Raw genomic sequence first — 139,076 nt, forward strand, 5'->3', positions numbered from 1 at the left:
AGATATGCACACTATATTACTTTTTGTGGGAGGGTCCGTCTGTTGAGTGTGGGGCGTTAATAGGCTTGCAGGCGGGCCGTGCTTATGTAGCTTGATAAGATCGTTTAGTTTGGTGCTGTCAAAAGGCTTGGGCCACACCAAGATGATTTTGTTTCTGTTTCGCTGTGCTCTCTCTCTCTCTTTTAGAGGAGGTATTCGTAAATATTGGCTTATAGTGCCGTTTGGCCGTGACGTTCAGTCGCCGTGGGAATACTCTCTTTAAAAAAAGATGAACGTATATATCATGTTGGTATCAGAGAGGGAATATTCGAGAAAACTTCGGACGATTTGCTCAGTCGGCACAATGGATCGACGTGTCAAAATAATGGTTCATGTTTATCTCTTGTTCAAGAATGAAGACAAAAAAAAAACAAACTTGGAACGCTTCTATCCTGTACTACATAATATTTTGGGAAACCCTGTCATGTCACGTAACTTCCTTACCAATCTGTCTATTATAGTTGTAGTTTCGACGTTCTCAATGAGAACTTATATCCCGAACAAGATTAAATACCAAAAGAGAAGAACTCCAATTTTACCCGTAGTGTTGTATTGTTTAACGAAGAGAAGACACACAATTAAAACATTAGTCCAAATATCATTAATCCACAAATTCATTCTTATTATCAAAAACAAACAGAGTGTCCACAAAACAGACTTAGGTTCAACGCAAAATGTTACTTGGTACATGCTAAAATAAAACAAAAGTACCAAATACTTTTTTTCTTGTACTCTTAAGTAGCAAAACTAGCACAACTCTACACTCAGGAAGACGAAGAAGTTACCACAGAGAATTGAGTCAACATGGTCGGTAATCCAAAGCATCAAAGACATGTTACTAATGACCTGCGGTTTAATCAATCATCTGTTTTCGTCCATTTTCCTCTTATCGGGGAGACACGACCTGAGCATGTAAGTTCGGAAATCCTCCTTTGCAAAATGATTCTCTGCTACATTATGAGAGGAACACTTTTAGAACCCTTCCATTTATAACTATTACTCCTATTTAATTGAAGCAATCACACAGCCTTATGTAGTATGATATCGGGTACTCGCGTAACATTAGAACCATACTTTATTTCCAAACCTAAATCAAGATATACCAAAAATAGTCATTTTAGACGGTGCACGTATAGTAGATTAATTTGTAGAACGCCCACTGCGCCCATTTGGTCAAAATAAGGAAAAGTAAAATCGCTGCCCAGATACCTTCTGTTACGAGAAGACTACCAATTCACAAAGTACGTATCTAACCGTCGGGACCATAGTATTTAAATATATATTCAATTTTAAAAGTAATGGGGACAGTTTTGTTTTGTTTTATTTTCATGCAAGGCCCTTTTGATCCCTTTCGATGCAAATTAAACTTTTTGATATACTCCATTTTCTGAAAGGAATTACTCCAAAATGGCGTCCAAGGAACCTGGAACAATCAGAAGTAAAACAAAATATTTTAATTTGAATGAATATTATCAGAAATAGAATACTAACAAGACGTAAAACGCAATAAGGAAAACCAATTGTTATATGGTTGATTATATAGTGATCGAGATCAAACGATTTTCTGACGAAAATTGTGTTACTTGAGGAAATCTGCATGTTATTGTTGAATTTAGACAATTATTCTATTTTTTTTTTCAGTAACAACATTAAATGCATCAGTAACTGTGAGATTTCGCATGCTAACAACAAAAGTATAGAACGAATGATTCTTCAGGATTGTATTAAACGAATTATAACGCACTGAGCAGCGACTGACACTGTTCACCCGATACACCAGTGGCGTAGGAAGGTACTTTTGAGTGGGGGGCTGAAGACTGATGGCCGGCCTGGGGGAGGGGTCTAAGGGGATTTTTTTTTGCATTTCCAGGTAGCCTCAGATGCAATTTGGTGCAATATAGCACACTTCAACACCCACTCCATTTTGTAAACTTAATTTTGTATTTTCACCAGGCCTTAGATGCAATTTGGTGCTCCAAATGAGATTTTTTTTCTCATTTGGAAATGAAAAAGGGGTTTTCTGACTTGCGAAGCGGGGGGGGGGGGGGGCGGAATGATACTTCCGCCCCTCCACATTTTTCACTGGGGGGGGCTGGCGCCCCCCCCCCCCCCCAGCCCCCCGGTTCCTACGCCCTTGCGATACACACAGAGAACACAGTAACTATACTGTAAATCTTTAAGTTTTCTAACATATTAAAAAACTGGAACGTGCTGATAAATCAGTAGCATGTGCTTAGGATTACAGTAAGACTTGAGTATATTTGTAATCCCAACAAATCCAGTTGTTGGTATTTGTTGGGATTACAAATATCTTCAGTTCTTAGTGTGATCCTTAATAAATACATGCTACATTTTTATCAGATTTTATGAGCACGGTCCAGTTTTTTTAATCTATTACTTGGCGTACAAGCGATACCAACATTGAAATACTGCAACGTATGGTAAAGCTATTGTATTCCAGTGGCAGTAGGTATTGCCAAGTGTTTGTTATATGGGTGCATGCCCTTCTTTTTATTTTATTTGACATCACATATATTTTCCAATTGTTTACCATTGTAATTACACCTAGTTGCTCTAATTGTTAAAATAATTAGTGTGCACAAATCATTAAGCCACAAACGGTGTAAACGAGCGCAGCAAGTTAATCCGGCCAACGGTTACTTTGTTTAATCAGTACGTTCATTTTATTCTTCGTTCGAGATATGGTTGATCAATCCTACTTAAGCCGGCTAAAACTTCAGTTGGATCACAATAGGGGGTCTGTGATGTCATCTGGGGTAAATGATCTGCAACCAAATTCTTATGCTATTTGTAATCTTGTCCTTGTTAAGCTGCCAATGTGTTTGTATTAAAGAACAAAAGTGCCCTGCTCTGCTGAAATGTTCATTCTGCTGTTGCCGTGCAGATGCATTACCAAAAAACCATCATCATCATCATCATCATCATCATCATCATCATCATCATCATCATCATCATCATCATCATCATCATCATCATCATCATCATCATCATCATCATCATCATCATCATCATCATCATCATCATCATCATCATCATCATCATCATCATCATCATCATTAAATTAATTTAGTTCTCTAAATATTCTAAATAGACTCTAAATACGGTTGCCGCGACACAAGAATACAAAAAGAAAACAAAAAACGACAAACAACTCTAAGTTTGGCTTGTATTTTAATGTTAATGAATTAGTGAGGCCCGTTACACCGATAAAGTTACATAAAAACTATCATTGGATGTGTTCTTCAAAGTTGCAAATTACTTGCACGCAAGCAATTTGTTACTCTTCTCGAGTGTTAATCAGTCTGGCAGATTCTTGTTAATACCACCTAACCTTTAACTTAGCAGGACCGTAAGCAACGAGAGGGGTGCGCATTCTCCCTTCAAATCCATTTCCCAAAGGTCAACATTCGCCTAGGCATGCATAGAATGTGCTTGGGATGACATTAAGCGCATCGAATGTCTGCAAACACTTAAAGTGATCTAGTTGCATAATATTATACAATTTCGTATCCAATCAGCCTTACTTATACAACAAAGCAAAAAGTCACGTCCCACAGTACGGTGTTTAGTATGAAAGATTCACAGTAATGAATACGTTTCACTCCCTATACAAAAATGAGACCTGGCTGTTTTACAACAAGTTTACGACACCAATTCCCCGCTAATACCGTTAGGTAGCACCAGTTTGATTAGATCACTATAACCCTTTTGAGGCAGTGTTTGATACTCATTCATGCTGATTTCATATCCATTGAATAGGCTTGACATGCCTCTTCGTGTCTATTCTTGTGAATGTTACATAAATGACGGTGATCTGTGATTTGGGCAGCGGTCAGAAATAGTCATTGCGTTTCCCCTATACCCTCCACGATGGTCATATATAGCCACTTATAACAGTATGAGGTGGTCATCGATTAACTTTTAATTGTTGCGCCATGACAGCTGGTGCTCAGCAAGTAAAATTGGTCGAACTAGATACATAGGATGATAGACAGCCAATTAGAGCTGTCCTTAGATTGAACACAATGGTTCATATAGAAACATACGAAATGTACGGAACTCCACTACTAACTTTATTTGTTAAATTGGTCTTTCCCAAGTTATCCTAAATGGGTGCAAACGACCTGTTTGAATTGACATGTTAGAATTGATAAAAACAAAGGATTATTGTGAATATTTATGCGTTCAAACAGAAGGAAGTGCTTCCATCATCACCTCAGTCAGTCAGAAGGAGAATTATTAAAATAACACCCACATTTTGTTGGACTGTGAAACTATTAAAACCAAACTTTAGCGGTAACTTATCCATTAAAAGGCTGAAACTGTTAACATGGTTAAAGAGTCATTTAATCTTAGAGATACCACTACCATGTTTAATTCAAACTACTTTAACGAGTAGGTTTGACACGTTGAAAGCTGATATGATCTTAGTAATATCCTAAGAGACTTCCGAGTTGAGTATTTATCTACATGTTATAATAAGAAAGCAAGAAGAAAAAACAGAAGCTCCAGAGAAAGAAATGGTACTCGATTGAACAAATGACATCAAACTGAAGTAAATGTATCGTCCTGTTGGAGTTAAGCATAACCTGAAAATTAAAAAGAAAATACACCATATAGAACATTTATTATTTGTTAAGACAATGACAAGGACTAAAACTATTAATTAAACAATTTGATATTGATTTCTAAACTGTTTCTACTCTGCGAGAAGCTTAATTGATTCTGACAATCTTTGCTTTGGGTAGACTTTTAGTGTGAACAAACCTATACTAGCTTAAACAAAATTAATTGCTATGACAGTCACGTGCTTCACGTGTTTCCATTTTGAAACACATCAATTCAACAGCTTTTACTATTTTTAACTTAAGAAAAATCAATTTCGATTTTTTTTTTTCAAATTGAATTTTGAATACAAGCAAACCAATATAAGCCTAACAGTTGTAAAATGCGCAATTCTGATACAAACAATGAAAAAAAAGCAACATGTATAGGCTATGTCATATTTCCTTCTATACAATTTTCTATGAACTCTTGGTATCTGGTAATCTGATGTTTATTTTCAAGATAAAATCGGACGTTTGACGTCACCGGCCAGTTTGTGTTAATGTTTCCATCAAGGCTACAATGACACTTTTTGAATGCAATAATAATGGACACCCAATGTACATGGCTTGCTCAGTGTGTACTGTGAATAAGAGGAGACATCTGTTAATCAGTATAAATTAAAGTGTGTTATAACACCGTAACATATGTTTAACATGTCAGCAGATACTACTGTGCATCCCATGTAGATGGCTTGATCAGTTTGTAAAGCGAATAAGAGACAAGCGTTAATCAATATAAACTGAAGTGTGTTATAACACTGTAGCACATTTAAGACTTGTCAGTTGTATTGGAATTTGTCCTACGAATGCTCGGATGGTCCATTTTGTTAAACATAATTTGATCTTTCCCCCCCCCCCCCCATCAATACAAATTCACATGTCCAACTACTCCTCGAGATTTATGAGGATCCCCATCCAACCCCACCAACCCCTACCACCTTCGCCAAAATGAACCCATCTTCTGTCGCCCCTGATGAGAGTTATTTAAAAGTATGAACATGAATGACTAAATTTTCTATCACAAATGAGGCCAAAACATATATGCTATTACTACCGATTGGTATGTACCTCGTAGTCGTTACTGGCAGGGTACACCTACGGTGCTATGGCAGGTATATCCAGCCTCGGTTGCTGGCGCAACCCGGCATTCCGCGCCTCCTACACATGGGTTGGGCACACAGATATCTGGTGTAGACGAAGCTGAAGTACGAAAAATATATATTTATATTTAAATTTAGTTCACAGTCATTGATATCTCTGGATATCGTGGTCTTCAGTATTTCTTTAGTTTCTTTTGAATGTACTTAAAATGCTGACCCAAAAAAAACGGAAGAATTTCCTCACCATTAATATTGAAGGAACAAGTATCCTGTTGTCCGCCGTTAACACAGACGCACGAGACTGGATTGATTGGACCAAAGAAGGAACCCCCAGGTTGGGGTGTACAGGTCGCCACACCCACGACGTTTCCGTTAAGCAGACAGTTAGGTGGATTCCAGAAATAAGTATTGCCAAAGTTATTGGTGACTGGTGGGCAAGGCTCAGCCGTAAGTCCACCTAATAATAATAATAATGATGATAATAATAATAATGTTGATAATAATAATAACAATAATGATGAAGATGATGATGATGATAATAATAATAATAATAATAATAATAATAATAATAATAATAATAATAATAATAATAATAATAATAATAATAATAATAATAATAATAATAATAATAATAAAACTATCGAATACCTTGTTCGCAGGTGGTTCCGGTGAATGAATTGATACAACTGCAAAAGAACGCTCCGCCGCCCAACTCAATACAGGATCCACCGTTTTGACAAGGATTCGGAGAACATGGGTTCCCTGCAGCTGAAGGAATATTGCAACATTGTAAGAAAACGTAATGTTAAAGTGTAACAAAAAAACATAACGGTGAAAAATATATAAATGACTGTTTTTCATAAACAAAGGTATGTCAGATTGCATAAAAGAAGTGGGAAAACAAATACATACTAACGAAACATTATGTGAACACTGCACATGTTAGCAAAATCGGTATGTTAGGGTGCAAATTATGGAGGCCCTACGAAATAGTGAGTCAAAACAAATTTCAGCAGATTGCGGAAAATAGTGAAGACGTCGACAAAATTATAAACAGTTTTCGGAGCTTGCCGACGTAGATCATTTTTTTTTTAAATTTAACATAAAGTTCATTTCCAGCTAAGTTTTCTTGTATTCTAAGAATCGAATTTAAGGGGTGGGGAATACATTGTGCCGCGACTTATTCCTCGTGGGAGATATTGTGTAGTAGACCAAACGTTTGCTGCATAATCATTGTGTTAGGGTAACTTTGCAATGTTATCCAGTCTCTTTTTTCTATCCTTTTTTCTCATTTCAAACGGTGATCAATTTAAACTTACTCAATTCAAAAGTAAAATCGCACGACGCTGTATCTCCAGCGTCCGCACATTCGCAATTAACAGTGTTACTCCCAACAACGAAGTTGGGTGATCCTGATGGTAGATTGCAGACAGCATCTCCGATTAGAGTATTTCCTCGCTGGCATGTAGGTGTAGGATAGGTCACTTGTTGGTTGGTTATCGTGGGTTGCGTAGGGCAAGCAGTTATCGTAAGAGGTACAAAAGCTTCGTTGGCTGCGATAAGAACAATCAGAAGAATTAAAGGATTACATTATAGAAGTTGATAAGATCCCAGGTCAAATTTCGATAGCAAGACGAGTGAAAGACTACGGGCCAGAGATTTTAACAGACATGTACAGAAATAGAAATATTGAGCCCATCTATCGATATTTACCCTCTGTTATGCATAAACTGATATTGAAGATCGACAACTTCAATCCATGAGATCTAAACAAAATGATATTGGATGTCGTTCTCAGACACGATTAAACAAACGACTTTGTCTAAGTAGAAGACTGATAGCGTAGATATTTATCATTACAGGGATTTATCTCTTGATATGCTTGGTTTGAGGTATTTCTTTGCACGAATAGAAGTGTTTAGCTTTTTTCTGTATGTTGAACACTGTTAAAACCCAGTTATCAGTACAAGATTGTCCTTTCCTTTACCTTGGTTAGTTTTTTAGCAATTATCCTTTGAACAACTCTGTATATCAAAGTAGTTGGGATAGCTATACTGTGGCACATACAATATACGGTCACATTCTGAGAGACAGCTCAAAGGCTCAAAAGATTATAACTTCACTTTTATAGCTACGTACAACAAATTGGGATGTTTCACAAACTTTTCAACAACAAATGGTGTTAGACTTATATGAAGTTGTAAGAACATTTCAAGTTGTTTCAGTCAGAATTATAACTACTTAATATAACAATGAATACACGGTAAGTATAATAGGCCTGCACTGAGGAGCTGAAATAACCACATTTGCTACAAGGGGGGGGGGGGCATCCATACGTTTATTATCCCTTGAAATTGGATATCTTCAACACCGGAATCGCTACAGAAACGTCACTAACAATCACATTTGTCTATTACGTTGCACTGTGACTTATCAACATTATAAACATATGTCTGAAAGTCATCTGTTAATCTTAACATATATGTTGATATTGAATACATTGGTACGTTCTCCACTCTGACAGATGAATAGATATACAGATAGATGTAGACACAACCATGTACGATACTTATGCGCGCATCAGCTTCGTAGGAGTAACCTATCATTCGAGGAATATCGAAACTCGCTCAATATAAATCAATATCTTACCAGTTATTTCAGAAAGGGATAAAATTCTCTCATAAATGTTGGACGCCTCGTCAACTACGGTGGCCCTGGAAAACAAATATAAAACTAATATCAAGCAAAAATCAGGGAATATATTTTACACGTATATACTGATATGTGTTTGCACAGTGAGACCAATTGTGTCGGCTCACATATTTTGCAGCTTCCCCTTGATCTATGATACAGGTGGCCCACTCTTACACCTAAGCTAACCGAACAGCCACACTGTTGGAACTTTGAGGTTAGATCCATTCATTTCAATTACTTGGGTGTATTTAGTATTTTAGTATGTAGCAATGTGGGACGATACTGCACAACACCGTCAATGTTTTAAATATGTGCTTTGTTACTATTCAACAGAATTTGAGCCATATATTGTATTCATTTGGTGCATAAAGCAGTATGCAAAGCATTGTACCGCACAAAACGGTTTTAGACTTATTAAGTTCTTGAAATTCGTTAAGGATGACTGAATACTGCATATGTCTATTATGTAGAATGCGATATATTTATTGGGTATACGTTTGTTCTAAACTGATGTGGAATATATGCTGGTTAACTGAACTAGTACAGGGTGTACATTGTGAAGTACTATACCGTATATATAGTTCGTTACCGTACAACTCCTTCGAGAATTCATTGACTTATGATAGTTGTGTAAGCACCTGTATTGTATTTGGTATGCTTCTTGACGGTAGTGCTTGGGACCCTACACCAGACTGCAACTATACTGATATCAGCCATTTGTAAACTGTATATATAGATGATATGCTATGTGGCTGCACAACGCTGCGCATGTCATGAGACTATAGTATAGGGTTGTACGCTTATAGATGTATGATATTTGGTATTTTGATACTGTTCTCATCGCAATACAGCGCATTGTAGTGTTATTTGCCGTTATCGGTTTCAACTCACACAAATTGCAGATTTCCATAACTGACAAGTGGTGGGATCCATGATGTGACCAGAGGCAAATTCCTTGCGGTCCGTTCTGAAGTTATGACGGTAGCCATTCCGAGGTCACCACAAGCTAGGAATTCTAATTCTGGATTGCTATCAATATTGAAGGATCCCACGACGGCGCCGTTATCAACTCTTCTAGCCTGAAGAATTACAGATGAGAACTGAGTCCGACCATCTTGAGAAAACAAGAACACTGTAAACAAAGAAGAAAATGTATTAACTTAACTTGTTTTCTTCACAATTATAATGATTGAGATGATATTTGAACACTTTCCTTCTCCAAAGCAAAGAAATTCAAGCAATATGTATCTAACATGTAATAATAAAATTACTTAGGAATGCCCTAACTTTGAATATATTCCATCAAATATACTTCATTTGTAGTTAATCAAAAAGTGATTTTCCTTCCATATTGAATTTCTCACTCTAATGTTTATATTGAAACAGTTTCATCATTTATGCGATCTTACTATGATCACCAAGGAATAATTTAACATTTCATAGATTCCATCCTATATAATTCATTGTAGTTAATCAAAAAGTAAACGTTCCCTTTCATATTCTCACTCAAATTCAAATTTAATTATTGAGCTATGATATAGAAGTTTCATAAATGATATTGTTCAGTGCTATATACTTTTGTACAAGGCGCTGTATAGCACATTTCAAATATCATTGACACTTTATCGGAGTCGACGACTATAGGATCACTTACATGGCAGAACGCTGGTATATGAGTTTGGTATTTAAGGAAGGCTGCAATCTTATTATACAAAAAGAGTTAATTAAAAATGTTTTCTCTTGATTTGACTATATCAGGCGGCTATTTTTAAACAAATTCAGTATTATCCATAATGAGCTATGACTTTCTCAGAAGTTCGCCCATTTAAAACCAATCCCCCCCTCCCCCTCCTCCTTTGGTAAGAACCGATATTGGACTGAAGGCCTGTGAGATGTGAAAGCTATTTCAGAGTAAATCCTTTTTCTGATGGCCGCATTTTGTTCCACATCCCTGCCGCTTTCTGGGTTGTATGGCATAAAAGTGTGGCGTGATCCATGGTTTCACTATATATGCAAGGGTATCGTGTATTCTAACTGACGCCCCAACCAAAAAATGGCTATACAGGGATGGCCACCAACCAAGACTAGACAACTCAGTTGGTAGAGATCTGGGCTTGAAATCCAGATGTCACTGGCTTGAATCCGCTTCTATCCATACAGTTTCCAGCCACTTTTCCTTTATTCATTATATTGTATTTATGTTGTGCATGATAATCAAAATGAGAAAGAAACGAGAAGAATCTTGAACAAACTGAACCTTCAGGCACATTAACGCATCGGGTCCTTATCAGAGCTTTGTTTGCCCCTGAAATTTCATCCAATTACGTTGTACGCCCGCAACCCCTTCTACCCACTACCCACACCAGTTAACCGGAGATACCCTTTTACGCTTCTTCAGTGGTTTAAGACCTACGTAAGCCTTAGTTTTAAATGTGTGAAGCCCGTCGTGTAGTGTCAAATTAAATGAGTTCATATATTAACCTCAAATGTTGAAAGGGGATTTTTTTATGTATTTGTTCTAAGGCGGTATTCTGGGTGCAGTGACCTAGAACCAGTGAACCAATATTGTTGATTGTCACAAACCCAATGGAGGTATTTCATTGTAAAGCCTTACTCGATATTACTCGTTTCGCTACAAAGGTGTTTACTACGGAAGGATATGGAGTAAAGGAGTCTATGGGCTCATGCTTGATCAAACGTCTAATACCGTCTAATTCCTATAGGAAATATTGTGTTTTGTTTACTCCTTGAGAATCGCTACCGGTTCAGGGTCATCTAGATTTACTTTGACCTATGCGTTGCACAATAACATAAGCATATAGAGGTTACTCAAAACAAACAGTCGCGCCTGTCGATAAACAGGCTTTGTGGCTATATGAAAGAAATTATCAGTTTCAATTATATACCCAAAACGTATATAAAAAATAACTGGAGCCATGTTTGCACTTATGCAGAGCTTATTTTGCTATATTCGACCTCTAAATCCCCATACGCCTATGATTATACAATGAATGGTGCAACGCCATACGGTACTTTCTGATTCATTCATCTTTTCATTTGTCCTCATTTCTTTCCAATAACTAGCTGGAATGCCTATACATGTTTTGCTTCTTTTTTTCAAATCCACATTGAGGTCTTCCAGACAGTATACTGTAAATTGCTGACTTTTTTGGCGTAAAATAATGCATATCACATTTTACGCTCTGGCATGTTGGGATCCTATAAACTTGACTAATCTGATTTCGTGGTACTACGCATTACATTTCAAAATTTACCTACATCTGTGCTGACTTCAAGGAAGGATCACAACGTCATGTTAAGTGAGGCGGTAGTAAGTTTATGGTCCCGTCCGACCCTGGTGGTCCCATACCATATCAGTTTTTGATAACCAAGGCATAATTATATCAGTTTTCATACTGTTTGGAAACATATCTTTGAGTGACTTTGATTAAGAGGTAATGAGCAGTGATGTAATTAACTTTTCCATAATGCGTTAACAAGTATTTTAGCTGAACTTACTCTCATAACGCCTAAAGAGGAATTTCACTTTTCAATACAAAGTGTATTAAATATCCAATGTTGAAACTTTGAAACGTTGAAGCAAATAACGCAGCGCTAGATTGCATACTTTGATTATAGGATGTGTACTGAAGTTGTTACATGTAACTCATTGTAGGTTTACCAAAATCAACTTTTGACATCATATTTCACACCGGGTATTTAATGTCACCAAAATATAAATGACCACATTACTGACCTAAATGTTTCATTCAGTCAACGACACTTGTGTGGTGATTTATGGTTATATGCTTTTATCGCAATACAACAACACCAACATTGTCATACAGCACTTCCTGAATAGATGTTTGTCAATTTATTTTGAGAATCCATCGGTGTGCATAAAAGGGTATGTGAGATGTGGGGTGACATCCCCCAGCGAAAATAAAATGTCCGTCTAACTTCGATGCTAAGGCGGTCTTAAAGCGTGGTCTTACACCCGGTAAGTGAGGGCATTACAACAAAACTGACGCAGACCTAACAACATTGCTATCTCTGTTTCTCCCTTCCGTCCTCATTTCCAAGATTCCCATGCACGGATAATATTTGCCTCACAAAATGCTGCAGCTTCCGGCGTTCAGTTTATATATTTGACTGCTAACAGAATTTCAATTCTTCTAAGAAGTGTATTTCAGTGCTCTGAAATCGCTTCAAATAGCAAAGAAATATCTACAACGCTGCAGCTGAAATCCCCATAATCCACAAAAGATTTCTTTTTCTGTTCTGTTAGCTTTAACAGAGCTATTCAAGACCAAGTGATATCACCACATGCTACAGTCTCTCTGAATCCCTACCACGGTTTTGGATTATATCACATATGAATTGAAATCTTCTCTCTTACATGTTTTTTCTTAATATATAATTCACTAGCTTTTCACTCGCAACCGATAACTTTGCCCCCTTAACCCCACTGAGGCCCTGAGATATATTCAATATTACTGAAATGTAAATCCTTGAAAGTTCTGACATGTATCTATGTTGCTTTTTTGATTTGTTATGCTGTAGTTTAAGTGGAATTTGCTTTACTGTGCATATGAGTCTGATGTAATTATAAATCAAATTGCCGCTATTGTTGGTTTATTTAATTGAGAGAACAAGGTCTTCATATTGTAAATATCAAGTATTCTTTGATATTCTTGTTGTGGACTTAGAAAGCACATTTGTAATCAGTTTATTTTCAATTGACAGAAAAAGATCCACATTTAACAGTAATTTCGTGAGATGAATATGAGAATCGCTCAGACAGACAATATGATTGCGTACTAAGCTAGTTTAAATCATTAATTAGTATTCGCAATGAATTTATTTAAAGACATCAGGTTGTGTCCAAATTATAAATGTGTAGATTTTGTGATCGAAATCTCCAAAATGAGTACGACGAAATATAATTTATGAAACCCTTTTGTAGCTTAAAGTAAATTACATTTTGTTAAACAATGTACTAACATAAGGCTGTATCACACGAAACTAAAACCATTTGAACGGTCTTTGATACGATTTGCATAAGAGATGGGTTAAATAATTTAGATTGAGTGTTTTCAATATGTTTCAAACGCAACTGCATAGGCGTAGGAAGCGGGGACTGCAGTCCTACAATCAAATATTTTTGTGAAATTCGGGCAATATGCTGAGAATTTTCGGGCACCTACTGAAAGAAAAATAAATTGCAATGTGTTTTCCAATGGTTAAACTGATATTATTATTGCCATTATTATTGTAACGACTTCCCAAAAAATGGTAACAACACGGCAAATGATTGTATGTCATTGGCATGCGATGTAGTAAGATGCATGACTATATGATACGTACATTAAGATGTTGAACGCACTCGAAAAATTTTGGTTATTTTTTTCGGGCAAGTCGTTACAGCCCCCCCCCCCCCGCCCTCAAATCAAATTGGGTTCCTACCCCTATATAAGCAAGTTATCTTCCAAAATTTAAATCTGACGTATATATCTTTAGAGTTAGTTTATACTGGCACTACCTTTATTAGGTTCGTACTGAAGGAAATCACTCACTCACTCAATCACTGGAAAGGTTTAAATTCCTGGGAGAAATGCATTTGCAGTATAATTTATGCATAACTTAATAATACGCAGTACCCAACCGATTTGAAACCTAACTTCGCCTCCGGAGGCGCAGTCGCAGTCTATGTCGCAGTTATTTAACAGAGTGTGTTCTATCTCGACAGCGACTACGCCTCTACACTCAGTGGAGTTTGTCATTTATATGAAGGCTCCCACATAATGTTTCGCTGATCTCAAAATAAGAGCAAAAACCATAATCGCTTCTCTGTCACTTAGCCTGCCCGTTTTTACAAAGGTGTTTGCCGCTAGTAGCGGAGTATGATGTAGTTGCAATGATTCACAAGCAATTTATATTCTGACATTCATATCTATCGTTCGGATAATTTCCATTTTATTAGCCAATCGAGGTATAGGCTATAGGGATTTTTTATATAGGCTTTTGACCCCAAATCTCCTCCCGCTGCTCACGAGATTAGATTCATCTGTTCATCAAATTGACAACCTCCTAAACTGAGTCATGACAAGAAGAAGAACCGTCTATTGTGTCATTATTATTGGTATCTGGATAAGATTAGTATCCAAACAAGAAGAGAGGAAATGTTGATATCTAAAAACAAATATGATTTTAATTTCTCACCTTGTACAGAAGCACCCCCGGGAGAGTAAGTTGTCGGTGAATACGCAAGGGTAAAAGGAGCGTTGCCCCCAACAACTGTACCGACGCCAGAAAGAGCGGTTAGGTCATCACATGACGATGTATCAAATGCAGGCTGCCCCAACACTCCGCTCCAGGTAGCCACATTAATGACCAACAACACAAATAGGCGTAAGTCCATGGTAGCATACGATAGAATTATCTCTACGAAGTACGTATAAGAAGAGGTATAACTGCCGATGTGATCCTAACAACTTCGTGATCACAATTTATATCAGCTAACCTACCGAACCATCGTAACGGATGAGTAAGTATCGGGTGGTTCAGCTCGTAAATAGCTCATAACTAATAACTCACTGACTCTACCGGAAATGGATGAAAAGAGCTCAGTGCGGTTTTGTCCGGAATTGTAACCAATGAGAGCGGTTAGGAGAACAATAATTTGTTTTTTTTTAATTCCGTGACGATGGTACGTGGCTGCAAAGTATCGTAAACTATTGTTGAACTTCACTGTTTGTTAACTTCACACTGTGAATACATAGTATGAAGCATCCGTTAACATGGTATAATACTGCGGTTTTTAGGAACTCGCTGTTACCCGAGTCTACCCTGCGTATTTCCACTGATTCGGTGTTACCCGGGGGTTAATAAGAGATGCTCGTCGCCCCAGACCGGAAACAGGCACCATGATCGCGATCTGTGCCCCCTCCCCTTCCCACTAACGCGCTTATTTTAAGCACGATTAAGCAGGTTCTGGAATTTAGCGAAAGTAATAGATACTATAGTCATACCATCTTTTAATTGCTAAACTAGTTTAGTCACTTTACAAGGTTCATCATTACACCTTAAGGATGATTTATGAGAAGAGTGTTTAGCATAGTATTTGTCAGCAATCGCCACTTTAACCTTCCTATTTCTGAAACGAATTTAGTTACTTCTGACTCATGTTAAATAAAAGTTTCATTTTACTGGCCACATGACCTAACCACCTTGTGGCATGCAACCTTATGGCTTCTACACTATCACGGTACTTACCAATTTACTTATGACAGCTTTTTGTCTTTTGTTTTTGTTTTTATTTATAGAAGAGGTTAATATCAGCAATGGCCTATAATACTTCCATAAACCCTTTTCTCACATCGGCGTATACAATAACCAGGACAGTCAGTCCCCAGACGGGCGAAAAGTGCTTTCTTTTCTTGTAGAATATGCACGGGGTTTCTTGACGTCACTCCTCGTTAACATTTTGAAGGTCAATTTCTCAGTCATTAACTAATTTATATGTCTGGTACTAACTGAATTTGATGAAGAAAAGGTGTTTAATCCAATATTTATTAACAAAAGACACAAAAAGGGGTGGAATGGGAATTTCGGCCGTATTTTCCGAACGTAAATTAACCACTTTCGAACTGTTAGAAAATTTTTTTTTTTTGGGCATGAATATCATCATTTCCAATTTTGAAAACGAGTATATTCGCTGAAAAACTCCTTTAATACGAATAAGTATCCATTTCTCTTCAAATCATTCTGTAACGAAGTCAAGTTCACGGCAAATAAATACGCACACGAATACAGGTTACGAATACAGGTTACGAGTCAAGTGGTGACTGTCCCGTTTCACGTTGGTATACGTACTGTGCGAAATGCTTTAACTAAGCGTGATAAAACTATTGGAATTGATTTATATAATGGAACTCCATGAGTATATCGAATGATAAGAGTAACAATTCATGGCCGTGAAGTGACTTTTCTCTGTGTATAGGGGCATAAGGACGCCTTGGGATCATGAAATACTCACTGTCAATACATCGAATTGGTACATCCACACGTTACAATACATGCAAGAAATGCCATAACGTAACACTACTTTTAGCACTACTCGCTAAAAACGGGCTCTCAACACTGGTTTGAATTAATCAACAGCAATAATTTAATTCAGAGACTCTCGTGAAGATGGACCCACGCTGGTGCTCTTCCAACTACAAGCCCTGCCACTGCAAAGACTACAAGCTACGGTAGCCTATAGAATAAAATTATGGTACATACTTATTTAACTTTACAAAAACTGTACAGACCATATTCTGTAAAACCTTTTAAACCTTTATATTGTTGTCATGCTTGTTTTGACAGCCGCATATTGACCAAATCTGGTGCATATAAAATAGTATGCCATCATATACAAACGACATCATGACATATAGTATGAGTTGCTTTGGTGTATGTTTCAACTAAGGCAATTATGATACAATCCACTAATGGGTGAAATTTATGGTAATTTGTGGTGTACTGATTATAATTAAGACAAGTAGGGAAACTGTTGTGCAACTGGGATACAACTCTGGTAAATTAAGGGTGAAACTGTGGTATAATTAAGGTAAAACCATGGTACAATTAGGATATAACTAATTTGGTACAGCTCTAGGGTAAAATTGTGGTAAATTAGGGTAGAACTATGGTAACGCCCATAGTCCACATAGAGTAAATTTGAGATAAAACGATGGTGAAGATGGAATAAAAAGTGATAAAAACCATGGTGAAATTGTCGTATGGTACTATGGAAAAACTGTGGAAAACCGCATCCATAGGACCAAAATACCAGTCCAATTTTGGTATTGTTCCACAGATTACCATGGAAAATTGTGGTATTTTGCCGTGGTTAGTGTGAGAGGCATTTTTTCCTAGGCTAAACTTCATCTTCAGAGCTTGCATACTGTGTTTAAGAAGATGAGCAATTTCTGCTCCTATATTTCAGGGCTATAGTAATATAATGACTATGAAGTATGATGTGTGTACACCATAGTTTGACATAGGCGTTTGTCACGAACCAAAGCAATGTACATCATTACGTGTACACGCAGAGCCAATGCAAAGTCCTAACATCTGTATTACATAGCGCTGTGTTTTTGCCGTAAGTTATACGCTGATTAATGACAACACTAGGGCAATTTTGGTATAAATGAAAAGAGCATAGTCTAATCTAGCCATTTGTGCGATAAATGTGCATTTTTCTTCTGTAACGAAGTCAAGTTCACGGCAACTTTAACGGGACTTTTTTGGGAGCCATGCAAAAAGGCGCATATTCAATTGAGATTTATCAGAGAATACGACTAAAATTGAATTGTTTACTGTTTAATTACGAAAAATAAAAGTTGTGAGATTCAACTTACCGCGTCATGGTGACTAGCGACGGCTTCGCATGCATTATTCAAACGCTTAAACAAGAGGGGTAGGTCTCAAGCAGTTTCGCGGAATTTCATACGTCTGGCCAAATTTTTGGGGCGGGGCTACAAGAAAACTGCTACATAAACACGAACAGTAGACGATATGATTCGTTGTACCTTCGCAGCACAAGGATCCTTGGTGTTTTTGTACGTACACCAGCGGGAATATGATATGTTGGAAGTGACCACGGCCGCAGGCAATCTATAAGACCCTGACAGTAGATGTTCGAATAGCAGCCAGGATTCATGCAGATCAAGGTTAATGAGATGCTGAAAGTGAATCTTAATAACTTTATCATCCAAACTTAACCAAATATTCTCAACTAAACCGTAAATTTAAATGGCGTTCTGCTGTCTACGGAAGGCCTATCTTTGAAACTGAAAAGGGTTGAATAATATGAAAGTAGCACCTGGGAGCACGTCACATGACCATTGTTGGTTGGTACGTTTTCGTACGGTGGAATGATCCTTCCTAGATTTATATTTTAAGTTTCACTTTCTTTTATTTGATACCATGCTTTTATCATACTCATGTCCTCCTTTCCTGTCCAATCTTGATTCTTAATAAACACAGTTTTTGCAAGAGAATACTTTCTTCATATCTTATGTAATACCCTTACCGCTAAATATCCCCTACCCCATACCCTCCCACAACAATATTGTTGCCTTTTTTCATCTCAAGAAACCTTGGATGTCGAAGTGCTATGAGTTCCACGGACGTAATCTGATAAGAACATACCTTGTGATAAGTAAATCTTCGTCTTATTCATTCCAAGATAAGTCTGATTTACACACGATTATGAAATACGTTGAAAGTCGTTTGTCATTTCTGTCCCTTTCTTTGTTAGTGCTGCCGTTTACACATGTCCCCTTAATGTTACGTATCATGCAAGTGCTTCCATATACATTTATCAGCAGACCAAAAAAAAATGTATTGGTTGTTGAATGCGGTTATTGATGCCAGGTTCCATAAGATAGATATTTCTTAATAATGATGAGACGAGAATACAAAAAGAATAAAACACAAAGGTATATTTTTTGGAGTTTTTTGTTTATTGTAAAGTTGTGTCTCTGTTAGATTTACTCGAAATTTTGAGAAAGAAAAATTTTTATACTAATTTTTAACAAACTTGAAATTAGATTCATATTAAGACATTCTCTGAATCATCTCAAGTCTTATCGAGATTGTCTAGTTATTCAAACTTCCTCACTGTCAGGGCCGGCGGAACCGGGAGCTATGGGGACATGTAAACCCTCTCCTTATATTTCTCGTCTGTGTTGCAGTTCCCCTGTGTTGCAGTTTTATAAATAAGCTTATAAAAGTAGCGCTGTAAGTGTGCAGTTTAATGCACTCATATACGATACATCACTTTTTTATCACATTCTCTTATCAAGCAAGAATAAACTGATTACCACAACATATATAATTCTACGTACCGATTGCCGGTACTGGGAGAGTGTCCCTAAGTCTATATTGAAACCATCAGAGGAGAAATAATCCCTAGCTTTTTCTGCTTAGAGAACACCGGTTTGCAGTACGCTCTTTTCGACACAAGCAACACACAAGATGTCAGAAAATGGATGGCTGATAACATGCTTAAGCTTAATGATGACAAGACAGACGTGATACTTTTCCATTCAAAATATAGCAAACGAACGATCCACCTTCCTTCATTGATAATGGGCAATGATATCATTCCACCCTCGATATCAGTACGGAAATTGGTGTGTTATTTGACTATGAAAAACCATATAAATTTAATTAGTCGCTCTTGTTACAACCAATTACGTATCATCGGGAGAATTCGTCCATCTCTTAACGAGGAGGTAACCAAGTCTCTCGTCCATTCGCTGGTTAAATCTCGTCTTGACTACTGTAATGCTCTCCTGAATGGAACGTCATGCTCCTCAATCAAATAACTACAGAGGGTCCAGAATACGGCTGCCAGAATTATCACCAGAACCCGTCGTTACGAACACATCACTCCTGTACTCCGAGACCTGCATTGGTTGCCAATTCATCGCCGGATAAATTACAAGCTCATTCTGCACGTTTTTCGTATTCTTCATGATCAACCTCCGAGTTATATGACTGATTTGGTGAAACGCTACACGCCAGCTAGAGCATTACAGTCCCAAAGTCATCTTTCTCTAGTTATTCCTCGTACTAACGAAGTCAAATATGGATATTGTTCTTTCAGTGCAGCAGGTCCTTAACTCTGGAATTCTCTTCCTCATCACATGAAAAATGTCACATCTATTGACACTTTTAAGAAGCATTTAAAAACTTATCTTTTTAGGCTTGAGTATGTGCATTAATCTCATTCGTTGTTTCATTCACATCGTTGTCTTATTCACATTACTGTGACATTACTGTCACATTAATGCCCATTTTTATGTATATTTATATTTTTAGGTCCTTTATTATGGTTTATAACTCTGCCTTATATCATTTTTTTAAACTTTTAATGCTGTTGTTATTACTTTTAGGTTTTCTTAAGTTTGGTAATTTTATATTCCAGGAATTGGTTCTTTTGTAGAGTGCTCTTGAGCATTTTTTATTTCATGATAACAGCACTTTAATATTTGGTATTTATTATTTTTTGGTATTTGTTCAAGGTTTTCGGATTTACCGCAATAGTGTTCCCTAAGACTACTGTCAACTGATATATTGTGCATTCTACACATACATTATAAACTCATTGAAAGACGAGCGAACCTATGAACTCTTGAGCTCGTTCTCTTTTGTCTTAATGTTAGCTTTGGATCTATAACTTGGCGTACAAGCGATACCAACTTTGAATGACTGCAACGTATGGTAAAGCTTATATTGTATTCAAGTTGCAGTAGGTATTGCAAAGTGTTTGTTATTTGGGTGCATGCCCTTCTTTTGGTTTAATTTGACATTACATATATTTTCCATTTTTGGCAAATGTTTACAATTGTAATTACACCTAGTTGCTCTAATTGTTTAAGAAGTTAGTGTGCACAGATCATCAAGCCACAAACGATCCCTGTACGGTGTAAATGAGTGCAGCAAGTTAATCTCGGCCAACGGTTAGTTTTATTAATCAGGACGCTCATTTTAGTCTTCGTTCGAGATATGGTTGATCAAACCTACTTGGACCGGCAAAAACTTCAGTTTGATCACAATAGGGGGTCTGTGATGTCATCTGGGGTAAATGATCTGCAGCCAAATTCTTATGCTATTTGTAATTGTTTTCTTGTTTAGCTGCCAATGTGTCTGTTTTCAGAAAAAAATTGCCTTGCTCTGCTGAAATGTTCTTTCTGCTGTTGCCGTTCAGATGCATTACCAAAATATCACCCAAAAAATCATATCTACGTGATATAAAATGCTACAGGGACAATCATCATCATCGTCATCGTCATCGTCATCGTCATCGTCATCTTCATCGTCATCGTCATCGTCATCATCATCATCATCATCATCATCATCATCATTATTATTATTATTATGTTTGTTGTTGCAAATTTATCTAGTTCTCTAAATATTCTAAATAGACTCTAAATACGGTTGCCGCGACACAAGAATACAAAAAGAAAACAAAAAACGACAAACAACTCTAAGTTTGGTTTGTATTTTAATGTTAATGAATTAATGAAGCCCATTACACCGATAAAGTTACATAAAAACTATCATTGGATGTGTTCTTCAAAGTTGCAAATTACTTGCACGCAAGCAATTTTTACCACCTAACCTTTAACCTAGCAGGACCGTAAGCAACGCGAGGGGTGCGCATTCTCCCTTCAAATCCATTTCTAAAGGTCAACATTTGCCTAGGCATGCATAGAATGTGCTTGACATTAAGCGCATCAAATGTCTGCAAACACTTTAAGTGATCTAGTTGCATAATATTATTCAATTTCGTATCCAATCAGCCTTATTTATACAACAAAGCAAAAAGTCACGTTCCACAGTACGGTGTTTAGTATGAAAGATTCACAGTAATGAATACGTTTCACTCCCTATACAAAAATGAGACCTGCCTGTTTTACAACAAGTTTACGACACCAATTCCCCGCTAATTCCGTTAGGTAGCACCAGTTTGATTAGATCACTATAACCCTTTTGAGGCAGTGTTTGTAACTCATTCATGCTGATTTCATATCCATTGAATAGGCTTGACATGCCTCTTGTCTATTCTTGTTAATGTTACTTAAATGACGGTGGTCTGTGATTTGGGCAGCGGTCAGAAAGAGTCATTGCGTTTCCCCTATACCCTCCACGATGGTCATATATAGCCACTTATAACAGTATAAGGTGGTCATCGATTAACTTTTAATTGTTGCGCCATGACAGCTGGTGCTCAGCAAGTAAAATTGGTCGAACTAGATACATAGGATGATAGACAGCCAATGAGAGCTGTCCTTAGATTGAACACAATGGTTCATATAGAAATATGCGAGTTGTACGGAACTCCGCTATTAACTTTATTTGTTAAATTGGTCTTTCCCAAGTTATCCTAAATGGGTGCAAACGACCTGTTTGAATTGACATGTTAGAATTGATAAAAACAAAGGATTATTGTGAATATTTATGCGTTCAAACAGAAGAAATTGCTTCCATCATCACCTCAGTCAGTCAGAAGGAGAATTATTAAAATAACACCCACATTTTGTTGGACTGTGAAACTATTAAGACCAAACTTTAGCGGTAACTTATCCATTAAAAGGCTGAAATTGTTAACATGGTTAAAGAGTCATATTTTTTTTTTTAATTCCGTACAGAGCAAGACATTTTGTAGACATTCTCTCGGATTTAAGCTTTAATCTTAGAGATACCACTACCATGTTTAATTCAAACTACTTTAACAAGTAGGTTTGACATGTTGAAAGCTGATATGATCTTAGTAATATCCTAAGAGACTTCCGAGTTGAGTATGTATTTACATGTTATAATTAGAAAGCAAGAAGAAAAAACAGAAGCTCCAGAGAAAGAAATGGTACTCGATTGGACAAATTACATCAAAACTGAAGTAAATGTATCGTCCTGTTGGAGTTAAGCATAACCTGAAAATTAAAAAGAAAATACACCATATAGAACATTTATTATTTGTTAAGACAATGACAAGGACAAAAACTATTAATTAAACAATTTGATATTGATTTCTAAACTATTTCTACTCTGCGAGAAGCTTAATTAATCCTGACAATCTTTGCTTTGGGTAGACTTTTAGTGTGAACAAATCTATACTAGCTTAAACAAATTAAATTGCTATGACAGTCACGTGCTCCACGTGTTTCCATTTTGAAACACATCAATTGAACAGCTTTTACTATTTTTAACTCAAGAAAAATCAATTTCGATTTTTTTTTTTCAAATTGAATTTTGAATACAAGCAAACCAATATAAGCCTAACAGTTGTAAAATGCGCAATTCTGATACAAACAATGAAAAAAAAGCAACATGTATAGGCTTTGTCATATTTCCTTCTATACAATTTTCTATGAACTCTTGGTATCTGGTAATCTGATGTTTATTTTCAAGATAAAATCGGACGTTTGACGTCACCGGCCAGTTTGTGTTAATGTTTCCATCTAGGCTACAATGACACTTTTTGAATGCAATAATAATGGACACCCAATGTACATGGCTTGCTCAGTGTGTACTGTGAATAAGAGGAGACATCTGTTAATCAGTATAAATTAAAGTGTGTTATAACACCGTAACACATGTTAGACCTGTCAGCAGATACTACTGTGCATCCAATGTAGATGGCTTGATCAGTTTGTTCAGCGATTAAGAGACAACAGTTAATCAATATAAACTGAAGTGTGTTATAACACTGTAACACATGTAATATTTGTCTACTGTATTGGAATTTGTCCTACAAATGCTCCATTTTGTTAAACATAATTTGATCTAATTTTTCCCCCCATCAATACAAATTCACATGTCCAACTACTCCTCGAGATTTATGAGGATCCCCATCCAACCCCACCAACCCCTACAACCTTCGCAAAATGAACCCATCTTCTGTCGCCCCTGATGAGAGTAATTTAAAAGTATGAACATGAGTGACTAAATTTTCTATCACAAATGAGACCAAAACATATATGCTATTACTACCGATTGGTATGTACCTCGTAGTCGTTACTGGCAGGGTACACCTACGGTGCTATGACAGGTATATCCAGCCTCGGTTGCTTCCGCTACCCGGCATTCCGCGCCTCCTACACATGGGTTGTTCATACAGACACCTGTTGGAGGCAAAGCTGAAGTACGAAAAATATATATATATATATTTAAAGTTAGTTCACAGTCATTGATATCTCTGGATATCGTGGTCTTCAGTATTTCTTTAGTTTCTTTTGAATGTACTTAAAATGATGACCCCAAAAACGGAAGAATTTCCTCACCATTAATATTGAAGGAACAAATATCCTGTTGTCCGCCGTTAACACAGACGCACGAGACTGGATTGATTGCACCAAAGAAGAAACCCCCAGATTGGGGTGTACAGGTCGCCACACCCACGACGTTTCCGTTAAGCAGACAGTTAGGTGGAGTCCAGAAATAATTATTGCCAACGTTATTCAAGGCTGGTGGGCAAGGCTCAGCCGTAAGACCCGGTTCTAATAAAAAATAATGATGATAATAATAACAATAATGATGAAGATGATGATGATAATAATAATAATAAAATAATAATACAAATAATAATAATAATAATGATGATGATGATGATGATGATGATGATGATGATGATGATGATGATGATGATGATGATGATGATGATGATGATGATGATGATGATGATGATGATGATGATGATGATGATAATAATAATAATAATATTAATAATAATAACAACAACAATAGTTACAACAGCAATAATAATAATAATATTAATAATAATAACAACAATAATAATAATAACAACAACAACAATAATAATAAAGATAACATCAACAACAATAATAATCATAACAAAAATAATAATAATAATAAGCAAGTAACCCTGTTATGCATGTTGTTATTTTATTTACATAAAACTATCGAATACCTTGGTCGCAGATGGTTCCGGTGAATGGATTGATACAACTGCAAAAGAACGCTCCGCCGCCCAACTCAAAACAGGATCCACCGTTTTGACAAGGATTCGGAGAACATGGGGTCCCTACAGCTGAAGGAACATTGTAAGAAAAGGTAATGTTAAAGTGTAGCAAAAAAACCAAAACGGTGAAAAATTATAAATGACTGTTTCTCATAAACAAAGGTATGTTAGATTGCATTAAAGAAGCGGGAAAACAAATACATACTAATGAAACATTATGTGAACACTGCACATGTTAACAAAATCGGTATGTTAGGGCGCAAATTATGGAGGCCCTACGAAATAGTGAGTCAAAACAAATTTCAGCAGATTGCGGAAAATAGTGAAGACGTCGACAAAATTATAAACAGTTTTCGGAGCTTGCCGACGTAGATCATTTTTTTTTTAAATTTAACATAAAGTTCATTTCCAGCTAAGTTTTCTTGTATTCTAAGAATCGAATTTAAGGGGTGGGGAATCCATTGCGACTTATTCCTCGTGGGAGATATTGTGTAGTAGACCAAACGCTTGCTGCATAATCATTGTGTTAGGGTAACTGTGTTATCCAGTCTCTTTTTTCTATCCTTTTTTCTCATTTCAAACGGTGATCAATTTAAACTTACTCAATTCAAAAGTAAAATCGCACGACGCTGTATCTCCAGCGTCCGCACATTCGCAATTAACAGTGTTACTCCCAACAACGAAGTTGGGCGATCCTGATGGTAGATTGCAGACAGCATCTCCGATTACAGTATTTCCTCGCTGGCATGTAGGTGTAGGATAGGTCACTTGTTGGTTGGTTATCGTGGGTTGCGTAGGGCAAGCAGTTATCGTAAGAGGTACAAAAGCTTCGTTGGCTGCGATAAGAACAATCAGAAGAATTAAAGGATTACATTATAGAAGTTGATAAGATCCCAGGTCAAATTTCGATAGCAAGACGAGTGAAAGACTACGGGCCAGAGATTTTAACAGACATGTACAGAAATAGAAATATTGAGCCCAGCTATCGATATTTACCCTCTGTTATGCATAAAATGATATTGAAGATCGACAACTTCAATCCATGAGATCTAAACAAAATGATATTGGATGTCGTTCTCAGACACGATTAAACAAACGACTTTGTCTAAGTAGAAGACTGATAGCGTAGATATTTATCATTACAGGGATTTATCTCTTGATATGCTTGGTTTGAGGTATTTCTTTGCACGAATAGAAGTGTTAAGCTTTTCTCTGTATGTTGAACACTGTTAAAACCCAGTTATCAGTACAAGATTGTCCTTTCCTTTACCTTGGTTAGTTTTTTAGCAATTATCCTTTGAACAACTCTGTATATCAAAGTAGTCGGGATAGCTATAGTGTAGCACATACAATATACGGTCACATTCTGAGAGACAGCTCAAAGGCTCAAAAGATTATAACTTCACTTTTATAGCTACGTACAACAAATTGGGATGTTTCACAAACTTTTCAACAACAAATGGTGTTAGATTTATATGAAGTTGTAAGAACATTTTAAGTTGGTTCAGTCAGAATTGAACCTACTTAATATAACAATGAATACACGGTAAGTATAATAGGCCTACACTGAGGAGCTGAAATAACCTCATTTGCTACAAGGGGGGGGGGGGGGGCATTCATACGTTTATTATCCCTTGAAATTGGATATCTTCAACACCGGAATCGCTACAGAAACGTCACTAACAATCACATTTGTCTATTATGTTGCACTGTGACGTATCAACATTATAAACATATGTCTGAAAGTCATCTGTTAATCTTAACATATATGTTGATATTGAATACATTGGTACGTTCTCCACACTGACAGATGTATAGATATACAGATAGATGTAGAGACAACCATGTAAGATACTTATGCGCGCACCAGCTTCGTAGGAGTAACCTATCAATTGAGGAATATCGAAACTCGCTCAATATAAATCAATATCTTACCAGTTATTTCAGAAAAGGATAAAATTCTCTCATAAATGTTGGACGCCTCGTCAACTACGGTGGCCCTGGAAAACAAATATAAAACTAATATCAAGCAAAAATCAGGGAATATATTTTACACGTATATACTGATATGTGTTTGCACAGTGAGACCAATTGTGTCGGCTCACATATTTTGCAGCTTCCCCTTGATCTATGATACAGGTGGCCCACTCTTACACCTAAGCTAACCGAACAGCCACACTGTTGGAACTTTGAGGTTAGATCCATTCATTTCAATTACTTGGGTGTATTTAGTATGTAGCAATGTGGGACGATACTGCACAACACCGTTAATGTTTTAAATATGTGCTTTGTTACTATTCAACAGAATTTGGAGCCATACACATTGTATTCATTTGGTGCATAAAGCAGTATGCAAAGCATGGTATACCGCACAAAACGGTTTTAGACCTATTAAGTTCTTGAAATTCGTTAAGGATGACTGAATACTGCATATGTCTAGTATGTAGAATGCGATATATTTATTGGGTATACGTGTGTTCTAAACTGATGTGGAATATATGCTGGTTAACTGAACTAGTAAAGGGTGTACATTGTGACGTACTATACCGTATATATAGTTCGTTACCGTACAACTCCTTCGAGGATTCATTGACTTACGATAGTTGTGTAAGCACCTGTGTTGTATTTGGTATGCTTCTTGACGGTAGTGCTTGGGACCCTACACCAGACTGCAACTATACTCATATCAGCCATTTGTAAACTGTATATATAGATGATATGCTATGTGGCTGCACAACGCTGCGCATGTCATGAGACTATAGTATAGAGTTGTACGCTTATAGATGTATGATTTTTGGTATTTTGACACTGCACTCATCGCAACACAGCGCATTGTAGTGTATTTGCCGTTATCGGCTTCACGCCCAATAATCACAGAGAACACATTTACACTGTAAATCTGAAAGTTTTGTACCAAGGTAAATACTGGATCGTGCTTTAATCAGTTGCATGGTTATTATGATTACAGTAAGATCTGATGATATGTGTAATTCCGTGAAATCTAGTTGTTGGAATTTGTTGAGATTACACATAACCTCAGTTTTAACAAATTTATCAGTACGATACAACGGTTTACGATGCACAGTAGTTACTGTTATTTCTGTGTGAATCGGCTGGGTTACAACTCACACAAGTTCCACAGCTCCATAACTGACACTCGGGGGGTTCCACATTGTCATAAATGTCACAGTGATTGGGTTCCGGCCCGAAGTTATGACGGTAGCCATTCCGCGGTCACCACAAGCTAGGAATTCAAATCCTGCATTGTTACTAATATCGAAGGATCCCACGACGGCGCCGTTATCAACTCTTCTAGCCTGAAGAATTACAGATGAGAACTGAGTCCGACCAACTTGAGAAAACAAGAACACTGTAAACAAAGAAGAAAATGTATTAACTTAACTTGTTTTCTTCACAATTATAATGATTGAGATGATATTTGAACACTTTCCTTCTCCAAAGCAAAGAAATTCAAGCAATATGTATCTAACATGTAATAATAAAATTACTTAGGAATGCCCTAACTTTGAATATATTCCATCAAATATACTTCATTTGTAGTTAATCAAAAAGTGATTTTCCTTCCATATTGAATTTCTCACTCTAATGTTTATATTGAAACAGTTTCATCATTTATGCGATCTTACTGAGATCTCCAAGAAATAATTTAACATTTCATAGATTGCATCCTATATAATTCATTGTAGTTAATCAAAATGTAAACGTTCCCTTTCATATTCTCACTCAAATTCAAATTTAATTATTGAGCTATGATATAGAAGTTTCATAAATGATATTGTTCAGTGCTATATACTTTTTTACAAGGCGCTGTATAGCACATTTCAAATATCATTGACACTTTATCGGAGTCGACGACTATAGGATCACTTACATGGCAGAACGCTGGTATATGAGTTTGGTATTTTAGGAAGGCTGCAATCTTATTATACAAAAAGAGTTAATTAAAAATGTTTTCTCTTGATTTGACTATATCAGGCGGCTATTTTTAAACAAATTCAGTATTATCCATAATGAGCTATGACTTTCTCAGAAGTTCGCCCATTTAAAACCAATCCCCCCCCCCCCTCCCCCTCCTCCTTTGATAAGAACCGATATTGGACTGAAGGCGTGTGAGATGTGAAAGCTATTTCAGAGTAAATCCTTTTTCTGATGGCCGCATTTTGCTCCACATCCCTGCCGCTTTCTGGGTTGTATGGCATAAAAGTGTGGCGTGATCCCTGGTTTCACTATATATGCAAGGGTATCGTGTATTCTAACTGACGCCCCAACCAAAAATGGCCATACAGGGATGGCCACCAACCAAGACTAGACAACTCAGTTGGTAGAGATCTGGGCTTGAAATCCAGATGTCACTGGCTTGAATCAGGTTCTATCCATACAGTTTCCAGCCACTTTTCCTTTATTCATTATATTGTATTTATGTTGTGCATGATAATCAAAATGAGAAAGAAACGAGAAGAATCTTGAACAAACTGAACCTTCAGGCACATTAACGCATCGGGTCCTTATCAGAGCTTTGTTTGCCCCTGAAATTTCATCCAATTACGTTGTACGCCCGCAACCCCTTCTACCCACTACCCACACCAGTCAACCGGAGATACCCTTTTACGCTTCTTCAGTGGTTTAAGACCTACGTAAGCCTTAGTTTTAAATGTGTGAAGCTCGTCGTGTAGTGTCAAATTAAATGAGTTCATATATTAACCTCAAACGTTGAAAAGGGATTTTTTTATGTATTTGTTCTAAGGCGGTATTCTGGGTGCAGTGACCTAGAACCAGTGAACCAATATTGCTGATTGTCACAAACCCAATGGAGGTATTTCATTGTAAAGCCTTACTCAATATTACTCGTTTCGCTACAAAGGTGTTTACTAAGGAAGGATATGGAGAAAAGGAGTCTATGGGTTCATGCTTGATCAAACGTCTAATACCGTCTAATTCCTATAGGAAATATTGTGTTTTGTTTACTCCTTGAGAATCGCTACCGGTTCAGGGTCATCTAGATTTACCTTGACCTATGCGTTGCACAATAACATAAGCATATAGAGGTTACTCAAAACAAACAGTCGCGCCTGTCGATAAACAGGCTTTGTGGCTATATGAAAGAAGTTATCAGTTTCAATTATATACCCAAAACGTATATAAAAAATAACTGGAGCCATGTTTGCACTTATGCAGAGCTTATTTTGTTATATTCGACCCATACCATATCAGTTTTTGATAACCCAGGCATAATTAGATCAGTTTTCATACTGTTTGGAAACATATATCTTTTAGTGACGTTGACTAAGAGGTAATGAGCAGAGATGAAATTAACTTTTCCATAGTGCGTTAACAAGTATTTTAGCTGAACTTGCTCTCATAACGCCTAAAGACGAACTTCACTTTTCAATACAAAGTGTATCAAATATCCAATGTTGAAACTTTGAAACGTTGAAGCAAATAACGCAGCGCTAGATTGCATACTTTGATTATAGGATGTGTACTGAAGTTGTTACATGTAACTCATTGTAGGTTTACCAAAATCAACTTTTGACGGCATATTTCACACCGGGTGGTTAATGTCACCAAAATATAAATGACCACATTACTGACCTAAATGTTTCATTCAGTCAACGACACTTGTGTGGTGATTTATGGTTATATGCTTTTGTCGCAATACAACAACACCAACATTGTCATACAGCACTTCCTGAATGGATGGTTGTCAATATATTTTGAGAATCCATCGGTGTGCATAAAAGGGTATGTGAGATGTAGGGTGACATCCCCCAGCGAAAATAAAATGTCCGTCTAACTTCGATGCTAAGGCGGTCTTAAAGCGTGGTCTTACACCCAGTAAGTGAGGGCATTACAACAGAACTGACGCAGACCTAACAACATTGCTATCTCTGTTTCTCCCTTCCGTCCTCATTTCCAAGATTCCCATGCACGGATAATATTTGCCTCACAAAATGCTGCAGCTTCCGGCGTTCAGTTTATATATTTGACTGCTAACAGAATTTCAATTCTTCTAAGAAGTGTATTTCAGTGCTCTGAAATCGCTTCAAATAGCAAAGAAATATCTACAACGCTGCAGCTGAAATCCCCATAATCCACAAAAGATTTCTTTTTCTGTTCTGTTAGCTTTAAAAGAGCTCTTCAAGACCAAGTGATATCACCACACGCTACAGTCCCTCTGAATCCCTACCACGGTTTTGGATTGTATCACATATGAATTGAAATCTTCTCTCTTACATGTTTTTTCTTAATATATAATTCACTAGCTTTTCACTCGCAACCGATAACTTTGCCCACTTAACCCCACTGAGGCCCTGAGATATATTCAATATTATTGAAATGTAAATCCTTGAAAGTTCTGACATGTATCTATGTTGCTTTTTTGATTTGTTATGCTGTAGTTTAAGTGGAATTTGCTCTACTGTGCATATGAGTCTGATGTAATTATAAATCAAATTGCCGCTATTGTTGGTTTATTTACTTGAGAGAACAAGGTCTTCATATTGTAAATATCAAGTAGTCTTTGATATTCTTCTTGTGGACTTAGAAAGCACATTTGTAATCAGTTTATTTTCAATTGACAGAAAAAGATCCACATTGAACAGTAATTCCGTGAGATGAATATGAAAATCGCTCAAACAGACAATATGACTGTGTACTAAGCTAGTTTAAATCATTAATTAGTATTCGCAATGAATTTATTTAAAGACATCAGGTTATGTCCAAATTATAAATGTGTAGATTTTGTGATCGAAATCTCCAAAATGAGTACGACGAAATATAATTTATGAAACCCTTTTGTAGCTTAAAGTAAATTACATTTTGTTAAACAATGTACTAATATAAGGCTGTATCACACGAAACTAAAACCATTTGAACGGTCTTTGATACGATTTGCATAACAGATGGGTTAAATAATTTAGATTAAGTGTTTTCAATATGTTTCAAACGCAACTGCATAGGCGTAGGAAGCGGGGACTGGGGGAGGGGGGCTGCAGTCCTACAATCAAATATTTTTGTGAAATTCGGGCAATATGCTGAGAATTTTTCGGGCACCTACTGAAAGAAATATAAATTGCAATGTGTTTTCCAATGGTTAAACTTATATTATTATTATCATTATTATTGTAACGACTTCCCAAAAATGGTAACAATACGGCAAATGATTGTATGTATTTGGCATGCGATGTAGTAAGATGCATGACTATATGATACGTACATTAAGATGTTGAACGCACTCGAAAAATTTTGGTTATTTTTTTCGGGCAAGTCGTTACAGCCCCCCCCCCGCCCTCAAATCAAATTGGGTTCCTACGCCTATGCAAGCAAGTTATCTTCCAAAATTTAAATCTGACGTATATATCTTTGGAGTTAGTTTATACTGGCACCACCTTTATTAGGTTCGTACTGAAGGAAATATGTCCCTTACAATCAATCACTGGAAAGGTTTAAATTCCTGGGAGAAATGCATTTGCAGTATGATTTATGCATAACTTAATAATACGCAGTACCCAACCGATTTGAAACCTAACTTCGCCTCCGGAGGCGCAGTCGCAGTCTATGTCGCAGTTATTTAACAGAGTGTGTTCTATCTCGACATTGACTACGCCTCTACACTCAGTGGAGTTTGTCATTTATATGAAGGCTCCCACATAATGTTTCGCTGATCTCAAAATAAGAGCAAAAACCATAATCGCTTCTCTGTCACTTAGCCTGCCCGTTCTTACAAAGGTGTTTGCCGCTAGTAGCGGAGTATGATGTAGTTGCAATGATTCACAAACAATTTATATTCTGACATTCATATCTATCGTTCGGATAATTTCCATTTTATTAGCCAATCGAGGTATAGGCTATAGGGATTTTTTATATAGGCTTTTGACCCCAAATCTCCTCCCGCTGCTCACGAGATTAGATTCATCTGTTCATCAAATTGACAACCTCCTACACTGAGTCATGACAAGAAGACGAACCGTCTATTGTGTCATTATTATTGGTATCTGGATAAGATTAGTATCCAAACAAGAAGAGAGGAAATGTTGATATCTAAAAACAAATATGATTTTAATTTCTCACCTTGTACAGGAGCACCCCCGGGAGAGTAAGTTGTCGGTAAAGACGCAAGGCTAAAAGGAGCGTTGCCCCCAACAACTGTACCGACGCCAGAAAGAGCGGTTAGGTCATCACATGACGATGTATCAAATGCAGGCTGCCCCAACACTTCGCTCCAGGTAGCCACAGTAATGACCAACAACACAAATATACGTAAGTCCATGGTAGCATACGATAGAATTATCCCTGCGAAGTACGTATAAGAAGAGGTATAACTGCCGATGTGATCCTAACAACTTCGTGATCACAATTTATATCAGATAACCTACCGAACCATCGTAACGGATGAGTAAGTATCGGGTGGTTCAGCTCGTAAATAGCTCATAACTAATAACTCACTGACTCTACCGGAAATGGATGAAAAGAGCTCAGTGCGGTTTTGTCCGGAATTGTAACCAATGAGAGCGGTTAGGAGAACAATAATTTTTTTTTTTTAATTCCGTGACGATGGTACGTGGCTGCAAAGTATCGTAAACTATTGTTGAACTTGACTGTTTGTTAACTTAACACTGTATATACATAGTATGAAGCATCCGTTAACATGGTATAATACTGCGGTTTTTAGGAACTCGCTGTTACCCGAGTCTACCCTGCGTATTTCCACTGATTCGGTGTTACCCGGGGGTTAATAAGAGATGCTCGTCGCCCCAGACCGGAAACAGGCACCATGATCGCGATCTGTGCCCCCTCCCCTTCCCACTAACGCGCTTATTTAAGCACGAGTAAGCAGGTTTTTGGAATATAGCGAAAGTAATAGATACTATAGTCATACCATCTTTTAATTGCTAAATTAGTTTAGTCACTTTACAAGGTTTATCAGTACACCTTAAGGATGATTTATGAGAAGAGTGTTTAGCATAGTATTTGTCAGCAATCGCCACCTTAACCTTTCTATTTCTGAAACGAATTTAGTTACTTCTGACTTACATAAAATATATTTCTTTTTACTGGCCACATGACCTGACCACCTTATGGCAACTGATGGCTTCTACACTATCACGGTACTTACCAATTTACTTATGACAGCTTTTTGTCTTTTGTTTTGGTTTTTATTTATAGAAGAGGTTAATATCAGCAATGGCCTATAATACTTCCATAAACCCTTTTCTCACATCGGCGTATACAATAACCAGGATAGTCAGTCCCCAGACGGGCGAAAAGTGCTTTTCTCGTAGAATATGCACGGGGTTTCTTGACGTCACTCCTCGTTAACATTTTGAAGGACAATTTCTCAGTCATTAACCAATTTATATGTCTGGTACTAACTGAATTTGATGAAGAAAAGGTGTTTAATCCGATATTTATTAAAAAAAGACACAGAAAGGGGTGGAATGGGAATTTCGGCCGTATTTTCCGAACGTAAATTAACCACTTTCGAACTGTTAGCAAAATTGTTTTTTTTTTGGCATGAATATCATCATTTCCAATTTTGAAAACTAGTATATTCGCTGAAAAACTCCTTTAACACGAATAAGTATCCATTTCTCTTCAAATCATTCTGTAACGAAGTCAAGTTCACGGCAAATAAACACGCACACGAATACAGGTTACGAATACAGGTTACGAGTCAAGTGGTGACTGTCCCGTTTCACGTTGGTATACGTACTGTGCGAAATGCTTTAACTAAGCGTGATAAAACTATTGGAATTGATTTATATAATGGAACTCCATGAGTATATTGAATGATAAGAGTAACAATTCATGGCCGTGAAGTGACTTTTCTCTGTGTATAGGGGCATAAGGACGCCTTGGGATCATGAAATACTCACTGCCAATACATCGATTTGGTACATCCACACATAACAATGAATGCAAGAAATGCCATAACGTAACACTACTTTTAGCACTACTCGCTAAAAACGGGCTCTCAACACTGGTTTGAATTAATCAACAGCAATAATTTAATTCAGAGACTCTCGTGAAGATGGACCCACGCTGGTGCTCTTCCAACTACAAGCCCTGCCACTGTAAAGACTACAAGCTACGGTAGCCTATAGAATAAAATTATGGTACATACTTATTTAACTTTACAACAACTGTACAGACCATATTCTGTAAAACCTTTTAAACCTTTATATTGTTGTCATGCTTGTTTTGACAGCCGCATATTGACCAAATCTGGTGCATATAAAATAGTATGCCATCATATACAAACGACATCATGACATATAGTATGAGTTGCTTTGGTGTATGTTTCAACTAAGGCAATTATGATACAATCCACCAATGGGTGAAATTTATGGTAATTTGTGGTGTACTGATTATAATTAAGACAAGTAGGGAAACTGTTGTGCAATTGGGATACAACTCTGGTAAATTAAGGGTGAAACTGTGGTACAATTAAGGTAAAACCATGGTACAATTAGGATATAACCAATTTGGTACAGCTCTAGGGTAAAATTGTGGTTAATTAGGGTAGAACTATGGTAACGCCAATAGTCCACATAGAGTAAATTTGAGATAAAACGATGGTGAAGATGAAATAAAAAGTGATAAAAACCTTGGTGAAATTGTGGTATGGCACTATGGAAAAAATGTGGTAAACCGCATCCATAGGACCAAAATACCAGTCCAATTTTGGTATTGTTTCACAGATTACCATAGAAAATGGTGGTATTTTGCCGTGGTTAGTGTGAGGCATTTTTTCCTAGGCTAAACTTCATCTTCAGAGCTCGCATACTGTGTTTAAGAAGATGAGCAATTTCTGCTCCTATATTTCAGGGCTATATAGTAATATAATGACTATGAAGTATGAGTTGTGTACACTATAGTATGAAATGAGCGTTTGTCACGAACTAAAGCAATGTACATCATTACGTGTACACGCAGAGCCAATGCAAAGTCCTAACATCTGTATTACATAGCGCTGTGTTTTTGCCGTAAGTTATATGTTGATTAATGACAACACTAGGGCAATTTTGGTATAAATGAAAAGAACATAGTCTAATCTGGCCAATTTTGCCATAAATGTGCATTTTTCTCCTGTAACGAAGTCAAGTTCACGGACAACTTTAACGGGACTTTTTTGGAGCCATGCAAAAAGACGCATATTCAATGGAGATTTATCAGAAAGTACGACTAAAATTGAATTGTTTATTGTTTAATTACGAAAAATAAAAGTTGTGAGATTCAACTTACCGCGTCATGGTGACTAGCGACGGCTTCGCATGCATTATTCAAACACTTAAACCAGAGGGGTAGGTCTCAAGCAGTTTCGCGAAATTTCGTACGTCTGGCCAAATTTTTGGGGCGGGGCTACAAGAAAACTGCTACATAAACACGAACAGTAGACGATATGATTCGTTGTACCTTCGCAGCACAAGGATCCTTGGTGTTTTTGTACGTAAACAAGCGGGAATATGATATGTTGGAAGTGACCACGGCCGTAGGCAATCTATAAGACTCTGACAGTAGATGTTCGAATAGCAGTCAGGGTCCATACAGATCAAGGCTAATGAGATGCTGAAAGTGAATCTCAATAACTTTATCATCCAAACTTAACCAATTATTCTCAAATAAACCGTAAACACCAGGTTTAATGGCGTTCTGTTGTCTACGGAAGGCCTATCTTTGAAACTGAAAAGGGTTGAATAATATGAAAGTAGCACCTGGGAGCACGTCACATGACCATTGTTGGTTGGTACGTTTTCGTACGGTGGAATGATCCTTCCTAGATTTATATTTTAAGTTTCACTTTCATTTTTTTTGATACCATGCTTTTATCATACTCATGTCCTCCTTTCCTGTCCAATCTTGATTCTTAATAAACACGGTTTTTGCAAGAGAATACTTTCTTCATATCTTATGTAATACCCTTACCGCTAAATATCCCCTACCCCATACCCTCCCACAACAATATTGTTGCCTTTTTTCATCTCAAGAAACCTTGGATGTCGAAGTGCTTTGAGTCCCACGGACGTCATCTGATAAGAACATACCTTGTGATAAGTAAATCTTCGTGTTATTCATTCCAAGATAAGTCTGATTTACACACGATTATGAAATACGTTGAAAGTCGTTTGTCATTTCTGTCCGTTTCTTTGTCAGTGCTGCCGTTTACACATGTCCCCTTAATGTTACGTATCATGCAAGTGCTTCCATATACATTTATCAGCAGACCCCAAAAAATGTATTGGTTGTTGAATGCGGTTATTGATGCCAGGTTCCAAAAGATAGATATTTCTTAATAATGATGAGACGAGAATACAAAAAGAATAAAACACAAAGGTATATTGTTTGGAGTTTTTAGTTTATTGTAAAGTTGTGTCTCTGTTAGATTTACTCGAAATTTTGAGAAAGAAAAATTGTTATACTAATTTTTTACAAACTTGAAATTAGATTCATATAAAGACATTCTCTGAATCATCTCAAGTCTTATCGAGATTGTCTAGTTATTCAAACTTCCTCACTTTCAGGGCTGGCGGAACCGGGAGCTATGGGGACATGTAAACCCTCTCCTTATGTTTCTCGTCTGTGTTGCAGTTTCCCGGTTCCTCGACAAAAGTCGCTGGTTTCTGTTTTTTCTCTCCCTGCAGATGGTAGATATGTAAAAGCAGAAGTTAAAGCCTTACTGGGCAAATTGGTTATCTTATTTTATAAATAAGCTTATAAAAGTAGCGCTGTAAGTGTGCAGTTTAATGCACTTATATACGATACATCACTTCTTTATCACATTCTCTTATCAAGCAAGAATAAACTGATTACCACAACATATATAATTCTACGTACCGATTGCCGGTACTGGGAGAGTGTCCCTAAGTCTATATTGAAACTTTCAGAGGAGAAATAATCCCTAGCCTTTTCTGCCTAGAGAACACCGTTTTTTGCAGTACGCTCTTTTCGACACAAGCAACACACAAGATGTCAGAAAATGGATGGCTGATAACATGCTTAAGCTTAACGATGACAAGGCAGACGTGATAATTTTCCATTCAAAATATAGCAAACGAACGATCCACCTTCCTTCATTGATAATGGGCAATGATGTCATTCCACCCTCGATATCAGTACGGAAATTGGTGTGTTATTTGACTATGGAAAACCATATAAATTTAATTAGTCGCTCTTGTTACAACCAATTACGTATCATCGGGAGAATTCGTCCATCCCTTAACGAGGAGGTAACTAAGTCTCTCGTCCATTCGCTGGTTACATCTCGTCTTGACTACTGTAATGCTCTCCTGAATGGAACGTCATGCTCCTCAATCAAAAAACTACAGAGGGTCCAGAATACGGCTGCCAGAATTATCACCAGAACCGGTCGTTACGAACACATCACTCCTGTACTCCGAGACCTGCATTGGTTGCCAATTCATCGCCGGATAAATTACAAGCTCATTCTGCACGTTTTTCGTATCCTTCATGATCAATCTCAGAGTTTTATGACTGATTTGGTGAAACGCTACACGCCAGCTAGAGCATTACGGTCCCAAAGTCATCTTTCTCTAGTTATTCCTCGTACTAACAAAGTCACATATGGATATTGTTCTTTCAGTGCAGCAGGTCCTTAACTCTGGAATTCTCTTCCTCATCACTTGAAAAATGTCACATCTATTGACACTTTTAAGAAGCATTTAAAAACTTATCTTTTTAGGCTTGAGTATGGGCATTAATCTTATTCGTTGTTTCATTCACATCGTTGTCTTATTCACATTACTGTCACATTACTGTGACATTACTGTCACATTAATGCCCATTTTTATGTATATTTATATTTTTATGTCCTTTATTGTGGTTTATAACCCTGTCTTATATCATTTTTTTTAAAACTTTTACTGCTGTTGTTATTACTTTTAGGTTTTCCTAAGTTTGGTAATTTTATATTCCAGGAATTGGTTCTGTTGTACAGTGCTCTTGAGCATTTTTTATTTCATGATAACAGCACTTTAATATTTGGTATTTATTATTATTTGGTATTTGTTCAAGGTTTTCGGATTTACCGCAATAGTGTTCCCTAAGACTACTGTCAACTGATATATTGTGCATTCTACACATACATTATACACTCATTGAAAGACGAGCGAACCTATGAACTCTTGAGCTCGTTCTTTTTCGTCTTAATGTTAGCTTTGGATCTATAACTTGACGTACAAGCGATACCAACTTTGAATTACTTCAACGTATGGTAAATCTTATATTGTATTCAAGTTGCAGTAGGTATTGCAAAGTGTTTGTTATTTGGGTGCATGCCCTTCTTTTGGTTTAATTTGACATTACATATATTTTCCATTTTTGGCAAATGTTTACAATTGTAATTACACCTAGTTGCTCTAATTGTTTAAGAAGTTAGTGTGCACAGATCATCAAGCCACAAACGATCCCTGTACGGTGTAAATGAGTGCAGCAAGTTAATCTCGGCCAACGGTTAGTTTTATTAATCAGGACGCTCATTTTAGTCTTCGTTCGAGATATGGTTGATCAAACCTACTTGGACCGGCAAAAACTTCAGTTTGATCACAATAGGGGGTCTGTGATGTCATCTGGGGTAAATGATCTGCAACCAAATTCTTATGCTATTTGTAATTGTTTTCTTGTTTAGCTGCCAATGTGTCTGTTTTCAGAAAAAAAAATTGCCTTGCTCTGCTGAAATGTTCTTTCTGCTGTTGCCGTTCAGATGCATTACCAAAATATCACCCAAAAAATCATATCTACGTGATATAAAATGCTACAGGGACAATCATCATCATCGTCATCGTCATCGTCATCGTCATCGTCGTCGTCGTCGTCGTCGTCGTCGTCGTCGTCGTCATCGTCATCGTCATCGTCATCGTCATCGTCATCGTCATCGTCATCGTCATCGTCATCGTCATCGTCATCGTCATCGTCATCGTCATCATCATCATCATCATCATCATCATCATCATCATCATCATCATCATCATCATCATCATCATCATTATTATTATTTTGTTTGTTGTTGCAAATTTATCTAGTTCTCTAAATATTCTAAATAGACTCTAAATACGGTTGCCGCGACACAAGAATACAAAAAGAAAACAAAGAACGACAAACAACTCTAAGTTTGGCTTGTATTTTAATGTTAATGAATTAGTGAGGCCCATTACACCGATAAAGTTACATAAAAACTATCATTGGATGTGTTCTTCAAAGTTGCAAATAACTTGCACGCAAGCAATTTGTTACTCTTCTCGATTGTTAATCAGTCTGGCAGAATCTTGTTAATACCACCTAACCTTTAACCTAGCAGGACCGTAAGCAACGAGAGGGGTGCGCATTCTCTCTTCAAATCCATTTCCAAGGGTCAACATTTGCCTAGGCATGCATAGAATGTGCTTGACATTAAGCGCATCGAATGTCTGCAAACACTTTAAGTGATCTAGTTGCAAAATAATATACAATTTCGTATCCAATCAGCCTTACTTATACAACAAAGCAAAAAGTCACGTCCCACAGTACGGTGTTTAGTATGAAAGATTCAGAGTAATGAATACGTTTCACTCCCTATACAAAAATGAGACCTGGCTGTTTTACAACAAGTTTACGACACCAATTCCCCGCTAATTCCGTTAGGTAGCACCAGTTTGATTAGATCACTATATCCATTTTGAGGCAGTGTTTGATACTCATTCATGCTGATTTCATATCCATTGAATAGGCTTGACATGCCTCTTGTCTATTCTTGTTAATGTTACATAAATGACGGTGATCTGTGATTTGGGCAGCGGTCAGAAATAGTCATTGCGTTTCCCCTATACCCTCCACGATGGTCATATATAGCCACTTATAACAGTATGAGGTGGTCATCGATTAACTTTTAATTGCTGCGCCATGACAGCTGGTGCTCAGCAAGTAGAATTGGTTGAACTAGATATATGCGATGATAGACAGCCGATCAGATCAGTCCTTAGATTGAACACAATGGTTCATATAGAAACATACGAGTTGTACGGAACTCCGCTATTAACTTTATTTGTTAAATTGGTCTTTCCCAAGTTATCCTAAATGGGTGCAAACGACCTGTTTGAATTGACATGTAAGAATTGATAAAAACAAAGGATTATTGTGAATGTTTATACTTACAAACAGATGAAAGTGCTTCCATCTTTAGCTCAGTCAGTCAGAAGGAAAATTATTACTATAACACCCACATTTTGCTGGACTATGAAATTATTAAGACCAAACTTGAGCGGTAACTCATCACTTAAAAGCCTGAAATTGTTAACATGGTTTAAGAGTCACTATATGCTTTTTTTAAATAAAATTCTGTCCAGAAAATCTAACATTAATAAACACGTTGTAAGAGATGAAAGCAAGAAATTTTATAGACGTTCTTTCGGATTTAATCTTTCATCTTAGAGATACCAATCCCATGTTTAATACAAACTACTTTAACGAGTAGGTTTGACATGTTGAAAGCTGTTATGTCATCCTAAGAGACTTCCAAGTTGAGTATTTATTTACATGTTTTAATTAGAAAGCAAGAAGAAAAAAACCCAGAAAGCTTCAGAGAAAGAAATGGTACTCGATTGGACAAATGACATCAAACTGAGGTAAATGTATCGTCCTGTTGGAGTTAAGCATAACCTGAAAATTAAAAAGAAAATACACCATATAGAATATCATTATTTGTTAAGACAATGACAAGGACTAAAATTATTAATTAAACAATTTGATATTGATTGCTGAAATATTTCTACTGTGCAAGAAGCTTGATTCTGACAATCTTTGCTTTGGGTAGACTTTTAGTGTGAACAAACCAATACACGCTTAATTAAAATTAGTTGCTATGAGAGTCACGTGCTCCACGTGTTTCCATTTTGAAACACATCAATTCAGCAATCAATCAATCAATTTCGATTTTTTTTTCAAATTGAATTTTGAATACAAGCAAACCTATATAGGCCTAACAGTTGTAAAATGCGCAATTCTGATACAAAGAATGAAAAAAAAAGGAACATGTATGTATCATATTTCCCTTTATACAATTTTCTATGAATTTTTGGTATCTGGTAATTTGATGTTTATTTTCAAGATAAAATCGGACGTTTGACGTCACCGGCCAGTTTGTGTTAATACTTCTGTCAAGGCTACAATGACACTTTTTAGATGCAATAATAATGGGCACAGCCGTTAATCAGTATGGACTAATGTGTGTTATAACACCGTAACACATGTTAGACCTGTCAGCAGATACTACTGTGCATCCAATATAAATGGCTTGATCAGTTTTTACAGCGAATAAGAGACAACCGTTAATCAATATAAACTGAAGTGTGTTATAACACTGTAACACATGTAAGACTTGTCAGCTGTATTGGAATTTGTCCTACAAATGTTAAACATAATTTGATCTAATTTTTCCCCCATCAATACAAATTCACATGTCCAACTACTCCTCGAGATTTATGAGGATCCCCATCCAACCCCACCAACCCCTACAACCTTCGCAAAATGAACCCATCTTCTGTCGCCCCTGATGAGAGTAATTTAAAAGTATGAACATGAGTGACTAAATTTTCTATCACAAATGAGACCAAAACATATATGCTATTACTACCGATTGGTATGTACCTCGTAGTCGTTACTGGCAGGGTACACCTACGGTGCTATGACAGGTATATCCAGCCTCGGTTGCTCCCGCATCCCGGCATTCCGCGCCTCCTACACATGGGTTGAGCATACAGGGACCCTGTGTAGGCGAAGCTGAAGTATGAAAAAAAAAATATATATAAATTTAGTTCACAGTCATTGATATCTCTGGATATCGTGTTCTTCAGTATTTCTTTATTTTCCTTTGAATGTACTTAAAATGCTGACCCCAAAAACGGAAGAATTTTCTCACCATTAATATTGAAGGAACAAATATCCTGTTGTCCGCCGTTAACACAGACGCACGAGACTGGATTGTTTGCACCAAAGAAGGAACCCCCAGGTTGGGGTGTACAGGTCGCCACACCCACGACGTTTCCGTTACGCAGACAGTTAGGTGGATTCCAGAAATAACTATTGCCAAAGTTATTGGTGACTGGTGGGCAAGGCTGAGCCGTAAGACCCGATCCACCTCATAATAATAATAAAAATAAAAATAATAATAATAATAAAAATAATAATAATAATAATAATAATAATAATAATAATAATAATAATAATAATAATAATGATGATAATAATAATAATAATAATAATAATAATAATAATAATAATAATAATAATAATAATAATAATAATAATAATAATAAAACTATCGAATACCTTGTTCGCAGGTGGTTCCGGTGAATGAATTGATACAACTGCAAAAGAACGCTCCGCCGCCCAAAAAATTACATGATCCACCGTTTTGACAAGGATTAGGATTACATGGGTTCCCTGCAGCTGAAGGAACATTGCAACATTGTAAGAAAACGTAATGTTAAAGTGTAACAAAAAAACATAACGGTGAAAAATATATAAATGACTGTTTCTCATAAACAAAGGTATGTCAGATCGCATAAAAGAAGCGGGAAAACAAATACATACTAACGAAACATTATGTGAACACTGCACATGTTAACAAAATCGGTATGTTAGGGTGCAAATTATGGGGGCCCTACGAAATAGTGAGTCAAAACAAATTTCAGCAGATTGCGAAAAATAGTGAAGACGTCGACAAAATATAAACAGTTTTCGGAGTTTGCCGACGTAGATCATTTTTTTGTTGTAAATTTAACATAAAGTTCATGTCCAGCTAAGTTTCCTTGTATTCTAAGAATCGAATTTAAGGGGTGGGGAATCCATTGCGACTTATTCCTCGTGGGAGATATTGTGTAGTAGACCAAACGTTTGCTGCATAATCATTGTGTTAGGGTAACTTTGCAATGTTATCCATTCTCTTTTTTCTATCCTTTTTTCTCATTTCAAACGGTGATCAATTTTAACTTACTCAATTCAAAAGTAAAACTGCACGACGCTGTATCTCCAGCGTCCGCACATTCGCAATTAACAGTGTTACTCCCAACAACGAAGTTGGTCGATCCTGATGGTAGATTGCAGACAGCATCTCCGATTAGAGTATTTCCTCGCTGGCATGTAGGTGTAGGATAGGTCACTTGTTGGTTGGTTATCGTGGGTTGCGCAGGGCAAGGAGTTATCGTAAGAGGTACAAGAGGTACGTTGGCTGCGATAAGAACAATCAGAAGAATTAAAGGATTACATTATCGAAGTTGATAAGATCCCAGGTCAAATTTCGATAGCAAGACGAAGGAAAGACTACGGGCCAGAGATTTTAACAGACATGTACAGACAAAGAAATATTGAGCCCATCTATCAATATTTACCCTCTGTTATGCATACACTGATATTGAAGAACAACTTCAATCCATGAGATCTAAACAAAATTATATTGGATCTCGTTCTCAAACACGATTAAACAAACGACTTTGTCTAGGTAAAAAAACTTGGTATCGTAGATATTTATCATTAAAGGGATTTATCTCTTGATATGCTTGGTTTGAGTTATATCTTTGCACGAATAGAAGCGTTTAGCTTTTCTACATATTTTAAAATAAACTTGAACAAATGAGCTGATGTCATCATTCCAGATTCACTAGAGGAACAATTCATATCAATCTATCTTCAATGGGTGACCATCCTATCAAACCAGAAACGATTCAGAGAGAAGAAGATTATCTGAAATCACACCTCATTTCAAGCAGAAGACACAATTTTTTTTTTTTAATTGTATGTTAAACACTGTGAAAATAAAACCAGTTATCAGTACAAGATTGTCCTTTCCTTTACCTTGGTTAGCTTTTTAGCAATTATCCTTTGAACAACTCTGTATATCAAAGTAGTTGGGATAGCTATAGTGTAGCACATACAATATACGGTTACATTCTGAGAGACAGCTCCAAGGCTCAAAAGATTATAACTACACTTTATATAGCCACGTACAACAAATTGGGATGTTTCACAAACTTTTCAACAACAAATGGTGTTAGATTTATATGAAGTTGTAAGAACATTTTAAGTTGGTTCAGTTAGAATTAGAACTACTTAATATAACAATGAATTCACGGTAAGTATAATAGGCCTCCACTGAGGAGCTGAAGTAACCAAAATTGCTTCAAAGGGGGGCATCCATACGTTTATGATACTTTGAAATTGAATATCTTCAACACCGGAATCCCTACAGAAACGTCACTCGCAATCACATTTGTCTATTTTGTTGCACTGTGACGTATCAACATTATAAACTTATATCTGAAGTTCACCTCTTAATCTTAACATATATGTTGATAATGAATATATTCGTACATTCGACCTTCAACTAAATTGTGACAGATATAGATACAGCTAGATGTAGACAGATTTATGTAAGATATAGACATTAATGAGCGCACCGGCCGATTAGGAGTAACCCATCGTTTGAAGAATGTTGAAACCCGCTCCTGAATGGTTATACGTCTAATGTTTATTAATATCTTACCAGTTATCGGATTAACGGAAATCAAATTCTCATGAATGTTGAAAGCCGTGTCAACTACGGTGGCCCTGGAAAACAAAAAAATAAAGCTATTATCAAGCAAAAATCAGGAAATATAGTTTACACCTGTATACTGATATGTTTTAACACAGTGATACCAATTGTAAGTGGCTCACATATTTTGCAGCGACATTGTTCTACCATGACCGATATGGCGTGGAATTTTAAATTGGTATATGTCGTTTTTCAATTGATAAATGTCGATTTAAACTGTAAAAAGTCACTTAGAAACTGATAGGTATCGATTTAAATTGACATATCACGATTTAAATTTGCATATGTCGATTCCCCTTGATCTATGATACAGGTGGCCCGCCATTACACCTGAGCTAACCGAACAGCCACACTGTTGGAACTTTGAGGTTAAATCCATTCATTTCAATTACTTGGGTGTATTTAGTATGTAGTATGTGGTACGATACCGCACAACACCGTTAATGTTTTAAATATATGCTATGTTACTATTCAACATAATTTGGAGCCATACTCATTGTATTCATTAGGTGCAAAAAGCAGTATGCAAAGGCCTAATAAGCATGGTACCGCACAAAACGGTTTAGGGCTTTATTGAACTCTTTAAATTCGTATAGGGTGACTGAATACTGAATATGACTAGTATTTAGAATGCAAAATATAGGTATACGTTTGTTCTACACTGATATGGAATATATGCTGGTTAACTGAACTAGTAAATGGCGTGCATAGTTATTACGATAGTAATATAAATTGTTACCGTACAACTCCCTTTGAGAATTCATTCACTTGTGATAGTGTAAGTACCAGAATATATGGTATGTTTCTTTTACGGTATTATTTGGGACCATACACTTAACTTTGAAACTAGACTCATTCAGCCATTTGTGAAGTGTATTTATAGATAATATTCTATGTGGCTGCACAACGCTGCTCTTTTATAAACAATGAATTTGAATTTTGCACTTATTTTGCCTTATTTTGCCTTAGTTTCTACTATTTTATGACCTTTTAACCCTTTTAGATTTGTTTCTTTAACATTCATTTATTGTTTATTTTCTTGGTTTGTATGTTTTATTGTAAAGCGCCTTAGAGCGACTTTATATTGGATAAGGCGCAATATAAATTCTGTTAAATGAAGACATAAATGTCATGAGACTATAGTATAGGGTAGTACCCTTATAGATATATTATATTTGGTATTTTGACACTGCACTCATCGCAACACAGCGCATTGTAGTGTATTTGCCGTTATCGGCTTCACACCCAATAATCACAGAGAACACATTTACACTGTAAATCTGAAAGTTTTGTACCAAGGTAAAAACCGGATCGTGCTTTAATCAGTTGCATGGGTTATTATGATTACAGTAAGATCTGAGGATATGTGTAATTCCGTGAAATCTAGTTGTTGGAATTTGTTGAGATTACATATAACCTCAGTTTTACAAATTTATCAGCACGATACGACGGTTTACGATGCACAGTAGTTACTGTTATTTCTGTGTGAATCGGCTGGGTTACAACTCACACAAGTTCCACAGCTCCATAACTGACACTCGGGGAGATCCACGTTGTTATAAATGGCAAAGTGATTGGGTTCCGGCCCGAAGTTATGACGGTAGCCATTCCGCTGTCACCACAAGCTAGGAATTCAAATCCTGCATTGTTATTAATAGTGAATGATCCCACGGCGGCGCCGTTATCAACTCTTCTAGCCTGAAGAAATATAGATGTGATCTGACTCGAACCAACTTGAGTAACCAGAAACACTGAAAACGAAGAAGAATATTTATTAACTTAAATGATTTTCTTCACGATTATAATGCTTGCGATGATATTTGATCACTTCCCTCTTCTAAGGAAACAAAAAGCGAGCAATATGTATCTAACATGTAATAGTAATATGACTTTCAAGTGCCATAACATTGAACAGATTGTATTACATATACTTCATTTGTAGTTAATCAAAAAGTGATTTCCTTTCATATTGAATTTCTCACACAAACTGTAATGTTAATATTAAAACGATTTCATCATTTATGCGATCTAACTATGATCTCCATGAAATAACCATGAAATTTTGGGGGCCAAAAGCTACTACTAGATCGTCGGAAAAGACACTTCCCGGGCGTTTCAAGTTGCATTTACACATCGGTTATTTTGAGATCTCATGTCATAAGATTTTGAGTTTCAATAATTTCAGGAATGCATTATGGGGCCGTATGCAAGAACATAACTAGAAAACTGTTGGTTGGATGACATCATTGAAATGGCAAATATTTACCTTTGTTTTCAATTTTTGATTTTCCGGGGGGGGGGGAGGGGCAAGTGCCCCTCCCCCTTGTCCCTCCCTGTGGACGCCCATGGGTCCAAGGTCTAAGAATTTATGCAGGATCAATGCAGGGGCCTTGGTTTAGAACATTTGAATGGCTATTTAGCATTTACATGTTGTTTCCAGCTGACAAATATGTTTTAATGCTAAAATACATCAAGAGAAATGACAGAACAATACTATCAACATATTAAAATATTAAAATTATTTGTAACAATATCCCATAGAATGAGGATTGAGGAATTTGGCTTCTGGATACATCTTACTAGTTGTATGAGTGAGAAACAACATTCAGTGTTGCATGCCTTTTTCTTACCCAGTAAAACGTACCTATCCAAAGAGGTACCCTATTCTGTGCATCAGTATAGCGGGGGGGGGGGCTTTTTGTCTGGGCCCCGGCTTAGCACGGTCCGAGTCCATATGAGTTACGCTACTGAATAGGGAGTGATCCCTGGTTACATGGTATGTGCAAGGTATATGACACCCCATCAAAAACAAATTGCTGAAAAGGGATGCCAATAACCAAGACTAGTCAGCTCAGTTGGTTGAGATCACGGCTTGTAATCCAGAGGTCACTGGCTTGAATCTGATTCTATCCACACAATTTCCAAGCCACTTTCGCGTTTTTCATTAAATTGTATTTATTTTGTGCATGATAATTAAAATGAGAAAGAACAAGGAGAAAGGCGGTATTTGTGGAAGCTGTGACCTAGAACCAGTGACCCGATAGTAATTGTCACAAACCCAATGGAGTTGTTTCCTTGTACATCCTTACTCTATTTTACTCTGTTCCCTAAAATGGTGTTCACTACCGTAGGATATGGAGTTATAATTCTATGGATGCACGCTTTATCAAACGTCTATAGTCCTATAGAAAAGATATAATAACTATTCTGTTTTTTTTTTACTCCTTGAGAATCTATATTTATTACTTTCATAGAGGATCCGTCTATTATTTTATTATTATTATTATTGATATCTCAATCAGTTTTGTATCCAAAAAAGAACGAAGTAGAATGGGACAAGCAAATGCTGATATCTAAAAACAAATATGATTATTAAATTCTTACCTTGTGGTTCATCTCCGGGAGAGTAATTTGACGGTGATGCTGCAACGATGTAAGGACGTGGCGTGTTCGGGGGAACGACCGTACCGACGCCTGAAAGAGCGGTTCCAGCTGCACATGACGATGTATCAAATGCAGGCTGCCCCAACACTTGGCTCCAGGTAGCCACAGTAATGACCAACAACACAAATAGGCGTAAGTCCATGGTAGCATACGATAGAATTATACCTACGATGTACGTCTGAAGAGGTATAACCGCTGATGTGATCCTAACACTTCGTGATCACAATTTATATCAGCTTAACTACCGAACCATGACGCCCCTAACTGACGAGTAGGTCTCAAGACGTATCATAAGAGTCGATGTTTCAGTCACGGGTGGTTTAGATCGTAAAGAGCCCCACACCAACGCGCTTATTTAAGCACGATTAAGCAGGTTTTTGGAATATAGCGAAAGTAATAGATACTATAGTCATACCATCTTTTAATTGCTAAATTAGTTTAGTCACTTTACACGGTTCATCATTACACCTTAAGAATGATTTATGAGAAGAGTGTTGAGCATAGTATTTGTCAGCAATCGCCACCTTAACCTTTCTATTTCTGAAACGAATTTAGTTACTTCTGACTCATGTTAAATAAAATTTTCATTTTACTGGCCACATGACCTGACCACCGTATGGCAACTGATGGCTTCTACACTATCACGGTACTTACCAATTTGGGGACATCCCTATGTTCCGGCGTCTCTATGTTCCGACGTCTCTATGTTCCCACAATACGAAACAATTTTTGGACTGATAATTTTTTTTTACCAACCTTTTTCGGACCCAATTTTTTCGGACCCAACTTTCTTTTAACCAAAATATTTTGGACCCACTTTTTTCGGACCTAATTTTTTTGGGGGACTCATTTTTTTCACGAAAAAAGAAAGGGGCCAAAGTTTGTTATGACCCAAAAAGTGCCTGTGACCGAAAATTGCTTGTGACCCATACAATTTTTGGACCAAAGTCGTTGTCGGTCAAATCAATTTTCGAATAAAATGGGTTAGGATTTAGAAATGTTGGTCACTAAACATAGTCCAAAACAATTTTGGTCCGAAAAAATTGGATCCGAAAAATTGTTGGTCCAAAAAAATGTTGGTTGCAAAAAGAGTTGGGTTCGACAAAAACTGGGTCCGAAAAAATGTCGATCAAAAATTATTTCGTATTGTCGGTACATAGAGACTTCGGAACATAGAGACGTCGGAACATAGAGATGTAACCACCAATTAACTTATGACAGTTTTTTTTTTTTTTTTGGTTTTTATCTATAAAGAGGTGAAAATCAGCAATGGCCTATAATACTTCCATAAACCCTTTTCTCACATCGGCTTATACATTAACCAGGACCGACTACAGCAATGAGGAGACGCGCAACAAAGCGTACCAACCGTGGAAGGTCATGTGACGTGCTCCCTAGAAGCTCTCAACTCTTATAGTAATCATTGACTGTATATTCTACTGTAACTAATTCCCATGATCTCATAGCTACCACATGCCTTGTGAAGCTACGCGAAAAAAAAACGTTTTCTAGCTTAGTGGTACATATTTGCCGATGTTAACCGCAGTTTGCAACTCCAAAATTGTTATTCTGAGTGTTAACTTTTAAACAATCGAACTACTACTGGACTGACGCAAGCAGCTAAGCAGGTCTGTACACAAATGTACATAGACACAACAGTAGACGATAGGATTCGGGTCATTGCCGTTTTTGCACGTACACAAGCGGGAATATGATATGTTGGAAGTGACCACGGCCGTAGGCAATCTATAAGACTCTGACAGTAGATGTTCGAATATCAGCCAGGATAAGAATATAACCAGTAGAAAGTGCTTCATCATCAGCTCAGTCAGTCAGAAGGAGAATTATTACTATAACATCCACATTTAAAAGGCTGAAATTGTTAACATGTTTAAAGAGTCATTAAAGAGTCATTATATATTCAGAAATCTGACATGAATAAAAACGTTGTAAGAGAGATAAAAGAGTTTTTTACACATTCTCTCGGATATAAGCTTTAATCTTAGAGATATCACTCCCATGTTTAATACAAACTACTTAAAACGAGTAAGTGTGATATGTTGAAAGCTGATATGATCTTAGTATCATCCTAAGAGACTTCCAAGTTGAGTATGTATTTACATGTTATAATTAGAAAGCAAGAAGAAAAAACCCGGAAAGCTTCAGAGAAAGAAGTGGTACTCGATTGGACAAATGACATCAAAACTGAAGTAAATATATCGTCCTGTTGGAGTTAAGCATAACCTGAAAATTAAAAAGAAAATACACCATATAGAATATCATTATTTGTTAAGACAATGACAAGGACAAAAACTATTTATTAAACAATTTGATATTAATGTCTAAACTATATTTCTACTGTGCATCAGCTTGATTCTGACAATCTTTGCTTTGGGTAGACTTTTAGTGTGAACAGACCTATCCACGCTTAAAAAAAATAGTTGCTATAACAGTCACGTGCTCCTCCAGTTTTCAGTTTGAAAGAGATCAATTCAACTGCCTTTACTCACCTCTAATTTTTTTTTTTCAAATTGAATTTTGAATGCAAGCCAACCTATATAGGCCTAACAGTTGTAAATTGCGCAATTCTGATGAAAAGAATGGAAAAAAAGCAACATATATATGTCATATTTTCCTCTAAACTGACATTTTGCTATGAACTTTCGGAATCTGGTAATTGTACGTTTATTTTCAGAACCGGACCTTTTGACGTAACCGGCCAGTTTGTGTTAATGCTTCCATCAAGGCTACAATGACACATTTTGGATACAATAATAATGGACACCCAATGTACATATGTATGTGTATATATATATATATATATATATATATATATATATATATATATATATATATATATATAAAACATGCCTCAAAAAACAGAACTAGCATTGTTCGATACAGGTGTCAAAACGCCTACAGTGAAATTACGACCTTCCTTACCGGTTTCGAACCTCTGGACATACAATCAGCGTCCATGGCCTAGTTGTTAGGGTGTCCACGTACAAAGCGGGAGGCCCGAGTTCGAATCCCGTTTTTGCACTGTTCTGGATTTTCCTTCTCATTACGATTTTAATTATATATATATATATATATATATATATATATACATATATATATATATATCACTTATCCCTATCCAAGGCTAAGAAATGAGTAACAATGACCTTCATTTTGTACAATTGTACCAGGAACCAGTAACCCTTAAATTTGAAAGCAATTGCTTGTATAACTGTTGATTCAGCAAAGTTTACACCAAATGAGAAACCGTGCAAAATCGTTGTTACTTCTAAATTAGACACCATGGTATCGATATCGACTGTCTGGTCTGAGTGAAATGTAGTGAGCCGTGACGAGTGTGGGAGTTAAACAAATATACATTCTCACAAAGACCTTGTGTTTAAGTCCAACAAAACCTATGATATAATATAATACGGTACGATACGATAGGTTTTGATGTGATATGATATGGTATGGTATGGTATTGTGTGGTGTGGTGTGGTATGGTGGCGTGGTATGGTGTATGTTATGGTATGGTGTTGTATGGTATGGTATGGTATGGTGTGGTGTGGTGTGGTGTGGTATGGTGTGATGTGATATGGTGTGGTATGGTATAGTATGGTATTATATGCCATGATATCATATGTTTATTACCTATGTATTTTCAGTGGAGGGGTACTGGTAACCAGGCCCCGGTGCGATTTTTTTTTGGCCAAACAGGTTTGCAATTACGGAATTTTCAGCCAATCAGATTGCTCGTAACGTCAGCATCAGTAATGATCGCTTGGAAGCAGATTATGTCTAGAAACTATCAACGTTGATGTAACAAGGTATGTTCAACAGGAGGTCAAAGCGCAATTGTCTGTAGACCTACGAACAAGCCATATCATTCCTCTAACTGGATTATGGAAACAGGTAAATTCTCAAGCTGTTCAAAGTGTACAGGTTGTCCACAGCATGCAGTGAAGGTTAAGATTAGTTAAAGTCACTCTGTCTGGACAAATTAAACATTTACAAGTTTAAAGGTAGTCTGTATAGGCCTTCAATTCTGGCCACTTTAATTGTTAAAAGTATTTTCCTGGGGTAATAACCCTTCAAATTGTGCTCAGACATTCTAAATGATGACACTAGATGATTGAATGTCCCAGTGAGGTTAATTTCCTCCAGGATAGTAATACACATACTTTCAGAATTTTGACCAAATTGAAAATCTGACATAATATGTAGGGCCAATACAGCACACCTTTAAGCCGTACTTTGGCGAGGTGTTTGTTGGGTAGGGAGATAGTGGCTGACATTGTTGATAGCATACAAGTATCGCTGCCCTTTCTTGAAAAGCATTGCTATTGTTAGGAAAAGGCACCGTGCCATTTTTTATGGGGATGCAGAGCCTGAAGCCTTATTTATATATCTGTTCTAATTTGAACCTTTTGGTCCAATAAGAAAATGTCATAATTAGAAACAACGAAACTTTATCACTGGAATTGCCTGGGTTCAAATGCCATTTGTCTATAAAAATGAATATTTGCTTCACGCATGGCCATCAAAACAGGGTGTAGGGGGCAGGGGGTGGGGGCATGGCCCCTCCACATTTTTGAGAGAGAAAACCTTGACTCGACGGTTGAGTGAGAAAAATAAGGAAGTGTAAAAAAGTTAACCATAAAGTGGTAATGAAAGTCAAGAAACAGGTGTCAGGCCCGTATGGAGAGGGTGGGACAGTGATGACATTTTCAAGGTCAGGAAAAGTATCTTCCAGCCACCTCATGTTGTTATTAGCAAACAAAACATATTTTGAAGCTCATCACAGAAAGGTCACGGACTTAACAAGACCTATTCAGGACACCAATCGATAACATCCCAACTACTTACACTCACAATTGTGTATGGGCCTGAGTGTTGTATACAACATTGCCGATTTCGTTTAGGATGTAACTTGAAAAACACTCTCAGTTCCCGTCCTATCATGAGCTTTATGAACGGTTGAAATTCGTATAGGCTAGGCAACTCTCATAGATTTATTAAGTACAGTTAGGCTACCATAATTGCCAAATCTTACCCACTTTGTGTCGAGGAAATACGGCTACAATCAAGATTGAACTCCATTAAGTTCGTAATCTTTTACCTCTGCAATAATCATTTTTTGTTGTAGCTGTTGCCTGCTCTTTCCCGTAACCGCCCTCCGTTGGAGAGGAAGTTAGGTTGATGCGATCTCTCGATCTGTAAAGATGACTATGAACGCAATGTATTGGCCGAATACAACAGGCAACATATTCGGAGGATAAAATAGCAGCAATCACAACAAAAACATGATTAACAGCTTTTACAGATGGAAGACTTGCTAATTTGTCTTATTTTTTTGTCGTTCTATTTTTTGTTTTGTAGCAACGCAAAACTTCTCATTTATTTCGTGTAACATCCATTCCCAGGAAGCATATTTACAAACGCATATTCTTCTCCAATGATTTTTCCTTCTAGAAAATGATTTCATGGTTGTCCTACTGTCATGCCTTTTTTATGAGTCATTGATATTATACAATGATACACTCATACGTTGATATTATTGCACGATTGTTGTTGAATTTGCATACGTTTCATTACCATATACAGTGTGACTGTAGCTTAACTAATCGCCCAGTTTTAAAGTGTGGCGTATACAGATTAATGTTTATACTTTATATATCACATTTGAACAATATTTGCTGATATTGGCGCTGTATAAATGTTTCTGATTGATTGATTGATTGATCGATTGATAGATTGTCTGATTCCTTACTCCTACACATAGCACCGGTTACCCTTCCCCATGCATGCATGGCTTTGTTTACTCATATTGGTACTCGGTGCAATGGTTTTTCTTCGAAATCTGTACTTAGGATTATATAGGCCTAGACGAATACTCGCGCTTAAAGCATTGTTCCGTTACTCATAAAGTGAGTTTTTACTCATGTCTGCTATTGTACTTGTGGCAAAAGTCTAGCATAGTCTCATATTCCCATTGTGTACCTGCATACCCACAGGCTATGACAAGTATAAAAAAAATGGTTAGGCATAGGTGTGGCCAAACATGACGGGGAGTTATGAAAAAGAATATTCTAACTAGGTTTGTGGCGACAAAATACAGCGAATTTAGCCAAATATGCAAGGAGCGACATGTTTAATCTTCACGGTTAGTAATTCTCTTTACATCACATGGGTGAACAATACATGACAAATAATACAATGTAGGTGCGTAGGTGCATGGGGTGTTTACCGTTTGTCTGACAAAGTGTGTACTATTGTGATGATAGGTCTGTTTATATACTGCGATACTGTTGCCAACGGCATAGCATGGTCAGGCTCACAGAGCCACGTACATGTTGTGCATGGGTGAATAGTCTATTCCAGGGGTTCCCTAACTTTTTCCCCCTCCCCCCCCACGAACCCCTTGTGGATGCCAGAGTTCTCCACGAACCACCAACTTTTCGAGACACGATCTGAGACATTATTAAACTATAATACGCATAACAGTGCTTCGTAAATTATCAAGTTTCATAGGGTAATATTGTAATGAAAAAAAAAGAGTTTGTCGATAAGTACGACTTTTGAACATTACTAAATTATATGATATATCAGATTTTAGTTCAACAAAAATAACCTTTGTTTTGACATTCAGAAACGTCTCACGACCCCCTGGGATGGACTCATGCACCCCCTGAGGGTTCATACACCCCAGTTAGGGAACCCCTGGTCTATTCGATATCATGCTAGCGTCCGTGCAGCCATTATGACGTCTACGGTTTGATTTTGCCTCTACTTGGTTTTATGTTATCATTTTTTTCCTGAGTAATAACTTTCATCTTACTTAGGCAGCAATGAAGTGTGTCCATGAAAATCTTAATGATGTCATTACTTTGACTGGAATCTTTTTTTTTTTTAAAACAATTTAAGCCAAAAATAAAAAAGTCGGAATGACGTTGTAACTTGCAAATAACTGAATTTTAGGATAATATTTAACAGAATCAAACTGCCTGCGATTTCAGAAAACAGCACGCAAACATGTAGCTGGATATGACCATGCAGGTTAATACAGAAAACTAAGTGACTGCACCTTTCCTCGTTGTTTGTGTTCTCCCGATGAGTGGTGTAGATCATACAAGCATAGGCCTATATATATATATATATATATATACACGAAGTATAACAAAACATAATGATATCTATTTAAAAAAAAACGGACAGCAAGCATCAAGCCAACTTTGAAATCCCTTTACGTACTACATTATTCCTATAAGCCTAAAAAAAAAAAGTTGAAAGGGGGACACAAACCCATGCATGCATCTTTAGCTTATATAACAGACATCCCCCACCCACCCCAACAGCTAAGAAAAATCCTGCTCGGTCTGAGGCCGTCATTTTGTAAATCTGTGATTTCATAAGTGCCACCATTGTTTTTTCTTTGTTTCTCTGTCAAAAGTTTTCAAGGTAGACTGTTAACAGGTTGACACTGACAGACTATGCCATAATTTAGACAAGTAAACATTTTCGATCATTTGTATGTATTGTTTGTATTGTATGTATATTAGATCCTCCTGCAAGCAGGAACTCGTGAAGAAGTTTCATTGGCTTATCAAAGCCGTAAACTGACTGAAGTCAGTCTCTTAGAATTATATTTAACGTCCATACTTATGAATTGTCAATTGTCAACAACTCTGTAACTGGACGACATACATTAATCTTGGAGTGACTCGAGCTCGGGACCTTATGATTGAAAGGAACCGGCGTTAACCACTGAGCTAACACTCCCATTTACGTGAGGTATTTACAAAAACCCATCCCCATAACAGAAAAAATAACTCTGCAAGTAAATGATAATAACAGAATTAAAACATAAGCAAATTGGCTCGATTCTTAAACTTAATCAAGTCGTCTGCCTTGTGTATGATGTGATATTAAATCTGTGATATCTCTCAATGGAAATACGATTTTATTTAGCTGTTTTGGGAAAGTTGTTCATGACAGTGATATCTACCAAATCGACTAATAATGATGGTTGGGGTTTTGTATCTCCATATTAGGTACAGAATCCATTTGTGAGGCAGTCGAAAATATCGATAATTAACAGTGATTGCTCACTAGTTGAGTAACTTTATAGACCAAAGGTGGTACAAAGAAGAACAACCAGCCGTCCTCGAATTCAATGAACCGATAAGTTATTTCAGTATTGTTTTCTGCAGAGTATAGACATTGTATAGACAACAATAGGTCGCAGTAAGTAGTGGCATTCCTTTCTTGCTCACACCTTCCCAATGTCGATACCATTCAGTGTTATGAAAGGCTTCGTTAAACGAAAAGGTCACCATGTATATATATATATATATATATATATATATATAGGCCTATGCTTGTATGATCTACACCACTCATCGGGGGAACACAAACAACGAGGAAAGGTGCAGTCACTTAGTTTTCTGTATTAACCTGCATGGTCATATCCAGCTACATGTTTGCGTGCTGCTTTCTGAAATTGCAGGCAGTTTGATTCTGTTAAATATTATCCTAAAATTCAGTTATTTGCAAGTTACAACGTCATTCCGACTTTTTTATTTTTGGCTTAAATTGTTTAAAAAAAAAAAAATTATTCCAGTCAAAGTAATGACATCATTAAGATTTTCATGGACACACTTCATTGCTGCCTAAGTAAGATGAAAGTTATTACTCAGGAAAAAAATGATAACATAAAACCAAGTAGAGGCAAAATCAAACCGTAGACGTCATAATGGCTGCACGGACACTAGCATGATATCGAATAGACCAGGGGTTCCCTAACTGGGGTGTATGAACCCTCAGGGGGTGCATGAGTCCATCCCAGGGGGGTCGTGAGACGTTTCTGAATGTCAAAACAAAGGTTATTTTTGTTGAACTAAAATCTGATATATCATATAATTTAGTACTGTTCAAAAGTCGTACTTATCGACAAACTCTTTTTTTTTTCATTACAATATTACTCTATGAAACTTGATATTTTACGAAGCACTGTTATGCGTATTATAGTATAATAATGTCTCATCATATATCCATCATATATCTATATATATATATATATATAGACTATAGGTTACACTGCAATTGTCTCTAAACCAACTGTTGTTGAGTTTCGATAAATTCCCCGAATATTCCCGGATGTTACCGTAATGTACGTACGTATAAAGTGACTACGAATGGTTCACATAGAACAAAGCCACCGCACCTTAAATATGAGTCATAAATTATGCCATCATAAACATGTCCATCCTGCACAAACCCACCCAACCACCGAACCCACCCTTTTAATGTCCCAGTACCATCATTATAATCATGGAGCGGAAAGCTATCTCAGTCACACAGAATAATTCACTTGAGAGCTATAAAATAAGGAAAACAGTCATTTTAGTTCAAACTATATGTGAATTTAAAACGTATTTTTATGTGTTGTTGTTTTCATGCCTTTGTCTCTCGTGCAGCTATTTGCCATTTACTACCATGAAAAATTGAAAGTTAGCCTGAAGTGAATTGTAAAATGAAACCTCCATCACCCATGCAATGCGAGAAGACATTCAATCAACCATTTACGAAATTTATCATCTTCCTCAAGCAATAAAACTTTTGGGGAAGATACCAAAACTGGGTTCTTGGGCTCCCCTCCCCTTTCCCCTTCCCCTCCTCGCCCCCACCCCCCAAAAATGGGGGAGAGGTAAAATATTAGGAACAGATCACCACTTACAAAATGTATCTGTTTTTTTTAAGCAAACTTACATATATAAATCAGATTCCACTACCGTTGCTAGGGATGTGGCAAAGGCCAACAATTGCACTCAGGTAACAACCCACGTGTCTGCCTTTACTTTTGTAGTCCTTGGCACGAATTCTTACGACCTCTGAGATAGACAACTGCCCCAATATTCACATCATCTCCTCTTCCTATATTTATATCCATCCTCTTCTCTCAACCCACCTTCTTCCCCTCCCTCCCCCCGCCCAATCCCACACCCCCAGGCTTTCTACATTGTTAGATGGTCCATGCAATCCCACCCAATGACCAATAGTTATCTGATTTTACCCCATCCTTGTTACAACAACCGTTTATTTTATCAAAATATGTAGCGAAACCAACACAGTACTCGCCATTTCTCCAAAAGGATCGAGTTATATACCGGTAGATATCGAACTTTATCTTATCATATCGTTCTATCGTACTCACTTACCCACCCACAGAATTGTCTTTTATGTTTTTATTTAACGAGCTTTTCCACCCACTTGCTAACTCCCAATTGTCTGGAAACGACCGAATTGTTAGTTCAACTTTCAAATTAATTGAAAATCAGGTGCACGTACACAGTATTCAAAACAGACCCGTGTGAGCTAAGAAAAAACACCTTAGAAAATAGTTTTACCAACTCCTTTGTTTCACCGTCTAGTTGGGAACAATGAATTCATTGGTAACCTTATACAACAATTGAGGATATTTGATTGACCGACCAATTTTTTTTTCTTTGGGTTTCCACAAAAAAAAATAGTCAACAGTTTCTTTTGAGCTATTTCTTGCCTTGCATGCAGGCGAATAGGTCTTAGAAATTCATGGCACCGCAGACAATAGATATTTGAACCACATTGCTTACGAGTTACTGATGCGATCAGTTTAAGGTCACCTAATATATAACGTTATAATGGCCCTGCAGCCCAATATACCTACACGAACAGGATCTTGAGGGGGGGGGGGGGGTTCATATATATCATCACGCTTAGGGAAGAAAATAATATCATATAAGCTGTTTTTTATTAATAACGAATATACAATGCAGGACAAGCGCTATACACAGTGAATTCATGCGCTGTATGTATGTATGTATGTATGTATATAGTACAACAGAACAAATAAATGAGGAGGTATTAATAGGTTATTTTAGTAGGCGCATAAATTAATTTTGATGTGGTTGTAGACACTTGGTAATCAAACGTTTTCGCTTTGGAGAACCCTTGCATCTTTAACCTTCATCATCTTGCCAGTACACCCTTCATTGCACCCTCCATTACACCACACAGTACACCTTTCATTGCACCCTCCATTACACCACACAGTACACCTTTCATTGCACCCTCCATTACACCCTAAAGTACACCTTTCATTGCACCCTCCATTACACCCTAAAGAACACCTTCCAGTGCCCCTTCCAGATGAGAATGTTCTGTGCCTTATAAGGTAGGTGTCTACGGGGAGGGGTATCTCTTTGCTTGTAATAGAGGCTTCTTAGTTGCAAGATGAAGCTATAATATAGTCTGCAACTTTGGTAGTAGTTTTTATCCCCTTTTTTTCTCCATAATATCGCCAATTTTTTTTTCCCATTCCGAATGAATTTTGGCCGCCTTCCAAACTTTCTTGGCGAACCTAACAAAGTGGCGCGACTCCCAAATTAGAATAACAATTTGTCTTTGTCAGCCTAAGGGCTATCAACAATTGGAAGTTTTCGGAACTGTGACATTAGTAAGTCATTTTATTACATTGTTGACGAGTAAAAAAAAATATTCAGCTATCCAATGGAGGGTGAAATCCATAGAGGTGAAACACGTAACAAAACTTAAGAAAACTGACTTAAGGAAAACCGAACAAGCTTTATTCTACACAGTTTAAGAGGACACAGTTGCAACGAAGTCCTCTTCTGAAAAACGTTTGAACCGTCTCCACGGACGCCCCCCACCCCACCCCACCCCTTTCTCTCATTCCACTGGCTTCAAACCCCATACCACAACACACACCATTCTTTTCTCTCTTTTGTTTCCTTTTTGTTAAAACCTTTTATTGCTCTTCTAGAAGTAGTATCACCCCATTATAAGCCCTGTAGGAATTTGTAATGTAAATATCTGACAATATTATCCGTATGTACCATTTCTGAAACAAAACTTAAACAACGAAAGCCTATGACGTGTTTCTCATAAAAGACCTTTTCACAAATTGTTCACAAGCTGTCAGAAAGGGTTAGTATGCCAATATTTAATTAGCCCAAATGGAGCTTATGTAAGTGTTTATCAGAAAAGAACCTATCAGTGAAGTTGAAAGGCTTTTTAAGAAGAATTTTCACGACGCTTTGAAGCAAACTAAACTTGGGAGTACCTATTCAATTGAATACTCCTCAACAGGTCAACAGGGCGACAACTTCTTTAGGTCAACATTAAAATTACACCTCAAAAAAGTCTGTAGATTTTACAAAATTACTAGAGGCATTAGGACAAAGTTGTTCATTTGATATATATTTTTTTTTTTTTTTTTTTGGGGGGGGGGGCTATAAGGCCTATGCACCAAGACCTTATTCAACATAATAACTGGTGAGCTTTGAAAACCATATAAACAAAAAAATATCCTTGGATGTCATTCAACACCATTTTAATTGACTAATTTTTAATTTTTGGGAAACGTGTTATTTCACCCCCCCCCCTCCCTCCCTTCCCCGAAAGAGTCTTGTTTTCCTTTTAGTTCGGTGTCTAACCAGAGGAACTGATCTATCAATCTCTGTGTTAGACCAGGGAGCTGCTAGTTAGAGTAGCAGCTCCCTGGTTAGACTTAGTTGTCCAGCCACTTTATATGATAAAACTTGGGTGGTATTAAAAAGGGTCATTTCACACACAAAAATTAAGATATGGTATATAGGAATCCAAGAGTGGACTAGAATGGATATAGGACCGGAATGATAAAGTGATTTTGAACTGTTTAAAACAGACCAAAGTTTTTCTTTTGGTGTGCATAAGGTCACCGTTTAAGGGAATGTGAAGTACAGCAAAATAGTCTTCTATACCAATGGCGGTAGTGTATTAATATCGAGATACATCCTGGGCTCGAGATCGAAATGAAATGTCGAAAGTCTGTCTTGGTGCAGCCGATTCCCACTGCTGTTATCACTTCAGTTATAGGGACTGGCTCTGAGTCTAAGCCGTTTAACAGTTATATCTGGGCTGTGCATAACCAGGGGGTAGGAAGCTCCAAAAAGTGGGGAGGGGGGGGGGCACAACCACCACTCGTTATGCTATAAACCGATACACACCGGCCATATCACTTAAATATATATGATGTGTTAGTTTGCTACCAATACTATTATGGTGCGCTGCAACATTGATTTTTTTATTGATTGAGATTGTTAATTGCTAACCGTGCTACAAAAAGATATGGGATGCCATTTTAAAAATAGCATATGCATACTAAAAATAAATAATTAAAATAAAATATTAAAATTAACAAAGGCTTAAGATATCCAATAGACAGTTCTTCATCAAAGGGGCGCATATTATTTATATATATTGTTTATTTTGTGAGAGTAAGAAGAGAAAGGAAAAATTAAAGCGAGTTGTAAAAGAACAGGCAGAACTGTATATGAGTTGTTAAACATACAGCAAAAAAAAATAACAGAGCAGTAATAACAACATTTGAGTTACGGTTTTAAACCATAAAGTTACCTAGTTTCTACAGATAACTGGGGTGCTTGCCCTACTTACTGAAACAGTGCAGTCGTTTGCGTTAGTATTTGAAATAACCAATTGGTCTAAATTTGACACCTGAGTGGTGACAATATAGTTTCAAGCCGAAATCTCGAGAAAAATGGATGAAATCAGAAGATTAAAAACCAAGCCGAAATTTCGAGGATCAAATTCGAAACAAAAGTAAAACTTTAAATTAGTCTTCCGTAAAGGAAGACGAAAGTGGGAGAGAGCGGTCGATCTTTCGAGAAAAATGAGAATTTATGAAAATTAAAAATCACAGTTGCATCTAACAAAGCTGACATTTTCATTGGGGAATACCCACACCCCCCCCCCCACCAATTGTCTGCCTCTCGCAATGTCATAGCTTTCTGCTCACTTGTTCCAGCAATTCTGAACCCAATTGAACCACGGGGACTGAAAGACTTAGACCCACGCGTGGAATAAAAATGTGAAGCTAGGCTTTCACAATTGTTTTCCAAACACAGTCTTAGCCAAAGGAAAACTAAATAAAAACATACGAAACTATATAAATGGTTTGAACAATCAAAGATGAAACGAAAAAAAAGAGTGAAGGTCGACGATTATCAGATTTTTCACAAACACGGCAAAACGTGTGAAAAAATATCACCCAAAAAATAATTCTAATAAATCAGGAATAATCTTCATTTTTGTGAAATTAAATGTGTGAAGCCACTGTACACATCGTGGTGGCGTATACAAAGGGCAAACATCAGTCTGCACGGGGGTGGGGGAGGGGTGGCGCATGACTCTTCCTTGCCCATTGCTGCTATATCACTCTCTACGTAAACTTTGTTATACAACGTTATGATAAATGCCTACATTATTATAAAATGCCTAATTACAGTATACCGGGTGCACGTGAGAGTTACAGGCCTACTTTCTACTATGACCTTTCAACTGTTAATTTACGTCTAGCTGAAGTGGCCTGTTTACTCAGTCACAGTAATTTAAAGAGAGTAAACGCGTGGGTTTTGCGTGGGTGATGCTGGCTGCTTTTCACAAAGAGTAAACTGTCCCGATATGCAGTGACCCTGGACCCACGTGACGAGAGCTTTGTTGCTTCTATTGTTGTTCGTGTAGGTGAACTTCCTTTCAGAATTGTTTCCTTCTTAGCCGTCGATTTTGAGGCAAGTTCAAACCACCCGATAAAATTAACCGAACAATGAGGTAACTGGCAACAGGTAGCGTGGTGACGGATGGGTGGAGAGAGGGGGTGCCGTAGAGGATATGGGGGAGAAGGATGCCCAACAGAGAAATATCACCTCCATGATAACTTTAATGCCACTCCGATCAGACGCTTGACGGGGCCGGGGGGGGGGAGGTAGAAAGGCTCTGCCCCCTCCACTTCCCCCTATTTGTGCCACCATCATGCACAAGTTACAAGACATGTGTATTTTGCCTGTGGAGTCCCTCCTTAAATGTCGGTTCGCCTCCAAATCAGAATTCCTGGCCATGGGCTTGACTCTGCTGTTCAAAGCAAAAACGAAATAAATAGGCCTACTCAGATACTTATCTGAACGGTGGGAAATAAATTTGTCAAAACGATAATTAAACAGAGGAAACGCATGGGTTTTGCGTGGGTGCTGCTGCATATATATATATATATATATATATATATGTATATATATATAGATATATATATATATAGATATATATATATATATATATATATATATATATATATCCATGGTCAGTATACATAAGAGCTGTCTGAGTATAGCAGCTCCATGGTCAGTATACGTTAGAGCTACCAGAGTACCAGCTCCATGGTCAGTATACGTTAGAGCTACCAGAGCAGCAGCTCCATGGTCAGTATACATTAGAGCTACCAGAGTAGCAGCTCCATGGTCAGTATACGTTAGAGCTACCAGAGCAGCAGCTCCATGGTCAGTATACGTTAGAGCTACCAGAGCAGCAGCTCCATGGTCAGTATACATTAGAACTACCAGAGTATAGCAGCTCCGTGGTCAGTATACATTATGGCTATCAGAGTATAGCAGCTCCATGGTCAGTATACATAAGAGCTGTCTGAGTATAGCAGCTCCATGGTCAGTATACGTTAGAGCTACCAGAGTAGCAGCTCCATGGTCAGTATACATTAGAACTACCAGAGTAGCAGCTCCATGGTCAGTATACCTAAGAACTACCAGAGTATAGCAGCTCCATGGTCAGTATACATTAGAGCTGTCTGAGTATAGCAGCTCCATGGTCAGTATACATAAGAGCTACCAGAGAAGCAGCTCCATGGTCAGTATACATTATAACTACCAGAGTACCAGCTCCATGGTCAGTATACATTAGAGATACCAGAGTAGCAGCTCCATGGTCAGTATACATTAGAACTACCAGAGTATAGCAGCTCCATGGTCAGTATACGTTAGAGCTACCAGAGTATAGCAGCTCCATGGTCAGTATACATTAGAGATACCAGAGTAACAGCTCCATGGTCAGTATACATTAGAACTACCAGAGTATAGCAGCTCCATGGTCAGTATACATAAGAGCTGTCTGAGTATAGCAGCTCCATGGTCAGTATACGTTAGAGCTACCAGAGTAGCAGCTCCATGCTCAGTATACATTAGAACTACCAGAGAAGCAGCTCCATGGTCAGTATACATTAGAGATACCAGAGTAGCAGCTCCATGGTCAGTATACATTAGAACTACCAGAGTATAGCAGCTCCATGGTCAGTATACATAAGAGCTGTCTGAGTATAGCAGCTCCATGGTCAGTATACGTTAGAGCTACCAGAGTACCAGCTCCATGGTCAGTATACGTTAGAGCTACCAGAGCAGCAGCTCCATGGTCAGTATACATTAGAGCTACCAGAGTAGCAGCTCCATGGTCAGTATACGTTAGAGCTACCAGAGCAGCAGCTCCATGGTCAGTATACGTTAGAGCTACCAGAGCAGCAGCTCCATGGTCAGTATACATTAGAACTACCAGAGTATAGCAGCTCCGTGGTCAGTATACATTATGGCTATCAGAGTATAGCAGCTACATGGTCAGTTTACACTGGAGCTGTCAGAGTAAAGCAGTTCCATGGTCAGTTAACATTAGTCTAGAATCTAGCCTGTGATCTTCCATTTTTTGCCCTAGCCTGTGATCATCCATTCTTTACCCTAGCCTGTGATCTTCCATTCTTTACCCTACTCTGTGATCTTCCATTATTTACCCTAGCCTGTGATCATCCATTCTTGACCCTAGCCTGTGATCATCCATTCTTTACCCTAGCCTGTGATCTTCCATTCTTTACCCTACTCTGTGATCTTCCATTTTTTACCCTAGTCGGTGATCTTCCATTATGTACCCTATCCTCTGATCTTCCAATCTTTAACCTAGCCTGTGATCGTCCATTCTTTACCCTAGCCTGTGATCTTCCATTTTTTACCCTAGTCTGTGATCTTCCATTATGTACCCTATCCTGTGATCATCCATTCTTTACCCTATCCTCTGGTCTTCCATTCTTTACTCTAGCCTGTGATCTTCCATTCTTTACCCTAGCCTGTGATCATCCATTTTTTACCCTAAGCCTGTGATATGTACCCTATCCTGTGATCATCCATTCTTTACCCTAGCCTGTGATCATCCATTCTTTACCCTAGCCTGTGATCATCCATTCTTTACCCTACTCTGTGATCTTCCATTTTTTACCCTAGTCGGTGATCTTCCATTATGTACCCTATCCTCTGATCTTCCAATCTTTAACCTAGCCTGTGATCGTCCATTCTTTACCCTAGCCTGTGATCTTCCATTTTTTACCCTAGTCTGTGATCTTCCATTATGTACCCTATCCTGTGATCATCCATTCTTTACCCTATCCTCTGGTCTTCCATTCTTTACTCTAGCCTGTGATCTTCCATTCTTTACCCTAGCCTGTGATCATCCATTTTTTACCCTAAGCCTGTGATATGTACCCTATCCTGTGATCATCCATTCTTTACCCTATCCTCTGGTCGTCCATCCTTTACCCTACCCTGTGATATTCCATTCTTTACCCTAGTCTGTGATCTTCCATTGTGTACCCTAGCCTGTGATCTTCCATTCTTTACCCTAGCCTGTGATCTTCCATTCTTTACCCTAGCCTGTGATCTTCCATTCTTTACCTTAGCATGTGATCATCCATTCCTTACCCTAGCCTTTGAACTTGCCAATCGTCACGCTATCCTGTTGTCCGCCATTCAAAGCCCAGCAGCAATAGGCTGTATTCGATTGTTTTGACAAGTTCGTTCAGAAATAAATTTACAAAAAAGAATAAAAAACATGAAAATACCGTATCGTGTTGTTTACCTGTTTCCCCCAAAAAACTTAATTACTCTGTTTCTAATATCAAACAAAACAAAACAATAATAACTGTATAAGCTTTTCTTTATAATTGTTAGCTTTAGCAACTCGAAAACAAAATGAGATGCTTGGAGAAATGCCACTATGGGAACCATTATACAAAAGTGTCAGACAGCGAAAAGGAAAAATAGGTTACTTTGTCATTCATAAAGACAAAATTGACTTACCGGTTAGCACACACAGACAACGGGGCAATGGGGTCAATTGGAGGGTGCAGTGTAAAAAGGGGGTAAGGAATTTTCCAGCAAACAATTCTTATCTTAAAAAGGTAAAGTATCATGGTAAATATATGGTAGGAATGGTAAAAATTGTAAACAAATGGTAAAAAAGCTGGTAAAAAAACTGGCAAAAATGGTAAAACTATCAGTGATTAACGCCGGTGCCTTTCAATCATAAGGCCCCCAGTTCGAGTCAGTCCAAGATTAATGTATGTCGTTACAGAGTTGTTGACAATTCATAAACATGGACATTTAATTTAAATCTAAGAGGCTGACTTCGGTCAGATTGCGGCTTTGATAAGTCAATGAAGGCTTCTTCGCGAGTTCATGCTTGCAGGAGGATCAAAATACATACATACATAGGGTAAATTTATGGTAAAATGGTGGTTCAGCTTGCTGTGTTATAATGTAAACCGTAATTCTGCAATGGTATTACTATAGTAAACATAGGGTAACTTTATGGTATTTAAAAACGGTGGTATATTTAACACAAGTACACCGTCATATAGCGCATTATCGACAGGGTCACTCCAAAAGTAGGCCCACATTGGCCGCCTTGACGCCCCTGATGGCGGGAATTCATGGCACGTTTTATCACAAAATGTTAGCGTCATGGACCTAACATTGAGGAAACCATGCTGCATATGCTCACCCCTAAAAACCTATTAGTGTTATTTATCATCTACAGCCACTCTGGTTTCTAATATAATTTCCTTTCCAATAGTGCCCAGAGATCCACCAGGCATTCCCGGGGTCGTTGAAGTTCTGATCCTGCTCCGGGATCACCCTAACCTATTCTACAGAATGATGTGCTCAGGACACTGACCAATTTTTTCACATGCTACTAGAAAATTGCAGTAAAATGACGCATTACATTCTTGTTCATTAGAGAATGATGCAATACCGTGTAAAGACCATGTTTAGACCATATAAAGACCATACAAAGACCATACAAAGATCATATAAAGAACATACAAAGACCATGCAAAGACCATATAAGACCATACAAAGACCGTATAAAGACAGACACATCTTTGTTATTTCACTCTTTAGTCCACACGGTACATTCAGAAGTTGGCTTAGAACAGCTACGCAAGGGCGGCTAAAATGTTGGCTAAACCTTGGTATTTCTTAATCTTTGTAACCAGCTTGCTTTCTCTTTAATTCAATCATCTACCCAAAATATCGGACAGACTAACCTAAAAACACTGCGCAATTCTTGAACATAAATTGACTTGAAAAGTACCGAAATAGAAGCACCATTTTCCACAGCCTTTATCATAGAATACTTTCTCAAAGTAGACATCTCATTCCTTTACACCACTCACTAGGACACATATCGATAACGAATCACGGCAACTTTCTCCTCTGAAATTATTATTATTATACAAAATTTCTATAGCGTCTTATCCAATCAGAAATTGCTCTAAGGCGCTTTACAGTAAAATACATACAAACATGATATACAAATATATAAATCGATAATGTAAGGTATAAAAAGGGTAGAACATTTGTTATATTCAATCTGACAATAAATTGTATAAAAAAAACTGCAAATGCGAAAACGAAAATTATACAACCAAATTCTTAAAATTTAAAATATATATATAGTATGTGAAAAATTTTAAATTTTAAAAGCGCTATAAATGCAAAATGGAAAATGCGTTGTAATAATGTGACAATATAAATAGTATAGAAAGCACGGTTATTGGAATGCAGATTTAAATAGAAAGGTTTTGACTAGTTTTTTAAATTCATCTATATTTTTGGCACAATTAGCTTCCTCCGATAAACTGTTCCATAATGTCGCAGATGAGTAATCGAAACGCCTGTTTCCGTAAGTAGAAGTTTTAATGACAGGTTTGGTAAGTAAGGACTTGGATTCTGAGCGTAGAGATCGAGTAGGCTTCTATTTATGTATTAATTCATAGAGGTAGATAGGGGCTAAACCATTAAGTGACTTATATGTATATAACAGAATCTTATAATGGAACGTAATACATGTGTAATATGCTCATGTCTACGAGTGCGACTTACAAGCCGTGCAGCGCGATTCTGAACTCGCTGAAGGCGATCGGTCAGCTTGTGAGGCAGGCCATATAGCAGGGCATTGCAGTAATCCAGTTTTGATGTCACAAGGGCATGGATTAATATCTTACACGCATCGTCTGAGATATACCTTCTAATTTTGCCAATATTTCGGATCTGCCAATAACAGGACTTACAGATAGAGTCAACTTGATTATCCATGGTAAGATTTTGATCAAGATATACACCTAAATTCTTTACTTTAGGAACTGGACATATGGTGTTAGTTCCCATCTTTATATACAAGTCTTGAATAGCATTACCCTGAAATTTTGGTGAAAATAAAATGAACTCAGTTTTGTCCTGATTAAGTTTCAAACAATTAACCCGCATCCACCTGACTATATCTGAAAGGCATGCATGCTTGGAGCTTTAAAGATACATCGGTCCAGGACTCAAGGGCACCAAAATACAAATACAATTGCGTATCATCAGCATAACAGTCAGTGGCGGAGATTTCTTGTCAGAAGTGGGGGGGTTGCAGGCCATTGATGAAATAACAAGTCATAACTGCTGGCTCACTATCTAAGTGGAGCGCCACCATAAGTTGGGGCGAAGTGCACAAGAATTTTTTGGCAAATATTGCCTCCCAGATTGCAGTAAATGGCACTGCCCAGGCCTTGAAAAGCTGCATTTAACCAGGGGCGTATGCAGGATTTTCTAACCCGGGGGGCGCGTATTACTATCTAAGCGGAGCGCCACCATTGGTTGGCGCGCAGCGTACAAGCAAATTTCTGGTTTTGGTACCCCCAGATCACCGGAAATGCCACTTCTCGGGCTTGAAACTGACCAACCATATGTACACTTTTGCCTGAGAACCAATTTTTTTCCAAATACTTTTTTCTCATCTATAACCTTTTTGAAGATTGTCACCAGTCACACATCATGTTCGACTTCATCACATATCCTGTGGATCATTGCTTTTGTAGGTGATTCCTCATCTCGGCCCACAATATCCGTCAGCCCCACTGTTCAGAATTTGAAAATTCACAATTCTCGTGAATAAATTCACTTCAAAACATACCCATAATGTTGCACAAAATATCATCTATGGACAACCGATATAGAAAAACCTCCTTCAAACCCTAACAGACGGGTCAAAGTTGCACGAGTATGATGAAGTATGATGAAGAATGTTGGTTAGGGAATTTTCGAAAATTCAGAGAGCTACTAAAAAATTTCGTTGAAGGAAATAAAAATATACCAGATATTTCCGAAACCGAACACTACACACATCGACAGTTTTGAGCACGGGCGCAGATCAGTCTTGGATAATGGTGGGGACGCGTGTCTGTTCTATGACACTATCTAAGCGGAGCGCGCCCATGGGTTCGCGCGTAGCGTACGATTTTTTGGGCAAAATCCTCCCAGATCGCCGGAAATAACACTTCCCAGACCTAATGATGCTCCTAAACCTCCTTAAGTTTTAGATCTCATGGCTTAGAAATTCAGTTTGGAGAAATACATGGGCGTCTGCAGAAAGAAAATCAGGGACAAATAATCCAAGTAGACTTTTGTATATACGATGGGTCTGGGGTCCTCTCCCAGAAAACAAATATACAGGTAGATTGCCGCAAATGCGATTTCCGTCCTATATTTAACAACTGTGGATAAAATACAATAAAATGAGAACTGCTGCATGTGATTTGCACGATGCTGGATCAAACTGCGCTAAAGTTCAATACAGGGGAACTTGAAATGCAGCTATTGGTCAAGACAAATTGGTGGGGCCACGGTATATCATGTCCCCACTACTAAAAAAGTTGGTGGGGACGCGTCCCGCTGTCCTCACCAGGATCTGCGCCCATGGTTTGGAGGCTGTTTATCGTGGAACGCCATTTTCAAGCTCACTGATATGATGTGATATCTGCTGTTTGCTTTACAAATTCGAATAATTTTGTCGCTGTTCCTCTTTCTCTTCCCGTTTTCTTGCCGTATTTTCTACTCCATCCTTTTCTCCTTTTCTCTCTTTCTTCTTTTTCTTTTCCTTCCTTCACCTTGTTGAAGTTGGTAAGTGTATACGGTTCCAAAGCTATTAAACAGCAACAAAACGTTATTTTGTGTATGTCTGTTGTGGGGTGAAGTTAGCGCTATGAGCTACAAGTTCCAATGGGCAAGGTGGGGGAAAGGGGCTAGAAATAATGTGTGGGTCAATTCTAACTCGGTTTTCGGTCGTTAATTGTTGATGTAGCCTACCAGGTAAAAGGTTGAAATGACTTTAACAATTTCAAATTTAATAATTTGATTTATTATGCCATTTGGAACACATAACATAGGCTATAAAAGAACATTACTGGCAAAAACAAGGGGGGTTGATTGTGTGGGCCAACCCCCCCTCTTCAAAAAGTGGGGGGGGGTTAAAACCCCCCAACCCCCCCTGTTTCTCCGCCACTGATAACAGTGATGGTTGATGTTATGGCGCTGAAATATATCTCCAACTGGACGGGTAAACTATATATATATACTATATATCAAAGGACCAAGTACAGATCCCTGTGGCACCCCAAACCTTAGCTGTTTCTCATCAGATATAACATTATCAATTTGTATACATTGCATTCTGTCCCTAAAGTAGGACTTAAACCATTTTAATGAGTTTGACGCAATTCCCAAAGTATGTTGGAGACGATTAAATAAGACCAGCCTGGATCCATTTGTATCTATCCCCATCATTTGCGACTCCTTTGGATACCGCTTTTTGTTTACATTGGTACAGACCCATTACCGGAAGCAGTAACATCAATGATAGGGGAGGGAAGGGTCCTCCCACTGAACCACAATAACCCATCGTAGGTATACAGGAACGGGGCTGCGCGTGGTATTTTTGTATTAGTCCACTTCTGCAACCATGTTTATTTCTCAGACACTAATAATACATTAAGCGTCACATCCATAGAGTAATGACATGCACAGTACAATAACCTCTACCAGGCTCTCAATGTGTACTTTCCATAGACTTATTCTGTTTTGTTACTGTATAACGTAAGAATCAAAGCATGTTCAGGCCATGAAATAAAACTTGCTTAATCATAATGATCAGCTACGCATGCCACTAAAAACTTATTTTGCGCATTATTTGTATGTATGTATGTATGTGTGTATATGTGATCTTTCCGCAAGCAGGAACTCGCGAAAGAAACCATGGAGGCTTATAGACTCGCAAGCTGACCGAAGCCAATCTCGCCAATTTGCATAGAAATTGGCCTATAGTAAAACAAATTAACTATTCTTTCACTACAAAAGCACTTCAAAGGTGGGAGGGGGTGATTCTAAATTTCGACGAACTGCTTTATATTGCGCAAGCACCTTTACAGTAAGGCCAGAGGCCGATCATCAATTTTGTTTGGAAGGAGGTGGTACGGCCCTTGCGTCGTGGCTGGACCAAACTCCATGTCAAGTAAAATGACTTATGACATCCATAAATTACACGTTTTGTAACGAATTTTACAGTTTCGAGGGAAAATGTTGATTAAATGTCACCTAATGGTTCCGCGTTGTCCAAATGATGTTGAAAGAACTTGTGATGCTCGGGTAATATCAGTTTATAAAACAATGCGATACACGTAACAGTCAATCCTTCACCGAATTAGAGCTGACGTCATCACTCATTAAAGGAGCACTCCAGAGATTTAGCATATTTAAAGCTAAATATCTTGAAAGCTGGAATAGTCATAGAAATATCATTAGAATTCATGTTTCACTGTTTCCTTTTGATAAACTATGACAAACCAAGATTTAAATTCTCCTTACAGTCATCCTTTGAAAGAGTCGACTCAGCAGGCACCTTTCCAGTCATGATTGCCAATAATACATTATATGAACGTGTACGGTTCAGATTTTACTGTTTACACACAAGTGCACTAATCTCGACCATTGAGTGTGTGTGTGTATGTTTGTGTGTGTGGAAAGTTCCAGAAGTAATTCGAAAGAAAGGGAGGAGTTTGCGGGGGGGGGGGGTGGTCAATGTTGTGAGAAATGGGAAATGCAATCACCACAGAGAGAGAGAGAGAAAATACAGTAGAATAAATAGGTTATACAAATTAATATATTTCCCCTTATAAACTTCCCCTAACACGTATGACACTGTATCCATCAATTTCATGTGTGTCATTATTTCATACCTCTTTAAGTTAAAAGGTTCATGTTAAGACTGGGATATCTCATATCACAGTCATGTGTCAAATTAACCCTCAAAGCAGCCAGTGTTACAGTCTTCTTACTGGGTTGCTATGGTAACTAGCTACTGCAGTCATGTTTACTGTAGCCAATAGTGGCTTGTTACTAGTGACAGTCATTAAGCGATGGTACACACACTAAAACATTTCACCGAGCATGCTGGCAGAGTATAGCAAATTACCACCGGAACAACAAGTTGATATCAATAGATCAAAGTTATTTATTTTTCTTCTCAAACAGATACCATGTAATCTACTTTTCACTACAAATACAATACAAATACTAATCTATTCATACATAAAAGGCTGGTTAGAAACTGAAAGTCCAGTAGTGGAGACCGAATCTATTTCATACATAAAAGGCTGGTTAAGAAATGAAAGTCCAGCGGTGTAGACCTAATTTATTCATACATAAAAGGCTGGTTTGGAACTGAAAGCCCATCGGTGGAGACCTAATCTATTTCACTGGTTAGAAACTGAAAGCCTGCAGTCTATTCTAATCTACCCTAATCTATTCTACAGTAAAAAATCGGTGGTATGATGGAATCTCAAAATTAAATAACTTTAGAGGATAGTTGGGATGAAAATTTATTCTTGAATGATGGAAGAGCGACATATACGAACACATTCCAGTGAATATCGGCATTTAATTCTTACAAACCATTTTCGAGATTACAACGTTTAAAGCTGAGATGTTTTGTACTAGAAATGAGACTTGAAGCAAGCAGGTATTGATTCAAAAGTAGGTGAGATCTCATTGATGAACACAGTTTCAAATTTGTGTTTGATTTTTCTTTGATAATGTATCTTCAATTTTTTCCCCATCCATATTGGGATGCATTAACATATGAGTACACCGTTGTTATTGTGGGTATAGATGGATAATTTCACATCAATTGAAACAAAGTTTTGAATCCTGTCTACTCCGAGTTGAAAACCAAGCAAGTGAAACAGAGATAAAACAAAACACTTTGCTGCCAGTGTGCAACTATGACATCACAACTGTTTGCATCAAGGTCACTTTTGGTACAAATTGGGACAATTTCAACCATAAATATCTCCAAAATGTATTGTAGCAATTGCATGAAAAATTTCACTAGGAAGCTAAGTATCAATTCTTCTTTCATTACACTAAAGTATTTTGTTCTTTACTATTCTTTTAACAAGAGTTTCTCATCTATGATTGGGACATTTAATAGTCAGGTATACAATTGCCTGATACATAGATCAACTACAAGAAAATATATAAACACATCGTTGGTATCAATAATCAATCGTCTTTCTGCATCATCAATATTATCAATAACTGGAAACAATGAAAAATTGCTGACTCACCCATAAATTGATATTCAATTACATAATATCATCCATCTATCATGTCATTCCATCTAAACAATGTCAATCTGTGCCGAATCATCAATAAATGTAACTTTAACATACATTCAATAAGTCAACCAATAAAGCCTTTCCATCTTCTGTATTTCATATTTCACTCGATCAAAGCAATATGAACCCATTAAGATGTTGTGTTGTCAGCAAATTGACAAATTGACAAAGTGACAGAGTATAATTGTGTCATCATGAATAATTAGTGAACCATCATCAACAACTACTGTAGGCATGCAAACTGGCTGTATAAATAAAATGAAGCAACCTAGTTCATTTATCAGCCAGTCATTAACAATGTCATCAGTGTAAACTGTTATATCATTAACGCACTAATCATGCATGTCAACGTACATTAACAACCTCAGTAATCAACACACAGTCATTGAGACATACACTACGTAAACAACAATGGGGAACAGAAACGCCCATTTATTCTTTCAAATCGAAAGACATTTTATATAAACTATCGACTGATATATTTGAAAGTTATACGATTACAGAAAATTGGCCGAAAAAAAAAACGAGCAGACTATGTGATTTCTTTATTACGAAGCTTAAAATACAGAGTTCATTTAAAAACAAACAAAATTCTTGATTTATTGCGTTAAAAATAAATGATCCAGCTCTAGAAGCTCCCATCTACCACGAATACCACAACCTGTCAATTGCAATCAAACACACCACTACTTCTTGGATGATTCGGTTCTCAGGGAGAAGTCAATCAAGTAAGTTGACTGGTCAGAAAGTTGATTGCTTGAGGTATCTTAAACAAAAAGTAGAACAATCGTTGATAAGTTCATATTTAATATTCTTTTCCTATTCAAATATCGACCCCATAAAATGTTCTCGTTACACACATATATGCACACTAAACCAGCAATGCAAATATGAATAGAGGTTTTCATGATATAACTAGCTACATCTTTTATTTTTGTTCCCTTTTTTACAACTTGTTGATATTTACCCAAGTGGGTTTTTGTACCGATGGAGTCTACACACACACCCCACGCAACCCCACATTATATATAAATAGTGTTCTGCATGGTGAGGGGGGGGGGGAAGATACCTGGTATCGTTTTACCAAGATGTCCATAAAAGTCACAATACAGGCAAGAGGAATTACTAGCTGGCTCCAATGGAGTTAGTAAGTTTTGGAACTTACATTCTATGTATAGATAAAATCCATCTCCGACTTGCTTCCAGAACTACATTCTGCACTTAATCAACGACAAAAACTTTAAAGGAGAAATCTACAGTGTTTCCAGGTCTACAAACTCTTACTGGCTTTCCTCTCAACGCCTTTGATATTACACAAACTTAGGAGTGATATTAGAGGTGTGTCGGCTAAACTTATACACTTTGATGACTTCATTGCCATGACTATTCTTTTGACACACTAAATTCGACCTGTTAAAACTGACTTTCTGAAAAAAGGCTCCAGTGAGTCTGAGCATTACTATTCTATGTAGATCTTCTTATCGCACAATTTATATTTGCGTTAAAACAAAGGGATTGTATAATGTAGCTCATTTATGGTCATATGGTTGAATTCCAGATGCATTCCACTCTTCTAATTAGACTGCGCAGTAATAGGTCCTCGAGTGGTACCTCTATTGGAGGAGCTACTACTGAGGGAATTGCCCGGGGTTCTCTTCCAAAGTTTGTCCCAATACATGTAGATGCACATGTTGTTAGCATGTTGCAAATGGTAGATATGTAGAGATTTGTAGAAATTTAAAAAAGGAACATTTATTCGACACTCATTCAAAGTCTTGTGTGTCATAGTTGAACCAACCTTGCTACACGCAGGGAAGTGATATTCACTCTCAACAAGACTTACAATTAATCTATCGATTGAGGTCATACCAATGCAAACACTTTCAGTTCATACAAACAAAACTTATTACAATAAATCTATTGATTGAGGTCATACCAATACAATAACTTTTAGTTCATACAAACAATATTGAACAGAGCAATAAAACTCAAACCTTACCACTTTTGTCGGTTCCCAGGGAACGTTTTCGCGATTGTCCTCCAGTTACTCTGTAAAGAAATCATATCAGGAAAGTAGATATTAGGTGATCCTGTATTCTTGAGAGAATGTTAAAGGGAGGTAGAGGGAGGAGGCCTGGGATCTAGATGAAGAGAGGGAGAAATATTTGGTCAGAGAAAAAGGAAGGAAATGGTTAAGAATACACGAACAATCAGTTTCAAGGGCTGTCAAGGGAGGATTGATAAGGACCAACGGCAGGGAATAAAGAGATTACTATCACTCTCTTCTAACCCAAATGCCACTGTTACCACCCTCTTACTAAGTGGCCCAACCGAAGGATACTATGTCACTGCTACATCTCCCCCCCCCCCTCCCTCACTCCATTGTGTTGATGTTACCAATCCCATCCCAGCTGACACATCCCAAGAATACTGAGTCACCGCTACATCTCTCCACTTGCCAACACTCCACTCTGTTGCTGTTACCACGCTCTTCCCAGCTGACCCAACCTAAAGAATACTATGTCAGCGCTACATCTCTCCCTTACCCTACACTCCACTCTGTAATTTGATCACACTCTTTCCAGCTGATTCAACCCAAGAATACTATGTCACTGCTACATCTCTCTCATCCCTCACACTCCACTCTGTTACTGTTACCAATCTCTTCCCAGCTGACACATCCCAAGAGTACTATGTAACTGCTACATCTCTCCCCTCCCCCACACTCCACTCTGTTACTGTTACCACTCTCTTCCCAGCTGACCCAACCCAAGAATACTATGTCACTGCTACATATCTCTCTCTCCCCTCACACTCCACTCTGTTACTGTTACCACTCTCTTCCCAGCTGACCAAACAATACTATGTCTCTGCTACATCTTTCCCCTCCCCCACACTCGACTCTGTCACTGTTACCCCTTTCCTCCCTGGTGAACCATCCCAGAAACTTCCTACGATATAACTGACTAAGTGAATGATTTTACTTACCGTCAGTGAATTGGAAAGCAAAGCCTATACCGCTAATCCCATCCATATTTGTGTTGAAGGTAACCCAGCAGCTGCTGCTAGGAATTTGGAACAATCTCCTAGCTTGTGGAAGGTTATTCACACTACTAACACCATTAAAGGTGTCAATGGTTCCAACGCCTACAACAGAACCAGATCCAAACTGGACTTCGTCTCCTGGACTGATGACTATGGAGAGCACCGCTAGGTTTAAAGATGTGCTACTACCCTGGATGATATATCCCACGTTAGGGCCTTCTACGTTAGGAGTTCCAAAGTTAGGAGATGTAAACACGCCACTTGGTAAGGAAGACACCAGTATCAGTTCTAAACATTAGTAGAAACAGGGAAAAACAATCAGGATACACCACAAGAGAGAAAGACAAAGAATATTCTAGTGTGACGTTAAAATCCTCTGTATCCGGTTTGTAAGGAGTCACAAACCTATCAAACAGTGGCGGAGCTAGGGGTATTGGTCAGGAAAGAGGGGCGATCGACACGGAAGCAGGTCACTTCGCCCAACAACCATTTCGCCCAACTGCCATTTCGCCCAACCTAACCATTTCGCCCAACCAGCCTGGTCATTTCGCCCAACCTAACCATTTCGCCCAACCAGCCTGGTCATTTCGCCCAACCTTGATTAAATATGATACTTCAAAAGGAAACGTTCGGGAATTGTTAACGTTACAGGATACGAACCGAATATTTGAAACTTGAGGATGGATCAGTGTGTTAGGGGTTAGGTTTGATAGGTTTGATAGTAAACGTTCAGCTATCTATTATAAATCATTATTACACTGCTAATACACTGCGATAACGATATTTTTTTGTTCGTTGAACAAACATATAATAATATAACTTCCAATAATATAACCCAAAATAAATCAAATTGAACTAGTGAAATAGAAACGGTTATATTATTCCACACCGATTCCCTTTGTTTGTATAATAATATAACTTCCATATAATAATAATATAACTTCCAATAATATAACCCAAAATAAATCAAATTGAACTAGTGAAATAGAAACGGTGACATTATTCCACACCGATTCCCCTTTGTTTGTATAATAATATAACTTCCAATAATATAACCCAAAATAAATCAAATTGAACTAGTGAAATAGAAACGGTTACATTATTCCACACCGATTCCCCTTTGTTTGTATAATAATATAACTTCCATATAATAATAATATAACTTCCAATAATATAACCCAAAATAAATCAAATTGAAATTAAGAAATAGAAACGGTTATATTATTCCACACCGATTCTCATTTGTTTTTATAATAGTATAACTTGCATTGTATGCGTAAACGCCTAAAGTAGTGTAATCCTCCCATTATACCCGAAATAACTGCTCAGACTCCGATCGATATCGAGCGGACCTCACTTTATTTACCTATTACGAAGTAACCTAACCCAAAATAAATCAAATTGAACTAGTGGAATAGAAAAAAGAATATTATTCTGACTGAATATTAGTAAAAATAAGGTTGGGCGAAATGACCATGCTGGTTGGGCGAAATGACTATGATGGTTGGGCGAAATGACCATGCTAGTTGGGCGAAATTACCAGGCTGGTTGGGCGAAATGGCAGTTGGGCGAAATGGTTGTTGGGCGAAGTGACTATAGATAGCATCGACACTATCTGAGCGGAGCGCCACAACAGGTTGGCGCGGAGCGTACATAATTGTTTTAGTAAAGAGACTCCCTAGATCGCCGGAAATGACCCTTTCCGGGTCTTGCTAATTTCCAGATAAACGAAGAATAAATAGGTGTGATCGCCATCTTGTCAGAAAATTACACCAACAAAATGTGACAAATGTCAGTAGGTATTTGAGAGCGCAATAAAAAAGTCAATAATCGCGAATAAGTAAAAATTGGTAAAAGGCTGAAAAGGCGCCAGCAGTCCATTTGAGTCCGTCAGGGGGGGGGGGTGCATCCGATCCCTCTGACGTATGGACGCTCCGCCACTGCTATCCATTATACCCTGTTCTATGTGACAGCGTTCACTGTCTGAAAAAACCTCTCCAATCGGCTAAGGAGAATATCATTCCATTTGGAAGATAAAATAAGAGATTTTTCATGTTCATTCGCACACACAAGGTCGAAGACTTTATCAACTCCAAATAATTATAAAATCACCCAGCCCATCATGTGCTTCAGCTTTTAATGTTTGTCATTCTTTATTAATAACAATTTTGTACCATAGAGATGGGTTTTGTAAATGTTTTGAATTGAACAAACTGCAGCCGCCCTTTTACATGATCTTATCATAACGTTTGGTGTCACCGTCAACACTGTCAACACTCACCTTGAAAATATTTAAAAGAAACCAAAAAGAAAAGTTTCGAATCCTATAGTGGCACTGTGACAACATACATTTACAAAATGACAGCTCCAAGACACAATCACTTTGGAACAAAGACATCTTCAAATGCGAACGAATGTTTAGCTTTATGTTTGACGGGAGGGCTGAGGGGTAGTTCTTGTTCACATGGATCCTCTGTCATATAAGCTAAATATGATGGGTGGGCCTTGTGCCTCCTTTTAAGACAATATCATATAGAGGTGCAACAGTAAAACAGCCACATTAAATCATTCACTAGGCATAGTGACACATTGCCATAGCAACAGAAACACCAGGTAACTATCCTACCCTCTTGGGCCAAATTTACAAGCTCATATTCAACCAGGTTACAGAAACAATAACTAGCAAGCAGATTTAAGCATGCTTTCTCCATGACCGGTCACACAGTTAGAAATCAAATTCAAGAAGATGTGTCGTTTTATTCTCACCCTGCGCGCAGCGTTCACCAGCAAAACCTCCCGCACAACTGCAAACTGCTCCATTAACACCATCATTACAGACTCCGCCATTCTGACAAAAGTTGGGGTTACCTGAGCAAAATCCTGTCGACACTGTCAAGAAATTAAAAGATGAAAAACTTGAAAAACATCTGCTCAAATTGACTAAAAGTAGTAGTAAAAAGCATTTAGCTTTATTTCCAGTATTGTTTTGCCAAATTTGAAATGAACATACCTGTGTACAGTTTCACATGCACGTCAAACAATGCACGTCAAACAAAGACGCAGTCTTGGATACTTAACAATCAGAAGAAGTTCAAAATCATGATGGCTAACTAAAGAATAACTCACAATTTGGACAAACTTTCTCATAAAGACGAGTTTTTTTATTAGTCTAGTCTATTTAACAACAAAACATATGTTTAAGTTAATTCAAGGTTGATTTCCAAAAAACATCCATGGGCCTTTTTTGGTTTGTTTTTTTGTTCCGGAAAAAATATTCATATTTAATAAGTTCAATGAAATACATAGCGACCATAATCGCCTCTGGAAAATCCATGCCCAAAACTGAAAATCATTAACTCGATGCTAATTTATCAAAGAACCCTTCATTCTCACAAAGATATTGACTGTTAAATATGAAGATTGGGTGATTTGTGTTCGTAATATCACGTTAAGTTTGACTTGGACGTGAGGATGGAAGGAGATACAAATCATAATTAGGCCTATCCATTAGGCCTAACGCTATGGTAGTAGATTCTTTCGTAAGAAATGTTGTGTAGGGTAGAGAGGCAGAAGGATGGTATTAACCTTGAATAACAGTCACATCAAAACTACAGACTGCTGTGTTCCCTGATGGATCCATGAAGATATAAGAAACGGTGGTGGTCCCAGCAGCGAAAACTTGCCCAGGGAAGTGAGACCTTGAATCAAGAATAGTGACTCCAGAATTGTCATCAGCACGTGGATCAACCCAAGTAACTGAAGCTGAATTTGAAGATGCTGTCTCTGTGATATCACCAGGGCAACCAGAAATTACAGGAGGTTCGATATCCACTGGAGTAACTGTCCCTTTTGTAGAGAAGAAAAGATCACGAAACTACCTTCACATACAATTTTATCCACTATTCTTATTAACTTAATTTAACTCTTTTTTTTCTTAAATGCTTACTTATTATTGTGTTATTCTTCATCATGTAAAGCACATATGAATAATATATTTTAAAGTTTTCGCTATATAAAGAACCATGACAATAATACAATCCATTGACGATTCGTAAGTTTGGGCGGCAGGGTGAGAATGATTGGAATGGAGAGATGGACATCATCCCTTGCCAAGAAAGCATCTGACAAACAATGTCGGCTATCATAGGTAAAACACAAGATGGAAACACATATGAACACACATGGAAATCCCTGTGTTTTTGGAACCAGTTCCATAGGTAAAATCACATGTGTTTCACACATTTTGACATGCAAACATGTGTAGAAAGCCTGTGGATTTGACACGTGGGGCACGTGGGAGTGAAAACACATGTTTCTACCTGTGACAAACGATACATACATACATACATACTTACGATACATAGGCAACTTAGAAAATTCTGAGTCACAGAAAACCTTGCCGTATGCCTAACAATTACATACTTATACATGTAAACCTAACAACATCGGTGTATACAATAACTTGGACCGACTAGGTCAATGGGGTAATGAACGAATAAACGTACCAACCATGGAGGGTCATGTGACATGCTCCCTTGAAGCACACAACTCTCATAGTAGTCCTTGAATGTGTATTCTACTGTACACTAACGTCACGATCTCATAGCTACCACATTCCTTGTGAATCTACGCAAACAATGTAATCTAGCTGAGTGGCACATTTTTCAACTGTATACTGCAATTGTTAAATTAAAGAATTGCTTTTTCAAGTATTTTATTTCGAAAATTCGAACTGCAGGCTCTCGAACACACGCAGCTTGTTAGGACTGTACACAAATGTACATAGACACGAGAAACAGACGACATGATTTGTTGCTCCTTAGCAACACAGAGCTCCTGCTTTGGCACATATGTCTGACGCAAGGAATCCATACGACTCTGACAGTAGATGTTCGAATCATAGCCAGGGTCCATACAGATCAAGCTTTTTGATGAGACAGAGAGTTAATCTCAACAACTTCATCATCCAAACCTAAGTAATTATTCTCAAATTTACTGCAAATACCTGTTGTAGTGGTATTCTGTTGTCTGCGGAATGCTTATCTCTTCGAACTGACAAATGGTTAATAATATGTAGGTAGCGACTGGGAGCACGTCACATGACCCTCCCTCGTTGGTACGTTTACATACTGTGCATTGATCCCTCCAGGTCATCTAAAATTTGATGCCTTACAATGACACATGGTGCACTGACCAATTACGTATAGTTAAAATGTTTAAAATTACAAAAGATATCCCAGATTATCACATGGGTTAATATACACCTAACCATTGAATGTGCTATGTCTAACAAGTACATAAGCTACCCCACACTATCACATTGGTTTATATATACCTAACCATTGTATGTTCTATGTCTAACAATTACATAAGCTATCCCAGGTTATCACATACATATAAAAATACATACATGGGGTTATATATACCTAACAATTGTATGTGCTATGTTTTACAATTACATCAGCTACCCCAGATTATCACATGGTTTATATTCACCTTATCACTGTATATGCTAGTTCTAACAAATACATAAGCTACCCCAGACTATCACATGGGTTTATGTATACCTAACCGCAGTATACATGTGCTATGTCTAACAGTTACATAAGCTACCCCAGATTATCACATGGGTATAAGTATACCTAACCATTGCACATGCTATAGTATGTATATCAATTACATACGCTATTCCAGGTTATCACATAGGTTTATATATACCTAACCATTGTATGTGCTATGTCTAACAATTACATAAGCTACATTATCACATGGGTATAAGTATACCTAACCATTGCACATGCTATAGTATGTATATCAATTACATACGCTATTCCAGGTTATCACATAGGTTTATATATACCTAACCATTGTATGTGCTATGTCTAACAATTACATAAGCTACATTATCACATGGGTTTAAGTATACCTAACCATTGCATATGCTATGTCTAACAATTAAATTTTAGCTATACCCCAGACTCTCACATGGGTTTATATATATCTAATCATTGTATGTGCTATGTCTAACAATTACATAAGCTACCCCAGGCTATCACATGGTTTATATACACCTAACCATAGCAAACAAGTGCTACTTAAATGACACATACATCATCTGAAGTTCATGCATGCAAGCTGCACTTGATGAGTTAAATGTTTATGAGTCAGGGTGATCATTGATCAGACTCTATGTTCCTTTTGCCTTTGACAAGGAATACAAAATCTACATATCTTCAAAATTGACAGTCATAAAAATCTATTACCTGTTTCACAGTTCAACCCAGAGAAGCCCGAATTGCAGAGACAAAAGAAGCCGGCCACGGTCCCGGGAGATGGGAAACAGGATCCTCCATTCAAACATGGACTCGGCAAGCAGGGACCAGTACCTAGAAATAGGAGGGGTATACAAATGGTAGGATACAGTACTCCAGAGACAGACTCAGTGATGTGAGAATTGATCCTGCACACATTGATCAATCATTCATTAATCATTTATAACAAAATCAATCAATCGATTGTATAAAAGCTCAGTAAACAAAGTAAACTATAGTTTAAAAGGTTTGATCAATGCTTATCCGCTACACGTAATAAATGATATAAATTGAACCCTTGGTGTTACATTATGTCAAGCATGCAGACAAATCAATCAATCAATCTATCCATAAATCAATTATCCAATGAACAACATGAAATATATAATTCTGATGGCTTGTTCAATAGTTTGCTTATATACACACAACAAAGAGAAATTGGGTCATTTTTTATCTTCATTTAAATTGTCCCTTTGTGTAAGAGCTAGAATCAATAAATTAATCAACCAAATATATCTAACCTGAACTACAATCACTCACTGACAAGATTCATTATGCTGCTTACTACGAGAGTCCTTCAAAGCCACAAGTGCTGGTCAAGTTTCCTGACATATCTGTTCCATCCCAGAGGGGGAGGGGGGGGGGGACTCAGATGCCAAATGATATAATCATTTCCATAATTTTCCCTACATTTATATTCCATTTTTCTGTTTCTATACAACCTCACCTTTTATCCTTATTGAGGTATAAATTTGATTTTTTTTTGGGGGGGGGGCTTGTCCCCCCCCCCATTTGCTACGTGATACCACATATCAGACTTAATATTCTGATATTCCTCCATAAGAAAACTTCAATTAAGTATAAATGAAATGTCAGTTTGAAGAATTTAAATTTACCAGCCACGGAATTCACGACGACATTAAAGACACAAGAATCAGAGCCACATTTTCTCAATGAAATTCATATTCAGCAATATATTGAATCATTTAGAGTTACATAGAGTTAAATATATTGATATAATAAAAGCAGGATTCTTCTTCAAACATTACACCCCACACCAAGTGCTAATTTACTGTAAGAGATTGCCATTCTTTAGGAAAAATTTGTTCCAGTATTTTTCAAGTCTTAAATTAAACTTCTGTCTTTGCCTACAAACCAGAAGTCATGCATGCATCTGTGAGTGTGTATATGAAATAGCTGAACTTTACAAACAATCCCCCCAAACGTTGGAATAATGCTCAAGGTCAGTTTTGCAGTAAGTCTATTGTTGAAGCTGTTTCTTTTCCATGACATATATTATTAAGTTTTACTGGAATCCCATATTTAGCCAAAATGGTCCACTCACATTTTACCGTGATTTCCCACACAAAGTACCAACAATCCACATTAGTTGTAAGTAAATAAGTATGTAAGTAAACTAATGGTCCGTAAAATCGGAAATTTCGATACTCGCACAATATAAGAAATACAAAAACATATAAATATAACAATATTCACATTTACAATTAACAGTAAGAAGGTAAGATTAAGTTAAATATTTAAAGAAAGAGAGCCTACCCATCCAAGGACTAGCCAAGGGACCACCTATCGCATCAAATTGTTGATGTAAAGTTTTATTGCACGAGGGATAAATGAACTACGGTGTCGGTTAGTCTTCAGTTGAGGAAGTCTTAGTCTACCAATGCCCCTATCTGTTAATCTATCATGGCAGATCTGCTCTAAACTGTACCACGCTGTTTGCACAGGAATTGTTACCATCTTACCTCCAGTTTCACATTGGTTCCCACTGAAGCCCAAAGTGCAGATGCATCTGAAATCGTTCCCAAATGCTGGTGCGTTAATGCATGTGCCGCCATTTAGACAAGGAGTAGAGTCACACGGTGCTACAGGTGCTGCAGATTGAGAGGGGGAGGGGTAAAAATGGCTTAAATTTATAGCAGATCTTACAAGACTGTTCAACCAGGCTGTAATTGATTTGAAAGAGGAACAACAAAGAAACCCTTGTCTTAGCAAAACCCGACACTTATATATTCCCACCTATTTGACCTAATTTTTTCCCTTGTACAACTGGATGGAATCTGTAATTAGTTAGTGTCTTTGTTATAAACCATGCGATACAATTAAGCATAAACTTTTGCAGTTATGTAAGAACATAAATTAACACCTCCAGTGAGTCCTATTTACAAATCGGAAAAAAAAATCACCTAGACTGCAGTGAACAACTTCATAACAAGCATGCCAAGGTGATATAGCATATGAAAAGTGGTTGTAGTGGTGAGAAGCGGGAGTGGGAGGGAGGAGGGAGAGGAGGGAGAGGAGGTGAGAAGCTTTGCATTTCATGAACTGATATGCCTTAGTATCTGTCACACCAAGAAAAATGTCAAAGAGTTTGTATACAACATTGTCCGTGGTAGAGACTTTGTGTGAATCCTTTTTGCAGTGTAAAATATTTCTGTACTTCTTTATGGACAATATGATGAGGTCAGTTAGTCTAAAATGACTAACATGGCAAGTATAAACCACATATCCAGAGGAGAGGGGGAGAGGGGGGGTCTAGCATTCACCTTTTTCTATCCCTCACTCAAAAATTCCAAAAAGTTACAAGTATAAGCGTGCGTTTTGAGACTGAATGTATAGTCTAAATATGTCTTAGAATGCACTATACAACATCACAAATATCTACTTTTTTATTTTTTTACCCTCCTCAATGGGGTCAGCTTCAATAAACCTGGTGCCACATCGCTTCCTATATAAAATCGTAGATTTGCCTCTGTGTCCTCATGATCACCATCTTTCAATACACATTACACCATCACAGTATATCATGCAGTGACACAGGGTTGAAACTTGTATATTTTTTTATAATTCCCAAATTCGCAAAAAGGTTTGAAAGGAATGTCACTTCCTATAAATATCGTTGAAGAGATAATATTTTGTTTTTTAACTTTTAAAGCGATTGAAAAAATTGAAAGCTCAGGGAAGGTTACTCTTATTAGTGAAAGTCACACACTCACCAGCCAGTACGGTTAAGATGAATGTGCATGTTACTACATTGCCTGCTGCATCTCGGTATTGGTATATGATGGTATAAACGCCAATCTGATAAATGCCGGGCCGTCCGGTGTTGCGGACTAATGCAACGGTACCGCTGTCATCGAAGACGATAATATCTGGCCAGGTGACATCCGCGTAAGTCTCTCCGGGGTTTGCTGTTACTGTGATGTCCGAAGGGCAGTTAGCAATGGTTGGAGGACTGACGTCCACTGTGAGGTAATTGTAAAACACATAAGTATGACAGACAATTCAATGACAGGTTGGTACATACTTCCACACAGCTTGATGCTGTTCTTGTCCCCTTAAGGGTCTGCTGCAAAAGGAGAGATATTTCAGCATCACTGCAGCCAGGCTGTATGCGTGGGACGTAACATATGGTGCTCTCTATGTGGGACATGATAAGAAGCTGCAGCAGAGATATATACACCCTTCTATGATACTAGGTTTGCCATGCTGCAGTGGGATTTTCTCGCTGCTTCAGTTTTTCGTCTTGACCTCGTCTCAAGTTTCCTGTCGAGGATCCTTATCAAGATGACAGATACTTAAGTTTCCTTGCCCACTCAAAGGTTTAATGCCAATAATATTTATATCAACACCACACAATCGGTACAGAACTGGCTATTGGCTCAGTTTGTTGTTTGTACTTTTGCAATGGTTACTCCAATATATACAAGAAAGCTCATCAACACCCCCCCACCCCACCCGCACACACACACCCCAGGGTATACATATATATATAATAAGTTGCATGAACTTAATAAATCGGCATACAGATGATGAAAGGCATCAAGGAAGATAATCCTCCACAAAGATTTACGTCCAACGAACGTGCGAGCATGGTACCTACCTATACCAATTTCGCAAGTATCACCACTGAAGCCGTTGGCACACTGGCAAACAAAGTACTTTGTGAAGCTTGTACACTGTCCTCCATTTCTGCAAGGCCCTGATAGACAGGGATTTGTCACTGTAATACAAGGAAATGATATTGAACAGGCCTGAATGTTTCCAACAAATAACATAATCCAAACTCGATCACCTTTTGCAAAGTGGTCTTAATGTCATCATATTATTATAATTATTATTATTATTGGTCTTTTCAATTCACTGCAGTAAACACACAAAAGAAGAAAAGAAAGTTATTAACATCTTTCGATGCTACTACACACATATATTGGATATATATTGGATATATATTGGATATATATATATATATATATATGTACATTGTTTGCTAGAAATTAAATAACTGAAATATTAAGAAGTTTTCCTACCACTGAATTCACATCTGTTGCCATAGAATCCTTCTAGACAACTGCAGAACGTTCCAATCGCTTGACTAAAGCTACAGTAAGTGTTCCAACAGGTACCCTGATTCCTACAAATAACTGAGGATTGGCTACACTGATCCAAAACAGCATTCTGAACTGTTGAGCAAAAAAGATAATTTTGAAATTCATAAAAAGAAGAAGGCACCGTTATGTCTATATATAGTGTGGGATTTCCTATGGTATCTTGCCTTGAGGATGATTGTCAGGTCTGTTACAGCACCCCTTCCCCCTTCCCACCCCACACCCCCAAAGGCTGAAGCCAGCACTGTTCCTTCTATTCCCCTTGCCCTTTGGTTCTTGTGTCACTATGCGTCCCACTGTTTCAACAACATACCTTATCCTATTGTTCATACCGCTCGCTTACTTATTTGTTTTGCTTAAAATTTCCGACTAAAGTGGGACTAATTCAAAATCCTGAATTCTCAAATTATGGTCGGGCTAGAAGATTTGTGCTTGATTTGACGAGAACCCAGACTTACCAGTGAATGTTCCACAGTCCATCCCAGAGAAGCCAACTGGACAAATACAGGTATATTGAGGGATGAAGAACTGAACATTGGACTCCGAACTGTAGCTGTTAAGACACGTAGCTCCATTGGCACAGGGATTGGAATCGCACGGTGAATTTGAAATGCCTGACAGGAAAGGAGGAAAATGGGTTGAAAATATAATAGACCACAGGATGTGACACATGAATTGTTCATCTAAAGTAACAGATGACTATAGTGACTGTAGAAAAGAAACTGACCACAGGATGTGACACATGAATTTTTTATCTAACATAACAGATGACTAGACTTTAGAAACTAATTTTTTTCCAGTTGTGTTTGATTTAGAGCATTATAATGCTTGGTCTGGGAGTGAAGGAACATTTGTCTTAGGATAATAAAACCTGCATATGTGGTCATAATATCTAGCCTGGAATTGTGTGGTGAAAATGGAACATAAATACAGCTGGGATCCCATGATGACTTTAAAAGTCTTGACAGGGTTAGAAAAGATGTAACATGGATATTTTTGTTAATAACAGATGATGACTAGTAGAAAAGAACTTGAATTTACTTTTCCATTTAAGATATATCATTCTAAGCCTAATTGTCTGGGAGTAAAGTTAGTCAGAAAAATAAGTATTTGTCATTAACCTGCTCACTTTGTCAAAGTATCTAGGACTGAGGCTGACTTTGGTTGGTTCAATTTCAGATTGGGATATTAAGTACCGAATACAAGTACCACATCAAACTACCAAATACCCAGTAACGAATACAAGCACCAAAAACAAGTACGGGATACAAGAAAGAGGTGAGTTTCTAATAAATTTAATTTTCTATCGTGCGACTTCTAACAACAAATTTAATTTCCAATTTGAAAGAAATTTCGCAGCTTTTTGCAACAACAAACTTTCTGTACTCTTTCAATTATAAAGTATAAATAGTAATAAAATATGAATACTTTCAGTCAATTTTACATTGTATGATAAACTGACAAATTGGACTTTAATGTTAGGTTTTAACTTACCTGCAAGATCCTGACAGTCAACACCAGTGTAGCCATCTCTACAGAGGCATTTGTAGTTATCGTTTAGTAATGACACACAGCATCCGTCATTCTGACACGGGAATCGTAAGCATGCATTACGCACCACGATTGAACCTACGGAATACAAAATTATTAATATTATAATATATATATATATATATGTATATATATACGGAATTCAAAATTATAATTATATATATATATATATATATATATATATATATATATATATATATATATATATTGACATTCATATGGACAAATTTAAAAGATAATAAGATATAAAGCCTAATGTGCATTTGTACTTACATTAATGTAGCTTGGCAACATGAGTTAGTGAGTTTTTAACATAAATGTGAACTCGAACGGAGGATCGTTAATGCGATGCTTACTTGTTTCACACGTTGGACCGCTGAAACCAGACAGACAAAAGCAGGTATATGCAGAACATGAACCTTGCTGTCGTTGACAGAATCCACCATTCTGGCATGGGGAATTTAAACATGGATTTGGTATTGCTAATGAAATAAAAAAAGGACAATGAAACATTAAAATATTTATTAAGGACTGATTAGTATAAAAATAATACCAGGTCATTAGGGTCCTGGATTCTAGGACCTAGAGTTAACACTTAATCTGAAGCTGCGGAAGAGGATTCAATTTTCCAAGGGGCACAAACATCGAGGAGTAGTCGGTCACATGACTTGATTTTACAGGGCAAACTGCAAAGTTACCTAAAAATGGTTCCACAAATGGATCCTCTGTGAAAATCCAAAACCAACATTTTTAACATATAGCACATTTTGAAAGTATTTCTTTTACTTCAACAGTTGAGCACTTTTTATAGATTACATTGATTTGTAATCCACTTACAAGTATTTTTTTTACAATAGGAATAGATCACATATCATTGACAGAATGGAAATCCCTAAATGGTTGTATTTATTCAAAACTTAAAAGGAGCACTTGTAATTTGAGAAAAGGGATACTTTTTGAGGTATTCTACTAAATTGGGATGGTAATTGCCCTTCGTTGTCTATTGCATGAAAAAGGAAATATCGAGTTGCAAAATATCAAACATTCCATCCGAGAGACGTGTCTTGATTTCTAAATTTGCTTTTCAACGAATCCATCTCTCACAGAGTAATATCCATAGACTTCATTTAAAAACAGGCTAATTGATGGAGTCATGTAGCTCTCTTCATGTATAACTTGTCTAAACTGCTGCAGATGAGCTCCCTCGATCTCTTTTTAAAAAGTATAAAATAACTAACTCTGTGAATGTATCTTATGAATAACAGAGTGAGAGCCCAAGATAAAATCTCACACGTTTTCAAGCTCAACAAATTCATAATGCATTTTAAGTCTCTGTCAGTTTCTCTGACATCACAAAGTATCTACGTTTTCCAACTTGTTTTGAATGGAAGAGTGTAAAATTGGTTGTCCACCCAATTTGAATGATGAGCCCTGCAATATCTAAGTGGTAATTCATATATTATACTCAAGCTGAATTTCTACAGGTTCAGGAGTGGTTCTTAAAAATATGTCGCATATTAGAATACAATATTTTAGACTGATTTTATCATTCATTTACTTGATATTCAAAAGGCTTTTAATCAAAACAAAAAAGAGTATCTAAAGTTTTTTTTTGTTGAAAACAAGTATAATTTTATCACCAGACAACTTGCTTAACACTCCTGACCTCAAGATCATATGAGCATGTATCGTAAGTAATGCAAAGGATTTTGGTTGAAGTTTTCAGGGTTAATAGACTTTTACCTCTATCACAATTGAAACCCTCAAAGCACCCCTGACAGGTACAGGAATACGTCAAGCATGAATCCCCTGTGGCTAGACAGAGGGCTCCATTTTGACAAAGGTTGAGACTGCAGGGATCAAACACTGAGGACAAAGGCAGAGAACAATAAAGTTATTAGAGAAACTACAAACTGTCACATTACTAATATCAGAATGCTAGATTGCTTTATTACAAAATACTTTTTTATGAAACCCTTCGGCAGATGATACTTTGAGGCAGACCATATGATGCCATAGTGTTCACAGGTGGTTTTTAATAGATCTGCATATTATTGGATATTGCTCCGTAGAAGTATATGCTATCATGCAAACATGGCTACAATGTTGACACAACTCATAATTTGTGAAATTCAGCAAACTTCTACTATCACCCCCAGATTATTGTTAGATTAATTAATTTTTTGCTAACATTTTTATTTTATTTTTATTTTGATTAATTAATTTTGTATTTTTGGTGGGTATTTTTTCCCATTTCTCTAGCAGTATGTCATCAAACATGTCATCAAAAAAAAATTAAGTAATTACTATTTAAAGATAAAAACAAAATAAGACAAAATCCAGTACTGTACAATAACTGTAAATACTGTAAATAACAGTACTGACCGATTCACTATCTCTGTCACTAATAGTACCATGCGCAGGATTTAATAAGTAAGGGGAGGGGATCCTAAATTCCCTTGATGTAGGTCAGGGGCATGGAATTTTATGGACAGCCGCCAAGGCTCGGAGGAGCCATCTCATTCTTCCCCAACTGGATGCAAGAAATCCTCCGACTGGACGATGGTGACCTTGCCTGCTTCATCCCTAATCATTTGCTCATGCCACTATAGTCTTTAATGACATTACAGAGCTGTAAATACATTCCTATACATAACGATGACAACATATATATATATATATATATATATATATATATATATATATATATATATATATATATATATATATATATAAATATATATATATATACATAAATATATATATATATATATATATATATATATAAATATATATATATATATGTATATATATATATATATGTATATATAACATAGATAACATATATAACATATATATATAACATATATAACATATACATAACAAATAAAAAAATATATAAGTATACAAATAGATTACTAGATAAACATAACATATGACTATATATACATATAACATATAACTATATAGATAAATACATAACTATAACTAACATAGCTATAACTACATTACAGAGCTTATCCCTCTTCAAAAATTGGCACCCAATCAACAATTATGCAGCTATATCTATCATGGTTCCTGACAGTTGAATCTTACTAGTCTCTGTTGCAACTGTATCTACTATAACAACCCCCCCCCCCCACCCACCCCCGATGACAGTTAACTTTCAACCTATGTCAAACAAGTGGGGAAACTACAGGTTCAAAGCACCCAGTTGTGTGGAAGCCTTGCTACAGCAGTTTTGTGCTTTTACACCTGCCACTGTTACTATCCTACTCAATACAATCACTGGAAGCACATGCATCCATTAATAATCCATCCTATTTCAAAGAGTTGATTGTTCTTGAATCAGTTTGGCTGACAGGAGAGTGTTCCATCATGTGTTATTACCTTATCGGGAAAACAACACTATATTAAAAAATTAGACGGCTTAAAATGAAATGTTAAAATTCCTTACATGTTGTGCACAATGTGCCAGAGAAACAACCAGCGCAGGTACAAGAGTAAGCACTACAGTCATTAGGATCTGGTACACACTGGGCTCCATTAGCACAAGAGTTCTCAGCACATGGATCGACCACTGATGGGAAGAAAGGAATGCTAGTGTCAGAGGGCGACGACGGATGGAGGGACTTACGCTCTATACGAATAATAAGACATTCTGTCAAGCAAACTACTTACACTTCTCTACACACCTCCACGGTTATCCTAGCTATCTGAAGAAAATGTTTTGAATATCATATAAAAAACTGAAGAGCAATATTTTGCTTTCATTATGGAGACAATAGATTCAATATGAATAACGTGAGTTTAGCCTCCGTTGAGCAAAATCATTTTGATAACTTCCAGGGTATCCAATTATTCTTATTAAAAAAATAGAATAATTATTGTACTGCAGCATTAAACCAAAAGATAAAAACACTATTAAAATACATGACACCCTTTATATAAAATTAACTTTGAATAAACTTACAAATTGTTAGCTGAAATGCATGTAGGGTTTTCCACTTTAATTTAATCGTATCCAACACTGGCTTGATTCAATAATTCAATCAGAGTTCAAAATGCTTAAGGGATCGAGTAACTTGACCAGATCGGACCAACTTCTCTTGCAGTTATCAATTCGATTCATTTCATTTATTTATCAAATCGGTGGTATAGTATATGTACATACATACTTGACGATAAATATGGCATATAACAGATTGCATGCCATGATAAATATGGCATATATAACAGATTGCATGCCATGATAAATATGGCATATATAACAGATTGTATGCCATGATAAAAGGGAACATATGTAGGAGAATACAGTTGCATGAAGACATAAGGCGAGAAGTTTTAAACTCATTCACACCCTGGCTACCTGAGCTACACTATCAACAGTTTTAAATGCCTTGTTTGTGACATTAGTCATGCATCATGATTATATCTATACATGTCAGAATGGGGCAGTCCAGTCATCGACTTACTGATCTCGCAGCGTTCTCCTCGAGTACAGGACTGGCATTCGCAGAAGGTCTGAGTGCAAGAGCCTACGAAGACTTCGCATTCTCCACCATTCAGACAGCTGTTGAAAGTACAGGGGTCTTGAAGTGCTGCAGATATCAACAATCAATTGAATTAAACAAGAGGACTGATCAATACTGGAACATTCATCAAAATGAAGGAAATGAAGCTGTTCGAGTGTTCCAGCTATTAGGTCCTGGTTCAAAATTCCACCAGGAGACAGAAGACCCTGGTTTCGAAACCCACCACGGGCCAGAGGACCCTGGTTATGTAACCTACCAGGTGCCAGAGGACCCTGGTTTCGAAACCCACCATGGGCCAGAGGACCCTGGTTTAAAACACACCAGGGGCCAGAGGACCCTGGTTATGTAACCCACCAGGGGCCAGAGGATTGCTGCATGTTCTAACACATTGGATTCACTAAACTATCATTCCAGTCTCAATCATCTGCAATAAATATCTGTTAATGATAGAAATATAACATACTAACAAGCAATAGGCTGACAAGGAGAAATCTTTGTACCTCATTGTTTCTCAAATTAACAGTTGAAGAACATTTTCCCTTCTTCAAAGCTTGATCTTATTCAACACTCCTTCACATCAGCTAGGCCCGGAATTCTTCACATGATTTACATAGAGCACTCTGGGGACTACTTTGTCCATACTTTTCATATTAATGACATGAAAATGAACTACGAACAATTAAGCGTACTGGTATACTATAAATGTTTTGGTTTCTGAAAAGATTATTGAAGTCTTTCGAGCTTGTCGATCTCAGCAAAACTTCAGCAAGTTTAACTTATAAGAAACACTTACATTTAAACTAAAATATGAGAAGTGTAACTTACGGATCTGGCATAGATTCCCTTGGAAGCATCCTGAACAGAAACATGTGAAATCAAACAGGCTTTCTGCAAGACATTCACCACCATTAAGGCAAGGATTGCTGTCACACGGTGAACCTGAAAATAAGAATTTTTTCAGAGAAAATTATATTACCTTAAGAAAGCAAATCTCTACGTCAATAGCTTTCTCATAATTCAGAATTGCCAATGAAAGTGTCACCATTGGGTACTAGGTTATAATGTTTCATTTTTTAAGCGTTTCAAAGTTTCCATAAATGTACACAAGTCAAAATATTGCAAGTTTATCAAATTTTTGCAGCAATTACAATATTTGGGAAAGAATTTGTCTGAAACATACTGAACTTGATTATTCACAAATTCCCTGCTTAAAATATCATTCTAGCCAATTGAGTACCTCCTTAGCTTTTTCAAAAATGATGTAAAATTTCAACTCAGTCTTTTATTTTACCAATCCGTGGTATTTGGGTTTCCAGTTTCATTTCTTATAAGCAGAATTTTAGGTACCAATCAGCAATTATTTTACTATTAAAATCACTCATTGTCCCCATGTGTTATTTATTACGAAATTCATGAAGAAACTTTAAAAGCAACCTGTTCTGGGACTGTAACATTGTTTGTTTGTTTTGTTTTGGGGCCTTTTTTTAATGCAGTTAGCATATTTCTTGCAAATCGTTTTGCTGTTCTCCAAAGAATACATTCTTTGGTTTCAAAACTGTTTTTTTAATAACCATGGTTTATACTTTTTATTGCCTAATGTCATTCATATTGCTAGTATGTGTACATTTGCAGTCAACTTTGAAAAGTTAATTTCTAACAACGGAAGGAGGAAAAGGTATTTCTCAAACAATGAGTCACATAGTTCCTTTTGATTTTGGTTGATTCATTTTACATATATTTACTTGTAGGTATTAGTCAGTATTTCAATACACTATCCCACATGACGATTGAAATTATGATAAGATAAAAATTGGATGAAAAAAAAGTCTTCCATTTATGCTTGATTATAAGTATCAATACAAAATACTACATTGATCTTATATCCCAGGCCTCCTGCAAATTGATATAATATCCCAGGCTTGCTGCAAATTGATCTTATATCCCATTCCTGCATTCTAAATCTTACTTGCGATAACCGCAACACAGAAGATGCAGGTAGCCGTGTTTCCAGCGTCGTCTGAGAATACATACTCCACGGTTGTTTCACCGAGTGGGAAGTAAAAGCCAGAATACCACTCAATGTCGCCGACAATGAAGACGTCTCCAAAGTTGTCTACGGCTGATGGATTCGTAAAGGTGACGATACTGCCTTCGTTGCCAGAGAGAACCTGGACGGTGACGTCATTTGGACAAGTTACTTGTGGAGGAGTCGTGTCCACAGCTATGAGAGATTAGATAATCAAACTACCTTATTCCTCCAGACAGTTTACTAATAACTCACAGCAGCAAAATCAATTTGAAAATGGAAATATACAAAGCTAAGTTTGCGGACGGCGGAGGGGAGTGGGGAGGAAAGTGTGATCTTTTTGTTGCCTTACCTGTGGAGATCAAGAATCAACTTAATTGCTTCTTCTATTTTCAAACATTTAGGCAGGTTTTGTTTGTGCATTTTTTTGTCAATTATTGGCTATTTCACCAAACCTACCGAGCACTACTCAAAATAACATTTTACTCCTAGTAAACTTGTACAAGGTAAAGAGGATACAACATACAACACTCCAACCTACAGATCACCATAGAAACTGAAGTTTCCTAGCGTGAACATGCAGGCGGTGACTCTGATTACACTGGAAATTATTTTGGACTTCCATTGGTGTAGATCAGATGTTCTAAAAAAGGCCATATGCGGCCCACAGACAAAACAAGAATGACGGTACCCTTAAACCCTTAGGCTTGAGTACTACCCCATGACAATCCTGCGCATCTCAACAAGATCTGGAATCACTCTTCTATTTTGCTTCATCTGTTTATTATTCTCTCAGGCCGTCGTGAGAAGTTCATAGACAACTCCTTGTTAACTATGTAAGGCCACATAACTCATAACTAGTCTAAAGCACGAAATACAGCCCACAGAAAGAAGTTTGATCTAGTGGTCTTTCACAAATTGCATATCAGTTCCCTTACATTGATTCAGTCTTCCATTTTGCTTCATCAGTTTATTATTCTCTCAGGCCGTCGTGATAAGTTTATAGATAACTTCTGGTAAACTGTGTAAAGCCACAGAACTGATAACTAGTCTAAAGCACGAAATACAGCCCACAGAAAGAAGTTTGATCTAGTGGTCTTTTACAAATTGCATATCAGTTCCCTTACATTGATTCAGTCTTCCATTTTGCTTCATCAGTTTATTATTCTCTCAGGCCGTCGTGGGAAGTTTATAGACAACTTCTGGTAAACTATTTAAAGGCCACAGAACTCATAACTAGTCTAAAACACGAAATACAGACCACAGAAAGACGTTTGATCTAGTGGTCCTTCACAAATTGCATATCAGTTTTCTTACACCCTTGGGCTTTCAGAACTCCCCCAGGCCTACCCTACGCATTTAATCTTATATAACTATTGAGTTATACATAATTATGTGTAAGGCCACAGAACTCATGACTTGTCTAAAGCATCAACGAACACTCAAGAGCCAAACCTTTATGGCTTAATTTCGGTATTTATAACAGCACAAAGAGTAAAAAAAGGAAATTAACAGTCATGCAAGATAAATAGGCTAATTTTATTACTGTGGGGATGTTATATATGATCATTTAAATGAAGTGCAAGGACCACTTTTAGTGTATTTTTTTTAATTTTTTTTACAGTTTTCGTCATTACTTACCAATGACAGTAACATCGAAGACACAGGTGTCGATATCCCCAGCATTGTCAGTACAGGTGCAACGCACAGTAGTGTCTCCAATTGTGAAGAAGGAATTGGGCATAACGCTACATGAGATATCCAGTGTTATACTGGCTTGGTCAGGATCGAAACACATTGGAACATTAAATGGTAGAACTACTCCTGGAGTACCTGCTTCTACGCTTTCAATGATATTACTAGGGCAAGTGATGGCTGGTAGTTCATTTAAGTCTGGTGAGAATGGCAAAGAGAAGATGGATACAAATGCAATTAAGAGGCTGTCTAGAATGTTGAGATTAAATGGAATTCTCTTGGATTATAAACTGGTTGAGTGTCATAAAAGAAATTGGAACAAACTAAGTATCATATCACATCATGTAATCTCATGTTACATTTGTCTTTGCTTTGTTTTAATTCACATCATCAAGGACAATTGATTTATACTAAAACCCTTTTCATAATACAGACAAAGCACAGCTAGTTAAAATTCCAAACTGGGCACAAGCATCAGATCTATTTTCAATTTTCAGTAGCCAGCGATCCTTTGTTTTTGGTTTTTCAAAATTGATACCATAATTAAATATGATATTACAAAACATTTACTGGTCTTAATCTTCCAAAATCATGGAATTGTGCCATAGGCTGTGAATCGATATCTTCTGAAAACATTGCAAAATCCTCCAAGCCTTCATCCCCCACTTCTTCATACCCCAACCAAAAGACAATTCCTCTTTGTAAACATCCTAGTAGTGGTGTCAAGTTTTAATTCACACTTCATATGTGTATTAGCAATGCCAAAAACTGATCATAAATAAATGCTACTACATAAATGATCAAAATGATGAAAGAATTTTTAATCAAATATGCCAAACATGCATAAATAAGGTATAGGTGGGTATAAAAACTTGTAAACCAGAATTTTAGCTGAGCAAATACCTACTGCCATCACCATTGTTCATCACCACCTCCTCTCTTCCTCCCCTTCCTCCCCTTCCTTACTCCCTCCCTTCCTCCCACGCTCCCTGCCCATCTTTATCCCCCCCCCGAATCTCCCTGTACACAGTTTCTTGTCACTGATTATGAATAATACTAACTTTCCACACGCCTGCTTGAATGCTATCGACAGAAGTACTGCCCATTCAAAAGAGCACTTGGATTAAATTTGAACAATCTAGTTTTACAGAAAAAGAAATGTTATGTAAGAGTAAACAACTTTATCTGAGTTGATTTTTATACCGAGTACGGTGACCTGGAAGGAGCAAAGAGTGGACTCATCGCAGGAGTCTGTGCAGGTGCATGTGACTGTGCTAACACCCACGAAAAAGGTCCCCGAAAGAGGGTTACACACAGCTGGAAAGATACCGTCCTCTGCGTCAAAGCATACAGGGTTATCATAGGTGACCGTGTTACCGATGTTGGTTTGGACGGAGGTTACTGTAACGGGAGTGGGACAGCTGATTGTTGGGAGACTGTTCTCTGTGAGGAAAATAAAGAGAATATTAAGCTTTAATTCAGTAAATGCTGTAATTTGAAGGAAAAGAAACCTCAAAACAAAAGGGAAAAGTTATATGACCCTATATCTACCACGGAGAACAACATTCATGCTATCAAAAAATGTGTTCATCCAATAGGGTTGCAACAGTGGTTCAGATCGTAATTTGATTATAGGGATAGGAAATGGTTGACAGGAATGGTTGACAGGGATGCGTGATGGGGATGGGCGAGGGTTGATGGGATGGGGAAGGGTGAGAGAAATGGAGGAGGGGAGGAGGAGGAGAAGGAGGGTGAAACATGAGAGCACATTTTTATAAGAAGGTGAACAAGTAGGTTTGCAAATATCATCCAAATTCATCTTTTCATTGTTATTGTTTTATTTTGTTTTTGATGCAGGAAAGAAAATGCAGGGAGGATGGAAATTAATATGAGAATTACAGTTGAGAAAATGAACTTTGGAAGTAAATTTCTTACCAACTACAATTCAAAGCCAAGCAGAATTATTTACAAACCGTATCAATCTACTGATAACCCTGGTAGTAAATCTGTCTGAAACTTGCTTTATTGAACTGAACTCAATATTAAGACGTCCATCTGTCTCTATTTAAATGCATTCTCATAGCCTGTTCTGTTTCCATTTCAGTCAGCCTCTGAAGTAGTGCTACCCTCTAAATTTCATATATTTACCTACACAAACTCTTTGCAGTAGATAAAAACTGACTAATAGTTCTCTTTTTTTTTAATTCTCACTTTTTCTCATTCTGTTTCTCTTAGAAATGGATCTCTGTAAAATGAGACGAATGCCACTGTTGCTATTCTCAATAACAACCTTTTTTTTCACCGTCATCATTATCATCATCATCATCGTTATACATTAGAACAACAGTTATCTAAAGCCTTTTACAAGCAAAAGACAAGGATGTAATACCATAAACTACAACAAAAGGCCCGAGTGAAAATAAACTTCTTCGATTTGAAGTGATGTTGTAAATTCTAAAAGACAGGCGACTGAATTCCACAGACTTGGGGCAAAATTTACGGTAACAAATGGCACACATCAGAAATGAAGTAGAGTTGCAAGGATGTCAAGAGGATTTTAACAGAGAGGTATGAACGACCAGCGGCGAATTATTTCAGAAGGACGCTATATCACTGAAATACCTGCTTGTAAAATTTGATGCCATTTGATTACATAATCTGGACTTGTTCACATTTGAGAACACAAGGAGGAAGTAACGCACGTATTTAATCAGGGATCCAGGATTGCCTGATGCTCTTTGAATTCATAGATCAATCTTGATCATCCTTGCAAGGTAAGGATCCTCGTCTAAATACACGATATTTTTTTTGCAAAGTCCCATCCTCGGTATGTGAGGGTTCACAATACAAAGTGTAAGTCTAACTCCCCTTCGGCTAATGCTTTCAAATGTGAACAAGGCTTGTAGCACTGCAGCAGTTCATTTTTATGTTATGTCTCATTTCAAATATTAAAACAAAACAAAAAAGTTCTGAATTTGTTTGTCTCAGTCCTAAAATTTCAAGAGATTCTTGGAATAATTTTTTCCTAAATGAATATAATGTTAATTTATTTAACACATGTTGGGGACGCCTTAATTGAAGCAGTCGTTGTCATTTTAATGTGGGAGCAAAAAAATGATGGGCTTTTAAAGTTATGTTCATTCTTAAATACAGTCAAACATTTAAGTGAATGAACACAGGAAGAATTGATAGGAATCAGAACAAACATAATTAGAATAGTCATATTGATGAAAAATATAAATAAATATATATACATCACCCACCTACTACTGTGACAGTGAAGGAACAGGTGTCAGAAGCGCCAGTATTATCCGTACAGATACAAAACACAGGATTAGGGCCAAGAGGAAGGAAGCTATTTCTCATGGGATCACAAGACACAGACAGTGATCCTGTCGGTTGGTCCGGATCAAAACAAGATGGTGGATCAAATGGTATTGTTGCTCCAGGATTGCCTGAATCAACCTTGAAGCTCAAATCCGTGGGACAAGTAATGGATGGAGGAACATTTAAGGCTAGTGAGAAAAGCAGAAAATTAAAAGATTATTGTGTCAGCAAGAAAGGTTTTCAAAAAATTCTGAATATCAAAAAAACATGAAAGAAACAATATTAAACTAGAAAATACAAATGTTTCAAAGAACATCTATTTATTTTTTTCAGAAGGAACTTCCTGGGTACATGATCAACAACAGAAAGAGCAGTGTTTTTATTTTCTAGAACAAGACTCTAACCAGTTACCTCTGGTTTACCATTGTTCGTAGTTATACAAGTCTGATTTTATTTATAAGAACTGCAAAATCTAATAAAATCCACTTCATACTCTACCTATAATGTTGACAAGGAATGTGCAAGTGTCTATTTCATTGCAGGTGTCTGTACAAGTACAGGTTACTCGTGTAGACGTTACTCCTTGGAAGAAACTGCCTGGTGGGGGTACACAGACCACTTGAAGAAGAGCATTGTTGTCCTCATTATCAACACAGGCAGGGACCGGATAGCTTGCTTGGTTACCAACATTTCCTGGTAGAGAGGTCTCTGTCACATCACCCAAACAAGATATTCTTGGAAGTGTGTTAGCTGTGAAAACAAAATGACATGTCAAGTCTGATTTTAGATGAAGGTGAGGAAATAGTTACTGTATCATGAGCATTAATTTCCCAGTTCAAAACAACATCTAGTGCTCAGTATTATATTGAATGGTGTCTTCCGTGGCTATTGGTATTTCTGTTATTTCAAATTCATATAATTGGGCTCGGTTCTATTAATGCCATGTTAGAAACAACATATTCAACATGGCTTTAATGCATTGTTGTTCACCTTCCTCAGTATTTGAGATATTGATGAGATGCTGAGAAACACTCTCACCTGTAAGATGTAAACAGTAGATGGCAGTTATGGGAACAGGAATGGGTGCAAAACATACATAACTATCACATTATTATCATACCACTCATGTTATAGAGAAGTCTTCAAAGCTGATGTTCACCTACAATGAATTGTGCTTCCATCAGTTGGTTTCCCAACCTATGTGAAATACTAAAACTAGAACTAGACAAATTGAGCTTTCCACAAGCATGCGGCTCTCCATAGGAATAACACTATATCTGTCAGTTTCTGGAAATTTTACAAAGGTAGAACTGTGTCTCTAAAAAGGAAATACTCTAGCAGAGTCCATACCTCACATAAGACTTACCAATAACTGATATAGAGAATGAACAGACGTCGGTAGCACCAGCTGAATCGGTACATGTACAGGTTACTTGGGTTGCCCCCAGAGGAAGGAATTGTCCTGAAGATGAGGTACATGTGACCACTTCATTTTGACCATCAGGGTCAAAGCAGAGGGGATTATCAAAGATCACCTGACTGCGTGTTACTGCAGAGTTGCTCTTGACAGTCAAATCAGCCGGACAAGTGATACTTGGAGGAATATTAGGGGCTAAAAGCAACGAAAAGAACAAAATAATGAAAAGTACACTTGATACTTAAACCTACATCTTCATTCTCTTATTCTTTATTTGCCACTCAAGCAACTGTTCATAATAATTAACAGCTTACTCCAATTATTTGTTTGAGAGGAAAAGCATTTTGTCTATTTAAGAAAAAATGACCAACCATCCTTTTAGAATACCAATGAATGACTAGCTACCACCTGGAGATCCTGATGCCAATTTTTGGAAGATATGTATATATATATATATATATATATATATATATATATCTATATAAACCAATTTTTAACAATATTTACTAGTTTGAGGTAAACTAAAAACTGTACAATCTGGTTAACTCCACATAATACTTTCGTAGCAAAAGCTTACCAATAATGTTGACAAGGAATGTGCAAGTGTCTGCTTCATTGCAGGTGTCTGTACAAGTACAGGTTACTCGTGTAGACGTTACTCCTTGGAAGAAACTGCCTGGTGGGGGTACACAGACCACTTGAAGAAGGGCATTGTTGTCTTCATTATCAACACAGGCAGGGACAGGATAGCTTACTTGGTTTCCAACATTTCCTGGTAGAGAGGTTTCTGTCACATCACCCAAACAAGATATTCTTGGAAGTGTGTTAGCTGAGAAGACGAAATGATATGTCACGTCTGATTTTAGACGAAGGTGAGGATAGAGTGACTGCATCATGAGCATTAAGTTTCCAATTCAAAACAACACCTAGTGCTCAGTAGTATATTGAATGATGTCTTCCATGGTCATTGGTATTTCTGGCTTTTCAAATTCATATAATTGGGTTTGGTTCTATTAATGCCATGTTAGAAACAACACATTTAACATGGCTTCAATGCATTGTTGTTCACCTTCCTCAGTATTTGAGAAATTGATGAGATGCTGAAGAAACACTCTCTTCTGTAAGATGGAGACATTAGATGACAGTACGGGGAACAGAAATGAGTGCAACTGATGCATACCTGTAACATTATTAGCTTACCACTCATGTTATAGAGAAGTCTTCAAAGCTGTTGTTCACCTACAATTACTTGTGCTTCCATCAGTTTGTTTCCCAACCTATGTGAAATACTAAAACCAAACTGAGCTCACCACAAGCATGTGGCTCTCCATAGGAATAACACTATATCTGTCAGTTTCTGGAAATTTTACAAAGGTAGAACTGTGTCTCTAAAAGAGGAAATACTAGCAGAGTCCATCCCTTACATAAGACTTACCAATAACTGATATAGAGAATGAACAGACGTCGGTAGCACCAGCTGAATCGGTACATGTACAGGTTACTTGGGTTGCCCCCAGAGGAAGGAATTGACCTGAAGATGGGGTACAGGTGACCACTTCATTTTGACCATCAGAGTCAAAGCAGAGAGGATTATCAAAGATCACCTGACTGCGTGTTACTGCAGAGTTGCTCTTGACAGTCAAATCAGCCGGACAAGTGATACTTGGAGGAACATTTGGGGCTAAAAGCAACGAAAAGCACAAAATAATGAAAGGTACACTTGATACTTAAACCTACATCTTCATTCTCTTACTTTTTGTTGGCCACTCAAGCAACTGTTCATCATAGTTAACAGCTTACTTCAATTATTTGTTTGAGAGGAAAAGCATTTTGTCTATTTAAGCAAAAATGACCAACCATCCTTTTAGAATACCAATGAATGACTAGCTACCACCTGGAGATCCTGATGCCAATTTTTGGAAGATATGTATATATATATATATATATTTATATATCTATATAAACCAATTTTTAACAATATTTACTAGTTTGAGGTAAACTAAAAACTGTACAATCTAGTTAACTCTACATAATACTCTCGTAGCAACAGCTTACCAATAATGTTGACAAGGAATGTGCAAGTGTCTGCTTCATTGCAGGTGTCTGTACAAGTACAGGTTACTCGTGTAGACGTTACTCCTTGGAAGAAACTGCCTGGTGGGGGTACACAGACCACTTGAAGAAGAGCATTGTTGTCCTCATTATCAACACAGGCAGGGACAGGATAGCTTACTTGGTTACCAACATTTCCTGGTAGAGAGATCTCTGTCACATCACCCAAACAGGAGATTACTGGAAGAGTGTTAGCTGAGAAAACAAAACAGGTATAAGACTAAATTTTAGCGTTTTCTCTGTTAATATTTGTATATTACAGTGTCAAGTCTCAGGTCCATATTATCCTACATTATGGCCAACCCCACCTAAGAGTGGTATTATTGAGGAAAGGTGTCATATACTTATGTCACAAGCTTTGGTTTCTAAAGGTATTATCATGGCACGAGAACACAGAAATCCTCTGAAATTCCTCATCGACCCCTCCCATGTAACCAATGTTTTCATATTAACGGTGGCCTTGCCAATTAATTTCAAAGCAACCTCTATCAGAATAAGGCCATTCAGAATAGGGTCATTCAGAAAAGGGTCATTCAGAATAGGGTCATTAGTGGCAATAAGTGACTTTTATCCTTATGATTTCGGGTTTCCAGCCATGCTTTGTTATTTTGTTTACACATTGTTGTTAACATGCTAGAAAGAAAATACTTGACCTAAAAAAAAATTCAAAAATAGATGGACAGGAGATCCAATTTACTTCCATCAAATTTGGGTTAGATTCTCTTCTTTAAGTGATTATTTAAACAAGTTTGTTTTCAATGGATGCACTGCAGTAATGACACATGATGTGCTTTCACTGTCCGTCATATCTAAGAAATTGGAGAGATACTGATGACACTAACTGTAAATAAAATGTGAATGTAAAGTGGCAGGGAAACCTAGCAGCAGGAATGGGTTCCAAAATTACACATTCACTTGTCTAGGAAACCAAGGAGCAGGAATGGGTGCCACAGTCACACAGTCACCTGTCTTGCAGTACTAGGAGCAAGAATGGGTGCCACAATTACACATTCATCTGTCTAGCAGTCTTAGGAGCAGGTATGGGTGCCACAATTACACATTCATCTGTCTAGCAGTAAGAGGAGCAGGAATTGGTGTGACAATTACAAATTCACCTGTATAGCAGCTCTAGCGGCAGGAATGGGTGCCACAATTAAACATTTACCTCACGAGACGTCCTACGAGCAGGAATGGGTGCGACAATTGCACATTCACCTATCTAGCAGTCCTAGCTAGGAGCAGGAATGGGCGCGACAATTACACATACTGCATACACCTGGCTGGCAGTCCTAGGAGTAGGAATGGGTGCGACAATTACACAGTCACCTGTCTAGCAATACTGGGAGCACAAATAGGTTCCACAATTAAATATTTTACCTCATGAGATATTCTAGGAGCAGGAATGGGTGCAACAATTACACAGTCACCTATCGAGCAGTCCTAGGAGTTGTAATAGACGCAACAATTATACATTCACCTATCTAGAAGTCCTAGCTAGGAGCAGGAATGGGCGCGACAATTACACATACTGCATACACCTGTCTAGCAGTCCTAGGATCAGGAATTGGTCAACAATTACAGTCACCTGTCTAGCAGTATAAGGTTAAGGAATGGGGGCGACAATTACATATTTGCCTGTCAAGCAATACAAGCACAAATGGGCGCGACAATTACACATTCACCTGTCTAGCAGCCCTAGCTAGGAGCAGGAATGGGTGAAACAATTACACATTCACCTCACTTGTAGTCCTAGGAGCAGGAATGGGTGCAAACAGTCACCTGTCTAGCAGTTCTAAGAGCAGGAATGGGTGTCACATTTACGCAATCACCTGTATAGCAGTCCTAGGAGCAGGAATAGGCGTGACAATTAAAAATTCACCTGTATAGCAGTCCTAGGAGCAGGGATAGGCGTGACAATTAAAAATTCACCTGTCTAGCAGTCCTAGCTAGGAGCAGGAACGGGTGAGACAATTACACAATTACTTAAACGGAAGTAAATGTCCATTTACAGGCGTGAGTTCACTCATGATGTCCATGTAGTTTCACACACAGTAAGATAATTATTATAGTAACCACCCAGTCTGACGTGCTATAATACAGACTGCCAAACCATCACCTTATTATTGAGTATTAACAGGAATCTACAAAGGGAAAAATCATCATGTGATACTCCAGTTTTGACCATTTTATCCAGGTCCTTTCTTAGGAATGGGTAATGGGAAGTAAACAAAATGCCAGCTACCAAGTTCTGAATGGAATTAAGTAAACCTTTACGATGTTATCCAATAGATAAGGTGATATACGTTTTAGATAGCTTGTTACACCAGCCTGTAACATCCACAGGTGCAATTTCATCAATCTAGGATTTTACAGAAAATCACTTGTAAACATCACAGATGTATGTCTACTTTTTTCATAAAATATATAAATTGTATTTGAATATTCCCTATTCAAGAAATGTTCTCTTCTCCAAAACTATGCTGAGACAGACAAAAATGTATATTGGAATGGCTTCTTACCAAATACTGTAATGGAGAAAGTACAGGAATCTGTTGCACCATCATTATCTGTACATATACAATTTACTGTAGTTGGACCCAATGTAAGGAAAATGCCAGCAGGTGGGGTACAGGACACCGCCGGATTAGCACCGTCAGAGTCAGAGCACGTAGGATTATCGTATGTAACGAGGACACCCGGTGCTCCAGTGTCAGCCTTAATACTGAGATCAGCTGGGCATGCTATAATTGGAGGAATATTTGGAGCTGCAAGGGAATGAAGAGTTATATCAGCTGTGGGCAGACCTGACAATTAAGAGAGGTAGGCAAGGGCACAGGGTCAATTATGTCCTGGTGGTAAAATGGGATAAGTAACAATAATATATTTTTATTATTCATCATATACTGATGGAAAATTGAAAACTATATGATGAAGGCTAGGTGACATTTATTTCTGAGAAACCCTCTGGCTCTCGGTAGAATAACAAGTTAAGCAAAGACAATCGTTTGGAGTAACTAAACAGTTAGCAGGTTGAAGGGCCGCTTTTACAATATAAGACCCTTGTTCAAACTATAATATTTAATATAATAGTGAACTTATAGATAGGGGATAGGGTGGTGGTGAGTATACAAAAATTAAAATTGGTAAACATGTAGAAAATAATACTAACGGACAAATGCCAGCACATTGACATTAAATACACAGGAATTGGAGGAACCTGCTGAGTCTGTACAAGTACACGTGACTACAGTAATTCCGAGTCCTTGGATGAAACTACCAGACTGACGATCACAGCTAGCTATAATACTTCCAGCAGGATCCTCACTGTCACTACAAACAGCCATGTTAAACTCTACAAAACCTCCAACGTTTCCCTAAACTGATATCACGTTCACATCAGCTGGACAACTGGCTACAGGTGGGATGTTTGGAGCTTCAAAATTGATATGAATAGCAACATTTTAAACGGGTGAGATTATAAGATTACATCTCCTTCTTTGATTCACTGTTAGTTTCTTTCAGTATATTAATCAATGACTAATAACACCAAAGAACTTATATGTACCCAAGGAATAGTTCTGTGCTCAAGAAAAAAATCTGTCTGATATTTATGGCAATTTTTTCCCAAGACTTTGGTAGATTTAAGATTTTTTTTTCCTGTTCTGTTCTCTTTTCTTTTTCTTGTGATGTTTTGGGTCTAAGTAGGGGATTGGGGCACAGGTAAGAATCATGAAAGCAAACATTACTAGATATAGAAGAAAATACTCACAGACAAATGCCAGCACATTAACATTAAAAACACAGAAATTGGAGTCTCCTGCCGAGTCTCTACAAGTACAGGTAACTACAGTAATTCCAAGTCCTTGGAAGAAACTACCAGACTGAGGATCACAGCTAGCTATAATACTTCCAGCAGGATCCTCACTGTCACTACAAACAGCATTGTCGAAATTGGCAACACTTCCAAAGTTTCCCTGAACTGAGACCACGTTCAAATCAGCTGGACAATTGGCTACAGGTGGGATGTTTGGAGCTGCAAAATTGATATGAATAGCAATACTTTAAACGGGTGAGATTATAAGATTACATCTCCTTCTTTGATTCACTGTTAGTTTCTTGCAGTATATTAATCAATGACTTATCAAACCACAGAATTTTTAAGTACCCTAGCAATAGTTCTGTGCTCAAGAAAAAAAATCTGTCTTATATTTATGGCCATTTTTCCCCAAGACTTTGGTAGATTTAAGATTCTTTTTTTTTTCTGTGCTGTTCTGTTCTCTTTTGTTTTCTTGTAGTGTTTGGGTCTCAGTAGAGGATTATGGTGCAGGTAAGAATCATGAAAGCAAAGATTACTAGTTATAGAAGATAATACTCACAGACAAATGCCAGCACATTAACATTAAATACACATGAATTGGAGTCTCCTGCCGAGTCTCTACAAGTACAGGTAACTACAGTAATTCCAAGTCCTTGAAAGAAACTACCAGACTGACGATCACAGCTAGCTATAATACTTCCAGCAGGATCCTCACTGTCACTACAAACAGCATTGTTGAACTCTACAAAACCTCCAAAGTTTCCCTGAACTGACAACTCGGTAACATCAGCTGGACAATTGGCTACAGGTGGGATGTTTGGAGCTGCAAAATTGATATGAATAGCAAAAATTTAAAGGAGTGAGATTATAAGATTACATCTCCTTCTTTGATTCACTGTTAGTTTCTTGCAGTATATCAATCAAAGTCTAATAAAACCAAACAACTTATATGTACCCTAGCAATAGTTCTGTGATTAAGAAAAAAATCTGTCTTATATTTATAGCAATTTTTCCCCAAGAATTTGGTAGATTTAAGATTTTTTTTATCTGTTCTGTTCTCTTTTCTTTTTCTTGCAGTGTTTTTGGTCTAAATAGAGGATTATGGTGCAGGGTAAGAATCATGAAACATTACAGGTATAGAAGAGCATACTCACAGACAAATGCCAGCACATTGACATTAAAAACACAGGAATTGGAGTCTCCTGCCGAGTCTCTACAAGTACAGGTAACTACAGTAATTCCAAGTCCTTGGAAGAAACTACCAGACTGAGGATCACAGCTAGCTATAATACTTCCAGCAGGATCCTCACTGTCACTACAAACAGCATTGTCGAAATTGGCAACACTTCCAAAGTTTCCCTGAACTGAGACCACGTTCACATCAGCTGGACAATTGGCTACAGGTGGGATGTTTGGAGCTGCAAAATTGATATGAATAGCAATACTTTAAACGGGTGAGATTATAAGATTACATCTACTTCTTTGATTCACTGTTAGTTTCTTGCAGTATATCAATCAAAGTCTAATAAAACCAAACAACTTATATGTACCCTAGCAATAGTTCTGTGATTAAGAAAAAAATCTGTCTTATATTTATAGCAATTTTTCCCCAAGAATTTGGTAGATTTAAGATTTTTTTTATCTGTTCTGTTCTCTTTTCTTTTTCTTGCAGTGTTTTTGGTCTAAATAGAGGATTATGGTGCAGGTAAGAATCATGAAACATTACAGGTATAGAAGAGCATACTCACAGACAAATGCCAGCACATTGACATTAAAAACACAGGAATTGGAGTCTCCTGCCGAGTCTCTACAAGTACAGGTAACTACAGTAATTCCAAGTCCTTGGAAGAAACTACCAGACTGAGGATCACAGCTAGCTATAATACTTCCAGCAGGATCCTCACTGTCACTACAAACAGCATTGTCGAAATTGGCAACACTTCCAAAGTTTCCCTGAACTGAGACCACGTTCACATCAGCTGGACAATTGGCTACAGGTGGGATGTTTGGAGCTGCAAAATTGATATGAATAGCAATACTTTAAACGGGTGAGAATATAAGATTACATCTCCTTCTTTGATTCACTGTTAGTTTCTTGCAGTATATCAATCAAAGTCTAATAAAACCAAACAACTTATATGTACCCTAGCAATAGTTCTGTGATTAAGAAAAAAATCTGTCTTATATTTATAGCAATTTTTCCCCAAGAATTTGGTAGATTTAAGATTTTTTTATCTGTTCTGTTCTGTTCTCTTTTCTTTTTCTTGCAGTGTTTTTGGTCTAAATAGAGGATTATGGTGCAGGGTAAGAATCATGAAACATTACAGGTATAGAAGAGCATACTCACAGACAAATGCCAGCACATTGACATTAAAAACACAGGAATTGGAGTCTCCTGCCGAGTCTCTACAAGTACAGGTAACTACAGTAATTCCAAGTCCTTGGAAGAAACTACCAGACTGAGGATCACAGCTAGCTATAATACTTCCAGCAGGATCCTCACTGTCACTACAAACAGCATTGTCGAAATTGGCAACACTTCCAAAGTTTCCCTGAACTGAGACCACGTTCACATCAGCTGGACAATTGGCTACAGGTTGGATGTTTGGAGCTGCAAAATTGATATGAATAGCAATACTTTAAACGGGTGAGAATATAAGATTACATCTCCTTCTTTGATTCACTGTTAGTTTCTTGCAGTATATCAATCAAAGTCTAATAAAACCAAACAACTTATATGTACCCTAGCAATAGTTCTGTGATTAAGAAAAAAATCTGTCTTATATTTATAGCAATTTTTCCCCAAGAATTTGGTAGATTTAAGATTTTTTTTATCTGTTCTGTTCTCTTTTCTTTTTCTTGCAGTGTTTTTGGTCTAAATAGAGGATTATGGTGCAGGGTAAGAATCATGAAACATTACAGGTATAGAAGAGCATACTCACAGACAAATGCCAGCACATTGACATTAAAAACACAGGAATTGGAGTCTCCTGCCGAGTCTCTACAAGTACAGGTAACTACAGTAATTCCAAGTCCTTGGAAGAAACTACCAGACTGAGGATCACAGCTAGCTATAATACTTCCAGCAGGATCCTCACTGTCACTACAAACAGCATTGTCGAAATTGGCAACACTTCCAAAGTTTCCCTGAACTGAGACCACGTTCACATCAGCTGGACAATTGGCTACAGGTGGGATGTTTGGAGCTGCAAAATTGATATGAATAGCAATACTTTAAACGGGTGAGAATATAAGATTACATCTCCTTCTTTGATTCACTGTTAGTTTCTTGCAGTATATCAATCAAAGTCTAATAAAACCAAACAACTTATATGTACCCTAGCAATAGTTCTGTGATTAAGAAAAAAATCTGTCTTATATTTATAGCAATTTTTCCCCAAGAATTTGGTAGATTTAAGATTTTTTTATCTGTTCTGTTCTGTTCTCTTTTCTTTTTCTTGCAGTGTTTTTGGTCTAAATAGAGGATTATGGTGCAGGGTAAGAATCATGAAACATTACAGGTATAGAAGAGCATACTCACAGACAAATGCCAGCACATTGACATTAAAAACACAGGAATTGGAGTCTCCTGCCGAGTCTCTACAAGTACAGGTAACTACAGTAATTCCAAGTCCTTGGAAGAAACTACCAGACTGGGGATCACAGCTAGCTATAATACTTCCAGCAGGATCCTCACTGTCACTACAAACAGCATTGTCGAAATTGGCAACACTTCCAAAGTTTCCCTGAACTGAGACCACGTTCACATCAGCTGGACAATTGGCTACAGGTTGGATGTTTGGAGCTGCAAAATTGATATGAATAGCAATACTTTAAACTGGTGAGAATATAAGATTACATCTACTTCTTTGATTCACTGTTAGTTTCTTGCAGTATATCAATCAAAGTCTAATAAAACCAAACAACTTATATGTACCCTAGCAATAGTTCTGTGATTAAGAAAAAAATCTGTCTTATATTTATAGCAATTTTTCCCCAAGAATTTGGTAGATTTAAGATTTTTTTTATCTGTTCTGTTCTCTTTTCTTTTTCTTGCAGTGTTTTTGGTCTAAATAGAGGATTATGGTGCAGGGTAAGAATCATGAAACATTACAGGTATAGAAGAGCATACTCACAGACAAATGCCAGCACATTGACATTAAAAACACAGGAATTGGAGTCTCCTGCCGAGTCTCTACAAGTACAGGTAACTACAGTAATTCCAAGTCCTTGGAAGAAACTACCAGACTGAGGATCACAGCTAGCTATAATACTTCCAGCAGGATCCTCACTGTCACTACAAACAGCATTGTCGAAATTGGCAACACTTCCAAAGTTTCCCTGAACTGAGACCACGTTCACATCAGCTGGACAATTGGCTACAGGTGGGATGTTTGGAGCTGCAAAATTGATATGAATAGCAATACTTTAAACGGGTGAGATTATAAGATTACATCTACTTCTTTGATTCACTGTTAGTTTCTTGCAGTATATTAATCAAAGTCTAATAAAACCAAACAACTTATATGTACCCTAGCAATAGTTCTGTGATTAAGAAAAAAATCTGTCTTATATTTATAGCAATTTTTCCCCAAGAATTTGGTAGATTTAAGATTTTTTTTATCTGTTCTGTTCTCTTTTCTTTTTCTTGCAGTGTTTTTGGTCTAAATAGAGGATTATGGTGCAGGTAAGAATCATGAAACATTACAGGTATAGAAGAGCATACTCACAGACAAATGCCAGCACATTGACATTAAAAACACAGGAATTGGAGTCTCCTGCCGAGTCTCTACAAGTACAGGTAACTACAGTAATTCCAAGTCCTTGGAAGAAACTACCAGACTGAGGATCACAGCTAGCTATAATACTTCCAGCAGGATCCTCACTGTCACTACAAACAGCATTGTCGAAATTGGCAACACTTCCAAAGTTTCCCTGAACTGAGACCACGTTCAAATCAGCTGGACAATTGGCTACAGGTGGGATGTTTGGAGCTGCAAAATTGATATGAATAGCAATACTTTAAACGGGTGAGATTATAAGATTACATCTCCTTCTTTGATTCACTGTTAGTTTCTTGCAGTATATCAATCAAAGTCTAATAAAACCAAACAACTTATATGTACCCTAGCAATAGTTCTGTGATTAAGAAAAAAATCTGTCTTATATTTATAGCAATTTTTTCCCAAGAATTTGGTAGATTTAAGATTTTTTTTATCTGTTCTGTTCTCTTTTCTTTTTCTTGCAGTGTTTTTGGTCTAAATAGAGGATTATGGTGCAGGTAAGAATCATGAAACATTACAGGTATAGAAGAGCATACTCACAGACAAATGCCAGCACATTGACATTAAAAACACAGGAATTGGAGTCTCCTGCCGAGTCTCTACAAGTACAGGTAACTACAGTAATTCCAAGTCCTTGGAAGAAACTACCAGACTGACGATCACAGCTAGCTATAATACTTCCAGCAGGATCCTCACTGTCACTACAAACAGCATTGTTGAACTCTACAAAACCTCCAAAGTTTCCCTGAACTGAGACCACGTTCAAATCAGCTGGACAATTGGCTACAGGTGGGATGTTTGGAGCTGCAAAATTGATATGAATAGCAAAAATCTAAAGGAGTGAGATTATAAGATTACATCTCCTTCTTTGATTCACTGTTAGTTTCTGGCAGTATGTTAATCAAAGTCTAATAAAACAAAACAACTTATATGTACCCTAGCAATATTTCTGTGCTCAAGAAAAAAATTGGTCTTATATTTATGGCAATTTTCCCCAAGACTTTGGTAGATTTAAGATTCTTTTTATCTATTCTGTTCTCTTTTCTTTTTCTTGCAGTGTTTTGGTCTAAATAGAGGATTATGGTGCAGATAAGAATCATGAAACATTACAGGTATAGACGAGAATACTCACAGACAAATGCCAGCACATTGACATTAAAAACACAGGAATTGGAGTCTCCTGCCGAGTCTCTACAAGTACAGGTGACTGCAGTAATTCCAAGTCCTTGGAAGAAACTACCAGACTGACGATCACAGCTAGCTATAATACTTCCAGCAGGATCCTCACTGTCACTACAAATAGCATTGTCGAAATTGGCAGAACTTCCAAAGTTTCCCTGAACTGAGAACACAGTCACATCAAGCGGACAATTAGCTACTGGTGGGATGTTTGTATCTGAAAATCAAGAACAGCCAGTGACTTATTTAAAGCTGTGTTAAAGTTAAATTTCCTTTTACCCGTACTTACTTAACAGATCTATCAAACCTTTGACAAGAAGTCCAGTTACCATTTACTCATGACTTGCATCAGTAACATCAGTTAACAACCCCATTCCAAGTTTGTGAAACACAACAGATGTCAACGTACCTCTGCACCTGTCCTACTTTCTCAGAGTAGCTTTGACCCCCGCGTACACATGCTTATCTTAAATGTTATTGTAATAATATGGAAAAATAACTAAAATCAGGATATTATATACTGTAATATATATATATATATATATATATATATATCGTTGCAATATAATGCAACACTGGAACAACATGCTGAATATTGTAAATAACCAATATAATTAATACGTATGCAGCTAAATACACATTATCATTTTACCTTGTTGGTATTGTGTACTAACTAGTTTACGTATATACATGTAGACTTACCTGGCACCTCACAGAAGGTTCCTGTAAATGTGAAGAGGCATCGACATATAAAGGTAGCTCCATTCGTAACGCACGTGCCGCCATTTTGACATACAACATTTGTGCATGGATTGACTGGAGCTGAAGTGAAGTACAAAAACAAAATTATTTCAGAATGGAATGTCCTGAATACAGCAAGTATGGGTTTTGAAAGTGCTAAGGTAACACAATAGCTGAAAGAAAGGAAAAGAAATGGAGTGGCTAAAAATATGAATTGCATAAGTCAATTAATCGAAGTTGGTGACACAGACATGATTTTAGCCTTGGTCAAGTCTTTGGTAATACTCTTTTTCTTTATATATGTATTTATGTATTTATGTATTTATGTATTTATTTGTTTTTATTATTGTGTTATTTTATTATTGTGGTATGACGTTTATTTTTTTTTGAAGCATGTAGTATGAAAATATGAAGTTTGTTAATTTGACTGAAGTTATCAATAAATGGTGGGAAAAAAATATAAAAAAGTAAAAAATATTTATTTATTTATTTATTTATTTATTTATTTATTTATTTATTTATTTATTTATTTATTTATTTATTTATTTATTTATTTATTTATTTATTTATTTATTTATTTATTTATTTATTTATTTATTTATTTATTTATTTATTCATTCATTCATTCATTCATTCATTCATTCATTCATTCATTCATTCATTCATTCATTCATTCATTCATTCATTCATTCATTCATTCATTCATTCATTCATTCATTCATTCATTTATTTATTTATTTATTTATTTATTTATTTATTTATTTATGCAAACCAAACTGAACAAATTGAATTTTGTATATAGTTCGATGAATTGTTTGAAACGTATACTTTCCATCCTAAAACTGCTGCTCTTGAGACACTTTTCCATTTAATAATTAATTAATTAATTTGCAAACCAAACTGAACAGGATTGCATTTTTTTTATAGTTCAATGAATTGTTTGAAATGGATTTCCGTATCAATTCTTGTCAAGGAACTTCACCAAAAGCAAGGTAAAAGGGTTCGTGTTTAATGAAATAAAATAACTTTGATAATGCTATATGCTAAACATTGGCCCTCCATTTAGTAAAACAAGAAACACATACAAATATATTATTCAATTAGTGGAAAGTTCTAAATGATTTTGGTTTACTTTAGGCAAACTATTAGCAAAGGATGATATTTTCCTTTGGTGATTTGTTGATCAACATTATTAAATTATACAGGAGTAAGAATGCCTATCGTTTTGATCATGTCAGGACATTCTTCAGAGCTTAACTGAAACAAAAACAGAGAGACCCCTTTGACCTCACTAATATTGCTTTCTCTTTCGACCAAATCATCTTTCTGTCCTTCTATCACCTGTAATATTGTGTTCTTAATCTTTGTTTTGTACAGGCTGTGGATGTAGAAAACCAACAGAATATTGATATTTTCAATGATCTTTGTCCACTGTTGGTCATTGTCATCTCCTTATATCCCATACCTTACTATGTAAAACACACTGAAACAAGACAAATATGATTTTCCTAGAGTTTATCTGATGCTACTGTGGCGATGCATTCCTGGAATCAATGTATCTGTACTATTAAGACCAAGTGGTGTACTTACGTGTTTGACAGTTCGTGCCTGAGAATCCTGCGACACACGAACATTGGAAGGTATTACCAAAAGCAGTGCAGGTACCACCATTTAGACAAGGTGATCCACTACAGGGATTAGTAACTAGTGACAAAGAGATGGGAAAATATAAAAACCATTAATGCCAGAAAATCATTAAGATATAAATATACACAAAAAAATATATATGTGACAGGAGTTGCTCACAACTAAGAGACATACATTTTTGGCCAAACAGATTGCATTTAACACGCTGTTGTTAAATATTCACGGAAATTGAGAGGTGCAAATCTCGGAGGTAGAAAGGAAATCACGGATATTCCGCGAATTCGCGGAAAAAGCTCACGCCTGATTTAAGATGATTTTGTTTCTGTTTTGGGCTCTTTCCCTTTTCTTGTGGTGTTTGGGTCTAAGTAGAGAATAGAACTGGACAGTAGCAGGTTGGTTCACGTCAGAGAAGAACGAAGAACAAGGGAAACCAGAAAACGAAACGTTAAGTGGTTCCGATGCCCAAACATATTTCATAGTGTGGTAAGCTAGACATGTTAGCATGAAAATGTACACGTAAATAAAGATGGATTATGTAGTGACTAATCATGTTAATAAAGTCTATTTAGTGACATCATATTAAAACACTATATTATCCAAGTACATATCTATAAAGCTAAATGTAGACAATTCAGAGATATCTGTTTAAGAATTTTCAGTTCACTTATTAATCTTCAAGACATGTACATTACAAAAAAAGGCATGGTTGATTGTATCAATGTAGTGTGACAAACCTAATATGTCAAGGATGAAAATTAGGGAACATTTTTTCTTGTATTATAGTGTTTCAAAGCCATTTCTTGCAATTTTTGACATAAAATATTGAACAACAACTTTAATAGGACTTTGTCTAACCTGGACAAGAATCAGTTGCCTGAGATGAATCTGTGCATTCACAAGTTATAACACTGGGAATGTTGGCTACTATAGATCTATCAGCAGGATTACATGTCACGGTTACTGCATCTCCATCAGGATCTGTACAGGAAGGTGGTGTAAACTGAACGAAGAATCCGTTAGCACCAACTGGGATAGTCGTAATATCCATTGGACAGGGCCCAATTTGTGGTGGAAAATCTGGAACAGTAAATAAGTAAAATGTTACAAATGATCAGAAAAGAATATCTGATGAAAATGATAATAATAATAATAATAAAGTATATTTCCATGTCAGCATAAATGATATGTAAACCCAGTTACACATTTGATGAAACAAATGTAACTCTGACAAGAATTTACATTCCAAGCTAGTTCTAGGAAAGGTACACGAATGTCAATCTGAGTCAACAATGTCTTTTAACTTACTTTGAACACTGATAGTAAATGTACTAGATAGAGAAGAGAATACTCACGCACAAATACCAGCACATTGACATTAAATATAGACAAGAACAGCCAGGAACTTACTTAAAACTGTGTTAAAGTGAAAGTTTCCTTGTATCCTAACTTACTTGACAGATCTATCGCACCTTTGACAAGAGGTCCAGTTACCATTTACTCTGAACTTGTATCAGTAATTAACATCAATTAACAACCCCATGCCAAGTTTATGATACACAACAGAGATTCATCTGTAGAAAATGTTGAAACTATGTATACGACCATTGGGCAGATCTCCAAGCATATTGAGGAAGTATGTTTCGAGAAAGACTTGCATCAACAGACATCGCTCAGCTCCATTCAGTTTGTGATCGTGCTACATTTATTTTTGTGTCTTTCTGCCTGTATGTCTGTCTGCCACTCTGTCTGAGAATGTGCTAAAGAATGTGGAGGCAAAAACATGATCATTTCCTGTGTTCTGTCATTTTGTCACTTTGGCAAAAATGCCTTGGTACTCGTTTCAAATTTTGAAAAATTGCCCTGGTGCCCTTATAAAGGCTGCAGATGTTTGGTGGTGCCCTAACATTTTAATGCAAATTCAAAGCAATTTCTAACTGGCCTTAAAAAAACTGTTGCTAAGCCCCTCTTGATCCTTGATTCGAGGACGGATATGTTGGAAGAATATTGCTGGATATGAATTAAAGGAAAACATGTGCAATGACTCACTTATGACTGATGACAGAACTGTTACAATAAATTCACATCTAGCCATTGTTCCTTCTGAATCGGTACAGAAACATTCAACAGTGGTTGGCCCAAGCTCAAAGAAGTCTCCAGAATTACTCGAACAGTTAGGAGCAATAGTTCCAACGTTGTCTTCAGCATCACGACAGATGGGGGGAGCAAACGGCACAGTGTTGCCCACATTGCCAGGAAGGGATACAACAGTGCTATCACCAGGACAATTTGCAGTTGGAGGGGTGTTCGCACCTGAAATGAAAGTCCCATTGTAGAGTTTATTCCTCTGAAAACAATTTTTTTCGAAACCGGTAAGGAAGGTTGTAATTTTCCACTGTAGGTGTTTGTCACCTGTATCGAACAAGACTAGTTCTGTTATGGTGACATATTTGCCTTACTCTCGAAATCATTTGTGATTCCTAAAGCCGGACCTCGATAGAGATACTTTGAACAGACTCTGTTAAATGAAATGGAAGTAAACGACAAAGGCAAATGAATATATATATATATATATATATATATATATATATATATATATATATATATATATATATACTTACATATATATATATATATATATATACATATATATATATATATACATATATATATATATATACATATATATATATTCATTTATATATATATATACATACATATATATATATATATATATATTTTAACACATTCTTTCAACTTCCTTCATGTTTTATCATGATTGGGATGGAAAATAAAATCAAAATGGAAGTGTGCTAGCTTGTCTCTGGATCTGATTTAAGAAAAAAACGTGAAGTCAAACGACGATGTACATTTGAAAAGCTATAGGTCCAAATCACCACTAATCCTGTGACATTTTCATGCCAGCTTAATTACATCTGTTCAACTGTTATGTACTTGTGTTAATGCAGAGAATATATTTTTATCGTTCCAAATTTTGTGTAGCCAGTTTAAAAGCTCTAAATTCATCTCATGCATATAAAATATAATATGGTTTTGTGTAAAAGAAACAGCATCTTTATCTTAGGCGGTTCTTGTCTGGATATAGCAATTTCACCATTTACATAGCAATTTGTGACTCAGTACTGGATAAATTATATTCTCTACAGTGGAAAAATGAAAACATTATACCCAGATTATTCTTTCTAGCCCTTCCTTAAATTGAGCCTAATTAGATTCATAAGATGGTATGTGTAACTCACGCCCGATTGGTGAATTTAGGTTGCATAATTTCTGTTTGGGAATAGATTGGCCAGCCATGATAGGTAACTAAATGGCTGCTGCCTTACTTTAAAAAAATAAAGATCTACTCATTATTGCCATTTTCATCAATATTTTTTTCTTCAAATTTGTAAAATATACTATAGTAGAGCTCTACATTTTGCAAAGATAAAGCAAAAGCTGGATATTTAATACCTACCTTGCTACTGTATGTTGTGTTATATGTTTAACAGACAAGAAATGCATTTTATTTGAACTGTGATGTGTGGAAAGTGATTGACCAAAACCAAGGGTGTCAATCATTTGAGGACAGGGGGACACGCTCCCCAACTTTCTGAAGGGGTGGGGACACAATATCTAATGCCCATTCTTTTAAGGACCCGTGTATGTCACTCAAACATTGTGCTATGAGATAAATAGTCATTAATGTTTTATTCTTATACGCTCAACACCCTGATGAAAAATAAAACCTTCAACTGGGTTGAAAAAAGACTTAGGATTTCATTATCGCGTAAATTGAACAAGGAAACGCGCGCATACATCGCTGAGGCTATATGCTAAGCAGATAATGAAAGCCCGCAGCATTCGCTAATCAACTATCCAGTACATTATTTTTCATATGTTATACTATATGTTGTATTATCACGTACAGGCAACATAACACTACATGTAAATTGTATTGTGCAATCAGTTTGGTTAGCAATGCCACTCATGATAATTTTAAGTGTTTTCGATACAATTACATATTTCATAGGAGTTTGAGACAGATACATGATGCAAAGCCTAGGTCCTAAGCTGCTAGTCATGTTGGTGTTATAACCCAATTATTTATGCACCACGTCCATTCATGCTCTTCAACATGCAAGCCACAAAAAACAAAACAGATCATGATTGATAATATATCAAACAAATGTTCTTATACTGCATATTGGCACATTTGTTGAGATAGGAGAACATTCGGGCGGATTGACATAGACATTAAACGAGTACATGCCGCCATGAGCACGATCGGGAATGAGACGACCTTGCGTTTGTTTGAATTTTCAAAGATATAACCTGCATGAACAGTGTAAGCAGTCTAATGTGAAGCTACGGTTCATAAATGTATTGATTACGTCTATATATTTTTCATAAACGCCTATCAGTTTTCTTGTTAGCCCCTATATCAGTGCCCCAATGTTTTCACTAAGAATAGTGAGGCATAGTCCCCTAAACGGCACACCCACTCAGCTCATCCCCCAAAGTTAGAGATGGTTGTACATCGAATTACAATCCTTCAAAACTTGTTGTTCTTATGAATATGCACGCAATGCAGTGACTTGAACAAAAGGGAAATGTTGAAACACAGATAGTTACCTGGAAAGGCGTTCACAGTAACGACTATCGCACAAATATTTGACACCGATTGGGAATTTGTGCATCTACAGAAGACTTGAGTAAGTCCAACACCTTCAAAGAAAGTTCCTGACGGTGGGTTACAAACTGATGTAAAAGTCATTTGTAGATCAACGTCGGTGCAAGTCGGATTAATCCACATCGCAAAATTACCAATGTTCCCCTGCAATGATGTAACTGTGACTTCTGGACATGTTGGCACTTGTAGATTGATCAACGCTACAATGCAAAAGATAACATTCGTACCTTCCTTACATTCTTATCTGCATATAGCTGCAAAACATGTACTATACTGCTATTCATATCGGTATTGCCCCAACATGTTTTTCCTATGGACTATCTATGAATATTAGTTTCAATATTGTACACTCTCATCATACAACCACTTTTAGCTCTGTTTTTCTCCCTTCAGAATTTTTTTTTTTTTAAAAGTTTTAGTAGCAGTGTCATAATAAAGAGTGGAAGCGAACCCTTCTGTAAAATTTTCCATTAGTCAATCATGTGACTTGGGTGGGTGGAGGGGGGGGGGGGGGCGGTGCTCGACATGACTGATTGGTTGAATTCTAACTTGCCTTATCGCTATGATATCGCGTGCGCAGTAAAGGTCGTCCCATGCGTGTCACCTAGCGCCGCGTGTAACGTCAATGCATCTTGGCGCGTTGCGTTTTGCGTTTTGCGCTTTACGTTTTGCGCTTTGCCTTTTGGCATAATGACGTATAGGATACATACCTGCATTTAGGATAAAACCACATGTCAGCATTTCCCTGGTTACGGTATTTTCGAATTGGTATGTAATAACAGTTGGCACTCCAGCCATTACAAATACTGCTGTAGAAGGCGGGCCGTTAGTCATCATAATGGTACTTGGTCGATCAGGAAGTGTCCATGTAAATTGTACAAACGTGTCTCCATTGCTATCAGCAAACATATCGTTAGGACAAAGCTCGGTAGCAGATGCTAAAAATTGTGAACGTTACAAAACAACACTGGTTTAAGATACAGCTGCTAATTGTTGGTAGCCTTGTAATTTTCATATCCCACTGTACAGAGAAAGCCAAACGGAAGTAACAAGGAGATGGCGAGAGGATTATCTTGCAGGAATACGGGAATCACAGTTTACAAATGGAAAATTGTACAGAAGGGTTGCCCCAATGAACAAACAACATCTCACAGAAATGGTACGATAAAATTCGTTTGTTAAAGAAAACTATCGGGCTATGCGAGCATTTCATTAACTTATAATTGTATTTGAAATAATTAAATGGCATGTTAAGTGTTATGTTATATGTAAGATATGCGATTTCATAACAACATTTTTGAAAACAGTCTTTGCTCTTAGACTTCCACATTTAATTTGTTTAACTACAAAAACATGATGCCTTTAAGTTTAAGAGTAAATCATGAACAAAATATACAAAAATTACCAGCCAATGGAAGCGATTGGGAACTCTCATAAAATTGTCCATTCGGCAGAACCACCGAAGTGCTGTCGAAGAACAAAAAGGAAAATTTTAAAAGATAAGATAAAAAATGATGAATCTACTTTCGATTCATTCATTTTCTTACAGGAGCACATGTCAAAGCCGAGATGTTATTTTGGTTTCAAAGGAGAGGTGGGAGATGAGCTCATTCCGTTACATCTATCTGACCCCTTTCATGAAAACGAAAGAGAAAGTTAATCGCAACAAGCCGAGTGAATAGTCTGTATTTGTAATATCATATATGTAGCGGACAAACAATCATGTGTTTATGTCTTTTATGTTATTGCTATAGGTAGACGTGTCGATGATGAAGTAGTTGCAACTACTGGTATTTTATCTATGGTTCTATGTTGAATAAACACCACTGCTCGTTGAATTATTAATATGTCATAATGACTTTTCATGTTAGCTTTTGGGATTGGTTTTAGGTGATGATAACATTGTTCCTGGGATGTGTAAATATTCTATACTTTATTTTAGTTTTCCTATTATTGTTTATATTAATTTCTTTACAGGCGGGCATAAAGTCCCGGGACTATTCATAGCCACTGCTCTCTAACAAAATATAAATAAATACAAATTAAACAAAAATAAAAAAAATAACCGTCGTTATGAGATATGTTATCATATACCAAAAATAATAATAAGTGAACGACAGCCACCAGTTTCCTTAATGCATGACTTCGCTTTCGATATCGAATGTGAGATATTAGTTGTTGTTTTTTTTTTAAAGGAAAGAACCTGGGCACGAAACCAAACTACCACACGACTGATCCGCTCTCAACCCCAGTCCCCTTACATCGGGTCTGTGACTGTGTGATCATCCTCAGGTGTGCATCACCATTCCCCTCGAAAGGGAACAGATACTACATATGATCTTAGCCAAACGGCCGAGAAGCGAGATATTAGTTACTTTCATGTACAGTGGTGCCCTTTCGTTTTTCTATGGTAGGATATTTGATATACGGTGTATTTGCTGTGCTAAGAGCACATAACTTTCACACGCGGTGATAACAGTGTCTGTACCAGTGGAGCTACACATATATGGTGTATGGTACTGTATGCAATAACCCTGTACGCGACGTTAGGAAACACAGGAAACTTATCCCACACCAACTGTCATTAAAAGGATGACATTAAAGGAATTACTTAAAGAGAGACTTCAGCCTTTCCGCTGTCTTAAAGATTCTTAGCTTAATATATGCTAGATCTCTGAAATGCTTCTTTATGGCTTTATTGACCGTGACGTAGGCTCCTCGGAGTAATCCTATATGTTAATAATGTTCATCCATCGTGTTTTAAATTCCAGTATAAGAACAATGAACGATAATGTTCATAACTTCATATAATAAACAAACACCTTCGGGGATGGCACTCAACGCCGTTTTGCCCTGACAAGTTATGTTTTCCGGTTGATTCTTATCTTCTCTTGTGTTATCGCATCTGCGGAAGTGACCTGATGAAATGTGTGTTAGAATAAGCATTCCAGCCGATTTAATTGGTGAGCTCCGGATGTTTAAAGGATCATTTCTCAAAATTAAAATTAAAATACAATTTGGACTGGTAGCAGTGCCGAAAATCGTCTTTCAAGTTTTCGCATGAAACAGAATTGATTTCAGTTACTCTTGACGCATGTAGCTGCATATACTTACACAAAAACTACGTCTTGTGTGGGGCCAGTTTGCGGTGCTCTCCATGTAAATGTCACTGGTAGCGTCTTCTGGTTGCTACGAGCATTGGTGATGGTATCGTCCGTACTGGAACAGCTCAGAGTTCGATAGTCATTTATATTTTGATTGATAAAACTACCAACCGGAGTTGTGTCCCCGTTAGAAAATCTTGCTTGGCAAATAAAACCTGTGAAAGTTTGTACGGTTGCCGAATCAAAAGTTACTATGGAAGATAGAGAGAGAGAGAAAGTTAGAAAACTTCCAGGTTTGATTAAATATGTCAAATACGTAAAATTACGCTATTCGTTATGAAGAAAACTATGAGTATTTGTGACTGTGCTGTATGCTGAAATGGAGACATACTATTTGTTAAATTCGTATACTTCCGATTAAACCCTGGTATTAAGCTTCGTTTCCTTCAGACAAGACCAATAACTTCGGCCATACACTTTGTCCTGTCTCCTAAATGCCCTATTTACTGCTGCTATACCAAATAAGATTCATTCACATCCTAAAGGAATATATATGTATACAAAAGTGAGTATGTTTGCATCATTACGGTTTTCATCGTTATTTATGCTTAGATATATGAATAGTATATAAACTATACTACTGATGGTGTTAAAACCAGGAGGATTAAATATTATTTTTATCCATTTTCGTCGGTGCAAATAGTAAGACTTTAGGCTACGAGAGCTGGTACATCGATTGGAAATCATCTCTTTGCGACTCAAATATATAGGTCATGGTTGGTATAGCCTCATGTCAGTTGAAATCTTGTGTCTATTTTATGCTCTAGCTACCAATAAAAAATGACGAATTTAATGTAAGTCATTGGCAGCAATTCATTATATATCACCTGCATAGCTCTGCTCCGAGCGAACAGTATTAGTTCCATGCACCTGTATTTACAGAGCATATACATATATATATACATGGCGTGAGCGATACCATAAAGTACTGTAGATGGCCACAGTGCGTCCTGTGAGCCGCGTGTGGCCTTCTAGCAAAGTTTCGGCGGCCGTAGAGGTGTACAAAGTTCTGCGGCCTATATAGGCTTCATTCAATTATGAAGACCGCAATCAATTTCTGAGTCTGTACAGAGGGCTAGAGCCTATACTTTTGCCAAGATATTTTAACACAACATATGGCACCTTTTAAACTTTCTGATATTTAGTATTTGACTATAAGAAATTAAGACTACGTTGTCATGGTATATGGTGGCTAGATTAGACGAATTATCCTTGAGTGCCCAATGGATTGCGTGTTCTTCCATCAGAGTGACACACATTGTTGTTTTATAGTGCCCAGTCCACCAAGGTGGGCTCGGCGAGATTTATTTCGGCCATCAACTTTCACAGGCCCTATCCAAAGTTGTCCACAAACATTAAACAAATAAGTACAGTGATGACTCGACAACTTTCTTTTTATTCAATATTTACTTAGGTTTGAATACAAATCGTTGACAATCGTATTCTTTTATGAGTTTTTTTAATCACTTTTGTGAGTAGGCCAACTTAATTACTTTGTCAGTGAACAAAGAAAAAACTTGACAACTTTAACGGCACGAAAATAATGATTATGTCATTCCCTTTTGTGTACATTATTCTTTTCTCAGCTCTCACTGAGCTAAATAATCAAGAAGTATTCAATATTTAACGCAGTATTGTATTGTGTATAGGGGAGTTAGAAGTTTACACAGTTTATTCAATCAATTTGCATGCCCCAATTGGTACCCGGACTCTATTGTTACCCTCCACTCTACAGGACTAATTAAACTTGACTGTTTACTTCACCTGTATTATAAAATAAACATCGTTGTCGATATTTATGTACGGTTCTCCACGAACACAATTGTTGGATAAAACTGTCTTTAAGATCACCAGTAATGGCTGAAAATGATATAGGAACTTGAAGTAGTTTCACGTTAACTTTACTAATATTCCCAAGTTTCTGAGCCCTCTAACTCCTTTATCAGACTGTCGACGAGTAAACACCTTGGGACTTTCTAGCATGACATTAAGTAGCTAATCAGAGTCTTGATAACCTGCGAGTTGATGTTTAGATTTTGAAAGGGTGTAAGAGGGGTGGGGGGGGGGGGTGTTCAGGGTGAGGATATGATAGGCCTTAAGATATAGGCCTATATATAGTAATTAAAAAACTAAATCCATTTTGTCATGATGTCTCTTCTGATTCAGGGATAACAGGATGCCGGTGGGATTTGTGGCCCTTCAAAGTAGAATTCAAATTTTAAATGCCCAACGTTTGGACAAATTATTATTAATATTATTAAAATTATTAAAATTATTAAAATTACTAAAATTATTAAAATTATTAAAATTATTAAAATTATTAACATTATTATCATTATTATTATTATTATTATTATTATTATTATTATTATTTTTATTATTATTATTATTATTATTATTATTATTATTATTATTATTATTATTATTATTATTTTTATTTTTATTATTATTATTATTATTACCAGCTTAGAGTTTGGAATGGGCGTGGTCTCACACCTATTGGCAGAAACACAATAGTGAAGTCTTTTTCAATCAGCCAACTCGTCTTACTTTTTCAGGTTCTGCCTAGACCCCCAAAAGACTTTATTAATAAAATCCAAAGCATTATTCTTGACTTTATTTGGAACGGGAATCCGGACAAAGTTAAGAGACTTACTATGTATAACCCAATTGAAAAGGGAGGTTTAAAAATAATACATATTCACAGCTTTGTGGAAGCTCTTAAAACCTCATGGGTCAAGCGTTATTGTAATAATGCCAACACTGGATATTGGAAGCTCTTTTTTTATTCCTCTCTTTCGCTGTTTGGTAAAGAGTTGCTTTTCAAATGTAATTTTCATGTCGAGGATATTTCCTGTATCAAAAATATCTTCATTAAGCAAATTTGCATGGCTTGGAGTAAAGTTACCTTTAAGAATTCTTCGGATCACTTTGGTGATCAAATCCTTTGGAATAATCATTTTATTAGAATTGATAATACCATTGTTTATGACAAAAAACTGTTTGTCAAGGATATATTTTTGCCAGATGGGAAGCCATTGTCCTTCAATGCTTTTCTAACCAAATTTAAGATATTAAGGTATCCTTTTACTTGTTTTCATGGGATCATTTCTGCAATTCCTAGAAGCTGGAAATATTCTGTCAGTTTAGAAAACGGTGTCGAGGAACAGCAAGATCACCTTGTCAATATCATGTCTAGCATTTCTAAATTGTCACAAGTTGTCTATCCTCGCCTTATAGACTGTATTTCACTCCCGCCAAAAGCCTGCTCTAAATGGAGCGTTACCTTTGACTTCTCTCAAGACGATTGGTTAGTGATATTTAAGGTGCCTTCCCGTACGCTTCCTGAAGCAAAAATACAATATTTCCAATTCAGGTTCTTACACCGCATCTTAGGAACCAATCGGCTTTTAAATTTAATGAAAATAGCGGCTTCTCCACTCTGTACTTTTTGCAATATTGAAGAGGAAACTATTGAACATTTATTCTGGTCCTGTGATGTGACGTCTAATTTCCTTTTAGATTGCGAACAGAAATTTTTTGGTAGACAGTTTATCTGCTCAAAAAAAAGATCTTTTCTTCGGTAAACTGGTAACAGGTTACGATCCATTGAATTTTTTTATCCTTCACATCAAATACTTTATCTTCAATTGTAAACAAAACAATGTTAAGCAGGGGCGTATCCAGGGGGGGGCGCAACAGGCGCGCGCCCCCCCTATTGGCCGTCACCCAAAAAAAAGGTTTTGCCAAAAAAAAAAAAAATTGATGACGACCTTTATGTGAGATGTCGGTGATCACTCAACCCCCCCCCCCCCCTCCCGTATGCTTTATTTTTTGTTTTCCAAAAAAAGGTTCTGGCGAAGTTCGGCGGCATAATAGTTTTAGAAACATAGATGGTATTTGTGTTTGTATTATCACTATAAACACTAAGTGACATGCCAGCCATACTAAATTGTGCATTTTGTGTCCATTTTTACTGGAAATGTTGCTTATCAGTGGCGGCGGAACCGGGGGGCTTGAAAAATTGAGATGCACACGTATACTATATAGGTGTAATAATTTTAGTAATTGCTGGGGGACCCTGGTCCCTCGGCCCGTCCTCTGGCTATAGACCACATTGTCACCCCAACCGCGTCTTCACGCCCCGTGAAAAGTGGAAGCAGTTAGTGTGAGTACCGGTAAGCGTAACACAACTTCGTCTTAGGCCAATGACTTGCCTCATTTCAGCCAGTTCTCCAACATCCCCTTACTTAGTGGCGGAGCGTCCATATATACAGTCAGGGGGCGGATCCCCCCCCCCCCTCCTGACGGACTCAATTTGACTGCTGGCGCCCTTTTCAGCTTTTCACTACTTTTAACTTATTCGCGATTATTGACTATTTTATTGCGCTCTCATATACCTATTGACATTTGTCATATTCTGTTGGTGTAATTTTCCGACAAAATGGCGACGACACCTATTTGTTCTCCGTTTATCTGCAAATTAGCAAGGCCCGGAAAGGGTCATTTCCTGCAATCTAGGGAGTAACTTTACTCAAAAATTTTCTGTACGCTCCGCGCCAACCTGTGGTGGGGCTCCGCTTAGATAGTGTCGAAAGCGCCCCTACAGACCATTCTTGCCCCCCCTGACCAATACCCCTAGCTCCGCCACTGCCCTTACTACACTCAAAAACGTCTTTGCGAGTACACTACGAGTAATAGCTACTCTCTTAAAACACCATACAAATTACAATGTTTTTACAGACTTTTACGTGCAATCTGAGAAATTGCAGGCTTGAGACCCATATTTTAGGGCTAGGTATTCGCAGCATAAAACACTCGGGAAGTTCCGTTTCCGGCCATCTGGGGGTTTGAAAAAACCGAAAATTTTATGGTACGCTCCGCGCCAACCGATGGTGGCGCTCCGCTTAGATAGTCTCCACACATTAGCCCCCCCCCCCCGATAATTTTTCCATTCCGCCGCGCCCGTTGCTTATTATTATGGTCGAAAAATGGGTCACATATGGCACCATTTTGCATTTCAGCCCTTCTTCGAAAGCAAAATTTGTCCACCCCTCCCCTTAGACCCATCCCCCAGGACGGCGGTCATTCATGCCTGGCGCCCCCCCCCATTGGAAAATCCTGGATACGCCCCTGTTAATTTTTTCGGTATAAGTGGAGAAGAAGGAATACTCATTTCAGAATCAATTTTCACATTATGTTAATAATTCCTTTGTATCATTCAGATGACATACCTATGTTATTATCAGAACTTTAAATATAATCGTTGTACCACATACATGTTAAATAATCGTGAATAAATAAGACGGAAAAAAATTATTATTATTATTATTATTATTATTATTATTATTATTATTATTATTATCATTATCATTATCATTATTATTATTATTATTATTATTATTATTATTATTATTATTATTATTATTATTATTATTATTATTATTATTATTATTATTATTATTATTATTATAATTATTATTATTATAATAATTATTATTATTATTATTATTGGTTTATGGGGGTTTTCTTCTGATAAAGTACCCAAAGGATAAATAGAAGTTTTTGTCGTAGTTTACTCTTTGCATTGAAGTACTGTCAAGAAGCTTAATTATTTATTTCAGCAAAAGAGACTTCACTTCCCTCAAGTAAAAGAGTCGTGTCATCACCATACTGGAGAAAAGGTATTTCATTGTTGTCAATTGTGATACATTTTAATAATTTACTACTTAAAATGTTTAACGCAAAAACCTCGGCACATAAAATACAAATCTACGAGCTTAATGGGCGACCCTGTCTAACTCCCCTGAACACGAATGACAAGAAAAACCATTGTTAAACACGCAAGCAGTAGAGGTGAGATATAAAGTACGAATCCAGAAGAGGCATTACCGATCTTGCAAAAAACTAAGAGTTTTATAATAAAAAAAAATCCCAAAACTTATCAAACGCTTTCTAAAAATCAACAAAACACTTAGCACCCATGGATCGACAAGGTATCCGTATAATCAATCGTATCTCAAATACAACGAATGTTTTTTCCTATGAATCGCCCGTTTGATTCGGACCGATTAATTTACTGATTACACGTTACACGTCATTCTACAAGCTAGGGCCTTCAAACAAATGTTATAGTCTACATTCAACATACCGACGAGACGGTAGTCTTTAACTAAAACAAGATCCTTATTTGGTTTGGGCAGGAGAGTGATGATGCCACGAGACTGTTCGTGCGACAAGGTGCCATGATTGTAAGAAAAATTGAGGGAATTAGTAACCAGATTGGGGAAACTTGTAAAAATTCGGCCGTTAAACCATCACTCCCAGGGCTCTTGTTTTGTGTACTATACAATTATATATAATTATATATATTATTATTATGATCATTGTAGCATTTTGTATTGCGAAGAGATGATTTTGTAAAAACATGGTGGTATTTTGTAAACACATAATCTAGCAACAACAGAGTCATGGTGTAATCGCTGCAATTCAGCTGAAGAGGATCTGAGGTTTCTTGATAATATTTATCTCACTATTAATATATAAACACATCATTTATATACTTCTACAAATCAAACGTGGGATATAGAAGAAGCTTGATATACACAGAAACTTGCATGAGAGCGTAAACGAAACACTCTGAACTCAGCACGAAGATTACAACAGAAAAGTTCACCTTTACAAATGACATTTTCACTTCTGATATCATAGACCACCTATTGTGATCTACTCTGGAGGGAACAAGCGCTCATTCAAGCGCTCATATCATATAATTACGGTTGGGAATAAGATATGAATATTGGAATTTAACTCATAATATATGAAGCTAAATGTAATATATATGTTTAGTAAAGTAATGTTCTCAATTTGCCTATTTACAATGACGTAATTAATGATGATGAATCGAATAACGTTATGAAGTCAATTATAAAGCAAGACGAACAAAACAATATAAGATAAGAAAAGACAAGACAAGTCAAATCACAGAGAATGCTCTTTTTCATTTTTACCGATGATTACTTACCTTGGATGACGTCATCTGGTCTGTAGAAACTCTGAGAAAACGTAATGCGGAAAGGATTTGTCACAGCAGGCTGGGCAGTAAAGCCAGGCTCCGTAAGTGAAACACACGATGCCAGAGTAGCGCCGTTCGTAAACTGAGCTTGTGCAAGCTGATTCGGATGAGCCACAATCAGGACCAATGCTACGGCAACGGCCTTAAACGTCAGCCCACCAAAATTAGACATTGTCGGTAGAGGACCTATAGGTTACGTAAGACACTACCAATTGTGAATGGATACATTTACAGCACCCTTTGCCGTTGGAATGAAGAGTTCTTTTTTATGACACTGGTTTTATGGACGTATTTACCTGCCAAGCAATGTCATGGTCGAGTAGCTTCACCGTCTGTGAAAATATTGCCATGTCTTATATTGTTTGCTTCATTTCAGAAAGATCTGGAGCCCACCTTTTCAAAACTTTTGATTGTCTAGGTCGGTGGTCCCACCCTGTTTGACTTTCTTTGAAAAGACAGTGCTCGCATGATTGGTCAAATCGGTTTGCTTTAACTCTAATAATGTCTGAGAGTGAGAGAGAGGCCTAAGTACAAGTAACAGGAAGCGACTCATCAATAACCTCGTGTACAAAAAACAATTGCAACGGCATCAGCGTATCAGTGGCGTACACATGGTATCAAAGGTGAGGGTGGGATGGGGGAAGGGGCAGAATTCTCAATGTTTCCAACCTGCATGACTTATATAATGACATTGAAACCTTCAATGAAGGGCCAAAGATGGATGCAAGATTTTTAATATAAAGGATGGGTGTGCCCGTGGAGTTATGGAGGTCTGGGGGTCCTCCAAAGACAAGATTTAAGCGCAAGGGTTGTGCTAATTAATACTTTTGAAAGAGGTTTAACGTCCCTACCCCCACTCCACCCCCCCCCCCCCCCCCCCTCCGCCGCCCATACACACACCCTTTGAATCTCCGCCTGTTGGTGTTTTAGTAAAGTTGTTTAAAGAGATTTTAATATAGTGATGGCTTTGCAACATCTACATGCAAATATTATCTCTTCTCGTTCTGTTGAGATTCACAGTCAAACTTGACGTGTGGCGGAGCTAGGGGTATAGCCCACCCCCACCCACCCCGAGGCCCGAGGTTATTTAGGCCCTGGGTCATGATTCATTTCTGAGACTGAGAAAGTACGGAGGTGCCTACGGAAAAAAATATGAGATATAATGAAGAGTCCAGAAATGAGGCCAGTGGTATAACTGGGCCCGGTGCCCGAACTGGCCCTAAATGTCTATTTGCACATGCAGTAGATCGCTTACTAACCTTTAACCTGATCCTGTATATTGTATCTTTTCCCTTTCATAGAGGACCCGTGGTACACCACAATGTTTCAATCTCAAAGTAAGGAGACTATAATTGAGAGTCTAAAAAGCCTCTTTTTTCTTGTCCAAGCTCTATTTTCGGTGACTTTTTTCATTTTCTTACAAAGCATACATATTTAATGAAGTATAACCGTTCTTGGTATAGACATTTTTCTATAGTTCTTCCAAAGTGACAAAGTTGTTGTTTCTGCTTTCATGTCCTCGGAGGGTACCTGGTAAGAGCCAACAACAGTGGGCGTTAGGTATACATCGGACCTCGATTTCACTTTTTCGTTTAGCCTTTCAACAATTTCTGTGTGTTTAGGTTTGAAAGGTTTGTAGATTAAAGGTAAATTTGCTTTTCATAAAACGTTCTCTCTATATACATTTATTTTATTTGGCAAATATCTCGCACTGTACGTGGTGTTTGATCGGTAAGCAGATAGACTCAAAGACTCATTTGGAGCATGACAATCAAGCTGTTATCAACACTGAACCAATCACGAAAGGCTTTTGACACTTTCCAATACCAAGAAAAGAGAAATGAAATGGTACAGTAGCCATAAGTAGGCTATATATGTACGTGCGTACGTGCATGGCCATACACGAGACATGTGGCAGAGTTCAATAATAACTGGTGCACACACAAAATATATAAAGTTGGCTATGACTTTGAATTGTACAAAAGTTACGAATAATCTGAAATTACCGCCATTATATAAACTGAACATATACCACCGGAAGCTATGACTTAAGTGTAGTGGTAATCATCTTTTAGTACTCAAGTTTCATTTATACCAATTTAGTTTATACGAACAGATACAGACATGTTGGGTAGGCTACCGGAAAAAAAAACGAGAACGAACAAAACAAGTGTCTTCGTGATGACGTCACTGGCGGACCACAGAATATGTTGCTATACAAGAAACCAATGCAACGCGCCATTTCCTTAATTCTAGAAGATGAGCTTTCCCGAGAAATGTTATTTTCTTCCTGCCCTTAATCACTCTCATCTATATTTCTTCATCTGAACTGTAACCCGATATCATGTGATCAAGACAATGGTTTGTTCAAATTTACATATGATGTCCACAGTTCTTTGGATTTATGCATGCAAATGTATGACTTTGAGTGACGAAAGGTCTATGAAGGGATGACCTCAGTGCAGACGTCAATGAAAATAGCACATTCTAAATTTCCTCTGAATGATTTTTGGCATCCTTATATATAGAAGGGCATCCGTTGGGCTAGGATGGTTGATCTTATTCTTCCCTGACTGAATGAGAAAAGTTCCCGAATGAACGTTTACCCTCGACTAACGGTTGAGATGCGAGGTACCATGCCATCGCCTACACAAACACACCCACACACCAACCCTTACACACACACACTACCCCTTTTGCACACTTCACCGGATAAAGCAAATTCGTCTAACGGAAATTTCCAAAGTGTATACGACAAGCAAATAAATGTATGTACACTTGTCCTGCAGTTTACACTAGTGTAGTCACGTATATTCCAACCAAAGGGAAAATATTGAAGGCAAAACTGCATATAATTATGTAACGTGTGTTATATAATAACTTTAAAAGCAATGGCCGTTTTTGTTTCCCAAATTCCTTCGATCAAGGTATAACAAATGAAATTCCACAAATATCTCTATGAAATATCATATCTGAGATAATTTGGTACCTAGTATGTTTAGCTAGCTGTTGCTTTCATGCAAAGACTGAGCAACATGTTCTTACATACAGATACTGCTTTTAACGTTGTCATCGACTCAACAAAATGACCTTCATTTCTGTAAGAATCTTTATTTGAATTAAGTCTGTGAGTTATTTGCCAACTGACGGGTTATATATTACGGATCGCTGAACTTCCATTTAATAGAGACAAAGGAAATGAGATAAACATTCCCTTTGTCATTTTGAGTTTTTGACTTTGAAGAATACTGGTATTAGTTTTAAGTGTCACTTTGTGCGGCTCTAAAGTGCCTTCAAAGTTCTGTTTATTACTTTGTGACGAGAAGGTGTTAGAAAGATGTTTGCATTCACCAACCTGCACAGTATGGAGTTTGCGTCTAACCCACAGTGTGAAAATCGGCCACAAGAACTCGTGAATTTTGATTACTTTTACTTCAGTCTGAACTTAAGTCAGTGGAACCCCCACCACCCCCCCCCCCCAAAAAAATGATTTGGTTCTTGAACGAACATTGAATGTTATTAGACCAAAGACAATGAAGGAATATGTGTCTGCATTTGTTCATTTCTGTGAGACAGATCAGCCATCAATAATCAAATATATGCTAGTATTAAATCGAAAATGTTTATTTTTATCAATTAGTTATACGCTAGCATTTAACCGAATCTATGTTATTAAGTAGATATATCATAGCATATGATGTCTGTATTCATTCTTCTTCCAATTATGGTCTACATAGTTTCAAGTACATGTAGAAATAAAAAGAACTTCATCCTGATTGGCCCATGCAGTATGAACGTAAGCACTAAATCAAATTCATTTAAGCATTGAAGGTAATTGAGGTTAGCACTAAATCGAATTCATTTCAGCATTTGAAGGTAATTGAAGTTAGCACTAAATCGAATTCATTTCAGCATTTGAAGGTAATTGAAGTTAGCACTAAATCAAATTCATTTCAGCATTGAAGGTAATTGAAGTTAGCACTAAATCGAATTCATTTCAGCATTGAAGGTAATTGAGGTTAGCACTAAATCGAATTAATTTCAGCATTTGAAGAAAATTGAGGTTAGCACTAAATCGAATTCATTTCAGAATTGAGGTTAGCACTAAATCGAATTAATTCAGCAATGAAGGTAATTGAGGTTAGCACTAAATCGAATTATTTCAGCATTGAATGTAATTGAGGTTAAAATTAAAACGAATTTATGCCAGCACTAATGCTAGATTTTGTCGGCTGTGGTCAACCATATATAGGCAGGGGTACCAACCAATAGATTTATTTATACATTGTATTGGCGCATACATGGAGTTGCACAACCCTTATTGGACTTTTAGGGACAGGGCAAACTCCATGAGAAAGTCTTTACAACCCTAAAACAATACATGCTTTCTCCCTTAAAAGAAAAGAAAAACCTATACTTTACCTACCGTGGTGATAATACGCAGTCGATTGGGATCAAGGTAATCTATTTATAGAGAAATCAAGCAGGGCATGATGGAGGGGTGGGGTGTAGGTTGGGGTTAGAAGAAAAATTCCTATGACTTATTTGTTAACCTTCATGCAGTAAGATTAATAACAATACCCTTATTCCATAAGCCTTTATAGATGTTCTTGGAATTAATTTAGATTTGAAAAAGGCGTAAAAGTTCATGAGCACTTTATTTTCCAGACAGTAATTGGCAAAGGCAAATATACACCCACGTTTTCTAAAGATTAATTTCTGTTTGTCTAGTCGCAATGCACTTTAATGTTTGACTTTCTCAGGTTTACGTGTCAAAGCAATTATTAGTAATGAATACCCTGGCAGTTTTTTTCACTGTTCTTGATTTCCCAACTCAATACGATTTCAATCACATACACAAACACACCCACACCCACACACATATTATATATATATATATATATATATATATATATATATATATATATATATATATATATATATATATATATATATATATATATATATATATATATATATATATAACCACGAGGTTACGGACGATGGTTATATTTAAGTGTGATTTAATTTTTTGAGATTTGAGTTGGAGAATTCAAGTTAATAGGCCGCTTTAAAGATCAGTTCTAATTCTCCTTTACTCCATAATAACAACGAGTCTATACTAAACTGTTTTCGTAGTTATCTGAAGAAGAATTAAAATTGGGTCAAAACAGTGTTTAATTGGGTGTTAAACTTTGAGAATTAATTTGAGTATATATTTACAGTAAACGTGGGCGCGAAAATGCGATGTTTGTATACGATTTGACTGAAAGTACGTTCATTGCTTTCATTATGACTTACTTTGAAGCAAAGGTGTAAAGACTTGTGAAAGCAAAACAAAGGGTCGTATATAGTTGAAGTATCATAATCTTTGTGTCAATATTGCCTCACCCCACCCCTTCAATTTCTTCCAAAATCTAACTCAAGTTTTTGTTTACTATTTCTCATGTTCTGCATTTCTCATTTTCCTTTATAACCCGATTCCAAAACATTGAGTTATTGAGATGAACTAATTATGACTCTATTGTATTAACAGCAATAGGTTAACGTTCACCATAAAATATCGTTACAGTGATGTTGCTGTAGATGGATTTTTGCCAAACTTTTCCACTTATTTCCCGATTTTTTTCGGGGGGGGGGGTGGATAGAAATTGAAATTCCCTATTTTTGGGAAAGACTGGTTGTCAGATTTGGCCATCATCTTATAGCGTGACTAACCTTAGCGTCAGGACAGACCCGCAAAACCAGGAATTCAGACTTGGAGACGCACCAATATTTTAAGGGAAAGAGTGGTGGGGAAGGGGAGGTGGATGAAGGGCATGAACAATTAAGGCGCACACCAACGTGTCCTTTAATCTGTGACTTTGTGTACACATGATGGTAGCGCCGTTGGATGGGGGCGGTAAACTTCACGAGGGGCGTATGGCACATTTTGCCCGCCCTGGCTACTGGCCTGCGCCCCTACGCATCAATAGCGTAACCACCATTTGCGTCCTACTTGATAGCATGACAACAATGCAACCCTGAACGCCTGCATCAATCATTACACATGTTTCGCCGTATCATAATTCATCGTAATATTGACCTTTACATTAAATCAAGCACTTTTCAAGCCCCTTAAAGCATAGATTTAGGACCGTCTAGCTAGATTGTGATCTAGAAGTGGAGCATGCTAAGCAGGCTGAACCCCAAATCTGTATTTCTTAGAGCAGGAATGATATAATTCGACGGTCGTTAACATGCGTTTTCAGTACCGTACTGCATATGTCTTCTCGGCCTATGCACTATGTCACGTCAGGGTTTTTTTTTTCAGCATATATAGCCTACTGCCCGTCCGTGGTCGAAGGGTCGTTCATGAGTGGTCATCATGGAGATTCGAGACCACTCAGACCAATGATGTATTTTTCGGACATGTAATTTTTTTTTTGTCGACACCCCAAATCCCAGTAGGGGCGACTGGGGGCGACAAGCTTCCACCCCCCCCCCGTTGTTATGCCACTGTGAACACACCTGTGTGTTTTCGATATTGACTGTGATTCCCACAGTTGTAGTCATCAGAACAAAACAGGAGATATTAACCTTTGTCCTGATCAAGTGTGCTATTGTGTTATTAATATCCTGATCTCAAGGTTGCGTTCTTTATTCGTATTTCATTTTCGCAGTTGTATTTTTTGGGGGAATTCCCGACCAGATAGATTGGTAACTTCGTAAAGAACGCTCACAGTTCACTTTCTAATGAAATAATTTGTATTGCTTTATCATGCCATTGCGTTCTGCAGCGATACAATTGGGA

General features: G+C 37.1%; 4 protein-coding genes across 8 annotated transcripts; all 4 read right to left on the minus strand.

Moving 5' to 3' along the window:
* Positions 1-3,212: 3,212 nt before the first annotated feature.
* On the minus strand, positions 3,213-14,999 carry LOC139977151 (uncharacterized). Its single transcript, XM_071986304.1, has 8 exons — positions 14,684-14,999; positions 9,353-9,593; positions 8,417-8,481; positions 7,087-7,320; positions 6,416-6,535; positions 6,012-6,224; positions 5,736-5,867; positions 3,213-4,649 (listed from the first exon to the last, which is right to left on the minus strand). Exons 1-7 carry the CDS (start codon positions 14,880-14,882, stop codon positions 5,746-5,748), a joined length of 1,194 nt encoding a protein of 397 aa, XP_071842405.1. The 5' UTR covers positions 14,883-14,999; the 3' UTR covers positions 3,213-4,649; positions 5,736-5,745.
* A 6,506-nt stretch (positions 15,000-21,505) lies between these two features.
* LOC139977150 (uncharacterized) lies at positions 21,506-33,395 on the minus strand. The gene is made up of 8 exons (XM_071986303.1): positions 33,093-33,395; positions 28,131-28,371; positions 26,937-27,001; positions 25,604-25,837; positions 24,951-25,070; positions 24,304-24,519; positions 24,028-24,159; positions 21,506-22,953 (listed from the first exon to the last, which is right to left on the minus strand). The coding sequence occupies exons 1-7, from the start codon at positions 33,289-33,291 to the stop codon at positions 24,038-24,040; spliced, it is 1,197 nt and encodes a 398-aa protein (XP_071842404.1). The 5' UTR covers positions 33,292-33,395; the 3' UTR covers positions 21,506-22,953; positions 24,028-24,037.
* A 6,747-nt stretch (positions 33,396-40,142) lies between these two features.
* On the minus strand, positions 40,143-49,255 carry LOC139977149 (uncharacterized). The gene is made up of 8 exons (XM_071986302.1): positions 48,988-49,255; positions 47,114-47,354; positions 45,553-45,617; positions 44,008-44,241; positions 43,341-43,460; positions 42,931-43,149; positions 42,660-42,791; positions 40,143-41,672 (listed from the first exon to the last, which is right to left on the minus strand). Exons 1-7 carry the CDS (start codon positions 49,187-49,189, stop codon positions 42,670-42,672), a joined length of 1,203 nt encoding a protein of 400 aa, XP_071842403.1. The 5' UTR covers positions 49,190-49,255; the 3' UTR covers positions 40,143-41,672; positions 42,660-42,669.
* Positions 49,256-74,833: 25,578 nt separating this feature from the next.
* LOC139977146 (uncharacterized) lies at positions 74,834-132,558 on the minus strand. Of its 5 annotated transcripts, none has more exons than XM_071986288.1 (46): positions 132,233-132,558; positions 125,159-125,399; positions 123,450-123,511; positions 121,987-122,244; positions 119,401-119,664; positions 118,210-118,431; positions 117,298-117,411; positions 115,669-115,788; positions 114,920-115,183; positions 114,328-114,591; positions 113,734-113,997; positions 113,140-113,403; positions 112,545-112,808; positions 111,946-112,209; positions 111,351-111,614; positions 110,752-111,015; positions 110,158-110,421; positions 109,563-109,826; positions 108,956-109,219; positions 107,706-107,951; positions 105,130-105,381; positions 104,510-104,755; positions 103,652-103,903; positions 103,024-103,269; positions 102,156-102,407; positions 101,594-101,845; positions 99,534-99,773; positions 98,277-98,528; positions 96,576-96,830; positions 95,435-95,548; positions 94,550-94,675; positions 93,532-93,654; positions 91,818-91,940; positions 90,431-90,556; positions 90,018-90,152; positions 88,982-89,137; positions 88,446-88,598; positions 88,019-88,138; positions 87,132-87,380; positions 85,881-86,009; positions 84,070-84,192; positions 81,392-81,652; positions 80,573-80,695; positions 77,750-78,094; positions 76,761-76,810; positions 74,834-75,527 (listed from the first exon to the last, which is right to left on the minus strand). In XM_071986288.1, the coding sequence occupies exons 1-45, from the start codon at positions 132,453-132,455 to the stop codon at positions 76,806-76,808; spliced, it is 9,312 nt and encodes a 3,103-aa protein (XP_071842389.1). In that variant the 5' UTR covers positions 132,456-132,558; the 3' UTR covers positions 74,834-75,527; positions 76,761-76,805. The 5 variants fall into 5 exon arrangements, with proteins under 5 accessions (XP_071842389.1, XP_071842391.1, XP_071842392.1 ...); XM_071986290.1 differs by lacking the exon at positions 121,987-122,244 and adding an exon at positions 122,755-122,982; XM_071986291.1 differs by lacking the exon at positions 109,563-109,826.
* Between the last annotated feature and the right edge of the window lie 6,518 nt (positions 132,559-139,076).

Source organism: Apostichopus japonicus, chromosome 12 (genome assembly GCF_037975245.1).
Source record: "Apostichopus japonicus isolate 1M-3 chromosome 12, ASM3797524v1, whole genome shotgun sequence".
Lineage (NCBI taxonomy): Eukaryota > Metazoa > Echinodermata > Holothuroidea > Aspidochirotida > Stichopodidae > Apostichopus > Apostichopus japonicus.

What these genes read in the sequence shown, in the direction of transcription:
- LOC139977151 (XM_071986304.1), bottom strand. Translation starts at nt 14,882, where the DNA reads ATGGACTTACGCCTATTTGTGTTGTTGGTCATTAATGTGGCTACCTGG. An exon ending in TATGGAAATCTGCAATTTGT is followed by an intron (nt 8,482 to 9,352) that starts GTGAGTTGAAAC and finishes TTTGTTTTCCAG; the next exon opens with GGCCACCGTAGTTGACGAGG. An exon ending in CGGAACCACCTGCGAACAAG is followed by an intron (nt 6,225 to 6,415) that starts GTATTCGATAGT and finishes TATTATTATTAG; the next exon opens with GTGGACTTACGGCTGAGCCT.
- LOC139977150 (XM_071986303.1), bottom strand. Translation starts at nt 33,291, where the DNA reads ATGGACTTACGTATATTTGTGTTGTTGGTCATTACTGTGGCTACCTGG. An exon ending in CGGGGGTGCTCCTGTACAAG is followed by an intron (nt 28,372 to 33,092) that starts GTGAGAAATTAA and finishes CTTTGTTTACAG; the next exon opens with TGTTCTTGTTTTCTCAAGTT. An exon ending in TTGTTCCTTCAATATTAATG is followed by an intron (nt 24,160 to 24,303) that starts GTGAGGAAATTC and finishes TTCGTACTTCAG; the next exon opens with CTTTGCCTCCAACAGGTGTC.
- LOC139977149 (XM_071986302.1), bottom strand. Translation starts at nt 49,189, where the DNA reads ATGGACTTACGCCTATTTGTGTTGTTGGTCATTACTGTGGCTACCTGG. An exon ending in TCCCGGAGATGAACCACAAG is followed by an intron (nt 47,355 to 48,987) that starts GTAAGAATTTAA and finishes CTTCGTTTTCAG; the next exon opens with TGTTTCTGGTTACTCAAGTT. An exon ending in TATGGAGCTGTGGAACTTGT is followed by an intron (nt 45,618 to 47,113) that starts GTGAGTTGTAAC and finishes TTTGTTTTCCAG; the next exon opens with GGCCACCGTAGTTGACACGG.
- LOC139977146 (XM_071986288.1), bottom strand. Translation starts at nt 132,455, where the DNA reads ATGTCTAATTTTGGTGGGCTGACGTTTAAGGCCGTTGCCGTAGCATTG. An exon ending in GGCAACTGATTCTTGTCCAG is followed by an intron (nt 117,412 to 118,209) that starts GTTAGACAAAGT and finishes CTTTGTCACTAG; the next exon opens with TTACTAATCCCTGTAGTGGA. An exon ending in CGGTCCAACGTGTGAAACAA is followed by an intron (nt 90,153 to 90,430) that starts GTAAGCATCGCA and finishes TGTATTCCGTAG; the next exon opens with GTTCAATCGTGGTGCGTAAT.